At 34.7% G+C, this 144,179-nt stretch overlaps 1 long non-coding RNA gene across 1 annotated transcript; it reads left to right on the forward strand.

The window, feature by feature from the left end:
• Positions 1–10,211: 10,211 nt before the first annotated feature.
• Positions 10,212–90,103, forward strand: LOC122163819. The gene is made up of 6 exons (XR_006170053.1): positions 10,212–10,259; positions 13,162–13,225; positions 16,640–16,714; positions 22,999–23,116; positions 72,126–72,245; positions 90,047–90,103. It is a non-coding gene; the product is annotated as an uncharacterized LOC122163819 (long non-coding RNA).
• Positions 90,104–144,179: the final 54,076 nt, after the last annotated feature.

Consider the following 144,179-nt stretch of genomic DNA (forward strand, 5'->3'; position numbering starts at 1 on the left):
ACAGTCTCCAGACTTTTGTTTTTGTAATAGTAGTATCAGCTAAATATCAACAGTCTTTGTCCAGGAGGAATTAGCACAATCTTCAATAATGATTAGTGTGGAAAATTGCTCAGAGAAAGATACTCAGTGTATGGGAGCACTCTTGCAGTGATTGCTGGTTGAAATGAAGGCTGTCATGAGATCACAAATTTCCCCCCAGCAACTGATAAAAGGTGCTGCACCTGTGAACTTGAAGCTTCTCTAGTCATCTGCTGAGATGATAAATTGGTTTAGTCCTATCTCAAGATCTTCCCAGTAAGTTTTATTCATTGTTCTTATTTGTTTTTCTTTTTTAAGTCTCTTAATTTGCTACTTCCTAATGCAATAAGGCTGTAATTAGTGCTCTTAAAATTTTGAAAATCCAGATAAAAGAAACAGGTATATATTTTTTCTCGTATTCCTCATGTCCTGCAATACTTTTGTGTTGACATTTGTCATCATTCCTACCTGGGCAGTATGCAAACATTTCTGCACATAGCATTGACTTAATCTCCAGGCTGATGATTTTCAGAAAAGGCGGTCGATCAGTGACAATAGGATTCTTATCAAGGTTTTGACTGCCTTAATTCTACGCTACCAAAACCACAAGTCTCTCCTGTATAATCTTATTAATACTGATGAGCTCACTGACTCTCTGGCACTTTTTATGTATGAAGTTTTGCTTCCTTACTTGCTAGAAGATATTTTAGTCTCCACAACTTTGAGTGTGTCATTTCTTACCTCAACTCTAAGCCTCACTGGGATTAAAAGACTAGACATTTTTGTCTCTAGTACACAGAAAATGTTATATATTGCATTAAGTATTCAGTAGAACAGGGAGTAGAATTTGTATCTATTCCTCTCCAGGGTAATGCTGTAACCATTGGGTTACAGGATAATGTTACTCTCGTACTTCTGTCCTAGGAAGTACTTGTTTGGGGAAAGATTCAGAGTGAAGGACTGAGAGCAACTCCTTTAATTTCCCTTCTGGTATTTACTAAGAAATGGGGCAAGTGATTTGCCACAGAAGAGCAGGCTGCCATTTCAGGCTTGTTCTGAGTGGAGAAAGAACCCAAAAGTCAGAACTAGGATGAGACTTACCAAATATTCAGCTTATGCAACCCTTTGACTTCCAGGTTTGTGGAATGATTCTTTAAGTTAATTAGAATAAACAACAGCTGGAGACAGCTTGAGGCTACCTGAACTTATTTTAGAAAACAAAACTACCATTGGTAACAAGATGTTGGAGGAGATCTGGTTCTCCATTCAAATATGGTTGATCTATCTTGATGCTGCACTGATGTTCAGGCTGACGCGTATGCTTAGATTTTCAGTTTTACATGACTGAAGATACTTTCTGCGCTCTTTTCATTTCATGCTTCCATAAAATGAATTCTAAAACACATTCCAGTAGTGCATTGTGTTATTTGGGAAAAGGGAAGAACAGATAGGATTAGAAACAAAAAATTTGACTGATGGCATTTAGGTTCATTCTGAAGCACTAGGTTGCGAAGTTAAACATAATTTCTCTAAAAAAAAATATCTGAACTATATCAAACTTCTGTATGAAAAAAACACTACTAGTACAGCCTTTAGATATACACTGTGCTATGGACAGGGTTTCAGGCTGCATTAAATTTTGGCTCAGGTCAGTACAGATTTCTTTCAGTCCAGTTCTCTAAATAGTAGTCATGAAAATCATCAACTGTGAATCTCTATCATTCCATCAATGTCTGAATCATTCCTCTTCACTAATGGGAATTCTGAATTCTTAGATATACTAACTTTTATATAACGTGTGCCAACAAAACCATCAGCGAGAAATCCATTGGTCAAGGTTCAGCTCCAATATTATTTGAGTAATGCTTTTTAACTGTGCTTGTAGCCAAAGGAAAAGAAGCTCCTACATTTGGAATATTGTCCTTACTATAAGTCATTGATACATGTACTAAAATCCCATATAGTCATCGAAAACACCCATGGTACCTCAAGAATTTTATTTAATGTATTCATTTCCATTTAAATGATGGAGTACAGGTAACCATTTAGCAAGATACTTTGTATTCAGCAGAAGTATCCAAAATCACAGAAGACTGTTTTCATAATGTGAATATACCTTTGGTATGCTGATTTTATATTTGCAAGTGACAAAATTGTGATCTGCTTTCTCCCCATGGGACAGAACGTTAATATATGATTCTGTCAGAACAAGATATGTAAATGAGGTCAATTAAACTTCAAGGGTGCTCAGGCACTTTGATAGTTTTCACTCTGCACCAAGTGAAATTTAAGATAAGTTTTTAAATAGTAGAAGTAGTTCACTACCAGTTCGAATTGGAACTACCACCAAGAGTATCTGGAATTTTGGACTGAGAATGAAAAATCAGACTAGTTGGACTGGGAGGGGGGAATTAATCACAGAACATACCTTACCTACCAGGAAAGATCCAGTTTCTCTATTGAACCTAACGAAAATGACTGCAGTGGAATTGGTTCAGCCCACTTATTCACTAGAAAGGTAATGATAAGAGTATTGCTGTCAGATCAGAACTGACCTATCTTACTGTGCAACTTGCATGGCAGTTAGATCCAGTGCCAGAGAAGTCTTGCTAGACCTCTAGAGAGCAGAGGAAAGAGTACTTCTGGGCATATGCTGTACTTAAGCCAGCTGAAACATGATTTAAAAATAGCATTCTTAGGAACCATGATGGAGCCTGTTTTTCAGGTAAAGCCTGCCTTTCTTAATAGAAGGTTCACAGCTCTACATTTGTTTCTCATCAGATTACTTACATATACATTACATGTAAAAAATATCGTTGATTCCAAACAGTTGTGTCCATTTTTTTTTATTGCTTTTTCACCGAGATTGATTGCAGAAAATACATAATCAGGCCTCATCATTAATGATGTAATTTCATTCCGTGATCTAATTGTACTGAATAGCATTTAGTTAAATAGTAAATAAAGGCAGATACAGAAGTGAATTATACTTCTATATACAAGCCAGAGATATTTGCCACTCTTCTAAGCACAAAAATGTGAAATTTTACTTTGAAATCAATTGGGGCATTTTTTCTAAATCTGTCCACAGAATGTTACTTTTTTTGTAAACTAATATGTATGTAATGCTTTAATCCCTGATATTTGGAGTATGCTAAACTCCACGAGAAATTTTGTCTCTAGTGGAAAATCCCCAAAAGTTAATACTTCTGTCAGATACCCTTTCTACAGCTCTCACTTTTAAAGTATTCATCCACTCCACCAGAAGGAAAAAGGGTAACCTGCAGAAAATAGACTATGACAGCTTGATTATTGATTTCTTTAAAAAGAGGAAGATGATAACAAAGGTTAGTTTACTATTGTCAGTGTACTTCATAAATCTGTGACAAAACAGTTTTAACACCTAAACAATGGGAAAATCTGGTAGGGAGCTTCATTACAATTTACATTAGTGTGATATGATTTGATCTTACAGCTGCATTCACAAAACACCTGAGCCATGACACTAATGATTGCATTCTCTGCCTGTTGATGCTAATGTGTATATTAATGAATCTCCTTTCCCTCTGATCACTGCTCTGGAAAGAGTAAAGGGAAGATATTGTGCTTTCTGCTATAAGACCATTTTTAAAAGAGTGAAATTGCATATAAAATCTGTTAATGCATTTTTATTTTTTTTAGCAGCCATATGTCTCTCAGTAACTGACAAAAATGCCCCTGTGTATTCTGTAATAAGACCATCTTTAAAAAGAGTAGTTACATTTAAAAACATGTTAATGCAGTCTCATACCAACCATATGTCTCAGTAGCTGCCATCAATGCCCTTTCACTTATATCTTTTATATTTCATGTTTAGAGTTTCTTCTAGATCTCAGGTATAAGCTTGCTATTAATTGAGGGGGAGTAGAATGGGGAGTAGGAAGATGGAGGGAGAAAAATAGTTGGGACTAAATAAATAAGAATTACATTTTGACCTTTTGTTCTGCATGAATTGTATGTGTTGAATGCAGAAAAAAATTGTCAGTCTGCCTCAGAAAAGACCAAAGACTGCATAAACTCCCAGATAAAATGTCTATCACATTCAGCTCAGGTGGTCATTTAAGATGGAGAAGCTGCATCAGCGTAACAGTGTGAGGAAGCCCACCCACAGTTTGTGTGTCTGCACTGTGCTGATTGAGACACTGGGGAACTGAAAGTCATTCAGACACAGGCACTGAGGTTCATCAATTAGATACAAACCATGCAAACAATTGCAATGAAAACAAAGCTTTATGTAGCTAGACTCACAATTTGTTGTACACTTTTTCTGATTGCTTCTATTTCTCACCAAGAAAACTGGGAAAACTTGGAGCTAGACAAATATTTCCAAAGTCATTTGTAAAACCCATAGGAATTTCTGTCTGTGTCTACCAATGGGATAAACAAGGCACCAAAGCAGAATGCACTCACCTATATGATTTTTTTCTTTTTTCTTTAATATAGCAGTTGAAGAGGTTTAGGAAATATTGAGAAATTTTGTAGTACTTAAATGACAGGATGAATACATAATTTAAAAACAGACTTGTCAGAATATTTTAAAATGTATCAATTGTCCTAATAATAATGCTAATTCTGTATGTCTGTCATTTTTTCCTACTGGCTTACGTTTCAGAAATGTGAATGCATTTTAGGTTTATCCTCACAGTTCAGAAATGTCTCAGCATTGTGCAACAAATATAATTTTATGTAATCAGTATTTATGGACAACTGAAATAATTACTAGTTTGAATTCTGATATGACTGTGAAGCAATTTGAAATGAAGACCATTTTGCAGAGATGGTACTTTTTTTTTTTTTTTTTTTTAAAGTGTTGTGACATAAAACAGTGTATTTATTCTATCTATAAAACAAATGGAGATTCTTTTTAAATTCTCTTTGCTGGTTTCCCTACCCTTGCAATAATTTTATTAGTTTATAACACGTTGCTCGCAGGATAGCAGCAGATGGATCTGAATATAAGATGGCTTTTTAATAATAGTCTGTCATCAGTGACTGTTCCTCTAAGTGCTCTTTCCTTCATTCAGAAGTTAAGTGGACTCTTAAAGCATGAGAAAGAATAAATGTGCAACTGATATTATGTGAACATTATTAAGATAAAACATGCTAAGAATCAAATTATTGCAAATCATATTACTATAGTTGTTTGCTTAAATCTAAGAGGACACAGATTTATTTTTAATGTCCTATGGACATCTGTCCACGGTATAGTATATTTCTTTACTACATTTCTGTCATAGAAATTTTTTGCTGTTACATTTAGCAGCAATGAATAGTCACAGCAGTTGTTTTACTATGCATTAAACTATCTGTCATATATGAAAGCTGGTAATTTATCTACCTGAACCAAAGAATTGCTTGGCTCTCTGCACAGATGTGCATGCAAAATAAGCTATCATCACTTAGCAAGCTGGTTCTCCTACCAGAAGGGGAGTAGTCTTTTGCCAAAACAGAAATGAAACTGAAATTGATAACATTACATTTCTTTGGTCTTAAATTATATTAGCAGAAGTACCTACTGGTTTATTTGAAGAAGTTTTTTATTTGAAGCCCACAAAGATCATCTATTTGAATATGTATTTTGGGTACAACAAGGTGATTCATTATGAAAACACTGAGATTTCACACAGAAGCCACTTCTAGTTGAACATAATGCTTTTTTTTCTGCCCAATTTCCTAGTAACAAGAACAGCAATATTTTTGTCTACACATACAGTTCTAAACAGTTCATCAAAATGCAAGGAGCAGGTGCAGTACCTCGTGGCATCTTTTTTTCAGGAGATATAAATAGTTCTCTGAAATGATGAAACTTCTCTCATCAGCCTGCTATCTACTGCTTATGACTGCTTTCATTTCCAAAGCATTACTTCCTGCCCTAGTCTAAAGAATCTTGTTAGTTTAAAAAAAAAAAAACACCTACAGAAAGCATGGGGTGCTTAATACTACTGGTATATGCTACTAAAGTGACTAGTAAGATAGGGATAGAATGAGAGACTCTTTACGCAATAATGAACTCTTTACTTAAAAATGTATCTCTTCTCAAACTGTACTTTTATCATACTAGACATAGATCAATAAACAACATCCTTATTCTCTGTGTCTTCGGTATCCTACAGAGGTAAATCTGTTTTTGAATGTACGGTTTGAATTTGTAGCTGTGGTACCGTCATCAAAGTGGCGTCATTTTCCAGTCCATGGAAATCAATTAAGCTGGTTACTGTGGTTTGTAGTGAGCTGATTTTGGTGCTTTGGTTTGGTCACCTCCCTCCTCAATTTAATTTTAATGAGTGAAAATACAGTTCTCCCTTCTTGTTGTATGTCCATCTTAGTTCGATTATAAGATAGTTTCACAAACCCAGGAACTCTGGTTGGAGGGACTGCAAAAACCTAAACCACCATCTTCATTCTCTCAGTTTACATCACCTTCTTCCTAAATCAGATCTCCTAAAGATCAGGTTGTACCCTTCCATGTGATCTAGAACAGGAACTTCTTTTCTTTTGACAATCACAGAATCTGAATCAGTTTTTACAAACCACAGAGTACTTTCTGTGTGTAATTTTTTTAATCCATCCAACAGACAAATATCAAATTTCATAAGGAGAAAGAGATTTGACTAGGAATACATTTTGATCTGATTTATACGAGAGTGCTTGAAGAATTATTAGAGAAGTTTAAAGTGGCTTGATGTAAATCTGTACTGAAAAGTACTGACAGCTGGACTGCATTTTCAGGGGTTTTTTTAATCACTGAATTTGACTTCAACTGCACTATTGCCTTTGATCAACAGTATTCAACACCAAATTTCTCAGAATATGTCATTTAAATTTTAACATAATAAGACTGACAAGTCTGAAGGAATTCTTTAACAGAATATCTTAAATTTGACTTTTTGTGAGAATGAAAATTACTTATATGGAAATGACAGGTAATAAATGACTTCTGCTGTATTTTTATTAGGTTTTAAACAGCTGTAATATATTACAGGCTTAAAAAAAGTATTTCTTAAAACTAAAGAGTAGGTCCATTCACATTGTTAGAAGTGCACTGTTATCACACTTGGGTGTATGTGATGACGTGGAAAAAAAAGTATTTTGAGAGTAACTGGCAACAGAACAGATAAACAAAAAGCAATTTAGGAAAACTGAAGAAATATGTCTAAATATCGCTTAACTAGTAACCACTAATGACTCTCTTTATTTTTAGATATTTCTTAGTTCCTCCTTTCCACCAGTTTTCAAGGAGCTGATCACAGACATGCAAAAACCCATTTCCAATACTTTGCACGGTTTTTTTTTCAGAGATGTTTCCTAGACAGGTTTTAATTATTTTTTTTTTCATTCTTGATAACAAATCAGCATTATTCACTTGATAATCATTTATACATGATTTTAAAAATATTTTGAAGATAAATAGTAAAATAAAATAGACTTTTAAGTCATCAAATCTATGAAATGTTAATTTAGTTTTCCAATGCTGTGTAAGAAATGAGTGTCTTGTCTTTCAAAGTCTGTCAGATACAAAGTTTGAGTGGCACAAGTCTACTTATAAAAACAATACGCAGAGGCTTTAAAAAAAACAAAATCTGAAGGCAGACATCAGTATTGCCTTTCTAATTACAGTCATTGGTGGTATGACATTATAATAATGCCACACATTTATTTGCCTCATTTTTGTGTTTGTTCTGACAGCTAGTTGCATGGTTTTCTTTTTTGTTAGTCAGCAGAGATAAGACAAATTGCTTTACATCTCTTAATGATTCTGCATTAATACTGAACTAGAAATACCCTCTGCAATTTTACAATTTAGTCTTCTGATATAGTCAACAATCTTGTAAGATGAGACTATTGAAACTTTATCAAACTTAACTTATTCTCGTCATTTTTTAATTATTTTTTTCGTCATAACTTACAGTGCTTTCAAAACTTACTTTCTGATGTTTTGCTATACTTATCTCCATGATTTCATTGCAAATATGAAGGGTTTCATTGCCAGTCATGTTGGGAAGGGTCTTATCCAACTTCCCATTTCCAACTTCACATCAGAAAGAACTGATAAAGAGCAATTAAAGGGTGAGGGGAAAAGCCCATCAGTTTTAATTTGATCTTTTTAATGGAAACTATTGAATGATTGGGTTTATGTACCTTGGTCTGTGATAGTCACTAAAACAGAGCTAGTTTCTCCAGTCACACTTGATTCATTATTAGTAATTGAGGATTGGGAGAAAGTGGTATCTTCTAGACCTTTTGAGATTATCCTAGAATAAACAAGGTAATGACTTATCTAAACCAGTGGAAAGAATCAGGCTAACGTATCAACTAAGGACTGAAAAGAGGGCCCTAGAGATGCTTTGGGAATGTAATCTAAGGATGTCTTATTGAAAGAGAAAGAAGCAATAAGACTCTTTTTGTTTGTATGTGTTTGGTGTGTCTGTTTTGTTTAACTTTCTTTTTCTAGCTTAGGGCCAGAACACAAAAACCTATAAGCATTTAGAGATCAGCAGTACAAAGATTCTTGCTACAGAAAATCTTAGAAAATCCCCTTTTATAAGAAAGAAAGGGACAGAGTCTTTGGCAGATCCTGTTGTGATAGGACAAGAGGAAATGGTTTTAAACTAAAAGAGGGTAGATGTTGACCAGATAAAAGGAAAAAAATTATTGCAGTAAGGGTATTGAAGAACTGGAAGGTCTGCATAGAAAGGGGATTGATGCTTCATCCCTAGAGACATACCAGATTAGGCTGGATGCCCTTAGATTGCTCGTAGCAATATGATTGAGCTGTTGATGTTCCTGTCCATTGCAGGGGAGTTGGTCAAGACAACTTTTAAGGGTCCTTTTCAACTCAAATTATTCTATGATTAATAAAGTCTGAATCAGAAGCTGAAATTTATCTGGAACAGTAAGGCTGGGGAGAGACTGCTCTAACTTTCAGAATAAAATTATGTTAGAGAAATATAGAGGGAACTGCATAGAAAGAGTTTAAGTTCTAGTTGTAATGAGACAAGCTGAATACGTTGTTTTTTGCAGTTCTTGAATAATGTAAAATAACAGTTATACATACATTATTTTCATGTTTTGTAGGAAGTTCTTCGAAAATATCAATGTGCAGCTATGACCTATCTACTAAATTCATGCAACAAGTAATATATGTGTAAATTTAATACTCTAAGATTGTATAGTTTCTTTTTCCTAGAATTCTTGATCCTTTTCAGTCCTGTTGCAAATATTAGAGGATTCAATAGAGTTGCAAAAGAAAATATTAATGATAGAAAATCTACCAAGATCCCTGCTAATCATTACCTTACAGCATTTTATCTTTTTTTTTCACAGAAGAAATTGTTGACTCTTAGAAAAAAAGTTGCTGTGGTGACAAATTATAAGCAGAGAACACTGTACTTTTCCCAGTAGAAGACACTGAAGAAGATTGTTTTTTTTCTGAAAGAACATTTTGTTCTAGATTGAATCTACATCTAAACTTATAGATTGTCATTGCCTTATAATTTTTTTTTCCACTGATTTCTCTAAGTTAGTAATTCCAAGGAGAAATGCAAAGGTATAATAATAAATACCTAGTTGTCCCAAAAGTGAAAGAATCAGGTGCTAGAAATTCATTGTTATTTAAACTTGATATTTAAACATTGATATTTAAGCTTGCATTGTTTTTCATTTTACATTATATGGCTGTTACAAATATAATACATCCAATTTCTGGCTTTATTTTGATTTATTATTATCTGTATTACTCTTTCATTTTTGAGAATTTCTTTGAGAGTACCCTCAGCATCTGCCCACACTGAGTGGCTTAAATAACTACTGCTCAGTTTCATTTCAGATCCTTTCACAGTGCACTACCACATTCCCCACAGATACCACTGTTTCAATTCCCTCTCTATCAGGATTGCTGAGACAGAATGAAATAAGTCACAGCAGTGACTTTAGGATTTGCTGCTTCTACATTCTACTTGATAATTTCTTTCTTCCCAAAGTCCTAACTTTGTTTTTAAATACTCAGAACAATGAAGAAAACTTCTTTAAAAAAATAAATGAAAACTTGAAGTCTGAACTAGCTTTTGGGCAGGTGAAGTAAGTTTCAGTGCTTTGTGCTATTGTGTATTTGTACCAGCTTTACACTCTGCTGATTCCACTTTTGGAATTTTAACAGCTCCTTTGGAAAGGCCTGCATGCATTTTTTCCCTTGGTGAATACAGGTAGGTTCATTAATCTGTTGGGTTTTTTTGTTTGTTTTTTTGGTTTTTTTTCCTCACCTGTTCCCTCATCTTTCATTTCCCACATCAGTAACAGCAAGATGTTGCCCCCAGTGAGCTCTTCCTATGTTTGTCCTGTGCGCATGCTGAAATTCTCCATATAACTACAAACATTCCACTCCTTTTTGAACACATTCTAATTTACTGCTGTATTGAGAGAATTCTTACTGCTTGGAGAAGTGCAGGGTTCAAAATCCCTTTCATTGTTATCACACTACGCCTAAGATCAGATCAACAGGATATTGTCTGCTGTAGCAGAAAACTCGGAATTTGTCAAAACATTTCTGATAGAGCAGATTAGGATTTTGTCACAACCTTTAATTTTGCTGTTATTTTTCTGTAGCATATAAAGTAATGTTGTGAGTTTCTTTGTCAACCAGACAACTATCTAATGTTCACACACATCTTTGTTTGGAATTACTCAACACACCCTAGCATAATAACACATAGGGACCCTTTTAAGTATTACAGATCTGTACTGAAATACTGATGTGGAACTACTACAAATTGAAAAACATAAGCACCCTTTTTCCTTCCTCACAGAGGACAGTGTTGATATTCAGGCTTTCACCTTCATCAACAGTTATGAGAAATTTTCAGAAAAGTAATACTTCTTCCTACAACTGTCATTCTGAACAGTTATAGCAGCTAAAAATATGAATGCAATTGAAAGGCTCCTTATTTTTTCTCTCCCCATCCTTTTTTCTTCTCTCGCTCACCATGTTTAATCTCTTCCTTTCCTTCTCCAATCTGTTACAAGCATATTTGATAATTCATTAAAGTTAGAAACATTACAACTTTTCATCTCAAGCTCATAAACAAAGTCAGCTTTAGAAGCATATAGATAGGATTTAATATTGCTTACTAAGTTACCTTTTCTCAATTCAAGGATTTATTCTGGATTTGTTAGACTACTTCTTCCAAAAACGTAAGGTAAATTCCAGTTACATTTTCTGTGTGGACAGTGAGTTACAGATGGAGTGCTGAATTAATACTTTCCTCTGTAATCAAATCTTGACTCTATTTGCACAGTCAATGAAAACTGAAAAAGTCATTTAGAATCAACAGCAACTTTCTTTAGAAACTGCATAATAAATATAGCACTGTGATATTTCTCTACTTCTATTGAACATAAACAAAACACTCCACTTCAGAAGTAGGTTAAAACAGAAGCACATAAATACCCTGGTGTGCCTATTGTCCCCAAAGAATGGAGCGTGTCATGTCCTCTTCTGTATAATTCTACTCTTACCACCGTGTGACATGAATACCTACAGGACAACTTTCCCTTTGGTTTTCCTCTCCCTCCGTACTGTCTTGGATTATACCATTGATTCCTTCTGACTTTTATAGAGGACAGAATTTCTCCCTTTAATAGATCTTTTTTTTCCCAATCCCCATCTTTTTCTCTGACCACCTTATTTAAGACAGAGGAAAGAAAGATTTATTTTTTTTCCCTGCAAGCAAGAAGAATGGTATTTTTACCAAGAAATCATGGTCTCTGAAAGATGAGAGTCCAGTGAGTCCCTAAATCTTCTAGTTATCTGTATTTGTTATACAGCCTTTTGTCTTGTAGTAAGAGATTTCTCTGAAGCCAAAAAGAATACTTTCTAACTATGCTTTTATTCTCTGAGAAGAGCTACATCTCCTGGTGACTTTCTTAATTTTTTAATGTTTTATAGAATAAATTCAATTTATTCAGTTATAATTCATATTCTTATCTAAATCTGAAGTGGGTAAACAATCTGGAATCTGTACTGCTGATAGTTAGGTGCACAGATCTGCTTGCTCATGAAAATCTGTAGATGCAGAGCCCAATATCGTCTGCAGCTAGCTTCTAATAAGTAAGTGTAGATTACATACTCTACATCTACAAACTGTATTTGGGAACAGTGTCTTTTTTCCTTAGAGAGAAGCTACTGCATTTTTGTTCTTGAGGATATTAAAGGTCTCTAATGATCTTTCAAAAATAATATAGGGCAGCTAATTATCTCCTGGAAGTGGTCTCATTTCTGCTTTGTTGAAGTACGTGGCATTATTACTAGTGAGAAGACAAGGAAAAAATATCTCAGATGTTGGCCATGAGAAATGCATATTTAGTAGTGGTTTTTCAGTCAACTATTTTGATCATATAAAAAAAAAAAATTCTCTGCAGGAAAGTGACTTATTACAGAAGAGGAAACAACCCTTTTTAGTATCCTAGTAATCAGGAGAGATCTTGTATTCTGCATGTTACTACTGAATCCTGTATACTTAAAACAACAACAACAACAACAAAAAAAAAGAGTTGGGGATGGATGGATGGATTTGAAATCCAGAGAAGGGAAAGGAGATAGATGAATGAAACTCATTTACCTTGTCTCTTACCTACTGTGAATAACTTTGTTTTTAAAAGAGACGATCTGCCATTACCCTGCTCTACCCTGAAATCGCACTCAAACTCTGTCAAATGAATTAATTCAATACAAGCTAAATTAAAATAGACCCTTCCATAGCTTCAGCTAGCAGAAACCCATCAAGTAGCATATTAACTACCTTTATTAAGAATGAGTTCTGCACTTTCTGACTCTGTGTCTCGTTTAATTTGTTGTCTTTAGCAGCAGTGCGTTTCCTGAGGAAAATATTTGAGCAAAAATGCACAAGAGAGCTGACCTGTACTCTAGTTATTTTACAAACACATGAGAATTTAACAAGAAGAATACAGTCAGTGAAGTCCTCTGGAGGTTACTCAAAGTTGAGTGCTGCTATACAATATCTTTTAGAGTATCACCAAACAACCAGTACATGGTGCACATAAAATGAAGACAAATTTTTCTTCACTTTCTTTGCCATTTTTCATTGATAGGGTCTTTAGGAAAAGACAGTGAGAGAAAGTGAGAAGACAGTTTTCCTGACAGATAAGAATTAAGGTAAGCACCACCAAGAAGTCATTTTTTGTTCTACTCTTTTAGTAAACTTGTTTGCTTTAGTAATAAAACTTTTGGATTCTGTCCTTTCACAAACGTTGACTGTAGCATCAGATATAAAATTATTTATGATGCTTTTTTCTTTAAAACAAAAGCTGACATATTTTTTCACTGGCAGCACGGAGCCTGAATAAACCAAACTATATTCTGTATGTGACAACAGTAGCTAATATTACTGCCATGCTGAAATTTGCCTACCTGTTATCTGATATTAACATTTGATAATACCAGATAATTATATAACCAGAATTGTGTATTGCCTAATGAGTAAATTTGTGTTACTATTACTAAAATGTTACTACTATTACATAAAATAACAACATGAGTTTTTTAGCCCTCAGTGTTAGGAAAAGAAGCAATACTAATAATCCAACTACCAGGGACCAACATTTATTTTTTATTCTTTTCCTTTTCCTCTAACAAAATCTCATTATAACAAGTTTGAGCTCTGTACTGCTTTTAAAGATGCTATCCTGAATACACCCCAATTTATCTTCTAAAACTGGCTAATTTACATTTGTATGCTAGATGCAGAAACAGACTTCACAAAATACACACACCCAAGAACAGGGTAAAAAGTGCTTAATCTTACATGCATTATTTATGGTCTTCATTTGGCTTTTAATCTATGGAGATTCTGTGAATTGTTGTGGACTGATATCTCTGGAGCATCTAGTTTGCTCTACATGCAGAAAACAGAAGAGGTGCAGAGCAGCAGTGTACTGGGAGAGGAATGTTGTATGCTTTTCAAGATCAAGGGAGAAATTAGGAATATGATGAAGCATTCAACCTCTGATAACAAGAGACAAATTTGCTCCAAATCAAATGAAAATTTCTCAGCAAGAAGAGAGTCTTTCTGTATAAATATATATTATTATAGATTAGAGGCCTGATTACCTCAGTCTTTCCAGAGAGTCCAAGGCACTTAGGGTGTGATCTTGAAGATGACCTCTTGTGGTTTGTGTTTTTGCAGCACCTACTTAGTAATAAGGCTTGATGTGTTGTTTTCATTGGGCTGAGTTGCTCTGGGTTTTATTCCATTTCAATTGTTACATGTCACAAAGCCACAACTTTTTTTTTTTTCCCACACCAAACATATCTGTTCTCAGTCAACTATGCCCTCAGCAAAGCTGTCTTGTAATTAAGCTACTAAATTACCCTAAAGACTACTTGAAAATCCTAAATAATAAGTATGCCCTTTATTTAACAAAATTAAAAATAAAAGTAAATTACTTCCCCTCAAAATCACATCTTTTTTTGAAGCTAGCCTTAAATGTTGTTTAGATGTAAGGAAATGAAATGGAAAACTCGGAAATCTTTTTTACTAAATCTGGCAGTCTTCCAAATGTAAAGCCCAAAGCCAAATATTCATTTTAGCCATATTTTGTTTGGAAAAGATTCTTTGAGGAAATTAGCTTGGTTTAATTCTGGAACTCTTTAATAATGTATGGTTGCTGAAGTTGATTAGAATAAATATTGTGTATTTGAAACATGCTAGACTTGTCTGTATAAACATGCATGCAGTTAGCATACACTTAAAGATAGAGTCAAGTAACTGCAGTACCAAGAAACTGTAACAACCATTCAGACTCCAGTATTAATTTAAAGCATTCATTTTGTCCTATTATTCTTCATCGTGATTATGTGAACTTTTTTTTCGTACTTCTGAGAAATTCAGTCAACATTTATCTAAAATCATCAAAATGCATGTCCAAAAATTGAATTAAAGAAGATAAAAGTCTAAAAGCAAAACTACCTTCTATCATCATGGCAGATAATCAGATCTCCTTGATTTCCACTATCACTTGGCAAATTTGTCTGCCCAAGGAATGCATACTGAGGCAGTTTCCAAAGATGTGTACAGTGATGGCTTTGTTTTTTGTTTTTCCTTCCTTAAACTGTTCTCATATTAAGCCATGCAAGTTATTTTTTTTTCCTCCTCCATCTCATTTTCCCCCCATGACCCTCAACCTTGTCCAACTGAACAGTGTGAATGCAGTGGCACGGCACTTAGCTGTCTGTTGGTGTAAAGCCACAACTTGAGGTCAGTCACTTCTGCACAAGACTGAGTCAAACTCTGTCCCCCTCTTTTGAAACTTAAACAGTAAAATGAAGATGACAATTTGAATGCCAGTTACTCCTACCTGGCAATTGATATCCAGGTCCAAAAGAAGTCTGAAAGGGAGATCTCTCTATTTTCTTTTTCCCTTTATTTGCCGTAACATTTTTGGATTGGAATATTTATCAGTAGCTGTTACAAACAGCCTACAGTCAGAGCTGGACAGCTGAAGCCCTGGCAAATGCTGTTTCAGTTCCCTGAACAATAGGAGGTGGCTGTCTAGTACACACAGTACATTCTGCAAGATTTTTGTGCCTGGTTCATTCTGAGGATTGCTAATCTAACTCTTCCAGTGCTCTCATCATCACATTGGCCAGCCGTGATCACTACTTCTGTGGAAATTAATAATTGCTGTCTAAGTAAAATGGATGCAACTTTCTTATATTCAAGAATATGAAACAGGAAAGGCAAATTCAGTAATGTGCTCCAGTAGGTAGAGAGTCCAGTGTTCATTTGAATGTTATACTCAAACTTTAGTTATTAAGGTTCCGTTTTATTAGGGGGGTTGTGCCTCTGTGTATATATGCTTATGAATAAAATGCAGTGCAAATAAAAACTACTTAAACGTCCTTTTGAACATGTGAATACGCTGAACATATTGGTTTAAAACACTTTTCTATAGTGGCATAGCAGTATTTTAAGGAAGTCCATTTTTGCAGGAAACAAATTCAGCTGAGAATACCATAAAACCAGTAATGCTATCAGGACAAAATAGGGCTCTTATCTCAAAGGGGTTGATTGATTGATAGTCATTTCATGGAAACAGTTATTTTTAGAAATTCAAATTAGTTTCCATTAATGCTACTGCTTTTAATTATAAAAACATAGATTTATTGAAATTGAAAGTGAGACTTAATAAGATGAATATTAAAACTCAGAAATAGTTTGAAAAATTCAATTTGGCTTCAACATTTTATGTTTTTCAGATATGAATAGATTATTCCCTTTGAAATTCAGGGTAATGTTTTTACTAAAAATAGCTTATACTTCTAAATAACCAAGTCTGAAATATCAGGTGTTTGATTTTTGTTGAAGGAAATGTGTTGACAGATATTTTGCTAACCTACAGAATTCAAAGTGAAAAGAAATTTCACAACAGACATTAATATATAAAGATCAGAAATATTTCCCAAAAAAATCTTTTTTGCTTGTAAAGCTCATGTAAGACAAAAATAAATAAATAAATAAAATTAAAAACTGGATTTGTTTATTTACTTACATCTCTAATTTTTTCACAGGCCACATGTGATAATGAAGTTTGTCACTACATTCAACAACATCTGGTATTGGACAAACCAAATAAAAAATAATTGGTAAAGTACTTTTTATGCAATTGCAAGTGTCAAGGTATTACAGGAAAGGGAGATGCTATTGAATTACTTTGCTTGGATTTCGGAAAGTTACTTGATAAGCAAATGTTTCTAAAGAAGGTGAACTGCTGCAAGATAATATTTATGATGATGATGATGATTATTATTATTATTATTTTATTTTGTCATGGAGAAAAAATATTTTGAAGGTAAGAAGTGGTAAATTTTCAGTACATGTACAGTAATTTAATAGAAATAGATTTTAGATAGGCTAGTTTAAATGCCCTTTTTTTCACAGCACTAGTCTAGAAACTGGGCCAAGCCATAGGTGAAATTGTTTCAGAGTTTAGTTATATTTTATATCATCTTTGCAGCAAAATTTAGCTAGGGAAGTTTGTACTTCCTTTTGTCTTCTTTTCAAGCTTCATTGTCTACTTCCTGACTTATCATTATTTTAGTACTTATTATTATTATTATTATTATTATTATTATTTTTAGCTAAGACTTCACACAAGCTGGGTATATTACACATATCTATCTAATACTTAATTGCTAGAGACCCAGTTAAAAATCACTCTCTGTGCCACATTAAAATATAAAAATAGCTGAATACTGTAAGGGAAACAGAAGATAATGATCCAAGACAGCTAGTAGCTATCTGCAAGCCAATAGTGAAGATCTTGTATTTGTAACAAAGAAAACAACAATAAATACGAGCTGGACTTGATTTCAATTTTTATCCTAATGTTGGTAAGTTGATAACTAGTGTGGCATGCAATTCTTTTTTTTTTTTAAACACTTCCCAATATCTAAGCTTGCAGCACACTAGTGGCTCCTGAATTCTGTTTCTTCAGCAACAAACCTTATGTCTGCAGTAATCAGACCCACGATACAGAGAAATGCAGACAAATTGACGCAATAAAGATCAGAGTTCAGTCACACTGAAGCAACTTGAGGAACCACAAGTTTATGCGTAAATATTACTTTGACACCTTGAAAAGGTGTTAATCAAACACAGAGTGCCATTGTTATAGCTACTTTATATGAACAGTCTGTTTTTATTGCTGAATTCTTGTGGTCTGTGCTGTTAATGAGATACTGCAGATAAGAGTAAATATAGAGAAAGTGCAAGGTAAGCAGATTCGAGCTGTTAGGCATTTATGGTCATATGAAAATGCAAATTAGGTAGGTTCAGTGCTCTAGTGGCAAGAAATGTTGGAAACAAGATCAACTAAATGGGGAATTACAAACGGCAAAGGTTAGGTAGTGCATTGTACTTGGAGAAATACCAGTAAATGAAGAGTAGGCTTTTATCAAATGAATCAGCAGTCGTCACAGTGGCTGGACGCAGTGAGAAAAGGACTTACAGGCTAGCAAACAAAGACAGCAAGCATAGGCAGTGTGTGAAACTATTTAAGGAAAGTGAAAAGTGTGTAGTAGGTGTGAAGAGCAGTTTATTTTAGGAACAGAGAAGGTGAGAAATTTCATTTAGCAAATGCTGAGAAGAATCTTGTGCTGTCACGCAATGAGCACTTTATAGTCATAAACTTTTATTTATAAAAATATTTGTATGCAGTGCACCAGGCATACTTATAATCTTGTTCTTTATCACATGTAAAAATATAGTTGATATCTACCAGCTTCTTAGAAAAGGGAGAAGCAATTAGACTTCGGTGTTGTAGAAATTCTATTTATATAGGCTTGTATATTAAAAATCTATTTACAATGTAACTTCTTTGTATGTTGATCTTCCTTCATATGTAGACAATCTTCATGAAAGAGTTCAGGTTGAATCATCTACATTTTAACAATAACCTCAAATTGTCTTTTTTTTTTTTCTGCTTTAAGCAATTGTATCTATTAAATACTGGATGTGGATAGAGATATGGAAAAGCAGTTATAGGAGTGCATTAACTTCTCCTTTTTATTCCCAACACAAGTCCTTGTGTATAAAAAAATAACAGTAATCATAGCTCAACTGGAGTATCATAAATTTTCTGGCAAAACAGTTGGGAAGGATGCACACCAGATTTTAATGAAAAATGATATACCAACAGCAATTTCTCTTCTATAATGAAGGAACTTCAATTTCCATTGATCTCATCTGTAGATGTATCACATAAGAATCGTGCAAGTAACAAGATTTAAAGCATTAAGCTTAAGTTGACATCTTCTCTCTTAAATTTAGCTGTAACTTGTCACCCTATTTATACACTTCACAAAGCACTAGGCAGCTTCGCATGAGACTATTCCCAGCAGGAGATCATAGAAAACCCCATCTTCCAAAACACTCTATCTTACTCAAAGATGAAAGCAAGCAAACAAACAAAAAAAATATAACGTTTAAAAATGATTTTAGGTATACTTTCTTCTTTAAAATTCTTCATTTTTTTCTAGTTCAGTGGTGAAATTCACACAAATTATGGTAATTCTTTCTCAGTTCCTCATCACATAGAGCGATTCTATTCCGCTTGTTAGTTTTCTTTTGAGCCCTATTTTCTGTGAAATACAGTAAAATCTGTAATGAGATACATACTCTGAGGTGCTGTGTGATGGTCAAGGAAAAAAAAAACAAACAATAGTGCACAGAGGAATAAAAGATTCTGGTCTGACTAGTAAGTATTTCAAAGATTGCTACTCATATTCCATTTGTAATTGATAATTGAAAGGAGCAATGTTGAAACCTTCCTTGTTAATCGAAGAGTTAGAAGGCAAGAATTGCTGTCAATTCAAAAAACAAGTAAATCCCTTACCGCCTCTAGCAATGTGCAGAAATACTGAACATGCTGGATAAGAGTGAAACAGCACTATACAGTAAAGAAACATGGATTAGCTGGAAAATGAGCTTTGAAAATGATTAAGGCGAATCACAAAAACTCAAGATGTATATACTACATAATATAATACAAATACAAGCTTACTAACCCAGAGACCCCTGAAAACTGTATGACTTCTTTGTAGTTGCAAATGTCAGAGATAACATAAGAAAACATTTCTCCTCTCCTTATCCCTTCCCACTGATGAAGGCTGAACTTTAAGCTCTCATTAAACTTCAACCAAAAATATTCTGTTTTTGTTATGCATTTGTAAAATGACTGGGCCTATGTGCTCTTTCATTACATGTGACCATTGAATGAAATGTGTGTTTAAGTATAAAAAAAATTACTCTTTGTCATGTCAAATGCTAACCTTAACTGTCCAACTATTTCCATAAGTATAGAGCCAAAAACTGCCTATAACAGCACACAGGAGTTGGTGAATTAATCTAACCTGATGAAGTGTGTCACCTCAGTGCATAAATCAGCTGGAATTATATCACTGATATGGAAGGAGTATGTGGAGAAAAATAAATGAGCCACAGCTGAGAGAAGCCTACTAATGGGTAGGTAGGGCCTTAAGTAACTGTGAGCAGCTGGTGGGAGTCAATTTTGGCTGTTTGATTTCCTGGTGATTCTGGGGTATGTATTTTTTTATTAAAAAGAAATAGTTGTATATACAGCTGAATAATAGAACCATTATTGTTTTTGTCCTTGTATCACTTGATGTAATGCATAGTGTATAATTTTGTAATTCCTTGTCATGGTTTTATGATTTTTGGTTATCAGTATTCCACACCATAACATCATGTAATGCAAATATTTTTGTATTTTGAGTAACAATTATCATGACATAAATTGCTACTTAACGTGTTTTGACATTATTATAAAAAAACTATATAATGCAAACCATCAGTGTTATTTTTTTAATTGCTAAAATATTTATGTACAACTTACTTTAATAACTCAAGTAATTTATATATATATTTGACTAATTCAGAACCCTAATATTTTTCTGTTCCCTATAGAAAGAAAGAATGGATGGCAGAAATTGCCAATCAGTTCTAAAGCTTTAAATGGTTAATACCTTCCAGCAAATGTACTGTACTACCAAAGCTAATTAGGATACTTTTTGCCATAATTATATGTTTATTAGTAAAAAGTCATTACTGCTAACTATTATGTTAAGAATAAATGACCACACAAAATATGAAGTGATGTAATAACTTTAAAATTTTAAACTATTATAATCTCCACAGACAAAATTTGATACTTTCTCTATGGCTCACAGCAGGTTTAATGGATAGCAAGAGAGTGCAGTAAAGTGTGAACCAAAACATTAAGTACAAACAAAGAGAGATTTCTTCTCAGCCACTGTCATTTCAAGCTTTTAAAGTGGCAGAGGATGTTAGATTCCTAACGCATATAATAATGTGTCTGTTGTAGCTTCCACTGAAACAACTCACAGGCATTGCTTTTGGAACAACCTACGTATTTAATGAGTTACAAAGTGGAGCTGAGACCTTTGAGCCTGATTTTTCTCTCAGCTCCAACAGGTAAAAAATTGTCCTTACAGCATTAGGGTCTGCACTGAAGAGCTGAAAACAAGGCTCATGGGGAACTGCTGGCTGAAATACAAGGTTGTGGCTTTAAAAGGAGAAGTGAATGTATCAAGATGAAACCCTTTGTGTGGAGGTGAAAAAGGCAGGTGTGGTGCATTGACTTTGGCCAGCTGACAACACTGCTGTCCCCCTCCTCATGAAATCAGTGGGGAAAAAAATAAATAAATAAAAGCCGAGGTAAACGTAGGAAGATCACTTACCCATAGCCATAGTGGCCAAAACAGGCCATGCTGCCTCTGCTCTTAGCACTCAGCGCTCTCCTCCTCCCCACTCCATTTTGCTCTGCCCTCAGTGTTAACAGCCTTGTTTCTGTTTTTCCTTTGTCCCGCTCTCCAGCACTTAGCCTTTTCTGGAACATTCACTCAGCAGCTCTGCTGATGGCTCAGCTGTGGAAGCTGCTGTGGTAGGCTGGGCCTTTTTCCCCAGAGGGCCCGTCCTGCTGCTGCTGCCAGCACCTGGCCGCTCACAACAAAAGTTTTGAGGAGAAAATGAAATAAGATTTTAAAAGTTCTCTAAGTCATTTCAGTGTGATGACAGTTGTTAGTCTAGGAAAAAACTGTAGTAGAAGTTAATTCTGGAATAGAGGCATGAAATGTAAAACAAGTTGAAAACTACTGACACAGTACTTCCTACTTAGTGAAATCATTGAGACTTTTCATCCCAATTTAGGACAATTTGTACTCAAAATCTAAATATTCAAGTCTGCAGGGTTTCCTGTGAAGTGTTAGCAAATAAGAGACAAAAATTCTCACAATGCACAAGATAAAGAAATGGCCAGAAATGCATGATGAAGAGGCAAGTATTCAGTGCGATGCTGCTCAATGCTCTGCATCCACTGGAGTTGTTTGTTTTTTTTTTCTCCTCCATCTCTGCTTCCTTTGTAGTAGAGCTACAGATTCCCCTATTTGTTAGAAGTAAAAGAAGCTGCAGGTTATCACATAGCATGCATCATCATCACTTCTTGGCTAATCACCTTAGACAATTAATTTCAAGCTCTTTCAAATATTATGAGCTTGGTAGAAGATCAGGAGCATCTCAGGAAGCTGTTTTTTAAAATTGTGGAACTTTACTCTTTTTTTTTTTCTTTCCAGTAGGTTTGCAGCAAAATCAGCCAAATTATATTAGTTATGCTTTAAATTCCAATTTCCACAGTTCTTTCGTTCTGTATCTCCCTCCTTTTTTCATCTCAACACCTCACTTCCTTAGATTTTTAGTGTAACGAATCTCAAACTCCAGTGAATAAAGTGAAATAGAAAAAGAGGAAGCTATCATGAGCTTCTGAATTTGTGTTTCCCAGGTTCAGAAAGTTTTGTGGGGTTTGATGATATTCCAGCCATTTCTGTAGTTATTAGCTGCTGTTGATGCTCTATGCAGTCTTCCTTATTTTGTCCATCAATAATCATTGACCCTGGAAATAAAGAGTGGTGAAAATGAGAAAATGAACAAACAAAAAAACCTGATAATGTAAATGGGTTCTGCTTTCTTACAATGGTTTAAAAACACTGATGCCATTGCATCTGAAAGCTTCTAGTAAGCGCACAAATAGGCCCTATCATATTGTTACATTAATATTTGTTCAAAATTAGAACAAAATAGCTACTTTCAAAAGCAGATTTTTTTTTTATTTTTTAGTATTTTTATTTTTATTTTTTTTTATTTTTTTGCTGCACTCTAGTCCCCCCAGAGGTATTTGGGAAATGGTTCTTTGGTTTTCTCTGTTTTATTGTGAAAATACATTTCAAAGTTCTGTTTGCAGATAACTGAATATCTTACGTATGCATTTACACAAAATATCCAAATGACTGTTTCAGAAGTGAAATACACAGTCTCACTAGTATTACTTTTCCAGGGAAAGCTCATTGCCACACTGCAGAAACCACAATCTGCTGTCCTCGTACTAAGATCGTATGGGTGCTGAACTAGAGGATGACACATCCCATCTTGTGGCTCGATGTGTCCACTACCAGGTCAGTGCTGTAGTGAAAGTCTGTGTAATCTATTTGTTGGCCTGTCTCATGTGGTGTCTTCTATTTGTGTGTTTTCTGTTGTAGAACCTTCGAAAAAGCCATCTTTTCGGTTGTGGTTTTGTGTGTTTTCCTCAACTGAAAAAAAAAAAAAAAAAAAAGAACAGGTAGTAACACAGTCAAAATCTGCCTCTAGCTGTTACACTTCCACAGGTTATAGTGTGCCTCCACATTTTACAGACATTTCTGAAAGTTCAGCCTTTATGATACAAGTCATGCTGTCCCACAGTACGGCTTTTTGGGTATCAGCATGAGTGCTTCTCAAACCATTCTGTACGAGCTTGCCAAGGATTTCCAGTGTGTTGTGTCATTTTCATGGATTACTTTCTCCCAGGTATTGTATTTGAAAGACAGGAGTTAAAGTTTTTTTTTAGTATACTAATGTATTTTAACCTTAAATTGAAAAGACCTGCACTCCAAAAAAAGCAGCCCCACAGTTTCGCTATAAGTTTTGCTTGTTTGTTTACAGTAATATATAAAAGAGCTTGTGATAAAGGTATTTAAGTAGTACAATTTTCTCCCCTATAAGTTATGCGTATGCTATTGAAGATTCCAAACAGCAAGCGTTAGCCTAGATGTTTCTTACAATTACACCATTGTAAATATTGCATCACTCAATTTAAAGATCTTCTGTTGATCACAATGAATTTTGCAGTGCTTGACAGCAAATGTTAATGACAAAACTGTCAAACTGTGAGAGGTCTGTAACAAAATTTCACTGGCAATATTTATGGAGGTTTAAAGCTTCATGATGAATTGAAATATCAGAAACCTTATTTTTCTTGTAAAGAATCTGTCATGGAGGTTCATTTACATTAAGGCTGTAATGTCTTTTCCATATAATGAGTTTAGTTTGATAACAGTTGCTTAGCCAAACATTATTTGTGAGAAAGCAAACAATATTTATAAGGTGTGAGAGAAAACGTTTTCTTTCTCTCTGGGGAAAACTTGAATCAACAGTTTTGGAAGTGGTTTTACATATCATATTTTACTGTCCCTGTTGTTTCCCAAGATCTGCGTACTTACTTCTAAATTAAAGTAGCTTAAAATAAATCTGCAATCTTCTTTGGACCAGAAGAACCTCATAAAAATGATCTTGCTTTGCTTCATTACAACACCTGTTTGCGGTGAGATGGGATCTTACCTATTTCTGTAATAAAATGCCATGCTAGAGCTGTGCTCTTAATTATCCTGTTAAATAATGGGACACATTTAAAACCTTTCCACTCCATCTCCCATTTCTCATTAGTGTCACTTATGAGTTATTTGTCTGCCAGTTTTTGCTTTTCCACACACATAAAAAAAATTGTGTTAAATGCATGTTTTGATATAAGATGAATGAGTAGTTAATAGTCCCTCTTGTTTCAGAATTTACTCTTTAATAGCAGAAAAAAAATGCCAGGTGTTTTACTGAAAGTCAGTAGAGTCATAAGCAATGTAGGTATCAATGTTTCAATGTGTTTTATTGTTGGGGGCAAAAAAGTTTTAATAATGTAATTTTAATAATTAAGCAGGAACAGTTAGATAATGGTTTTCTAAATCTTCTTTTTCGCTTGGCACGTTGAACAAGTGAGGTATTTTTCAGTTGTGGTAGCTTTACATGTACGCTGCCTATCAGATATAGTATTTGTTGAGTATCACAGCTTGTAACGTCTGAATTTGTAAGCTTGTAGTACCAAGTAGGTCATGAAGAGATTTAAAAACTATTAAAAATTTTGCTAGTAAGTGTTTTTCGTATTGAAAAAAATTACTGAACATCTAAAAAGCTCTTGGAAGTGTTCATGGAGCTAAATACTTGGAAGGAGTTATTGGTTGAAAGTGTCAATTTAATGTTAGTAACATTATTTGAAATTGACAATAGTGCACATCACTGATCATTAATCATTACTGGGTATTAAAATAAATCTACCTATCAAGTAGAACACTTGAAATGCCTGATACTAAATGACTAGAATAAATTGTTAAATGGAATTCCATTAAAAAAAAAAAAAAAAAAAAAAAAACCTAATTTACTTTAATAGGCCTTACATTTTGCTTGAGAGTAAAAACTAGCTTCTATGGATTGTCCAAACACGTGTTTTAATTGCCTGATAGAGAAGGAAGGAAGAGATTTTCGGAGTGTTTTTCATCTCATAAAGCATAAAGTAAATTATTGACTATCCCAAGTTAATATTAATAGAGACAGGCCAATGGCAAGGAGAAAAAGCACAAATACATCATTCTGACTCAGCTTAAATGAAAATCTGAAGTTAATCAGTGGCACTGTTACACTAGCATAATGGTTGTTGGGGATGCACAGTACAGAGCACAAATAGCTTGTATGGGCCGCTCCACTACCAGCCTTTGTCCCATGTCAGAAACTATTTAGCCACAGTCTAGACAACCAGCTCTCTTTGTAACCCATCTTGCACTTAGCACATTTAGTGGGCAGTTCTGGGCTTGCTGTGGGAAATGCAGCTGATTTTTGGGTACACAAAATCAGATGTCCCTGAAAGAGAGGCTGATGAGTCATGCTTAAGACGGTGTCAGGCTTTAGGCTGCTGACTTCCTTTCTGTAGTTCAAACAAGATAATACCATTTTTCACCAGCAGCACTGGTACAAAATTCAATTTCCTGTATGTTGTTAAAGGGCTCTGTTACTTAATATAATTTCTATCATTTTGTTCTGCATAAAATATAGTTTCAAGTTATGCAGAAGCCAGAATTTTTGTATGAATCCTTTTAATAAAAAAAAAAAAAAGAGAGAGAGAAAGGAGAAAAAACAATGAAAAGGAAGAGAGATGGAAAAGCGAGAGAGGAAGCAGTACAAAAGTAAGGTCAGGGAGGAGTAAAGAAGAGCAATAAATGATGGAATTGCCAGAAGGTGAATGGCCTTTAAGAATTAATGGCTTTTGCTTCATCTTTGGTCATTCAGCCTTTCTCCAAATATGAGAAAAAATACCCTCATGACATGCTAAATCAGTGCAGGTGAGAGGAAAATGGAAACTTATTTTCTTTTAAGCCAAGAGAATATTTTAATTCTGCAGACAGGAGAAGATAGAACTGTGCAGTGTCGAAAAGGGTATAGTCAAAAAATGCAGAGTTGGAAGGCTCAATCACTGGATGAAATTTGACATACATAAACAGACCTTAGCAGGAGTGCTGTGTGATTATCTCATCATTCTCCTTTGCCTCTTTTTCTAACAAAGAACAAACGTAAGGTAGGCCTTAAAGAACACCCGGTTTGTCCAAAGTCAATAGATAACAAGGCTGGACCTTTACAGATCATGAAACTGATTAATATCCTCTAAGAGACTTTGTGCGTGAGGTTCCCTGGGGAGAAATAACTGATTTTTAATCAATTTTTGACAGGTCCTTACTTTGTACAAGGTTATTCAGAAGGGGTCAAAGACAGATTAGCTGCACAGTCATCTCTACAGGGATGTGTGGGGATAAGAAGGACATGAAAAAAAAATTGTTTTTCTGGAAAATACAAGTAATTTTTGATCTTTGGAGCTTGGTTCAAATGAATGCCATGTAGCTTCATTGTTATGGATTAGAGACTCTTTCAGGTATCTTAGTTAATTCCAAGCCCACAAAATTTTTGCACCCAAAGTTTTGGTTTGAATCTGTATAGATAAACCAATATGCATCTGGCAGGTTAGCAGGAATTGTTCATCTTACTCTTGAAATCATAGCATGCCTTTAACCCGAACTCTAGCACTGACCTGTACCAAGTAGCATTCTCCAAGTGAATTTCTTTATATAATCAGGGAAATTTGCACAGGCCAGAGTCATTCCCAAAATGACTAATGACAACAACCAATGACATTTGGTCATGCAGCTAGGAGAAGCAGGGGGAAAGACTTTTATGAACAGTCCATGCAGTTTGGCCTCAGGGCTATGCAACACTTCCTGGCACTTGATAATTTACAGGAATAGATGTTGCAAAAGGAACCTTCTCCTGGTTACACTGAAAGCTCATTAATTATCATCAGCATAATTAATGTTGAAAAACAAAAAGCACAACAGAGATGTTCTTAAATGGAGAAGGTGATTTAACATCTGTCTGGTTCAAAGAAATACCTGTAAATTTTACAAGTGTGAGTAGAGCAACTAATGTAGATAAAACAGTAAGATCCTTATTTGGTCTTTGAAATTAATGCTGGGAAAAGACAGCAATGTAACCTTCTGTAAAACTGACAAATATTAGATTAGCATCAGACTATGAATTCTTATGATTATCACTTGTCTACTTACTGAATATAAGATAACTAGAACTAATTAGGAATATAAAAGAAAAGAAAGATAAGTGTATACAAACATAAATAGACTTCTAATATCTGCTTGTAATATGCTGTTATTTTTAGGGTAGGATTTCTATACAAAAGCACTGATAAAGCTATCTGCTGTAAGCAGTAGATCTGATCTGTAGTTATCTTATTATATCTTACTATATATCTAAAAAGATACAGTAAGTAAATCAGAAAACAAAATGCTATAGTTCTGAAGATGCAAACTGATAGTGCAGTACACTATGAAAACATTTTTATGTTGGAACTTATCCTACAGATTTGTGCTTTCAGATTGCTGAAATTTAGTAGAGCACTAAGGTTAGAAAGAAGAAATTATGCAGAATTTCTTAAGAAATTGGTTTGGATGCTTTAGTATCTCCACTTGTCTGACAGCAAGTATTCTTAATGAAAGGGATTGTTTATGTTGATACAAATTTATTCCATTAAGCAGTGAGGTTTTGAGTTGTTTGTTTTTCTGTGGTGTTAATAAAGGCATAAACTCACAAACACAAGACATTTCATCTTAAAACAGTATAGGAACAAATAGAAATGTTGGAAGCACCTTAGAAGTAGGGTTTTTTTTCTAATGAAAATAAGAAAAAAATCTGAAATAACTTCTGAATGCATTAAATAATCCATGCAATATTTATCTGTGTATTAATAATACAGTTCTAATATTGATATATGAAGATGTAACACCACTGATGCTTGTGGAGAAAGTCATATTAAAATTAGAATAAGATGAACAAAAATGGAGCCTGAACTTACTAATTACTCAACACACAGATAGCTACAAATAAATATAGACCCATGGAAACATCAAGTAGATGGAAGTATGCAGTGCATAGAAGTTACACTGGAAAAATGATCTAATGGTTTAGGTTCAGGTTTTAAGTTCTATTCCAGTATTGGATCTGTGATTTCTTCTGGAAAATAACAAAGAAGAATCAATGGATGATTCACATTGACTGATAACTAGGCCAAGAAGGAGCCATGCACTCTGCTCTGAAAAATAGGAGTAATAGCATAGAACCTGATATCAGTGAATGACAAGAAAGTAAAAAAAAAAAAAAAAATTAAAAAAAAAAAAAATTAGACTGGATTTAGAAAAAGAGCTAGGTGAAATAAGTAATCAATGAAGTGTATTAATACTATTAACTATATTATAACTACAAAGAAATTCATAAATTAGCAATTGAAATATTAAAATCAAAGGCTTGGAAGTGTTGGGGTTTTTTTGTTTGTTTGTTTCTCCATCAAAATTTCTGCAGTGTTTTCTATTTAAACATTCTTATTCCACCATAATCTCCTAAATTGGAAAATTATTACAAAGATGCATTACTCTTAAAACAAAATACACTTTTGCTTTAAACTGTTAAATTTTGGGTATATAAGCTACAATTAGCCACAGTGTGGAGCATCAAGTTATTTTCACTACTGCTCCAACAGCTGGCATGACAACAGAGGACTAAAGTGAAGAAGTTTTTGTCTGTGCCTTCTTTTAGGTAGAAAAAAACAGATAGAAAAAAACTGATGCCTGGCACTTATATAATGTAGATCTACCATTTATCACAGTGCATACTAAAAAAACCTACTATTTCCCTGATTTGAACATCCAAGCCTGTACCAATTGTACCATTTTCCTTGATATTTTTTACTCTGCTATGCTCACATACTCAACTGTGTACTCAAACTGTCCTCCAAGCATGAGGTTTTTATTGCACTGTTTTTGAGATCAGTGAGTGAAGACTTTGTCTTACTCTTCTCGTTTGTGTAAGTAGTCCATAGATTACCCTGAAATAATTTATCTGAGTAGCTTATCAGGAGTCAGCTACATATTTTCTGCTTGTCCTGTATTATTTGAATTTCAGCCAAGTATAAGTGGCCAGCTGTAACACATTTTGAAAATGAGGCACTTAATGAACATGTTTAGTGTTAATATAGTTATTTATGTGTTATCTCTTACTGTTTTATTGCAGATGATAGGAAAATAACACTGTATATTTTTGAAAAATGGTAACTGGGACATGATTTTATATTTCTAGAAAACAATATTAAATTCAGCAAGTGGGAGTCATTGTTTTAGAAAAATGTACTCTTAAAAAGTATAGAAAAATAGAAGAGGAAAAAGCTGGCAATTAATAAAGCTTCAAAGAGCCACTTGGTGTCAGATATACAGAATTATACACAACCAAATACAAACAAATAAAAACACTAAGCAATAAAAGGAGAATTTTGCAATTCTAATTGTTATTTATTTCATTTTATGTAAGACAGAAACAACACTTAGAATATATATCAACACACCCAAGATACTGCGAAATAAAACTTCTAAACATTTGAATGCAAAAGAAGGAATAATCAACATTTTTAATTTCAAACTGGTATATTATACGTGAACAAAAGCATATGAATGCAACTATAAAAAAAGATAATTCTGTTCTTCATGAAAATATCTCAGATTTTTACTGTGGGGACTTATCTTGCTGCAAAATCAGACTGAAAGCCTAGGAAACAAATAATCAAACACTGTTTTACTTAGGTGAGCAGCCCTATTCAAATGACTGATGTAATATGTCCAAAAAATCTGACTAAAGCCATAAAAAATATAAGCTATACTAGAACAGATAAGCAACTACTTGTTAGCATTTCCTTATTGTACAAGAAAAATAATTTCAATTTCTAGCATACTTCTTGTAAGAGCTACCACTAAAGTAACTTGTTAAATGTAAAACATATCTACTTTTAGGGTCATTTTACTGGGTGTTTTACCCAACAGTTGAGACTGGAGATGAAAACAGTCCTTGTGTGCTGAAAGTCAGACTGTATTACCTTCAAACTCAGAAGTCCCTTGCTAAAGCTCTGAAGCAAGTTAGACCTATTCCCAGCTCAGACAGTGTGCAGCAACATCCATCATTTACCTGCAGCGTACTCTAGAGTTTTAACCTGAAGAATTCCTTTCATTATTTATGATGGGCATAGCTCATCTTATGTATTGTTTTGAACCTTTATAAAGCCAAATGAAGAAGAAAAGGATGTTGGAAAATAGAAAGGGTGAAAAGTGGGCTAGGTAGTCTGTGTGTCACTGGTGTGATAAAAAACTGAAAATATGCTTTGCTTTCGAAACATAGTTCAAAGAGTATCAAGAGTCTTTAAAGGAAGAGAAGGAGAGAGAACCTTCTGGTTTCTCTAAGACTAATTTCAATGTGACTTAGAAGGGTGATAATATTTGCTGACATCGTGTGCTTGCTTTCATCTTGCAGTTGTTTCAATTGAGATGTTATAGTGATGTTCTAAATTAAATGCTATTTTTTGTGAGGCAAGATGAAATTTAATCAATATAGATTAATTTAAGGCAGCTGTTATTCATTAAGTAGGATCAGTATCATCACTGAAGAATTTTAAATCCAGCTTTTATAACATAACCTGCAGTACATTTGAATATATTCCCTTGGTCTCTGCGGTGCTGTAATTCTTCTAAACTCAATGAAATTTATTTTTTACGAACAATGTGCTGTAGATCTTCACTTGTTTATTTCTCAGAAGCTTCTTTTTTTGTTGTAACGTAGGTCATGTAAAGCTATTAAACTTCCCATGCAGGTAAGAAAGAAGAAATGTGGTGAATGTTGCACTCTTTCACAGAATGAATCAGGAGAGGTGCTTCTGCCATTATGATTCACTGGAAAGATTGTTCTCAATGGCCTTCACCTACACTTCCCCAGTTGTGGTATGCATATAATGTATGAACCCTGTATTCAGTCAAGATCACATGAAGGTCCTTCCCTGCCCTATTGATTTCATAGTGTCACAGAGTTGAGAACCATAACACATAGAAAAATGAAATCTGAAATAATACATGTAGTCCAAAGTGTCAAAAGCCAGTAAATTTTAACGATTTTTTTTTTGTATAGTTGGGATCCTACAAATATGAAATTTGCTTACAATGATATGCATGCTATAGCAATAGGCATATAAGTATGCACAGCTAAATCTACTTAAAGCATTTGGACATCTACCTTCCATTCAAAACCTATCCCATAGAGGTTCCATAATTCTGTGGGATCGTGTATAAACGTGTGATGTCCCTTTACTTCAGTGGTGCCTGTGTTTTCCAAAACCTACAAGGCATCTTTGAATAATAGAACCAGTATATTATATGCTCTTTGTTATAGTAAAAAAAAATAATAATAATAATAAAATCTATATAAGAATTGAGTTAAACTGTAAATTAGTTTTATGTGTGATGGTACTGAACTGTCTCTGTAGCTCATAGCAGGAGTTGAATAGTCCAAATGCTATACATTACACCAGCGATGGTGGCTTATCTTACTGGTCAGTCTTTCTGTCACGCTCCTTACGTTCTTCCACCTCACTCAGATGGGTATCTGCTTCTCACAGTGGCAGCACTTGCAGTACAGGCTGCATGATGAGTGTGGGTTTTTTATTGGCTATGAAGCAAAGAAACCTAGTTTCTAATTCGTATGGAGTTATAAATCAGAAATAAGTAGGTTGTCATCTGAAAATTTGCACATTGCAAAAATTGATGTAAGAAGCAGCGTTGGGATCACATGCCCCAGTTTACCTCTGCACGTAAAATTGCTGTAGATGATACAGAGCTGAGAAGGAATAGCATGTTTTGTGTGACTGGCAGAAACGAATCCATAGTGTATTGCACGTGATTATTCCAACATAAAAATTTAGGAATGAAATATGAAAAGAAGTTAGAATGTTGCTTTCTTTGAACTCTTACTGCACTCATTCTTTTTCGTGCTTTGTGGCTCTTTTTTATGCTTCATTATAAGTTAAGTCCTTAACTCAGTTAGAGAGCAGTTAATCTTTATCTTCTGACCTGCTTATTAGCTACGAATCTGTGATTCTTTAGTACTAACAATTTTGTTACCATTATAAATGACAACACAAGAAATTAAACATTTATATTGTACTCACCTGAATGAAGATTTTTTAGGGTAAATAGAATATGAATAATCTTCCAATCTTGGAAAACGGAGAATAGAAAGTCAGATGACTCAGACAAAGATATTTGTTTTTCTCATGCATGCCCCCGCTAAGAATGTAGGTTTTGGCTTACTTTTTAGTATCTTTTGAGTTGACTAGTTTCTTTAGTAAAAAATATTAGATACCACTTGTGATAAGGGAAACTGCTCTTATCTCAAGCTGCAAATCTTGCTAAATGAACTCAGAAGTTAATCTCTGTAATGTGTAATGTTTTGTTGACCAAGGTGATGGATCTCACTCTTGCAGCAACTTAGTTGTAGTTGACGTTTTTTCACCACTGAAAAATGAGTTCTCTTTTAGAAAAAAATTACTGATCAATAATTCAAATCAATGTGCCAGGGTTTTGTGACACATCTAGAATTTCAAGCACAGAGTAACATTTTTATAGCTTATGTAAGGCTATCACCAAATCAGTATTCTCCATTCTAGGTATACAATCATACGATTTATACACAGAATTCTAAGGTTTTTTGAAAGTGAACAGTTTAATATTGTAGCAATTTACCTTAAGAAGAGTCAGAGGTACTGTTTACTTCAGATAATCCTATAGTACCCTGGATTCTTGTGGTTGCATCAATGAAGTGCCTGATTGCATTATATTTAATGTTGGTCAGTGTACTGGGTTACAGCCAAAGGTCACGAAGTCTTCATTTTGACAATTACTACAGCGCTAATTGCATTTGTTTTTTTGTTTTTTTGTTTTTTTTAAACTAAAGGATGCACTTAAAAGTACTGCGAGACTTGCATTCATCAAGACTTCTGCCATTTATAAATTATTCCAATCATTATTGCTTTCATAAATGTTTCTGACTCAGAAAAAGGTAGATAACTTGAAATGTTTTGTTGTAAATAAGTACATGCATCTTGCCTTTAATCACTGTGCTGTTTCTCAATTTTTTTCTGTGGATACATTCTAAATATTTGTTTATGATTTTCATAAAAATCTTATACCATCAGCTGAGAAATACTGTCACAAATCTAAGCTCTTTGCAAAATGCCAATTATTGTAAAGCTCTACATTCACAATAAGTAGATGACTGAGAATTCTGATGGCTCAAATCCATTTGGCATATTACTAAACACCCACATTTTCTCAGTAGTGACAATTTGAATATCAAAAAAGCCCTTCAAAGTAGATTAAGAAACAATTCGACTTCGTAGTGTTAATAGGCATGAAATTGGATAATTTGGATGTAATTAAATTGCTAGATTTTTCTTTCACAGTTTCATAATTCAAGAAATACCTGTTTAGATTAAAATTCAGTACTTTTTTTAGTTCAGAATGTTATTCAGATCTTTTTTTTATTTTAAAGAAGAAAAAATGAATTTAGTTGTTTGGGATGTTTAGGGAGAGTTTGAAGATGTAGAAAATTGAACAAAAACAAGTTATTGCAGCTGTAGAAATATAAAATTACATTTACTATAAATGCAGTTTTTCGCGGGATATTGGCTAGGAATGGATTGGCTTGAAATTCCCAAAGAAGAAGATACAAGAAAGTAATTTTGTACATCTCCCTTATGTATTGTGTGTAATGTTATGACCAGCTTAGGCTTAGCTTCACAAATGAGTTACAATGAAGTATGAAGATCAACAAAGATGTGCATATACAGAAGAAAGTATTCTATACCGTGAAGATTGAAAAATGTACCAACTTTTTCTTGGAGTAATGTATCTGTTAAAAGTTTCTGGTTTAACTGCAGAGTTACAGTATTAGGGGCACTCAGTTAGGAGAGCTATGCGCTAGATATAATACCTGATTTCTCATTATAGACTTGGACAGTGGGATTATTTTTTTATATTGTTCAAGCAGCATCTATGGAGAGAGAAAAATAGTGGAGGACACTATTGAATAACTGTGAAATACAACAGTTTATGTAATTGTTCATATAGGTGGGTAAACTTAGAGGGAAAATAACAGTGGTGTGAACTTTAAGTAGAGCTGAACTCTAAAAATAAAAAATAGAAAATAAAAAGATGCTAAAAAGATAACTGAATTAAATCCTAAGTAGTGTCTGCAAAATCAGTACCCTTTACCACTGTAAACACAACGAAAACTATAAAGCTGAGGGTATAATTAGAAGTTAAGGAGTGACAATTTTGGAACTTATAAAGTGTGCCTCTGTGGTTCCTAGTGGGTAAAGATGTTGGAACAAACATTGCAGTCATTCAGGAAGCAATTAGCCATCATCCTAGGGGAACATATGTATTGTGAAGGCCAATCCCCTTTAGGCTGTATGGCCTTTTCTCATATTCAAGATGTTTTATTTACACTGTTGTTTTTTTTTTTTTCCTGCAGAATGTATTCCATTGCTTTCCTCTGACATATAAGTAGCAGTTAATACAAAGTAAAATTATTTTTTTTTTTTGAAAGGCTGTATAATATTCTCTTTACTGTTTACTCGTCAGATGCGATAAATGATTCAAAAATAGCAGGTTTTGATAGAATTATAGAAATAAATATAGAATGAATAAGGTTGTCATTCCCTAGGGATAGCCAGTGCTGTGTTCTGTTGCTGTGCTCCTTGTTTCCTGTCAGAAGGGATCCAGGTTATTTCTCTCTTACCAGCTTTTACCCTGAGATTGCATGCCTGAAAACACGAACCCTAAAACTAAAACTTCCGTTTTAGAGTAGAAAGCTCACTGCAGCTTGTGAGATTTACATTTATAGCAATTTGTAGATGGTTGGCAAGGCTTTTTAAAATTTAATTTAATTTTTAGGATATTCTTCCATTTCATTTGAATGTATGGTCAGAGAAGTAAAAATACATCTACCATATGAACTCATTCTTAGAGCTATAGAAGTTTAGATTAAAAAAATACGTAAAGCAAAATGTTATGATGAATATTTAGATTAGTCTTCTAATAACCTTCCTCAATGTCTGCGCCTGTAATTATATTAGCTAGCGAGGCTCAATACTTTAGCAAAATTTTTTGCAGAAGTCTGCTTTGAGTGCTGAAAATTGGTTGTTCTACCTCACCATCTTTTGTTCCGATAGATGCTGTGACTTTGGCATGCTACTGTTCTTACAGAAATGGTAACTGGGTTCTCCATTCCTATCCTTCTACAGATTTAAAATTAATTTTTTTTTTTTTAATGTTCGTATTACGTGTAGCTAAAATGATCTCTAGGGTCATTCCTAAATTATTCTCAGAGTTTGTGTATGCGTACATCCCATTAAACCACTTTTGGTGCTTTTAAGAGTTATAGGATCTTTGTCACGTTTAGGAGACACCAATGATCCGTATTTTAAAGAAAAAAAAGAGCTATGTTCAAAGCAACTTCATGCAAACTTTTTTAAATGTGTGGTTTTGTTATGTCGCATATACCAGAGTAATACTACTTTTATGCTTTTTAGTTTTAAAATTATTATAGTAATAGCAGAAATTATTAGACTACAATTTCTGGGAACTCCACACATATACACTTACAGTGATTGCAATTATGATAGTTTACAACCATACAATAATACTCACATCAGCTGCGTTGAGAAGAGTCCCTTCCAACTCATATGATTCTATAATTCTGTAAGCTGTGCGTCCATAAAACCCTTAGAGAGGAAGAATGCAAATGAAATACATCATGTAGATACAAAACAGGCAAGTAAGTTTTCATTGCTCTATTCTCAAGTACTTACTTTGATTTGGACAATGAACTGTTTTTCCCATTTGAAACTCACAAAAATATATGCTATTGTAGAAAGCTTGATATATAAGAAAATGAGTATTTCCTCAGCTTTTAAGAATCTGATTTGGCCATGCTTATTGAAGGTGACTTTTGGAATCTGAGTGATTGTTCTCCTCTGCCAGAACCGAATAACCAGGATAAGAATTTCTCTGTGTTTATACAACCCTCAGCATGTGACAGTCTGTCCTAGAGGAAAAACAGAAAGTAAATTTTTGGATTTGTGTTTGTCTTTTAAATTAGAACCATTTCCAGGTGGATTCTCTTAGTGTTTTGTTTTTAGTCTTTTTATGAATTAAGATTTAGAAATTTTCACTAATTGGGATCAAGAGGGATAAAAAAGAAAGACAAATAAAAGGAAAAAAAAAAAAAAAGGATCTATGGAATGAATTTGTTTTATACTTAACATTTCAGAAAATCCATAAAAATAATCAATTCTGAGTGCTTATGAAAAGCACATTTTGAAACTGAGGATTTTGCATCATACAATAAGGTTACTTTATATTTTTTTATTAAAGAATGCTTGATTACGCTTCTTGGCTACAAATTCATGCTCAGTAATCTTTGGCACTGATTTCACTAAGTGCATAAAAATTGTATTTATGTTTTACTATTTACTTAAGAAATACAGTCTTGGACCATTGTATGTATATACTAGCCCCTCTTGAGAATCATGCTGCTCCTATGAGATACAGTGAGCCTTGTCATTGCTTAACTAGGAAGTAAAGCTCTGTGTATCAGTATGAAGTGTCTAATAAAATTAGGAACATCTGTTCTTGCAGCTTGTTGCTCCTCCCTTGAGGGGAAAAAGGGAGCAGGATGAATGAAAGAACAAAGAAAATGCATAGCAGAACAGATTTTGGAGGGAACAGTGAGCTCTCTGAAGCCTCCTGCTTTCATTCAACTTGTCCTCCAGCCAGAACTCTTCCCTGCTAGAGAAGAGCAGAAAGAAAAGAGTATAAATGGTCCCACAGCACAAGCAATCCTTAAAAGGCCTTTTGCTGATGTGCTGATTTGTCCATGGAAGTTTGCTGTGGCATGCTGTGAAGGAAATTTTATTGCTCAGTCACTGAATGTTATTTTACTTTCTACAGCTGCCCGTTGAGTTTACAGGCATATTTTATTCTTTGTTTGCCACTCTTTCTGAGACATCCAAGTCAGGCCTGCCATGTAATAGAGCTGTTTCTGTGATTACTGCATGATCCACACCTACTGTTTGTGACTAGCTAGCTCCACAAGTGTGGAGATAAGCTATCGGTAAGAGTAACTTATTTTGTGAAAATAAGTTATGTATGTAATGTAGTAATGTATGTAGTAATGTAATGTGAAAGAGCCCTGTGTAGGAGTTGTTCCTTGACTAGGCCCTTGTAATACTTGGGGCATAGGAGGACATAACTGGAGGCCACGAACCGCAGCTCCAGGGCTGCAGCAGGGACGTGCACCATGCCCCTCGCCAGCTCACAGTGCAGCTGAGGCCTGCAGGAGCCAGTCTGGCACTGCTTCTGCAATCTGGCACAGGATGCACAGAATGGCACAAATCTGTGGGTTCAGACTGGATATTAGGAAAATGTCTTCACCGGGAAAGTGGTCAGTCACTTGCAAAGGCTTCCTAGACAGGTGGTTGATGCCCTGTGTCACTGTTCAAGAGGAATTTAGATGATGCCAGGAAGAGGTCAGACAGTAGTGTTATTCACACTGTATAAAAGTCTTTCACCTAAGTTTTCTTTCACCACTTTTTATAAGTTTTTCTTCCTACTTCCTTCTGCTTATAATTCTGCATACATAATATATATCCTGACTGATTCATTATAGCCCTGTCATTAAATCTAGTATTTTTTTGAGAAGTCTACTTTTTTTTTTTTTTTTTTTTTTTTGGAAGGTAGGTCAATAGCCAGTGATACACCAAAAGATCAGGCACCTCAGAGAAATTTCATCTCTGATTACGCTGTTATTCATCAATATTTAACATACGATGCTGCCATGCTCCCTTGCACTGATTAACTAATGCTGCTTAGTGGAAGAGGATTTACAAATGGATTTACTGTAGTGAATAAGAACCTACAATTCGGTAAACACTCAAGAATGCTTTTAAAAATGTAATCTATATTAAGTGTAGAGTGTACAGTTCATCATACATTATACATGGAAACGTGATATAATCATCAAGCACACTTTAACAACTGTCTTATATAGCAAAATGTTTGATTTGCAGGAATTCTTATTACTGCACTGTGACAAAATAGTTCAAATCACACTCTCCAAGTAACTGTAGAAAATAACTATTTATGCAGGGTATTTTCTCCTGCTTAGCGTAAGACTATATACTATTTGTTAGCCAGTTTCAAATTTCACATTATTATTTGGGAAGTGGTAAACAAACGGTAAATTTCAATTTAGCTTGAAAAAGAGAAACAGACAAAAAATTAATTTGTGAAAGAGAGGAACTCTGGAGTGATGTAGGTTTTCGTGGAGGAAGAGTAAATTGAATGATAAAACTGAATTTATTTGCTATCGTTATATATGTGGCATAAATAGCCTGTGAGGCTACACAGAATCAAATTGTAGGGAGAAATTGGGTGGGAATAAATGTTGAGAGGACATCCATTGGTTTAAGAAGGTCTGGCTGGAAGTGTAGAAGGAAGTAAAATGGAATGGAGAGCTATGATAATACACGTGAAGAAATCAAATGAATACTAAGAAAATAGTATTTGTGGAGAAAATAGGTGGAAAAAACCAAGGCAGTTATTTATTTCTGTCAAAATATAGAGCCCATGGCAACACTCTGTATTTTCTGCAAAGGGTAGAGTTTGTGTCATAACAAGAAAAATGTAGAGTTTGGTAAAGCAGATAAATACTTGAATGCTTCTACAAATTTCATTTTATCTAAATATTCTGCTCCATCACACTTAGTCTCTCCAGAGCTGATGAGCAGGTGTCTCTGCTGTATACACATGTAGTTGTGGTGGATTTGTTACTTTCTTTTTGCAGAGAGGAAGAGAAAGTTGGCCTCAAATCCAGTATAGCTTGTTCTAACCATAAACTCTTCCTTTTCAAACAAAGCTTTACACCATTTTTGTTGTTGTTATTTTTCCTTTCTGTGAGGTCATCTTCTTCAGGTACCTTTCATAGCATAGTCTAAGGAGAAACTGAGGCTAGAGCTGTTTATTTCTGTAGATATTTTCTAAATGAGAAAAGGAAATCTTTTCATCATTTTTGCCTCTGCATCATCAATACACATAATTTTTTCTCCCGTAATTAAAACATAACTGTACAAAAGAGCCGTTAGGACTCCACAACACAAGTGGAAATAAAAACCCCTGAGGACTATGGAGCAGTTTCTGGTTCTCAATGCATTGCAATAAGCAATCTCTATGGTCACAATGCATTGCAATAAGCAGCACAGGTGTTTCTGAAGCTGTAAAACTGTCAAAAATTTTCTGTGCTTAATTGCCCTCAGATTTTCCCATCCATCTGTTTAGCTGGTGTGGATCAGTTTACTGAGTAAAACAAGAAATATTGATGGGCTACTGCAAAGGGGTTTTGAGCGCCTTTTTTTAAAGTATCTTCATGTAATTATGTTTTGATTGTGGTTCCACTTCAGTTTTGATTCCATTGTTACCAGAGCGTTTACAGATTTTTGGCAAAGAAAGGATGTGAGAGGGTAAATCTGCCTCTCATTGTTTTCTGAGCAGAGTTTGTAGTGAATCACTGCTGTTTTGAAAGTCCAAAGTAATACTGCAAATTTCAGTGCATCTTCTACAAAATTTTAGGAGTGAAAAAGTGAAAATGGCATGAATTCATAGGTTTTGATACATTTGTATCATCTCTACTATTTAAAATGTACACATTTTAAAAGAAACATTGTACGTAATCTATATACCACTATTTTTCTTACCATTTAATTTTAGTAAGCAATTTTATTGGACGTAAGAAAAATTTCTAAAGCTCATCTCTGTAAAATTATAAACCTATTCACTGATTTGTTTCTTGAATAGTTTCGTTAAAATTTGCCTCTATAGATTTCCAGAACACATTTATTCATAATTTTAGTGACAGCTTGGTAAATTCACAGACTTATGTACTGAGTGTATCTTCATTGCAATCAGTACTGTTTTCTTTGTATATACTAGCACCTTTTCAAATAGCAAATATATAAACATAGAAAAAATTTTAAACATTGTATGAATACTTAAAGCAGCAGCAGCATGTAAGTTTCACTCAACCTTGTTTGATTCTATTTAAATGTTTTTAAAACCTGTGTTAGCTACTTCTGGTGAGCTGAAGTGAATCTCTGCTATACTTAAGAATGAATTCTTCCTTGGGAAATGAGATTAGCATTTTTGTCTATAAACCTAGACAGAAAGTGAAGCAAAATTGCTCTACTCTGTAATTTATTAAAGTGTTTTGTTTGCTTGTGTTTTCAGATGTCTGTGTGCAGTTATCTGATTAACAATTTGGTAACATTAGTCCATTCAGGCAATTGATGCAATGGAAGATAGATCATTTCAGGTTTGTTCATGTGAACTGTAGTTCATACAGATCCCACAGTGAATCATTGGCAAAAAACAAGAAGCAAATGATCCATAGTACAAAACAAAGCCAAACCTCTGTGCTGTCTGAACATCCCCAGAATTCTTGAATAAAAGGTCTATTTTGTAAATAGCACCAAAGTCATACAGCCCCTCTGTTGCTGTCATCTCATTAGAAAGCTGCATTTGAAAAAGCTTGAGTTTTTCCTTCTGTAACACACACAGATGAAGTCACAATTCTGCATCCAAATATGCTGCAATATTATTAGGAAAATGCATTAAAAACTGTATAGTTGGTTGGCATTCTTGCAGCACTTCTTCCAAGCTCAATTTCAGTGCATCTCTTAAGGGTAAGAATCAGGCAGGAGACCCACGTGGGTGAGCATGTGGAAGGTAAGGTTGTCAGGAGTAGTCAGCATGGATTCATTCACCAAGGGGCTCTGTGGAGAAGAACCTGGGTGTCCTGCTGGGTAACAGGCTGGCCATGAGTCAGCATTGTGCCCTGGAAGCCAAGAAGGCCAATAGTATCCCAGGATGCATTATAAAAAACTGTGGCCAGCAGATCAAGGGAGGTGATCTTCGTCCCTTATGTGTAAGGCCACATCTGGAGTGCTGTGTCTAGATTTTAATGGCAATTAGTAAACTGATGCTGTTTTCCAGTACAGTAGGGCAAAGCTGTAGACACTAAAGAAGTGTCATTGAAGAGTCAGTGCAATTGTGAATGCTTTGTCAAGACACTGACATCAACAAAAATCGTGCAGCACTAGAAATTTCTAGGCTCAACCAAAAGTATTTTTAAATGTATCACAAACCCTGTCCTTGAGACAGTGAAACTCTCCCTTCAGATGCTCATAAAATTGAATTGAGTTTACGAAAAGCGAAGTAGCATCTTATAATGGTTATAGGATTCTTTATTTAACATACCAAACTAGGCTGTTCACACCCAATATCTGTCTAATATTGACTTTCATCCTAGTAAGGAGACATGACATGAATGCTTCTCTATCCTCTCTTATTTATCTTTCATTGCATGGAAAAGGCACCTTGCACTTAGCTGAAATGGTTTCTTCAAAATGTGTTTTCAACTTGTGTTGACAATGGCCTTGCCTTTGTCACCTTTGGAGGATGCACCTCTCAAGCTCCTGAAGGTAATTACACTTCTCAGCAGTTTTTCAAGCAATGATTTATATTAATGAAAACTGAATAGTGGCCTGATCAGACTTAAATTCATCGTTCACCACAACTGTACAAATACTACTTGTTAAGTATTTGAAGTAATCAAGCAACTCAATTTTTAGGTCATGGTAATGATCTCCAATTTCAGGAAAGCTTCATTTTAACACAGTAAGTCTGAAAGGAACAACATGCAAAGATGAAAAAGGAGGCAATTTATAAATACACAAACACACAAAGAATGAATCAGAATGTAAATGTTCCATACTCTCTACTCTGAGAGAGTAAATCAGGATTATTACGAAAGACTTGGTTTAAAATAAATTAATATGCAGAACTGGAACTCAACATAGTAAAATAAGATGACTGCAAGAAATGATTTTAGCTTCCTAGAAATATAATTAGCTATGTAACTTTAAAAAAAAAAAAAAAAAAAAAAAGGCAAATTGATAGCCTCATTCTGAAAATTTAGTCATCTCAGTTCACACATAAGAAGTACCAGTACAATAAATACCCCACAGACTCTAGAATTGTTTCTAGGTGGTAACTGAAGAGTGGTGCCACACAGCCATGTGTTCTGGCGATCTTAAATCAGTCTTCAGCTAAAAGAAAAAATTACATTTTAAAATGTTGTTATTATTAGGAGTCATTCCAAAAATTATCTAAGGAAAAATCAAGATTTTCAGAAGATAAAAACTTCTGCAGAACAGAAGGTCCAGTGATGGTCATTTTTTTGCTTGCGGGTGTACTTTAGGCTTTGAGGTTTAATGACAAGCTGTTAGCTCTCCTGGATACCCAGAGCAGTGCAAAAAGTTAGAGAAGTCTGAGGAAATTTGAGCTGGGAAAGGAGTGTCAAGAGGAAGCAATTCACTGACCCCTGGTAAAACCTGGTACCTTAGTCAAGACAAAATACAAAAATAAAGCAGCATTAAGAGACATAAGTTCATGACATATGAATATTCATAACATGCAGTTATCTGAAAATGAAGACTAGCTCAAAACGTATGAAAAATTGTCCTTATATACCAGAAACAGTTTACTCTTTGTGCTTTTTTCTTTCATTGAATTTTATACTAGGAATGACAATGGTGCTTATGCACTTTTTTTCAACAAACAGCTTCTTGGTTTGCTAAATGTTTTCTGTCCTTCAATTGTCCACCTTGCTGAAGTAGTTCATGTATTTAGTTTGTTATGAAGAATAGGACTTGCTACACTGTGTTTCTCAAATTTCTAGGATGCTGGGAAGAAATGGAGTTAAAGGGTCTCTTCAATACTTTAGTTTTGTATTTGGTCCAGAGTACTCAAGGAGAAAAGCCTTTCAGCACTTCCTTACTATATGCTATTGTTTCAAATCTGGGTTGTGTTTTTATAAAGCAGCATTGTAAGCAATCTAAGCCTTCCTATGTAACCTGCTCCTCTTCCACACCAAAAAAAAAAGTTTGAAAATGCAGCTGAGTGAAGTAACTTCCCTTTAGTTCATTGTCATACCTATGATAAGAAAAATGGGTTGTAAGATACTGTTAAACTGTGCTTAGATTGTATTATTACAATTAACTAAATCTGGCAGAGAGGCAAAGGCCAATATTCTTTAGTTTTTTTGTTGTTTTGTTTTGTTTTGTTTTGTTTTCCTCAGAGAAAATTTGCTTCCCTCTGCAGAGGTGTCCAGACCAGTAGAAGCTCCGTGTGTCCCAGTCATTACCTGCTAAACTTATCTGTCAGGCAAGAATCCTGACAAATGTGAATTATCTAATTTGAGAGCGCTTTTTTTAACAACCATCACTCTTTCCCAGAAAGTTCTTTTACAATATTAGAAATATCTTAATCCTCCTTCAGTAACAGAACGGAAGAAAGAAATTGCTACAGCTGTCATTATTGGAAGAAATAGCTTTGCAGTGAAAAGATAAAATGGACTTATTCTGTCTAACCTGGAAACCACTTACAGGATTTATTTTCTGACACAGTCTCTGTGACTACCTGAGTGGGTATCTCAAATGCAGTGCCTAACGTAAGACTAGGTCCCTTATTTATTGCCTCATTTGTTTTATCTTTATGTCCCAGTTACTTGAAATGATTGATAAACGATTATGAAAAGTGAAAAATATATATTCCTGGAATTATACAGTTAATATTGTGTTAATAGTGTAGGTATGGTTTAGCATCAGTGGGTATCTAAGCACCACCCTGACACCCTCTCATTCCCCCTCCCCAAAGGGACAGAGGGAAAAATACAGTGAAAAAGGCTCATGGCTTGAGATAAGGCCTGAGAAATTACTCACCAATTAGCATTGTATTAAAAAAATCAGCATGAAGAACCTCCTGACCTCTTCCCCTGAGATCACTCATGTCCCAGCTCTGGCCAATGGCAACTGATCTGTTTGGAGCCATATGGAGTTGACTTGGAGAAGCTGCTGGGCTCTGCTCTTGGGATCCACCCCTGGAACCCTCTGCTACCAAAACCTTGTCATCTAAATCTAATACGTTGGCTTTGTATAAAATACAGAGTTGTATTTTTAAACACTCAAGCGTTACAAAAACTTGTGTTACACTAGCTCCATAATCCAATTTGTAGCACAGATCTCCAATATTCTCCAAGAGTTGTTTTATCTCACTTAATATAAATCATCTAAACTAGTTTGAGATAGTTGTTTAAGATCCCCCTCAGTATCTAATGCAGACAATATCAAAAACATCCAGAAGGCAAGTAACCCCAGAGGATTCTAAATTAAAAATCTAACCCAGAAAAGAAAGCAAAAAAAGCTTTCAGAGATAGTTTGTTTCTTCAGTAACTAGAGAAAAGACCTACAAATAGCTAAAACTAGATATCAGATGGTTTGTTGACTAAGGTTGGTTGAGATGGATATCAGAAAGGACTAGTAAATAATCAGCCCCTCAAAGTGATAAATAACTATGCCCAGACAGCTATTGGCTGCCTTTCAGAGAAGCCAGGCAAATTTGATTAATTATAATTAATTCAGTAAAAGGGTGAGTCCTACAGCTCATTAATAATTTCAGAACCTGCAGGATAACACCCATACTGTACTCAGTGCTGTATGTCCACATATTGTATATTTTAAAACTATTCCTATTAAAGCTTTATCTTTGAAGAAGCGCATAAACGGTGTTCCTTCCGGAAGGTGATGGTGTGCTCAATTCTAATTTTTGTTTTGGGCAGTGTTTTAGGAGTGAGTGGATTCTAACTTGATGTGAACTCCTATATGCCTAAAATATTTTACAATAGTTGTGGAATACATTTTAAGTAAACACCTTTTACAACGTAAGTGGTGTGAATCAGCACTGATGGAGGAAGAGCTTCATGTATTATTCACCTTTTATACGTTGTATAAAACTGTTGAAATCGGATACTAAATTTTACATTAGTATTGATCATAACTTGATATCATCTATTATAAATAACCTTTTGTTCAAAACTCCTCATACAGAGCTATGGAGAGAAGGCAAGAAATGAGCAAGTTATTACTTTTAGTAATTTTTCATTATAGTTTGAAAGGGATCTGGGATGAGCTCAGGTTCTTATAGTCTGTGTAACCATTGACGAAAGATGATAGAACATTACTTTTCAGGTCTGTTATCAAGATAAGTGTATTAAACTTTTGATGTGTATGTAATTTCTTTTGGTTTATGATGTGCCTTTGGTAATTGATACATGTTCAAACATATTATTGGTCAGAAGTTTCTCTTTGTTTAGTTCAGGTGAAATATGGCTAATGAAAATATCCAAATACCCATTGTAAAACAGTCATAGAGTGCACTTCTGGTTAGTTGGTAACTTGATGCAACAGGAAAATATTTTGCTTTTCCTATGTTGTTTTTTAGAAGTAGGGGTTTTTTTGTTTGTTTTTGAAAAGAGTAGCTGCTCAGTGTACCTAAAGATTTCTTTTCACTGCTTTTGGGCTACTTTTTGAATAAACTAATGTCGCTTTATACAAGTCTTGCACTGGTAATGGTGTTCTGCATTTTGGTAGTCTAATGAATTGCTTGTAAGGGCATGTTTCTAATTTCTGCATACGTAGTGTGCAGGTCATTATGAATGTGTGCTTCAGTTTTTCAATATTTTGAAAGTTGTACATGGAACAGAGGTCTTAGCACAGTTTGTTCCCTTTCTGCTTTCTTGTTCAATCTCAGATAAGAACATTCAGCAGCTACTTTTATAATCTCTGCAAATGCTCTACACATAATTTATAGTAAGTGTTTTGCTTGCTTTTCTTTGAATGCAAAATTTTTTCTCAGTTCAAGAGGAGAGAGCAAATGTGAGAGAACAGGTATAACCAGGGTGCCTGTCACACTTTTTTTTTGTTCTGTTTTGAAACATGAGCTTGAGTTCACCTAGGCAGATATAAGAATTCAGATTTAGCTCAAACTCCGATCCAACTGGAAGGCAGTCACTATTTTCAGTAAAATTGGACCCAAAAATGCAGCAGCAGTGCACGCAATGCTCTTGGCCCTTCGGTGGGGCAGGCAAAATAAAGCCAAGGTGAATGTATCTTGAAAGGATTCGGGATGAACTAAGAAGATAAGTACTTACCAGACTGAGATACTTTTATAAGCAACATCAGAATTGTAGTTTCCTAGGGAAATGACTTACGAACTTGAAATATCTAGAGAGGTAGCGTGCTGCTGAGTGTGGTTTTGAGGATTACAAGTGAAATACCTAAAAGCAACCCAAGTCACACTTTAAATGCTTTGAGCTCCTTTATGGCTTTGACCTAATTTCACATGGGGAGTTTGGGGAGGAGCAAGAAATTCAGCTCAATTTTTTAATAACCAACTTTATCTACTCAGTAAAGACTACAAAACAGAATTGGCATAACATATTTTTGTTGAATAATTTTGAATAAAGATGAGTCGTTTTAAAATTGTCACAATTTCTGTGAATATTTCACAGACAGAAGTACTCTTTACAAAATCTCATTCTGTTTCAGCTTTGTTGAATCCCTGGTACATGTAGATAAATGTTTCAAATGCGGTATTTTTGCCCTTGTTATGTTTATGAATTTTTCAGTTTTATAGTCTTGTTATGTGTATTGTTCAAGCTAGCAAATCAGAGTGAAGTTGACTTGATGCAATGGATGGCATGCAGAATTATATGTTGGTATAGATAATTGTTCTGACTGCTTCACCTTCTGATGTTTCCCTCATTTCAAGAAAAATTCACACTACTTGTACTAACACATCTTTGCAATAGAGAAAAAAAAATCTTCCAAACAGTCTGTTGTGTTTTGTCAGTGACTTACATTCAGCCTGTGTCCTTAACCTTTAATTAGATTCAACTCTGTACGGCTGATATCCAGTTCTGAATACCTGCGGACAATTGCTCAGTATCTCACTATTACTATCTAAAAGAAATTGCTTCTATTTAAGTACTTTTTTTTTCTTTGCATGTGTTTTCCCTGAAATTATTAGCATATATGGGAAAGAAATCAGGCTAAATTTATACTGCTCAGTACCTATGCTTGTGACAAATAAAATATGAAACAACTCAAAGTCCTCCCAGAGATTAGATGGCATTAAACAGAAGCTAATTAGTGAGAAGAGGTGATCCTTTTTTTTCTAGTTGCCATCCTCAGGGCACGGTGACACTAAGTTTTAGGGATGTTTGGTTATCAAACACACTGAAATGTTATACCAAATTTTAGCAGTAATCTATTCTCCCAAGTATAAAATTATTTACCAGTTTGAACCAGTTTAAAATTATTTACCAATTACACTTTTAACAATAATAATACATAGACAAGCAACACTGCTATCATACAGATTCTTACAAAATATAACAAGTCAACAATATGCTGGCATACAGCTTTGGCATTTGAGCGATTTTTCTTTCTGGTGTATCTGGGAAATTTTAAAATAAATTGAAAAAAAGGAAGGAAAAATAGCAGGAGAGAAAGAAACTATCAGAGTAAACATGTACTTGAGATGAAGCTTTGCTTTGCTGAAACTTATCTGTCTACAGGCTTGTGTGCTTCTGTTTTGATTTTTGTTATACTTATGGGTTTGGTCTGGTTTTCTTCTAATATGTAATGTGATATGTCATAACCTACTTTTCAAGATGCTTTTTTAAATAATTTTAAAGTGATTGAGGGCATATTTTTAGATCTATATTTTAGATGAAGCCATTTTCCAAAAAGATAAAGCTAGGGCATTTAAAATGATGTGGTGCTGTGTACAAGAATTCAATCTTTTTAAAAATCACTGCATTAGCCTTTCAGAACTGTGGAACAGCACATCAATAATACTAGTAAAATACAGTCTTTTCTTGGAGCTCAGTACACTTTAGGCAGCCTAAATGCAGTATAATTAATATTTGGTCATGTTTTACATTGATTGACCAAAGTTATTTGAGGCCATCTGAAATGCTAATGGTTGTTACAAGTTCTGATGCAGAACATAAAGCAGTCAGTCAGCTGGAATGATAGCTCAGGCTCTTCTGTCAGTGAGAGAAAGGTGATGGACCTAGCTCAATGGTAAAGAAATTTTTTGTTACTGTTTTTGACAAAGTTAAATGAATTGTATTCCCACCCTCCCTTTCCCATACTGGAGTTTGCATGGCTTTGTCTTCAGTATCCCAGAGTCCTGATTGCTGTTGGAATTGTAAAGATTAGTTTCATATTTCCTTTTAGAGATGAACAAATACCACATGCTTTCATGAAGAAAAAAAGTTCCAGTGTCCAGATGCTGTTTTCATAGACTACATTTTTTTCTGTACGCTTGGTTGTGCACCATACTGTGTATACGCAGGCATACAGTGCTGTATATATACTTGTGTAGTTAGGTTTTCTAAAAAAACCTTTCTTCAAAGGTTTTTAACCTTTGTTAAAAAAAAAAAAAAACCACGTGGATAACACATAAAAATATGAGTATTTTCTTACTCTCACTTATTCTTTTATAATCCTCTCACTGTTGTCACTTATAAGGAATTACTGTAATTCCCACAGGTATTACTATCAACTTAGAACTGTAATTAATAGGTTGTACTGGCAGTGAATAAATCATAGTCAGTCTGATTTTTTTGCTGTATTTCTGATGCACTGAGTAGTACTTAGAATTTTTCTTTCACAATCACATAATTTTTTTCTGATTCTATTTGAATTGCTCAGAGGTTTTGTGACAGCAGCTTTGTTCAAGTTCAGACAAAATCTAGTGTTTCCATAGGAATCATAGCTGAGGGGCTTTTCAATCTGGAGAAGGACCAGAGGAGACCTTATTGCTCTCAACAACTACCTAAAAGAGGTTGTAGTAGGGTGAGGGTCAGTCTTTTTTTGGTATCTACTGATAGGACAGCAGGTAATGGCCTCAGTTTGTGTCAGGAGACTTTCAAGTTGGATATGAGGAAAAAATTCTCAGAATGAGCGGTAATGCCCAGATTGCCAGGGAAGTGGTAGTGTCACCTTCCCTGGAGGTTTTAAAGAAAAAGGTAGGTATGGCACTTATGGACGTGGTTTAATGAGCACAGTGGTCATGGGTTGATGGCTGGACTAGATGAGTTTAGTGGTCTTTTCCAATCGTAATGGTTCCATTATTCTCTATTATCTTTGGAAATAGACTGAGTCATCATGACATGTCTTGCTGTAGATGTAACATGATTCTTTAATGAACAGTGATATATTTTTTTCTGACTTCTGGTTGCCTTGTAGGGAGTTTGTCCATCCGATGAATATCCTTTATACCCCAACAGTCTATGTTAAAAAACTATTATTTCAATATATCTATTGAGATGTGTTGTCTCAACTATTCAACCAATTTAGTTTTCAGGCCTTTAGTGCCCATTTCATCTTTGTCAGAACCGAAATTGCAGGGAACGTTCTTAAAAACAACAAATTAAACCAAACCACCAAAACATAACGGTCCTTCCCATGAGCCCCATTACATGCATCAAAATCATTTATGGAAATGTTAACTGTTGTGTGCTTCAAATACTCTATCTCTCAAAGTCTATCTCATCAGTCTTCTTTTGCTATTATGGCCACCACCTTCCCCCTTCCAGTTTCACGGGAAAATACTTTCATTTTGCTTCTCTTAGATACTCTGCCAGAATCTTTCCAACACAGTGAAGGAGATAAAGCTAACAATAAATCAATTTAATATTATTTGGTATTTTTGAAAATACTTCCTCAAGCAGTTTTTTCCCTTAAAAAAAAAAAAAAACAAAAAACAAACAAACAAAAAAACCAACAAAAACAAACAAACAAACAAAAAAAAACCAACAGCAGTAAAACCAGTTGGTTCTGCTGAAGTTCGTAGCTTCTAAGAAAAAAATGAAAACAAACAAACAAAAAAGCAAAGATTTTGCTGGACAGAGAAAGGAGAAAGGTAGATCAAAGAAGCCGTAGCTAAAGCCCTTAGTCTGCACATAGTACTTCAGTCTCAGAAGAGCAATTTATTTTTCCAAAATATCACGTTTACCCACTTTGAGTTTTTAAAGAAATAAATTATATTCAGATTTGCATAATACATTTTTGTACCAAATTACTGTATTTTTATAGTACCTACTTTTTAATTCTGCTTCCTTTTTCTGTTCTTATAAACATCATTTATTTAACAAAAGTAGCTTGCATAATGATTTATTTTAAACTTTGAAGTTGACACATCTTCCAATCTAATGTAGCAAAATATTCTCTTTATCAACTATTCTCTTTTTCACAATCAAGCTCACTGCAGTTTTCGTATGCAGAAATCAGTCAGCAATATGACTTGCAGTGTACTCTGAAAAACTGACAGAGATTGTAACAAAAAGCAAGAGATCAGTGGGCAATCTTAGTGATTACTTCAAAGAAACAAAGGGTTTACAAACTAAGTTTGTAAAAGCTGAGCCTTCCCAAACCACAGGGGTTTGTATTAAGCAAAACAAATCAGTTCTGAAGTTCAGCACTGATTTGCACAGATGTCTGTGTTAGGAAGCATTACCTTACAAAAGTCTTCAGGAATTTTTCTTCGGGAAGTGATACATGGAGTTTGCTGTTATTTCTCATGAGGAAGACGATGAGAAGTCTTAGAATCAGTGCATAAAGACCATTTTAGGTAGAAATATGGTGACAGGGAAATACTCTGTTTTGGGTCAAAGGCTACCCTTTTCTCTATGTTCTGCATGATATGATTTCTGCATCTGCACTTTGGTAGCCATAATTTGTTTCGTGATGAATGTAAGAACAACTGTAGGAGAACAGATGGTGTCCATATTCGTCTGGATTTTTTTCCAGCCAAGATTTTGTTTATCTCTCACAGCAGATTCTGTTGCTCATATCCTTTTCAATTTAAATCATTGAATAAATACTATTCAACAATTCTAAAACTTACATATAATTCAAGACACCATGGAAAAATAGCCAATATAAAATCTACAAAAAAAAATAATCATAATTATTTCTGCAACATCGTAAGTTTTCTCACATATTTATTTGGCCATTACAATATTTTGTCTGAAAATAGAAGTCTGCTGACTTCTAAAGTACTTCAAAGCTAAGAGACTATCTCACTACCTATAGCTGCTGGCAGACAGTATGCAACTCCTGGCATCATTCCTATCTTTACCTGTTTTTACCTGCTGTTTTACAACGTTATGTCTAACTTGATAGCGTATTTAGATTAAATGGAAATGTTGAAAGCATTCTAGTTCAGAAGAAGAGCTCCAAACTCAGATTATTTAAAAATCTTCCCAGCCTCCTAAAATTCAAGAACATATGGTAATTCATCCATGATTATTTTTGTTAAAATGAATTTAATTTAATGAGTCAAGGAAATTAAAGATTTTTTTTCTGGCAGCTGGCCCTCTTAAAATTCAAGGTCAGTGCACAGCATTGATGCAATTGCACAGCCAGTCCATTTGTGTTCTACAGGTGACAGTCATGTTGAGAATAAACACACAATTATGTATTTTTAATGCGCAACAGAAGTAATAACCAAAAACAAGTTCAAAGACGACAAGAGCATAAGTGTATTTAATGTTACTTTTGATAAATTGTTGAGCTTTTTTTTTAGTACGCAGTTGAGCTATCAAACTTTTTACTTTTAGGAAATCCTGTTTAACTTATTACTACTATATCCATCTATTCAAATGCTGTGCTGTACCTTTTTGATTTGTTAAATGCTTGACATAATGAAGGTTTAAACAACTGTTAAGGATTAATAAATCAGCATTCACCTGAAATGCTTTCAGAACATAAGCAATAAAGTTAAGAAAGACTTCAAAACATTTCCTTTGATAAATCCTGGGCTTATGTTGTGAAAGGAAAACTCTTATATCTCTAATACAAACAAAAAAAGGAAAAGAAACTAATATAGACAAATGTGGAAATCAGGATGTCCAAGCTTTACCTTGTTTAGAATCTAAAGGTCATGAAAAATGGCACTATTTCTGGAGCTAATGTGCTGCCAAGTGCACAAACCCCAGCCCAACCCCACCAAAACTTAGATTAAAGAAAAAATAAAAACACATAAAAATTCAGTGTTCCTTAAGGATGTAGCAGAGTTGCCCTGAGGTAGTTCTACCACACTTAGAAGGAATGCATGTACTAAAAATGTCCCTGTAATGCAGGCCAGCTCTGTTATGTGCCACATCCTTCTAATCGCATCAGGAAGACTAGCTTCTTGAGCAGCATAAAGTGTGGGCCAGCACACCACGTGAAATTAAAGCCAATGGCAAAATTTTATTATGGCCTAGATTTCACTCACCTGCAAGGGAGATGCATAATAAGGGAGAATGTTTGTACTTTTTCTCCAATTGTGCAAAATGACTCTTCATTAATTCTAACAGTTTTGATAGACAAAATGAAATGTGCATATCTCAAGAAAAAGTCTTGAACAGAAATGAAAGTGGGGTACCCTCCTGGCTGATTTCAATAACTCATAGAATTGTCTGTCAAAGTAAAAATATAGGTCATCTCTTTTCTCTCCTCTATTTGAGTATATTTTCTGACCTTTCTTATAAATAGTGCTATATAAATCCTCACAAGCACAAATGCCTGAAAAGAACTCATGTGGAAATAAAAACAAAAGAGACTGATCTGGAACCAATAATAATAATAATTTAGAATAAGAACATAAACCTGAAAGGAAAGGAGCTTTCTCTGCAAATTTTCCATTAAATAAAACAAAAGGGTTTTTGTTGTTGTTTTTTTCTTTCAGATGGAAAACTGCTGTTTTTTGTAAATAATAAGTTTTAACTAGAAAAACAGAATTATTGAATTTAATGACAACAACTGTCATTTTCATCTGATTTATCTTATGTGCTATTCTGCTCACTACTAGAGTTATCTGTGCCTAGTCATTGTGTTTGTCACTTATCCACTTTAAGCAAATAATGTCAAAAATGATTTATGGATTTATTTTTTATATTTGTTAATGAAAAATAACAACTTCTTGTGTTTGGACCTTTGATGTGGACTTTGTTTTTTGTTGTTTTGTTTTTTTCAACCTAGCATCTCAGTGGACAAACTAGATTTGGATTTGTAATGTTTTTTGTGGTAACAGAAGAGCATAGTAAATACACTGGTGTATAAATAAATAAATGTTCTCTGTAGTTCTCAATAGAGCCTTTCCCTTGCAGATAGTCTTTGATCTGATCCAAATGATTTTAAGGCTATGCAACCATCTACAAACTAATCAGAACTAAATTGTCTGGATTAAATTTTGCTGAGAAAGAGATGCCATTAAAAATCACAACCTTTACACTTTTGTATTAGTTATGTGTTTTATATTATATTATTAATATTAAAATATTTCATATTTTAATGTGGAAGTCTGGGATAGTATTCTCACCTGGCAAAAAATATCTGCTTTGTACAGTGTGTCAAAATTGGATATATTTCATAATGAAATACTCATATTTTACTCATTTCTTGTGGATTAACCAGAAAATAGTATCCTTTTTCAAACTGTTACAATGAGTTCATACTTTAGTTCCGGACGTATAGATATAATTAGAACTTTATGCAAAGTATGGTAGTTCTCTTTTCCTTTTTTTTTTTTTTTTTTTTTTTTTTTTAATTAATCACCTCTATAGGTGGAAGAACCATTGATGTGCACAGTGGCCCATTGCATCTATTTGACTCTAACTGAATGTCTTTCCCAGGATTTCTTAATGTGATATAAAATTTCCTGGGGTTCTGGCTTATGTGAAATGAGTGGCTGCATCTGTTTTTGTTGTGTGCTACAAGAAGTAAGTCCTTGTTGTCAAGCCAAGTGATGCAGGTGGACTTGGCCTTCTACATTGTCTGTGACAGCAGACCCTGGAATTCACTGTATTTCAAGCTCAGCTCTCTCCGAAGCAGACTTTGAATGCAAAATGATGTCTATGAAGTATGGCTGATCAAGGGATGAGAATCAGTAGTAAAACAGCTGTGAATCAACCTGGTAAAATGTATGCACAGGTGACAACAGTGTCACTTCAATCAAATTGAAGCATCTAGTACCATAGCATCAGTACAGGATTGGCAAATGCCGTAGGACCGTAAAAGACAAGTTCTTCCAGGTTCATGCTTAGTTGGACATGGTGCATCTTACTCTGATCTGATTTTAAAAAATAAATAAATAATTCATAAGAAAATACTGAAAAATTATGTGATATGCTAGGTATCATATACTTTCTTCAGAATATTCAAATTGTATTCATTAGCTAGACAACTCTGCATTTTATATGAGCATACACTATGCTTCTGTAGCACGTGAACGGTTAGAGTGTAATTTTGTATTTCAAAATAATTTGAGCAGGGTCATGGAATTTGATAGTTTCTTACTTACAGTCACAGCAGAAGTCTCACAAAAGAATCTCATAGGCAAAACAATTGATTTCTGACTTCTTCCTGAGCAGAGAACCTTCAGTGCCTAGATCATGTACAGTAAAACTGACATCTGAGAGTAGAACAAAAATATACTCAGTTTTCCTAATGCCTTGGAGGCTTGTGAAATTACTGTCTGAAAACTATAATGAGAATGGGATAATTTGTGACATTTCCCTCTGCTGATAGAAGGTATTGATTTTATGACATTTTTGTTACTTTTAATGTATTACCAGCGTAAGGCATCAGAATGTTAATATCAAATGCATAGAATAAACAAGGATAGTGCCAGGTAGAACTTTATTTATTTCAATTATTTTTCAGTTGTTTGCTGTAGCTTATATACCAGATCCCTGCAGGCTGTTAGCAGATAAACAATCATTCATAAGCTCTGAGAATTCAGAATTAGAGGAGGCAGCCCATACATAAACTTTCTTCTTCCATGAAGTCTATCAGCCCATATGATAGCTTACCTCTACTATGCTGAGTTTTGACCTCTGTTGGTTTACCTAAGACATTAAATTTTTCAGCTACATTGTCTGTCTAATTTAGGCTGTCAGTGCCTTGAGGTAATGTCATCTCCCTTCTGACATGTGGGGGACCTGCTGAAAATACTAATATGATAAGTCCAGTACTATCACTTGTATTCAGTCTAGTTGCATTTTACTTGTCAGGTCTTCGTGAAGTTCCCTCTTCTAGTGGTAAAACCATGCAAGCAAGGTTATGGAGAAAGCTATCTCTTTGAGATTGCCTTGGAATTCTTCAAGCACTGACCTCTTAGCAGCAGAGCAGCACAGCTCTGTCATTAGCTTTGCTTACTGTATCTGGGATCACTGAAGAACACCTGACTTTTGGATTTTTGGGGAAATCTATGTGCATACCTTCCTGTTTTTCTTACTGTATTCATTCCAATCTGTTTGCCATACTATGCATCACTGATTCCATTCCAAGGAAGGAGCAAGAGCTGCAGATTGAGGAACTCCCAACAAAATCCTTGTGAGGTTTCACTGCATAATGCCAAAAAAATTGAGAAACTGAATGAATGAAATCAGTAAAGTTGCCTGCAGAGATGTACTGTTAAAGCTGTACAGTGGTAGCAGAATCTCAATCAAAGTAAATGTATGGCAGTAAGATATTAATCATTTATTAAGTACTAATTTGTAGAATCATGTTTTTCTGTAGGGAGAACTCTTATGTATAAAGTGAATCTTTTATCTGTATAGTAAGAGAAAAAAAATGTAGATGTTTGTAACGCTGGCTAGAAAACCACTACACACTGAGGAGATGGTTACCCACAGAGCAGCCAACCTGAGTAGGCCTAGGCCAGGGCTGTGCTGTGGTGTTCCTGCAGCAAGGCATCAGACCTGGGCTGGGTTGCTTGAGTGTCACAGCGCCAGAGCAAGCCCAGGCAGATCACTGATACCTACTTACCTGTAGGCAACTCCCACCTCATACTGGCCATGACACCATCTATGTGGGCTCACTGTTAACAGTGCAGCAAAAAGTTCTCATGCGAAAGTGATTCTGTTTGACTGCATAAATGATAAACAGAGCTGTTTCCTTGTAAGAAAATCCTGTAATAGTTTGAGATACCAAAAGGAGATAATCTCTGCTATTGACGGGGTCTTGTTCAGTGCTACACAGCTTCTATACTGGCATAAGATTATGTTCTCTTAGAGTATTAGTGCAAATAGCATTTTAAATGGTAGCTTATAAGCCTTTCTTACTGGGCTCACAATGAACCAGCACCTCCTGACGAAAAAAAACAATACAGGAAGTTATATTTTACTTGCTAGCTTGATGTTAAGCCCCAGAATAAGGCTTCAGCTGTGATTTTGGTCAACAGTATTGAGGAGAACACTAAACTGCTGAGTTAGAGACAGACTAGTCCACTGGTTTCTCAGTTCAGGTTCAAAGAGGAACAGGATTTCTATTTGTTCTTTCTGAAAGTATGCATGTGATCAGTTTATGAATTTATGGTTCAGGTTATGAATATATCAGGCATGGAGAAGAGATTTTATTCCCCTGATGTAACTTTATCCCCCTGTGTAACTTTCCTGGCGGAGGGAGGGAGGAATGGAGTGAATGGGGTCTAAGAGATCTCTCTACTCTTTTCCAACTTCAGGAGACACTTGTCTGCCAAATGCACTGCAGAAAATAGAATCATAGAATCTCCAAGGTTGGAAAAGACCTAAAAGATCATCCAGTCCAACCGTTCACCTATTCCCAATAGCTCCCACTAAACCATGTCCCTCAACACAACATCCAGTCTTTCCTTGAACACCCCCAGGGTCGGTGACTCCACCACCTCCCTGGGCAGTCCGTTCCAGTGCCTGACCACCCTTTCTGAAAAGTAATACTTCCTCATGTCCAGCCTGAATCTCCCCTGCCGTAGCTTGAAGCCATTCCCCCTGGTCCTATCACTAATGATACGAGAGAAGAAGCCGACCCCCAGCTCACTACAACCTCCCTTCAGGAAGTTATAGAGAGCAATGAGGTCTCCCCTGAGCTCCTCCAGCTCCTTCAGCCTCTCCTCATATGGCCTGTGTTCCAGACCCCTCACCAGCTTTGTTGCCCTCCTTTGAACACGTTCCAGGGCCTCAATATCTTTCTTGCAGTGAGGGGCCCAAAACTGGACACAGTACTCAAGGTGTGGCCTCACCAGTGCTGAATACAGGGGAACAATCACCTCTCTGCTCCTGCTTGCAGCACTGTTTCTGATGCAAGCCAGGATGCCATTGGCCTTCTTGGCCACCTGGGCACACTGTTGGCTCATGTTCAGCCGATCATCAATCAATACCCACAGGTCCATTTCCTCTACACCGTCCTCCAGCCACACCGCCCCAAGCCTGTAGCGTCGCCTGGGGTTGTTGTAGCCGAAGTGCAGGACCTGGCATTTGGCCTTGTTGAAACTCATCCCATTTGCTTCAGCCCAGCTCTCCAGCCTGTCCAGATCCCTCTGTAGGGCCTCGCTACCCCCAAGCAGATCCACACTTCCAGCCAATTTGGTGTCATCTGCAAATTTACTGAGGGTGCACTCGATGCCCTCATCCAGGTCATCAATAAAGATATTGAAGAGGACAGGCCCCAGCACCGACCCCTGGGGAACACCACTCACGACCGATCACCAGCTGGATTTAACTCCATTCACCACCACTTTCTGAGCCCACCCCTCCAGCCAGCTCCTTACCCAGCCAGGAGTGTACCCATCCAAGCCTTGGGCTGCCAGTTTCTGTATGAGAATGCTGTGGGAGAGAGTGTCAAAGGCTTTGCTGAAGTCTAGGTAGAGCACATCAACAGCCTTTCCCTCATCCACCAGATGGGTCACTAGATCATAGAAGGAGATCAGGTTGGTCAAACAGGACCTGCCCTTCATGAACCCATGCTGGCTAGGCCTGATCCCCCGGTCACCCTGCACATGCTGCATGATCTCCCTCAAGACAATCTGCTCCATAACCTTCCCTGGCACCGAGGTCAGGCTAACAGGCCTGTAGTTCCCCAGATCCTCCTTATGACCTTTCTTGTAAATGGAAAATAGAAAATGGAAAATAGAAGACAACAAGGAATAAGCAGCCTTGCTTTTTCAGCTGCCAAGTATGCATTAATCCATAGAGCTGTATTTTTTTTTTCTATCTCTCCAAAGAGAGATTGTGACATCATTAAAAAAAATGGCATTGAGGTTTATAATTTATCAGCATGCCTTTAATAGCAGGAAATATGTCTATGTGTTAAACATAGGAAAATATAAAAAACAGTGAAGATGTTAAAGATGCTTCTCAGATCCTAATTTCCAAATGAATGCAGATAATTGTTTCCAAGTGTATTAAATACTTATTGTACATATATATACATGCAAAGATATGTACATAGCTTATTCTGAAAGTAATGCTCCTATTTATTTCTGCAGAAACTACAACAGATACAAAGAGCAGAATAACACTGTTTGATAGAGCACCAAATACTATTTTTCAACTCAGGAACCACTATTAGCTATGCATTTTTGACAGCTATGAACAAGAGCCTGCATGCCTCCACCTGCCTCTGATGTTGTGAACCAATGCCATAAAATAAGAGTCATTGCTTTCAGAACAGCCCTTGTACAGTGAAGTTATAAGCAAAAGTTACAACAGAAAAACAAAGCCTGCCAAACTTTCAGTAATTTCATACATCTTATGAAGATGTAAAAATAAGCATAATGAGTATGGAGATATCTCCACAGTAGTTCCAATTATCTATAGACAGATTTACAAATAATCTCAACTTTGGAATTCTTAGCCCTAAAATATCTGAACTGTTTGTGAAAATGTTGGCCCAGAAGAGAACCGAAGATACAGCTATGAGCAATAAGATACATAAACTGCAAGAATCCAAAACCCAGCTTTAGGATCTTAGTAGCTCAGGCACATTTCACAGTTGTATTTTATATTTTAGTTCCTTCTCTTTGAACAGCATTTATTTTCTGTTGGCCTAAATTATCCTGTGTCATCCAAATATTCTGATTGGTAAATAAGGAGATGTCATAACATTTTTTACTTTCTTGTAATCTAAATTGAAACAGTCCATTAGATTAGATTTTTTTCTCTGACACAATAATAGGAATATATTTGGATCAAATAGACAGTCAGTTCCTATAAGTAATTTTTTCATCTTATTATCACTGAAAATATTTTGTAGATCTAAAAAAGACTGTTTGAAACTGTTCAGAGCTTCCTGAACAATAGAGAGGGACACTGAATCATCTCACCATTCCTATGTACATGTGCAGTGGAAATGAAGAAATGTGATTGCTCCTTGGGCACCTGTTTTTAAACTGGTACACTGTAAGAAGAAACTTGAACCTCACCAGGATTTTTTTTTTTTTTTCCCAATAATTTTTGTGGATATACTGGATTTTAATTTTAAGTTCACTGGAGGGGAATTCAAAACACTTGGATATTGGTAAACAGTATTGCACAAAAATAAGAACTATGGCATAAGGGAAAAGAAGTTGTTATTTTTATGTCTTGTGAAGTTGACTGTGTTGCAGATATGTGAACTAAGTTTGTATCAAACGTATATAGAGCTTTCTTACTAAACAGTGTAGTGAAGAGAGGGGAAAAACAATATCGTACTTAGGTCAGAGGATGAGAAAATAACGGAGTTGTCCGGAAAATAAAGCCACGCTGGGATCTCATAAACTGGGATATCGTTCCTCTAGATAATAAAAACATTCAAAATATCGTTCAAAATGAATCTGCCCCTTGTGGGGACTTTAAATGATCCAAGCTTGCTTTATGTGAAATAGTGCTTTTATAAAGAAAATTTTATAGAGAAGGAAAAGTTTTCCTTGTATCCCTGAACAATAAGGTCTGAAAATACATTATTGAAATTCTTTTTATGTATTTCTTCAGAAACCAAATCATGTTGGGCTTCTTCAAAGAAACACAGATTGTGTAGATTTTATCTGATTCATACAGTGCAATCATATTTATCTCAGATTTTTTCTAGTTTATAACAGCCTAATAAATATTTCATTCAGTTATTTTTCAACATAAATACTTCAATTTCTAAGGGTTACAAATTTGTATGAGTGCAAATAGCTTTAAGTAGCAGGGGTCCAAGCCATAGATCTGTGTTCAGATTTGGACCTATCTACTAATGTGATGTATGCAAATATTCAGATATGTTGCTAGTGCTTGGATATAAGTATCCAGGTACTATTCCGTATACCTATTGGTATATGCAAAGTCTGGGTATTCAACACCATATTTAGTCTTGCTAAATAATATATGGCTTCTGTTCTATAGATTGCACTGATAGTTTCTTATATATTAAGGAATATGTCATCATTGGTTATTTAATCATTACTGAACTAGCTGGTTGGCTTTGGTTTTAAATCATCCTATCTACTCCTCAGTATTACAAATAAGATTCTTTCAGAGTATTCAGATGGTCCATTGATACTTAAAAATTCTTATTTTCTGATCACAAAGCCTGTTCCACAGAACTGTCACTGCTCTATCCCTCATTTAAATACTCTTATTTTCTACAGCTGACAAAAAATATATATTTAACCATTTTTTATCCCTTACCACACAGGTAAAATTATCAGACATATCAGAGAAGCCCTAGATATAGGATTATATATATAAAAAGAGACTCCAAACATCTATGCAGGTTCTGGTCTCATTAATACATTGACTAAAATCTCAAGCACATTTATTTCCATAACTATGAGGACTATTAATGAATCTCATTATTAAATTTCTCTTCTGTGATATCTTTCTAGAGGCTGCACTGTGGGATTTAAAAGTTTGGAAATACAGTTACAAAAATAAAAACAAATGAATGGAAAACAGTACTTAATATAAGATGAAACCCAAATCCACAGATATTATCTAGTTTAACTAACTAATATAAGTGAACATGATCACTGTTTCACTAATGAAGCAGAAATATCATTAATCAGTATTTCAGATCACTTAAAAGTCAGTATTCTCATTTGCAGTCTCAATTTTTAGTGGTGTTTCTGAAGATAATTAATCCCACAAATTAGGATTCTGATGGAAAACATACAGAAGGCTTTCTTGCTGCAAGTTATTTTTGTAGTAAAACTACAGTATGTTCTTTCAATTACTGTAGAGAGCAAACGCATGCAGATATGGGTTAAGTTCAATCAGTTTGCCATCAGTCACAGAAGAAATTACAGAATCCATTTTAAGGCACTGGTTGAGGAATTATTGGAAAGGCACAGCTTGATCAACAGTAAGTTCTTTCAAATGTGAAGATCATGTTTTAAATACACTAAATCCTTGGAAGGTAGTATGACCATAGCCATAAAGTTTTGGAGCTTTATTTTTCCTCTTCAGGCATTCATCAGTGTTTTATATCAAGGTTATGAAATGTATGCAGGGATATTATAGACAACTTTTCATTTTGTAATGAAGGAGTCGAGTGAAGGAGAAAAAATGGAGCTGTGAGAAATTCCAAGCAGTTTCTTTTGCATGATTTTTCAACATTTTTAAGATGTAACAGTAATCAAGAAAATTATGAATACAGTTTTCGTGTAAATCTCTGTAATGTGATTGAATTTAGGAGTGATAAAGAAGAAGGAAATGATGTATTGGATAATAATCCACTTTGGATTACTTTGGAGTACTTTTTGCATCAGGTTATTCACAAAGGAAGTGAATACAGCACACTGATTTTCCTTTTCTTTTCCTTTTTCTTTTCCTTTTCCTTTTCCTTTTCCTTTTTCTTTTTCTTTTTCTTTTTCTTTTTCTTTTTCTTTTTCTTTTTCTTTTTCTTTTTCTTTTTCTTTTTCTTTTTCTTTTTCTTTTCCTTTTCCTTTTTCTTTTCCTTTTCCTTTTCCTTTTTCTTTTTCTTTTTCTTTTTCTTTTTCTTTTTTTCTTTTTCTTTTTCTTTTTCTCTTTCCTTTTTTTTTTTTCTTTTTTGTTATGGGTTTTTTTGTTTTGTTTTGTTTTCTTTTGTCTCTTCATCATTTTTGAAATCTGATGTGGGACAAAATACATGCGAGAAGTATCATCTGGAAATAATTCTTTATTGAAAGAAAAGCATTGAAAAATAATAGAATAATTTATAAAGGATAAAAATGTGAAATATTCCAGTGCCAAAGGAACTAACTAGATATATCAGAGATAACATCTACAATAGCCAAAATATTGTGGTGTTAAGTACCGGGGAGTAAGATTGTGCTTCCTTAAAATCCACCAAATTTCTACTTCTGTCGATTTCTCTAGTGGTAAAAGTGTGACAGGAAAGGGTCACCGAGTAGATGAGTATAAATTATTTACCTTCTTAATTATTTCAGTAAACCAGCTTTTTAGCTCTATCTGTCTTGATTATTTGAAACTGAATGTTTTGTGCAGGAAATGAAAATAGGTTGATTAAGCATATTCTTATCCTCACCCCATGCATCCAGTAAATTACTGTGACACCCTGTGATGTAGGATAGCTACAGTGCAGAGGTAATAGATGGGAAATTGTTTCAGGCCCCAGTGCTTCTGGTGTATGATTATGTTACAGGCTAGCAATCATAGAAATTGCCTCTGAAAGTCATATACAGCTCACCCATTCACTGAGCTGCTCGCAGCATCCAGAGGATTTGTGTGCTTCAGAAAAGCATATGTTATAGAAGAATTATTTATAATGAAGTCTTGTAGATGAGTCTTATTTCTCTAACTCCTTCATGTGGATTATAGCTTATAAAGACAGGAAAGAAGAGTTATACTGAATTGTTCTGTAAGTCATTATCTTCCTTTGACATATGGCACAATTTCTTGTTGGAAGCAGATGCTGTCAGTTTAGCAACCTAGCACCAATGAAGACATTGTTAGTTGTATGGTTACATTACAGTGAGTGGATAATTAGTTGTTTTACATCTACTTTTACTTTATTTTTACAATTAGGAAGTTTAACAAGAAAAGGTGATAACTTTTCTATTTCAGTCAGAATGCAGGCTTAAGAATTGATGACTACCTATAGCACACTGCTTTTGATTTCAGTTTCAATTGAACCAGCACTGAACTATCAGGTCCTCTGAATGTTTGTATCATAGGTTTGCTTAAGCTTGCATTGCAAACTGAGGTAGGCTAAGTGTATTAGGTATCATGTATCTATGTTCTTACTGAAAAGTTTCATTTCAGACATTTAGAAAGTAATACTACCAGTTTTATTCAGTATCTGTGGCAGTATATCATATGTATCAAGAAGCAAAGCATTCATTTTTTTTTGTTTCAGAAGGGAAAATACAATTTTCAGATGTTCTAGATATCTCTGCTTTTCCATGAAAACTATGAAACAGAGGATGATTACATTTTCTGTCTTTAGACTGTTAATACTAGTTTGTAACTACTCGCTGGGCATACTAGAGTCTAACAGCAACAGTTGTGAGATCAATACAAAAATAGTCAGATGAGGCCATCTAACAGGTACCTGAGACAGATATGTGCTGCTGGGTGAGTCAGATGGAGGGAAAAAGACAGCCTTCAGGGACTGAACTGTTCAGTTTTCATTTCTGACAGTAGTTTCTGATGTAAGGAGAGCATTCCCATGCCTCCAGAGAAGGCTTTGTTTATTCCTCCAGTAGTCTACAGGTACAGTGACCAACATCCAGAGTTTTTACATCTGGAAATAGTCAGAAATTTAGGAAGCAGTCAGGTTCAGTGGCTGAAGAGAACAGGATTCTCAGTTTCTCATTAGATGTACTTTAGGATTCCCATTATTTTTCAGAATGGCTTTCCCAGTTTTATTTTCTGTCATTTAAATAGATGTCTAACTATACCAAACTTTACTTGTGTGACCTAATATTGTTTTCATAATCAGAGCAAACCCTCCCCAGAGATTTTATGCTACATATCTCAGTCTGATAATGAGGACAACGATAACTGAACAGATTACATTGTACATATTTTACATTTTAATATCACATATCCAAGCTCCTAATAAGCCATACTTTTTATTACAGGATTTCCTCATTGTATATATGTGGTATTCACATCTTTAATGCTCATTTTGGCTAGAAAAGACACAAGAAATTACCATCAGTGTAAAGATATCAATTGTATGCCTCCTTACTGACAGCTGTAATGACAAACTAAAGGCAATAAATATTATTTTCTAGTTTTTTTAATCAGATGTTCACATCCATTTGAACCTTGGGAAGTAATTCAGACATGTCCCATACTGAAAAACATTCAATGAGAGATACTTCTCATGACTCTGTCAAGTTCTGCTAGTACTTTTTAATAATTCAAATTAGTAGTATGGAAATTATTAATATAAACTACTTTAAATTACGAGTCTTTTAAGACATCTCCTGGGACACATCCAGATATCATCTTATACCAGCTTTACTGAAGTAAACCAGCACTGATCTCCTGCTGAAGCTGCAGATGTTCAGTATCACTTTTGACTGTTAGGTCATCTTCTAAGGGGCTAAAAGAGGGACAAAGCTGTACTCTTCATGTTCTGAGAAATGGTGTGGCCATCAGTCTGTCACTTTTTGCACTTCTACGCATATGCTATAATGGTATGTTGTGTTCATTTTCTGAGTACTTTTCTCAGTTCCGTAAAATAATATGTCTTAAAGAAGATAAAATGAAGTTCCTATTATGAAACAGTACATCAGCTGGCTTTTATAGGGCATTACTTAACAACAGAGAATTAACACTAGATATAAAATAGTGGAAATAACAGAAACAGTTTGCTACAACTGAATATTTACTTCAAATTGTTCAGGCTTATTTCTGTAAATATAAGCTTACAAATGTTTTTAAGCAATATGTAAAACCAAGAAATGAAAAGTCAAAAATAATTTCATTCAAATGTTATATCCCTTTCAGAAAGAGTGTAATAACAAAACTAACCCAAGTTGGTCCTCTTCTCATTAAATCCTTTAACTTGTGGTATTCTGATAGCAGAAGACCAAGCTCATTGTTTTGCTTCACACACAAAGCTCTTTATGCAATTAAAACACAATATTGAAAATGATAATTTTTATAAACATCTACTGCAAAGGTTGTATGTGTCAAGTGACTTGTTTTCTGGCAGCGTTTCTTACAGCAGTTTGATTTTATGCAGCCCATCTGGAATAAACTCCAGAGGATTTTAACTCTAGAATGTAATTTTATCTTTGGTCTCCAGATGGTCCAGCTCCTTAGAGTTTTGCTAGTCAAGTCACAAATAAAGTTGTCTATGCAAATATAATAATCAACAAAGATAAATGCTTGCATTTACAAAAAAAAAATAAAGAAAATTGTCAGCTACAGCGTTATAGTGCGAAGCCCACATTTGACTTCTTCTATTGATGTCAGCCCACTGAAAATTAGAATTAAACAGCATAATTTGTTTTCTAATGAGAAGCCTCACTGGTGTTCTCTTCCCTTGTTTCAGGAGCTGTGCACAGACCCAGAACCAAATCCCTGGGCTGGGCTGGATTATTGGGAACAGTTAGCTTGTTCCTTTCGGCAAGGCCATAGTTCTGCCAGCTCTCTGTCCTCGTGCAACACCCACTCCATCACTCCTTGGTAGAAGCAGTCTCTTGAAATATAATTTTTTTTTGTGATTACCTTAGAAATCAGAAAAAAAGTGGAACTTTTAACTGCAGAAATGTCGATGACTTCCAATTATACTCCAGATCTAAGGAATGTGGGATCTATCTTTTCAAGAAAGAACATCCTTGCTGCTGTCAATTTAAAATGCAAACAAACAAAGCCAAGTTAAGTATCCATCAAGTCCTCATTCTTGGTATGAAATTTTAATCAATATACTTTGAGGCTTGCTTTTTTATTATTTTATTTTATCACACATCCCGTAATACTCAAAACCACACATCTGTTTACCCAGTAACACTTTGGATACAGGGATTCGGTGATGTTGTTGTGGGCCAGTTCTTGTGCTGATATCAACCTGCCCAGTTGCCATAGAAGTAACAGTTAGAGTAATAGTACTGCACTCATATGTGTTTCTGCTCTTGCTAGCACTTGCAGCTTGGATAAAAGAGGGAGCAGATCACCTCTGAATGTGACTGATGTACTTACTTCCCCTCAACACTGTCTGATGTATGCTGTTTATAACTATTTGAGAATAAAGACTGGTGGCACACTACTGAACAGGCCCAGAGAGGTTAAACATAAACATTTTATACTACCAGTGTTGTAATTTTTAAAGACTTCATTGCAGATAGCTAAGTGGCTGAGGAAACAGGTAGTCTAAGTATGTTCTAATGATACTAAAGTTTGCAGAGGAGCTGTGATGATGGAGATGTGCTGACAGCACAGGTAGAGCATAGCTATTTCATGAAGGTAAGCTGCCCCAACCCACCGTGGCTCCTTTCTGGTTGTGTCTCATCTCCTTGCTAGACACAAGCTGTTGGAGAAGAAAAAGGAATATAAATTCTGGTTAAATCTGCTAATAAAAGCAAACAACAAAGATGAAAAGAAAACAAGCAAAAAAACGCCACTCTCCTAAAAAAGCTACAACACTAAGAACAGGAATAGCAAAAGCTTTTCAAGTGAACACTTGACTAAGTAAGTCAAGTTACCTGTGGAGCTGTACATGATTTCAAGTATGAATTCATGCTGGAGAAAACAGCCTCCTGAGGTTTAATGAACTCTGTACAAACAACAGGAAAGTTTTCCATCAAAGTCATAAATTTTATTCCTATTACTTCTACAATCATGAAATAAGTGGCTGCTTAATGTAGCCAGATAAAAGCATCTAAGTTGAAAACCAAAAGTGATTTTTACTGGGGATCTTAGAACTCTAGTGGGGCCAGAGAACACCCTAGAGAATACAACAGCAGGCTGTCTGCAACAACATTACTGTGAGCCAATAAAATCTAGAGCTGCTCTAAAACAAGTGTGGCTAACATTCTATTACCACAGTGCTCTCTTGTAAGTTCTAACAGTCCAAAATATGGGGACCAATATACTGGAGACTTCCAGTGTACTCCGAGGCAATTCTTTTCTTATGCCGATGTTATTACAGCCCTTTTAATTAAGATAAACACATTTTTTTCTCCTTCTCAAGTACCTTTTTGTCTACTCCCCAGCTCCAATTTTGTTAACTTTTAAAATTTACAGTGTGTGTTATACTTAGCACACTCCTGTACCTTCCGCAGTATTTACTGGAGAAAAAAACAGATGGTCACAGCAGCTTAAACACATGACATTTTAACCAAAAGTTATTCAGAAAAAGGCAGCTCTCTGCATCAAGAGAGAATGAGCTGTAGAACTGTTGTTTGTTAAATTGGGTATTGTCTCATTAAATTTCTAAGCATAGTGTCAGGAAAGATTAGGTGCAGACTGATAGATTTGACTGGCTCAACAACTTTGCCACAATCACACAGAAAACATTAGCTCAGCTGTTAAGGATATACATGAGCTAAAATAACAGAGTAAACATCCTATAATTATAGCTTCTCTGACAGACACTTGCTGTCGAATGAATTTGATGTCATTAGAGCTCTTTAAGTATCCCATAAAGCAAACATACCTTTGCTGAATGTTGAAGAGAGAAATTAGGGAAGCAGAGAAAAAAAAAATTCTGTGGCTTTGTCTTTTTTTGTATGTATCAGGAATATCATTATCAAATAAACTGAAGAAATTTACTTCAAACCTTCTGTCAAAATCTGAATTTTCTCCAAAGACTTCCTCAGGTTTCAAAACATCCCTTTTTCCATCTTATAGGCTGACATATCTCCCATTTATGAAATGGAAACATGGCAGTACCATCACTAAGGTAATCACACTGTGCTCCAGGTCCACATCTCCCTGTGAAATATTCAGCTTAAATTCTAGGCCGAAGAGTCGAGCCTTAGAAGTGAACATTTGCATGAAATTTGAATGAGTCATACATAAACTATGACTTATGAATCTGTGAATTTTTAAAGCTCTGAATTTTGACTTTATCTTAAACACAGAATTTCTGTTTTGTCTAAGTTTTGGCAGGACTTTAAAGGAAAAAAGACATCTCCCCAGCGTATTTGCTAAAATACAGGGAGGAATTGCATTCCTCAGCCTCTCCTGCTGTCACAGATGTCAGGGAGCCAAGGCCTGAGGCAGATGGACTCAGGATGGCTGCTGAAACCCCAGGGCCTTCTGGAGCTGACACGCTCCTCCTTCTCTGTCCCTTCTCTATCCTGGCCGTTCCAAGTCTGTTCCTCACACTTTTTTTGTCACTTCCTTCCACATTTCCTCTGAGGCACCCTGTATGTCACTGCTGGGCCCAGCTGTGCATTGCTGTATGCAGCACGGAGCATCCCCTACCTTACCCCACCAAAGATGTCTCCACATGCACCCACTGTACACAGTCAAATCTCTCTGCAGATAAGCAATTGTGGTGAAACTAAAGCAAAACCTTATTCATCAGAAGTCTTGCTTTCATACCGTGACACCTGACCACTCCTAAAATCTTCCTCAGCTGCCAGCAGAGGCTGCAATGGCAGCCATCACATGCAAGATCAACTTCCGCATTCTGCCATGTCTGAGGTGTGCACCCCCCCACCCTGTGAGGAAACTCCTGTGAGGAAACTCCTCACAGCCATGCTGATTTGTGCAAGTTTCTGCGTGCTTACTTTAAACTAGGGCTTATCTCTGACAGTGGCTTCATTTCCCTAGAGTAAATGTGTCCTGTCAGTGAAGTTGGAGGAGTTTTAGATATCATCTCAGCTATTGTCCCTCTGTGCCGCAGCTCCTTTTAAAAACAGTATGAGCAAAAGGACTACTGCAGAGGTGCAAGGTGAGAAAAGAGGTTTTGAGCTAGATGTGAGCCGTGCAGGTATATTTTGGAGAAAGGCAATTTGGGAATCTTATCATTTTTTATTAAATTATGGGAGCTGGCAAGCTTTTTGCTCCAGTGACTGCTGGGCCTTCTCAGCCAGGGAACTTTTTTATCCATTACACAATAAAACATGGATAAAACTGTCACATGAAATAGAGAAAATCTGAGAAGTCATGACGTTAGAAAAAGCAATCAGTAGAAGAAAATAGATTTTATTTTAAAGCATTTAATATCTAAAAATAGTTGTACCAAGTGAGTACTCCCTACATGCATTTGTACTTAGCTAGTATATTTTCCATGAAGACTACATGTATCAGTCTTAGCATTTATCATTTCTAAAGCTACTTTTGATTAGCTTCACCCCAGCACTGGAAAAGTTTTATAGCCACCGCACCATGCATTTATTTTATGTTCTCCTCTCTTAATTTGTTGCACCTGAGCAAAACAGTAACTGCAGACCATAATACTGGTTGGGCTTTGCGAGAATCACAAAGGAAACTTGCTTCTCTTTAAACAAAAGTTAGCAAAAGAGCCAGGAAATCTGTGCTTGCTTTTGTAGGATAACAATGTGCAGAATAAATAGTATCTGTCAACTTTTAGAGCTGAAGTATTTAAGTCTAAAATGTTATCCCCTATGGTAAAATATGCTTGATGTTGTTAGGTGAAGTGATTTGTTATGACTGGAATGTAGTCACAGTAGTATAAATCATAGGTAGCTTGATAGAATAGGAGCCTTTTTTTTTTGTAACTATAGAGTGTGTTTTTAATTTAATATTGGTGTGCTTCTAATAATTGATTATTATCTTTTTATGTTTACAAAGACATAATGAGGGGGAAAATGTATGTTCATGAAAATAAACTTCTTCCATATCTAAGCTGCATAAGCTTTTTTTTGAAACCAGGAACTGTATTGTCATCATCCTGTCATTTTGAATTTTCAAATTATTGCTATATTTCAGGTGCGACTGCACCATCTTTGAATTTGATTGATAGCTGATTGTGCACCTAAGTGTCTGGATTAAATGAGAGCAGTCCTTTTGGTTTGATAGTAGAAGAGGAAGAAATTACACAAACAAGGTTTTGACCAGGTTTTCTTTTCTGCCTGGTTTGAGCTTCAAAACAAGCAATAATGGTCCATACAGCAAAGGTTTTGTTACTGAAGGCTCTTCTTAGTGCATGGTCAACTTACAGCAGGTGTTATCAAATTAGAGTTAATATTTCAGCTAAAATCAGTTTTGCAATCAGAAAATCAATCAGCTGAGCAACACTTCTCACATGTATTCAGTTCATCTGGATTCTCTTTAGTCTCACCCTCTTTTGTTTTTAAAAACTCTCTAAACAAAACTCATTTTAACAAAATGCTATTTCTTTTAATTAAACTTAAATAAAACAACTTTGATTTTTGGAGGTGAAACGGTTTTTGTATAAAATATATGTTACAGATTTCACAAAATGTGATTTTCTATTGCTTTTATAAGGAAAAAAAATAAATAAACAGTAAAAGACTTGGCTGATAAAGAATGGTGTCTCCTTAAAGACAGGGTTTACTGTTTAAAATGCACAGGAAATGGAAAGTAGTAGCTCTGCTTCTCTGGTAACAATGGCAGTTGTGACGCAGTGTGTAGAATAGAAAAGAAGATTAATCTCTATTTTCAATGCCAGAAATAGATCAATTTTGTGCCAATTTTCTGTAGTTTAAATCTATGTCAGCTGAGCTGTAATATTGTATGTACAAAACTTTAAATACTTCTTTGTTTTTATTGCTTTGCCTGACAAAAAGTCTTTTTGTGTTATTAATTGTAGAGCAATAGGGAAAACTTACATTTACAGGTAGAGGTACAAATAAGTTTCACCATAGAAAGGAGTCAGCGCCAGAAATGATGAAATATGAATATCTTGTTAGTATTCCCAATTAGTTGTAACCATTTTACAGCAGTCATAAAAGAGATACTAATCAGAAAAAAATAAAAATCAATATGTTAATTAGAAAAAAATCAGTTCAACAATAGAGAAATCCTCTTGAAAATGCAGGAGATAGCTAATTATTTTCAGAGCTGAACAGGAAATCTAGTTTTCTGAAACTGTCAGAGACCTAAGAAACAGAAAATGGGGAAAAGTGACATGACTGTAATTTTTTGACAGTACTGTCTCTTTCTGTGAGAATTTCCAGCATTTTTAAAGAGTTTAATTCACATTAAGATTCTGAAATACAAAGCAATTCATAAAGAGAAAAAGGAAAGTTAGCAGGCTAAGTTCTGTTAATATGTGACATAAAAAACAGTATTTGTTTTCAAAACAATGTAAAAAGCTATTAATTCTGTTTAGCGTGCTGAAATTCTGGGTTCAACACATCTTTAATATTTTATTCTTTGTTTTGTGATTTGGGGTTTTGTTTTGTTTTTTTAAGTTTTATTTCTCTCCTTCCTTCATTTATAATATATTAGGTAAAACTAGTAATGATGGACTAGTCTCTGTATGTTAAACAAACAAACAAACAAACAGAATCTCCACAAGAAATTCCATGAATAGTTCGATTAGGAAAATAAAGTTCTATATAAGAAGAGGCTTTATTACTAGAATTTTAGAGGTATATGCAGTATTCATAGTGCATGGAACATCTTTAAAAGGGCTTTGTAAATATTTTTGTACCTGTTTCCTTCAACCTGTCTGTTTGATGCAGGGACTTGCTTTTACAGGAAACTGAAATTATCTTTACCTATCTTTGAGCTTTCTTCTGCCTTTTCAACTTTACTGCAGCTTTCTCTACTCCCTTGATCAATGTTGGCTCTACGCCTCTTCCTCTTGCTTTCACATCTTTTTTTTGCAAAATGATTTATTCCGTTCACTGAAAGTCTTCTGCAAAGTTCAGTTTTGCGTCTTATCTGGTTTAACTAGTTTCCATAAACTGCCAATTTTCTTGTGGAAAATCTTGTTTGTTTGTTTGTTTGTTTAATCTTCAGTAGATCTATGTTTTCACTGGAGCCTCTAAGCTTGCATTGATATTTAAATAATTCAATAAAAAAAAAAATCTCTGTTGCTTTCTATGTGAAGTTTTGGACTTTCTTTTTCTGTCAAAAATACAGCATATTATGTCAAAGAATACTGGATAGACTTAAGAGCTGTGTGTGGCTTGTTTGTTTGTGTTTTGGTTGTTATGTTGTTGGGGTTTTTTTCTCTCTAATCATTAGGGTTTTTCTTCACAGCTGCAGACAGTTGTCTGTGCTCCAAACCAGCTGGATACAAGGGAGTTCTTGTTCAAAAGTCATGTGGCTGAGTTACTGGAAACATGAACTGTAGCTACTGCATCCTGCTTCTTGGTTCAGGTAGGCTAGATATTAGCTTTTCTCTGGCCTGTTCTGGGATACAAAGTGCTTAAATGGCCTCCTTAAGGGCTAGTACTGTGCAAAGTACAAGTTAAAGACTATACACATCAGTAGGCATCTTTTGAGGACTGGCAAACGTCTAAAAAAGATTTCAAAGGTTTTTCTCCTTAATTTTAATAGTAACATTTGGCAAATTATGTTTTTACTTTATTTTTGGATGAAACTCTTCTGCAAAATTTTCATATATACTTTTTAATTTAAAAAATATTGAGTTCAATATAAAAATACTTTTAAAGATTTCACTTGTGCTGGGAAAAGCACTTTGTTTATTGCATCAGAAGAGTGTTTTCCTACAGGGTTTATTCAAAGGTGGATGGAGTGATTATATTTTGATTGTATGCAGATAACGTACATCATCATGGTCCAAAGGCTGAATTTTTATTTTATTTATTTTTATCTTTAGCAGAGCTGTAAGTAATGTGGCAGTGGCAAACTTGTTGGGTATTTTTTGCTCGTGAAGTCTTACATGATATTACAGTGTATTGTTAGTAACATATTGAGGGCTAATACGGAGAGAATAATAATTAGTGAAAAACATAACTTACTGAATTGAGAAGACCTCCATATGGATTTGTACTTAATTCATAATTCAGTTTACATTCATCAACATACATTAAGATGTTCCTTAGTAAAGTAACTTTGGCTTTAAAAATAATGTGTATGTTGCTCCTGTATGTTTAGAATATTACAGGTATAGATCATTCCACAGAAATCTTTCTTATGGACCTTTAAAATTGTCTTTCCAAATACTGCTTGAGAAACTAGTAATTATGGCTGTATAGGAATTACGCCTCACTATGTGGAGAAGAAAGAAGTATAATAATGTTGTTGTGCAAGTAGGTATCTTCTGACATCTTAACAGGTATTAGTAACAGTGTGGAAGGAAATTTTACACTGAAATGAAGGTTAAAAAAAATAATAATTCCATCAGTAGAACTTATTCTAACATCACAGAACAAAAAGTGTGGTTTTTTTGGGTTTTTTTTTTTTTTGAGGTCTAGTTTTTGTAATGTTTTCTTTCAGGTATTGTTGACATCCAAATCTAGGTTGTGAATAGAGCTAACAGATAAATAAATTAGATAGTAAGTGGTCTGCACTCATCTCTAGTGTAGTCAAATAGTGAAGACCACTTGTTAGAATGAGCAGAAAGAGGGGAAAAAAGCCTTTAGTACATTTTACCTATGCAGCATGGAGATAAGTGTAATCAGCCCTCTAGCTGCAATGACATCAGGGCAAGAGACATATTGACTAGAATCTATGAAGATGTAGCCCTTAGTAACTGCCACATACCCACTTCTTTGACATCTGCAAAAAATATTGGACAAGCTCTTTTAAGTATTTGCAGATTCATAAAATAAAAATATGAAGAATAAAATCTCAAATAAAAAAAAAAAAAAAAAGACAAAAAACAAACGAACAAAAAACATCCTGGTGAGCTATACTTCATATTGTCGCCTACTTTGAAATTATCATCTTTGAAAGTCAATTTTAAATGTATCTGAATTTTTTGAATTCTGAGGCGATTTTATATCTTGATCAATGAAATGATTATAAGTAACTGTTATCCATATTTTCTTGAATTTAATGTTAATTGTATTAAATAGCAATGCAACTCTGTTGGCATAAGTCAGTTCTTGCCATGTATGCAATGGGAAACCACGGTGAAATTTAGTGTATCATGAATAGGCTATGTGGAACTTGTCCTGGCAATTGCCTTAAAACTTTTTTCTAAAAGATCAGTATATTCAGCAGTTTGATTTGAATGATGAAACCGACCTAAAACAAATGAACTTACAAGAAGAAATAGCTAATGTCAACTTTGAAATGGTTCGTTTAACTTTCTGTTGTTATCTTTACAGAACAAATTAATCCAGGTAAGCTTGGATGTGTCATACATAAATTATAGAAGTAAGAATAAAACAAGCAGGGTTATTCTTTAAACAGAAGAGAGAGATGCAAAATAAGAATAAAATAGAAGAAAAAGTAAGCTACATAAAAGAATGTCTTATACATTTCATACAGAAATAAAATACTTTTCAAGAAATGAGCTCTATTAGCAAGATGTTGACTGTCTGCGATAATTAGGTTTCAGTTTGAAATGGTGTCTCAAAAACTCATCTTTAAAATTTCATTATTTATCTAGTGCAAGCTTGTGAAGTTTTTGGAAATTACTGATATGTTAAAGCTGAAGTTGTCACTTATTGAAAGAAGGTATCTAAATATCTGGTTAAGTTACTTGTGGATCTTTAACTTCAGAGAGAACAGTGGGTGATGGTTTTCTTTGAAAAAGACACTGCTTTTAAGTCCTTAAAATTTTCTTCTAAAATCAAATCTGTGTAAGTGGAATCATATCCAACACAAAACTTCATTATGCAAGTAGAACATAAAATCACTTTAAAGGATCATTATCATTAGTAGTAACGATGGCTTGGCAAGAAAATTTACTCTGACAATCACAGAATTGGGTCAATTTGAACTGTATTTTAGATCTGTTGATTTCCCGGCCCTAGAAGCAGAATAACCCTTCCTGGTTATTTCTTGAATGAAATTATATTTTGTTTTATATCTGTTTTAATGTTTACGTGAATTACCAGACTACACCATTAATAACAGTAATGTGATAAAGATGGAATACTTTAATAATGGTTTCAATTTTATTTATCCATTTATTTATTTGTATTAATATTTCATCTCACTCATGCTAGGCAAGCAAAAAGCAAGAGGGAAAGTCAAAGCTACTGGTTGTGCTGTAGACTTTCATGCTGTGATCTTATTTTCCATGTAGGAAAGGATGCTTAGTTTTGAGTACTTAGGGTCACTGCACATGGGGTGGGCAGGTTGGTGGTGGAAATCTATTTTGTCTCAGTTCTGTGCTGGAATCCCCTGTGCAGATTTGCTGGTTATTAGGTATGAATGAGGATTTTTAATTGCATGAATTCTCTGACGCGCATGGTGTATTATTTTTTTGTTACCAGAGCTCACAAAAGCCCAAACTTTGAGTAGTTTATGCTTAAGAATTTGAAGTTTGCCTTTAGAATAAGAAGCATCATGAAAGCATGTGGCCACAGTGTTTTTAGCTACACAGCATTGCATAACATGTAAAACTAATAGCTTTTAATTAAAAAGCAAGGCATACATTGAATTCTCTTCCAGCAGATACCTAAATCATAATCTTTTACTTAATGAAATGGTCACCTTATGTTTTAAGCTATTCGCTCTGTATTTGAAAAAGTGTATAATGGTTAAAGCTAGGTAATGTTAAGGAGGATATTTCCTATTGATTAAAACAAAAAACTAGAACTATATCCTGGTTTATAGTGCAACTTCCTTCACATATAGCTGTGGTATATGAATGTTGGCATGGTTCAATATGTGAGCATCTATAGTATGAGTAGGTAAATACGTGTGTGTGTATATATTAAAAAAAATTCTTCTTTTACTAAGTGTAATCTTACCTTTGCTGTAATATCAGTGAAATTTGAACATGCTTATAAATACTAAAAATAAAAACAGTAATTTAAAATATTTGCTTCATATTCTCTAGAAGTAATATCACCTGGATCTCTTCAGCAATTTCTAACATCATGTGTAGTATCAAATATGTCATGTATTTGTTTTCCACCTGAAACATGCTAGTTTCCCTGCTTGCTATGGCTTCTCATAAGTAAGAATGACTAATAGCTTTCTGTGTACTTTCTTGCACACAACTTGAGCCCTTTATCATCAGAGGTTTTGCACTTGAAAATATGTACAAGTTTTTGTCAGTGGAAGGTGTTTAAATAATAACAGTAGAAGAGAATGAAATTATTGATGCTAATATTCTAGGCTGCTTTTATGACCTCAGAATTGTCACTTCAGGCCTGTACCAGAAATCATGTGATGTTTAAACCTCCAGCTCTGGGGATACCTTTAGCCACAAACTGTCAGAATTGCCAGAAGTAGCGTTGTGGTTCTTTTTCATTTTTCTTTATGGTTGTACTCTGGTCATGTGTATCCCCTGAACTCCTGATCTTGCTGACTGTTCCTGTGATGATATATGGTTGCAACATATCGTTGGTGTTCTGTGAGAACCTATTAAACAGCTATACATCAACAGAAACCCCTCTCTCTCAAGGCAGGTTACTATTATATATCATTAAAATGATGGCTGGTAAGAACACGCATCCCAGAGAGGGAATCTCAAAATTCTATATGAGGGAAAAATTCTAGTTTATAGATAAGTAGAAAAAATATTGGATACAATAGGTTGGAGTCATAATATAAATAATATTAAAATTAAATCTTATTTGTAATATAAATTTTGTCTCTTAAAAAAGTTTTTAGATCGTAAAAACACTCATGCACTGCAGAAGACATTTATAACCTAGATTTTTATGCATAGGACCCACTGTGCTCTGCTATAAGTCACTGTGTTTTGACAAGTGTGGCCAGTTTGTGCAGAACTAAGTGTAAGAAGCATTTTGAAATTAAAGGGGACTGCAGAAGTTTTCAGAATCTAAATGACAAATACAGAATTCATAATATGGAGCAGTGTACAGAGCCATACTAAAGCTGTATTAATATCCCAGTGTCTCAGAAGTGATCATTTCAGTGATGACACGTTTGAGAAGATGAGTACCAAGAGGAAGCTGTGGCTTCTGCTTCTAAGAGTTTCCAAACATATGGAAACTGTAAGCAACTCTGCACATTCTACAGACACACACAACTCCCATTGAAGTTGCCAGGAACTAAATGATTATATCCAGGAATAGAGTTTGATTTAGAATGTTTACTGTAACCTTGTTATCACAGTCATCTTGGTCAGCACGTCTTGCTAGTGGGAATTTTGTATTTTCTTACCCATTAGCACTTCTTTCTAATGCAAATACATTTTCTACTTTGTAACATGAAAAGGTATTTGTCCTCAAAAATAATAACAAACTAGAACTGTAAGTTTTTCAGTGAGGGTAGGGAATTATAAGTTTCATCTCTTTCCACTCCAGCAATGACGTGCTGCAGTGAATTAAGTTGCAGAAACCTGCATAGACCATAAAAAGTCCTTCTTCTCCACAATTGTAACAGAACAGTTGAGTTACAAACAAAATGGTTAGGAAAAAAAAAAAAAAAAAGACTGCAACTCCATAACATTAGAAACGATCCTCATAAGGTTTTATTATTTTATATCTACTAAAACATGAAGCTTTATCACTTTCCTATTACCTCTATTAAAATTAGATACTGGTGTATTTTTTGCTTCCTGTGATTCTAGAGTGCATAATGCAGGCATTGCAGAACAGAGTAATTATTTTTGGTGCTTCTGTGCTTGTTTTTGCAATGATATTTTCAGCATTTCTCATCTAAAACCGAAGTAGTCTTTCTAATCTAAAGCTAAACATTCATGGGTGTGCATACACAGTGTTATAGGTAGAATGTCTTTGATTCTTCTGTTGATTTGCATTATATTTCTTGTTTTAGCTTTTCCTAATTCAGAGTTTTCCACCTTTCTAAAATATCTCCTGACTTCAAGCAAAATATATAAATCTTGATATATGTTTTTGTTTATTATTATTAGTTTTGTGGGTTTTCTTGTTATGGAGGAGTCGTTCCTGACTTACAGAATTGATACTAAGATTAGGAGGGGAAAAATCTACCAGTGTAAAGGAACATGAGGAAGAAACGTTGTTAGAAATTGAATTTGAAACTTTTTTTTTTTTTTCCTTACAGTAAGGTTCTGAATATCTGAGTATTCCATCTTCAGGAAAGTGCTATGTGCAGAGTATATCTAGAAAACCTGCATGTTTTTAACTTTAACTCTGGAACTGTAGATTGTTGGGGAAAAAATACGTATGAGAAAATAGCATATTCTAGATTCCTAAAAGGGCATACGCAGTGATAGCGAATTCTTGTAATACGGTATGTCAGTCCCATCTGTTGAAACAACAGAGTGATTATGTCCTGCCTTGCTTGCTTCCCCCTTAAATTTAAATTACTGCCAGAAGTATCACAAAAGATGAGAGCTGTGGCATTAGTTGTGTCCCTGCTCGGTTGTCTTGTGCAGTGTGCGTAAGGGGCACACTGATCTTCGAATTTCCCTGTGTATCTACAAAGGGAGAAGCAATAGCTGTACCTGAATGCATGTACTGACTGCTGCTGTTTCTATTGATGGTCTTATTTTTCAAGTTTAATTAATGTATTGCTTGTTGAGCTAACCTGGTTATATGTACGAATCTCAGATTTTGTTAAAACGTAAACAGTCTTCAGGTGAGTTGCATTTAACATATACACGTATCTCAAATGTTTTTCTGCCTTTAAAATGATTCTCACTATCCTTTCATTGACATCTTAATGAAATTAGATGCAAGTCAGGCTAAAATGTTAGCAATTATTGTAACATTAGTAGAATGAGTTAAACTAAGAAGTAAATTAAACTCCTTCCTTCTTGTGTATTGATCTTCTGAACCCATGTGATATCTTTTTGTGCTGGGAACAGTTTTAAGATTCTTTCAAATTTCAGATGCCTATTTTCTATAAATGCAATTTTCCTCAGTTTTCTGAGCATTCTATGTTTGTAGCTGTCAAACTAAGACCCCTCTTTTAGTGTAAGAACTAAAATAAGAAATCTGCTACTTGTTTTTTTTTTTTTTTTGAACTCTTCAATACAGTCATTTCTTTTCAACATAATTTCTTTTCACTATGCTATTTCTACATAATGTGCTGAGCAAGCTGTCCCTTGAAGATAGTGTCTCTTGATCTACTGTATAATTCTTGAGATAATCAGCACTATCTGAATGTTTTTATTGTTATAAACTGATAGTAAACAAAGAAAAGCTCAGGCAAATGGAAAAATAATGATGTCAGACAAATTTATACCTTTTCTTTCAATTCAACTCCTAGAATAACTGAAGCACATTCCAAGCAAGCTTGAAACCTTCTGAAGTTGTGTTTGTCCATTGATACGTTTGGAGACTTTAGTTAGTTCATTATTGATGCTATTTTATTTTTTTTTTAATTACTCTATGATCTGTTTTGGTCAGCTTGCCTACTCCTTTGCAGTCTTCTGATGAAAAATTGTTTTACAGTGGCTTTAATTTGCTTCTCCCCTGTGTTTAATTACATAGCTGTTTCTGACTCACATGGCTTTATTATTATAAGTAGTGTTTTACATTTAATTCTAGATTAATGCTCAGCCTTTGATCACCTGAAACTGTTGCAAAGCAACCTTTTTGTGGCAGTCAGCTTTTAATTCTATTTCTTTCTGCTGCTAACCCTTTTGTAGTCCTGGCTCACTTCAAAGTTTTGCATGCTTCCAATAATCAGCTACCCAGTATTGATTTCAATATCGTAATTTCCCTTTCTGTCCTTATTTTCCATGTTTTACCTCCGTATGCAAATAAAATTGAACTAATTTGTTAGTTTATCACATATTGAGCAATATAATACATAAATTTCCTGCTCTTTCCTACTTCTGATGACGTGTTGTTACTGTTTTTCCATAGCTATGTTGAATCATCTTTACGAAAACTTAGTTTTATCTGTTTACACTCATTTAAGATCATTGTATTCTTTTCATGGAATGAACTTTTCTGGATCTTGTTTCTTTGTTTCCTCTGAGAATTTTCAATACCTCTTGTTTTCCCATCTGGATTATTCTGAAAACCTTATGTTTAAAAATAGAATCAAATGCAACTAGCTCTGGAGTTACAGTTTCTTTCCAATGATTATAGCATACGTACCACTCAATAGTTTATTTGAACTATGTCCAGATTTGATCTTCCTGGCTTAATGATATCTTTTTCTCTCCTGTATTCCATGGTAACTGTAGCTTGAGCAGTAATATTCTTAGCAAAATTGATCTGAATTTAAAAATTAAAGGATTATTTCATAAAGAATAAGATTATAGTTTTTACTAAGATGCAATCTTACCAATGCCATTTTCATTCCATCTACTGATTGTTTTACCTGATTGAATTATTACTTTACTAGAAAAGCCTCATCCTGTCACCTAGGAAGTTGCACGTTCTAAAATAAATGAAAAGTACGATTAAGAGTTAAAAAATACAGCAAACTTTGCAGATAATGTGCTGTTTACAAGTGCTTGACAACTGGATAACTTTGTACCTGAACTCACGTAAGTCATCAGACTCAGCACCATTCCTACCAAATATGTTTTGAATATCTTTGACATAATTGGTTTACATTTTAAAGATTTCAATTTTTTTTTTTAATAAGATAACTTTAAATTCCCACTCGGGGGGGAAAAAAAAAAAAAAAAAAAAAAAAAACAACCCTAAGAGTGACTTGTTACAAGATTCTGTCAAAATATTTGAAAATAAATGAAAATAGAAAAAAAGTTTATTAATTGTGATGGGAATGATTATAGACAACTGGATGAGTCTTTGTTATTCCTTTCTTATGTTCTCTGGATCATTTGGTGTTTTGTTTTTTACCAGCACCAATGATCAGGTCTCATACTGCTGCTTTCTTCTAACAGAAAAAATGTTACAAATATGATTAATAGCAAACATTTATAAACTGAAAATCATCTTTAATAGTCACCTGTCATAAAGTGAGGTATTTGATTCTCCTGCATTTCAATTTATGACATCTATAGTAAACAAATATTACTTTATCAACTTTTATCACCTGCACTTGTCACATAGTTTTACTCGTCCTTAGTGAGACCAGTAATATATCAGAGGTGGATCTCAAATTTTCAGACAAATGAGACTAATTATGAACCAAAATAATTTTCAATTAAAAAGGTAGTAACTGATCTTTCAGTTAGGTATGGCATTACCCCTTTCCTGAATAGTGCCTAAAGAGGCCCTGATCTTGAGGGGAAACATCAACAATAGCCTTGCTATTTAAGGCTTGGTTATTCTGCTAAGTTTCATGAGTCTGAATGCTCCTGTTTTTTTTTCCTAATTGGACAATGAATTCAATTCTTGGGAAATAATTATCACTGATAAATTTATTCGTATTTGTCAAATCATTTCACAAGTTATACTAAGCTTGAGAATACTAAGACTTCATAGTAAGGCCTATGAAGTAAAGAAATAGAAGATAAATGAGTAAACTTCTTTTGAGAGTGTGTTTCCTGTATATAAGCTCAAGGTAAGCTGTTGTGAAATAATGACATGGGTAGTGGTCACAGTTGTGCTAAAGCTCTCATGATCATTACTGATTCTGTGTAATTAATTACTCATTGGTCAGATTATGGCCTTGTTTTCTCTCAGCATTTACGCACAATTTTAGATAGTGTAGAGAGGATGACACTTCAAAGGAAAAGCTCTAACAGGTGTGCCTAAAATTTGTCACTTAAAGTGTTAGTATTAAGTACTGTATATAATCTCAGGAGTACTTAATATTCTTAAGTATAATCTTGAAAGTACTTAATATCACAGAAAGTCAGACAACAGACAGGAAAAGGGAGACTTTTCCAGTCCTCTGTGCAAGCCTCAATGGCCAGGGAATCATAGAATCGTAGAATGGCCTAAATTGAATGATCATCTAGTTTCAACTCCCCTGCTATGTGCAGGGTTGCCAACCACAGACCAGGCTGCCAAGAGCCCCGTCTGGCCTGGCCTTGAGTGCTTCCGGGGGTTGGGCATCCACAGTCTCCTTGGATAGCCTGTTCCAGTGTGTCACCACCCTCTGTGTGGAAAAACTTATTCCTATTATCAAACCTAAACCTCCCCTATCTCCTGTCTTAGTTTAAAACCATTCCCCTTGTACTCTCAGTGTCCATCCTCGTAAACAGTAATTCTCTCTCCTGTTTATATGCTCCTTTCAAATATTGGAAGGTCTCCCTGGAGCCTTCTCTTTTCCAAGCTAAACAAGCCCAGTTCCCTCAACCTTTCTTCATAGGAGAGATGCTCCAGCCCTCTGATCATCTTAGTGACCCTTCTCTGTTCCAAGAGCTCCACATCCTTCTTGTGCTGGCAGTGCTGTAGTACAAGTAATTACGAGAGATGAGATAATGCTTTCATTACTGTTGTCTAATTCTTTTACTGCATACACAGAGTTGGATATGTTTGTTTGTTTATTTCTTTTAATAAGACAATGTATTGCTTTTGAAATGTAATGGTAGTGGCAAAGATTTTTGAACAGTATTTCAGACAGGAATAGGAGACAGGAAGCTAGATTTCTCTTATTTATTGATATTTATGGAGAATGTATTTGCATTCTGCTTGAGTATTCCATGCAAGTCTATAACTTGCCTAATATAGGTTAGGGGCTTGACCCCTGTCTTTCCCAAGGTGGTTTCATGGTTTCATGAACACTCACAATTTACTTTAGGGGTAAACAGTTATTCATTCTAATAGTTTCCACTGCTGAAATTGTTTTGTTTGTCATAAATGATTAAACACTTTTTTTCTTCTTTTTTTTTCTTTTTCTTTTTCTTTTTCTTTTTTTTTTTTTTAAAAACTCTAACAAGGCAGTAAAAGACTGTGTAGGTCATTTAGGATGTGCAACTTTCTGTGTTGGTAATGTACACTGGTCTGATTCTTGAGCACACTTAACGCAGATGGAAATAGGCACAGAAAGCATAATGAAACTAATAATGTTATTTGTCACTTCGCTGCTCCCAGACTTGAAATGCAAGTGTTCCTGTGTATTTATGGCTGTATTTTTAAAAAATTATTCAGTGTTAAACAAGTTCGTAGAATTTTGCAGCACCTATTCAGTAATAAAAAGCATGTGGTCCATGTGCTTAATAGGCCCATGAGTGTTCCAAAGAAGCATGAAACTGCAATAGCTGAACAGCTGGCACTCATCTAAGGGTGCCTGTACCTTAGGCATCAGTTTAGGTTTATTTTTATCATTTTATGTGTTGCTTGCCATCTGGATTAAGAATGATATTAAATACTTGATGTAGTCTCAAATCTTTTAACATTTTCTACTCATGTACCATGACCTATTAATGCTACCTTTTCTTGTAAATGTTACACTTGCATTCAGATGATCACATTAACTTTATTTGCCTGTCACAAGTAAAGTAAGTAGTTGGCCTTTGGTCTGCTGGTTTTTATGTATTTCTCATTTTAAATTTTGGACTCCTGTCAATATTAAGGAAAAGGAACATTTTCAGAAAAATGTATCAGTGTTTGTTGCTTCTTCAGTGTAGGCTTTTGTTTCATCTGTGATGTTAAGCTTAATATTCCTTTAAGCTTAATGATATCCATAGACTATCATGGAATCTACTTGATAGGAAAGACCTTCATAGAATCAGAGACTTGTTTGAGTTGGAAAGGACCTTTAAAGGTCACCTACTCGATTTCCCTTCGATAAACAGGAACATCTACAGCATGATTAGGTTGCTCAGAACCACTCCAGACTGACCTTGAATGTCTTTAGGGATGGGGCTTCCACCACATCTCTGGGAAACCTGTTCCAATGCTTTGCTACCCTTACTATGAAAACCTGTGTGTGACTATTTTTTACTCCTTTTTTTTTTTTTTTTTTTTTTTTTTTTTTTTTTTTCCCTCCTTCACCACCAACATGTGTTATCTAGGAATCCAGCATAAGAAATTTTTCACCAACTTTGTATGAATTTCTCAAGAAGTTTCTTGAAATATTCCCCAAATAGGAATTTGAAATAGGATTTCTCTTCTTGCTTTTTAGGAATCTCCTCTGCATTTCTCTCTAACACTTTTTATGAATCTCTGTTGTGCAGTCTATGATGCAGAGCTTCAGAAAGATGAAGTTGCTAAGTTTATGGCATGTGGGAGGGGGCCTTTGTCATAGCCTATTTGAAACATAGGGAAACTAAAGCACTTCTTAAATTTTAATCTACTGGTGGTAAAGGCTTGTTATCTCTTCTTGTATGACAATTTTTTTTTTACACCATACGTCTGTTCTGTTTCTTCTATGTTACAAGCTTTTTGGAATAAAGGCTATTTTTTGCTGGGTGTACAGATGAATAGAGTGGCCTATCTCATCTCTTAGTCATGATCATGGAGGTAGTAACTATAAAGCAGAGATACAGGGTAGTAGAAGTATAGAAGTGAAATGGAGGAGAGCTGGCAATATGTTATTTGAACAAATAGTTTCATACATACTTGTACTGAAAAAGGCTTTGAATTTAGTGAGAAGGCACAAAAGCACAGAATCAGTGATGAAACTCTTAACATCAGAAGGGAATTGGCAAGAAACTTTCCTTCAAGTATCCTCTAGCAATCAGTTTAGGATAATGTCTGTCTATTAATACACGAAGTATAATATATTTAAAACTGTTGTAACAGTTTTGTATATTAATCTTTTCTATGCGTAATGAATGCAAGTTTAAAGCTGCTCGATATTAGGCTATTAATATTATCTTGGCAGAACACGTGACCCTGGGGTTGCTTCACATTTGAATTCAGTTAAAGGTCTGACAGTGGAATGCTGATATTATCAGTAAAGTGCAATTCGAACCTGTTTTGAAATACTTTCACAGAGTTGTGTTAGAGTTTATTAATAAATACTTGCTGCTTTTATTGATCAGTCATGCAGATCACACTACTATCATGATTTTCTTTAGTTGTTAAGCAACTGCGTCCAAGCACTGCATAGTGAAATGACTCTCCTGAGTCAGAAATCTGGAAAGAAGGGTTACTAGTGTGAAGGATCAAGAATACAGACAGAACTGACTGCAGCTACAAGGAAGAGCATGTGGATTTGAAATTCTGAGGCTCATTAAGTTTGAGGGAAGTGAAAAAAAAAATCAAGGTTAAGAATTGTTGAAGAAAAAAATGCTTATTTTGTTCTGTGTTGTATTTCAGCTTATAACATCAATACAGTGAGTAAAATACATTGTTTTAAGATCATATATGTATGTATGGTCAAGGAAGGAAGAGAAACATTGTATCAGAATTTATGATTTTGGTATTTATGCAGGAGCTGAACTGATAATCTGGGAGAATGGATCCTTTGAATATCTGTGTGGGTGGGAGGTGGGAGGAGTGATAAAAATTTCTTAGCAGCTTCATCCATATGCTTAGCACTTGAAGTTCGAGCTAAACTACTTAGTTTGTATCCATATGCTAGCAGCCTATCATGGTGCACAAGGCTCCCAAGTAGTCTGAATGTAGCTAGCCAGAAGTTGCTTTTCTGACCTATGCTACTGTAACTGTTCAAGTCATGGTTTTATTTGGTTGCAAAGTAAATGTTTTCCTTTGCAGGAGGATAATGTTGAAATTTTGTTCTTTGGGACCTGTGTGCTATTGACTGCAGGCTTTCAGTTCCCAGATTGCCTGCAGGCCATGACTGCCTTTTGGTGCCCCAGCACACATCTTCTGTTTTGAAATCAGCATAGCTCTCTTAATGGTAGCTATAACAGAGAAATTGTGATGTGTTCAATTATGATAAAGAAACTAGGATAGTAGTGCCTTAGCTTGAATATCTTGCACACTGTGGATTTTTTTTTTCTCACTAACTTTGTTCAAAGATTGATATTGAGGAGACTGAGCACTGTGTTATTCAAGTTTCTCTTATATTTAACACAGCAAGGGACATTGTTACTGAAAATAAAACAACTAAAAGGCCAGTATTCAGAATCTCAGATTTTGTGTCCTTGAAATATACTCAAAAAACAAACTTCCCAAAAAATTCACTACAACTAAGGGACTGATGTCTGGGACTGGGAATGGGGAAGCTGCTAATTGTAATTAAAAATGGAAGAAAAAAAAAAAAAAATTGAAACTGAAGTGTTTTGAACATTTCATATACATTTACAATAGATGTTGATTCATTCTTAAATTTATAACAACAGATCTCAGATAAAGCCGCACAGGAAAATGTTGGAAGGGACTTCTGAGTGATGTCTGGCCCAATCCTCTACTTGGATTAGGGCCAAGGTAGTTTGAATTGCTTGGTGTCATGTCAAGTTTGATGCATCCAAAGAGGAAGAAATATGAAAATATTTATCTCACTTCAAAAAATTTATGAAAATAGGAGGAGGCTGGCAGTTATGTATATTTTACTGCTGACATTACATTTCATTGGCTGAAGTACAAGGCAGGTTCAGACTGAAGGTTCAGACAGCATTTACACCTTTTGACTATGGTTGGCTCCTTTGAGCAGTATGTTGTGATGTATCAGGAACTCTTTAGGCATCAGCTGTGTTGAACAGTAGAAAATTTCTTTTGAATGTATTCTGCTAAAATTCTTGCTTTGGCTGTAGTAAGATAGGAGATGAGAAGAATACTAACTCCTGAATTTGCACAGATCTATTCAAGCATATGATGAATTTTTATCTTATAATAGTCTAATTTTGCAGACACCACATTTACCAACTTTGCAAATACAGATGACAGCAAGACAGTTTTCATGGTCAGTGAGTCCATAACAATGTCCACAGAAAATCCAATCAAGGTGCAAATAAGGATTCAGTCATGTTCATAGGAGTTGACAAACAAAGCATATAGTGACTCTCTGATCCAATAAAAGCACTGAGGCAAACTAAAGAAATTGATTTGAAAAAAGAAGTGTAGCCTCTGATCAAAGATAGAACAGAGCCAGCAATTTTTCATCTCTTGTGTCATTGCTTTGATCTACAATAAGCACATGCAAAAGAGAATTTGATGACGCATCACAAGTGCATCTGCCTGGTATCTTGAACTAGAGAACCGTGTTGCAGAGATCTGTCAGTTCCTGCTCTGATGCTCTAACATTTTTGATGCTTCTTTGAAATAACATGCTGTTGGACATCATAACTCCCTCCATGATGAATAGCATAGTCATATGCCAACTGCATAGCAAGCGTTGCTTTGTGTTCTATCAGCCTTTGGACTGATGATTCCAGGTAGTTCTGGATTGCTATTTCTTTATTCCTTTCATAAAGACATTATGTGTGATGACTTGAATTGTATTTTTGTGTGTTCTAATTACCTTGAGGATACATAGATATTCTTTGAATAATTAATTGAGAATTGGAGCAGTCAAATAAGGTCAGCACTATACATACGTATGTCCACTGAGGTTTTTAAATCAAATATTGTTGTGAAAACTAACAACTGAACTGACAAAATTGTCTTAGGATGAAGTTCTAAGTGGTCTAACAAGTGAAGACATCATCATCATTATGGACCAAAGTAGAATTTAACCAGATAAGTGGGCAGATAATCAGACCACAGAGTCTAGATAAATCACAGATGTGTAGTTCATTTAAATTTCTCTTTCCAGTTGGTATAAGAGAGCACAATTTAAGAATGTTACATTATTCATATAATTTAACTCAGACGTTTAAATTCCCAGAAAAGTTGAAATGTGTGAGAGAATTTCTAGGAAATGTTCATTTCTGGGAACCAATAATACTATGCTGCTGTGATTTGAAAGTCACTGCTGTTTCTGTACTGTTTTGAACTTCCTAAGGGAGAAAACTTTATTGAGACTGACTTCTAGTTATCTAGGGAATAAAAACAACCTGGGAGGCCTAATGTCTTGTTTGTGTTTCTTTCAAGTAAATTTTGCCTAGAAGACCTCTTTGTCTTTTGTAGTCGAGACAGTAAAAACTAACCGCAGACAGAATGTCTGAATGCGTTTCCCCTTCTCTAAACGTGTATTGCAGTGCATTTCAGAGTGTGAGAAGTGGGGAAAAAAAGGCAGCCCTATAGCTGTGGCTAAATAGGGTTGTGATTTTAAACTACTGTCGCTGGAAATTTGGTGCCTGACAGGACTTAATGCATCCGAAGGTCAGTAGTTTTACTTTGCTTTGGAGTTGTGTTTTGGGCCAGAAAAATCATAGGTATTTGCCTACCACATGGGCTAATTTACAGATAGGTTTAAAAATGTTTTGGAGCTTAGCTTTGTACAGCTTTCAAAGGCAGCAATGGATGTAGTATGTCAAGGTCCTGTTACAAAATAAATTCATTTATTCTTTTTCTACCTTGACAGTATTTCTCTAGTTCACCTTGCATATTGGGAAATACAGTCTTCTCAGGCTGCAAATTCTTATGAAAATAATGATGTTTAAGAAAACACTTTGATATTTGTATGTTAAGATTCAAGCCACAAACTCATTCTGATATTTTTTTAAATAATTACTAGAGCAGATTGAAAACAAACAAAAAATGCTTGTAGGAAAGGTAATGAAATACTCAGCTTGATCTAGCCATTTCTTAAACATCTCCACCTCATCTTATTGATTTCAGCACATCAGCGCTTGGATAATATTTTTATAGAATAAAACAACGCTAACAAAAGTATCAAAGCAGTATGTTAAAATATAATATTGTCGAAATGGATACTAAGAATTTCCAAAAAAATTTAAGATTGATCACATTTGAAAAGAAATATTTAATTCTTTTGTTTTGACGTGCACCCTTAGCACTTACAGTATTTGTACTGAAAATGACTAGAGCTTAGAAAAACTGTATTTTCTGAAGTAATTTGTATTTCAATTTGCCCCTGGATGACAATCCTAAGCCAAAAAAAAAAAAAAAAAACAAAAACAACAAAAAAAAAAAGCGAAACAAAACAAGACAAAAAATGTTGATTTTGTTTGAATATTGTTAACTAATTGACACTCCTAAATTATTTTTTGTTAGTCACTGAACTTTGTTAGTCTTCTGCTCTTTCATGATACTGCATGCATGCATGAAGTACAGCATGCTGTTTTTCCAGTTGTTACCATTTTGTCTTCTATGTCTTATGTTGAAGGTGTGCTTTGCTTCTCTAGAATTTTTTTGCTTTCTTTTTTTTAGAATATATTGATATTTAGATATTACAGTACTTGCAAAAGTTTTTATTTGAGAAACTCCTTCAGAGATCCCTACATTTTACATGTTGACACACAGTTGCTTTCATCGTTGCAAATTTGATGACAGACCTACAGTTCTGAAAGAAATCAAAGCTGACTTCATACACTGTAAGCATGATAGGGGCATGGTGTTGTGGGCTAATTTTAATTTGTTTCCAGGGTTGTTGTTGTGTTTTTTTTTTGAGATCACTCAGATGACATGGTTTACTCATAGTTCTCCAGTGATAGCTGTGAATATGGTTTATATACTGATGCGCACAATTTAAACTTGATGTATCACTGTATTGCGTGTAACTAACAGTCATATAAATGATTTTAAACCAAATAGCAGTAAGGATCTTTATTTCCCTATACTTGAGTAGTAGCATTCTTTACTAAATCCCTAAGTTTAAACTAATAAATACGCATACGACTGATGCAGGTTGAATCTGTAAATGACACTCTGAGCTTTACTTGTGTTAGTTACCTTTCTTCTCTTAAACCAAAATATTTTTACTCCAGCCTAGGTCCGCAGGCCAGGTATGCTAGCTCAGGTCAGGTACTAGGCTAGATATTGTGTACGTAAATATGTAGCTTTTTTGCTACTGTGTCCTGGCTCCAAAACACGACTACAGTTATCCAAGTGCAAGATGGCACATTCAATGTGAATTTATATATTTCTGAATTTATTTAATATTACTGCTTATATGGTGCAGACTATGACAAAATAAACTTTAACAGTATGATGTAATCTGTTGGTACTGTGCCCTTCCAAACTCTTCCTGAGAGGTGACAGGAGACGATCTCATAAGGATTTTATTCTCCATGCATTTTTCTTCAATCTAAATACGTTTACACTCATGCCAGAATGCCTGCTGTGATTGTGCATGTCTGGTTGCTCAAAAGAGCCATAGCTTGGGAAGAGTCACTCTTTGATTAGTGTTTATTTAGTGTAAATATCGCTGTAGCTAAACTTGTTCTTGATCCAATGACTGTTACATACTAGAATATTTTGTTGAATATTTTTTCTTTCGTATTTTAGATTCAGAATAAAAGATGGTGACAGAAAGCAAACAATGGAATGCTGCCATTATCTTGCTATCTGCTTGTGCTTGTAATATGAAGGCTGACGCTATGGGCCCTGGTCAGATGATTTGTTATGTACTGTGTTGAAGTATTTCATTGCTGCCCTGGTAACTACATCAACTTTTCTGCCATAATGCCCTTGAGATAAAAATATAGTTCTATTATTTTCTGTGCTGTGGAAAACAATTAACCAGTTATCACTGTCCTTTAATGCAAAGCTCTCAAAATAATGATCTCTCTTAACGCACTGTGATTTGGCTTGTCTCAATCTAAAACAAGTTACACAATGAAGTGGCAACTTAGTATCCAATTATTTCTAAAAAACCTAAGAGGTGCAATGTCAAAAATAACCAAATGCTCTCAGATATGCAAAGTATATAAGTTTTCTCTCAGGAAGTTTTAATGCAAGTCAGGATGTCAATGAAAGTCATTATCTTCCTACTGTGTACTTTTTTTTTATTTCATAAAAATATACCTGAATTCCACAACATTCTTGGCACTATTTACAATTGGAATACTTACGTGCATTACAAAACATTTCCTTGTGCAATCATATGTTAACATTCAGTTCCTTTTGTAGGTAAATGACCCTTCCCATTTCCCTTTTTTCTCAAAAGCTGCCTATACTAGGGTAGTATTTGCATAGCGTACAACTGCTCTAGTCTATTAGAGAAGAAAAAGATATATCAGGTTTATTAAATATGCAAAAGAAAGGAAGGAAAAGTGTGATCTTCCATTTCTGTGTGTATGCCTCCACCACAGACTGTCAGTAAAATGAATTTCCTTAGTTAATGGAGCTCAATACTTAAAATTAATTCCTCTGAAACTGAAACTTGCTGCTGAGCAATAAAGGGATTTTTGGGGAAGATGATGTAGAGGAGCAGACCTTCTCCTGGTATGGTAGCTTGTGTAAATGGAAGTAGAAGGCAAACCTGAAAAGAGCTTTTTTTTTTTTTTTTCCCCTCACATGTGCATGCATGAGATATTGAGATATTGACTGCTTAAATAAGTCCTGTAAGGTCAGCTCCAAAAAAATGCCCGTCTTCCAAAGATTTGCATTGGTTTCTAAGAAGGAATGGGTCAAAAGGAAGCAAGGAAATTATGTGAGTTGTAAGGAATTTTGGTTATATATGGCAAACTCCCAAGTATTATTGCCTCTGAAAATATAGAAAACTGTGGAATTCTAGCTGACTTTGCATACTGGGTGAAGTTTCTCTCTATAGTCAATGAGAACTTAATGGGAATAGGATTAGGCTCCTGCTCTGTAAAATATTGTAATAGATATTTACTGGATGACTGTATTTTTAACTGTGAGGATGAATAGAATAGTTTGTAAAAGTGCTGCAAAAATTGCAATGGAATTATAGTAGAATCTAGCTAATTAAGATGTTTGTCTTCATATGATTTCTTATTATTCACTGTGTCTTTTTCCCATTAGACTGCAATAGAATAGCTCTGTAGCATTTTATCAATAGGATGTAATTCTTTGTAATAGCTTAAGTGTTTCTAGATTTATCACTGAAATAAAAAATACCTCACTTCCAAATTGAAGACAATATAAAAGGAAATGAATGGAGATCCTTTCTACTGCATCTTCCATTTTATAAATCTGCATTGTTATTAATGCCATACATTACTTCCACATGACTATATCTTTTCTTCAATGAGGGTGAGATGTAAAAGGTATTATGTGGTGGTTCTATTACCAGTCAGTCATTCTAATTTCTTCTGGTCAACATTCTCTCCAAATAAATTTAATTCCAAATAGTGAATTCATTAGCGATTTAACAATAGTTTCTCTGCTATATCAGTGTAATAGTGTTAGACTATGGTCATCTATAGTGTTAGTGTAGTAATTCTGAAACCCATGTATCTTAACATACACAATCTGTAGGACACAAACCAACTAACCAAGATGTCTTCAAGTTTCTTGTATTGAACAAGGCTACATCTTTGCAGTCTTTATAAGACCTCATGACTGCCATGACGGAACAGCATAAGGAGAAGTTGTAATTCATTCATTCTTACCCTCTGGATGGAAGGAAAGTGATTCCATTTTGTGTGGTTTGTTATGAAGTTAGGTGGTGTAATTAGTAATTTAAAAACCAGTATGATGTCTAGGGAACAGGAGACATACAATTTCTGCTACTGATATGCCTGTAGAAAATTTATTTTGATATTTTTTCCATTCTACATGGAGCAAACAAATGACTAAGCTATGAGACTAAAATGTTGCTCATCACACTTCCTTGTAAGTAGCAGCAGACTTTTACTACTTCTACTGACTTTAGATCTTTTATTTTCTTTTTAAATTCACCTGATTCTGTACAGAAAATTTAAGGGAACTTAATACAATAGCTTAAAAATATATTGTGCCAATTCAATGTATGGATACTGAATTTATTTTAATAACTCCTCCCGTGCAGTACTGCACTGGTACTTGCCCAGTAACATTCCTCTTCTCAACTGTTCAGCTCTCAGTTGAAAACAAGAATGGTTTTTTGATACATATATATACAGATACATATCACAGCAGTATATTAAGAACAAATGAGTTGCCACCACTTTTTCTACTTTTGCTATACCATTGCCATACCAAAACACAATGAATGTGTTGTTTTTGTTTAAACTGTAGTCCTTTTTTTTTCCTGGATTTGGTATAAGTCTGAATTCAGAAGCCAAAATACACTGATTGTGCATTAAAGATTAGTTTTGTAAGTGTAGTGTACTTCTAAAGAAAAATGATTCTTATTAGAAAATGTACGTAATTCTTCTGTTTTCTTGTGATATATTTATTGGTAGAAATGGAAACAAAAGACTTCCTGATTGAATAACAGATTATATTAAAGAATATGTGTAACCAATTAAAGCATGATTTTAAAATAAGAAAAGACAAATGTTAGCTTTACTTCTGATAATGAAAGTGAACAGACATCAAGGGAAGAAAAGTTGGGTATGTATTGAGCCAAAGGCATTGAAGCTGGTCTGCTGATTCCATTAATAGATTTGACTAGGGCCACTCAAGAAGAATGAGTGCTTGGTGTGGTTTTGTTAGTTTTTTTTGTTGTTGTTGTTGTTGTTTTTGTTTTTCTGAACGAAATATTTGCTTAGGCACTAGGATAAAGACTTAAGACTGCAATGTAGACAACTTGATTTTTCAGCCCATCTCTGTGTTGTGATGAACTTATTCTCTGCAACATAATTTTCAAATTAATTACGCAATTTTAAAAATGCACATTCCAGGATCAAATAAGAAGTGTTTAAGTTGCAGAAAGCTCTGTTTCTTCATGCATTTCACATTGATCCAAAGTTCAACTAGGGAAATTTGCAATTCGGTATTTGTCAATTGAGACGGGTAAATAGGCAAGACTTTTCCATTCTCATTATTCCATTTCCTGAGAAAGAATAGCTAGCAGGAAAGGTATGTAGTAATTTTAATGAATTTGCAGCCTTCAGCCCTCATCTGTCTGCGATCCAAGGCTTATTTCTGTGCAGTGCAGTGATGTGACCTATGCTTACTTTGGCTAAGAAAATTAAGAAGTTTAAAGTTGATAAACTATTAGCTATGTCAGGAGATAGCATAATTAAAAACACAAACAGAAGAGTATTTGTTGAGGTAGTAATAGCAATGACTTGAAACTATAACATGGGAAAAGGTGAAGAGCTGGAAGACAGCAGCTCTTAAGGGTTAGTCCCCTCAGGAATCTGGCTGAGGCTGTCTAGGTGTCTTATCAGGTGTGATGTGTAGTGGTGGTGTCCTTAATTACCTTTACAAAGTTAGACCTAACAATAGAACTGTTGGTGTAGTGTAGTGTCCCCCAGTTACCCTATTATTTAGTGTAGCGGCATTGATTCAGCACGAGTCAGTGGAAAGAGAAGAACTCCTTAATCTCCATTACTACTGCCTATAAAAACTGTGTTCCTCAGAGGACTACCATCCAACTACTTGCCACACGTACCACTGCTTAATTTATAAGGTCTGACAGCAAGGCTGTATGACTGCCAGTACAGTCTGTGGCTGTTTGCAAATATTGGCAGTTTTGTCCCATCTTCTTTTATCTGATATGTTCTTTTTAAGTAGTCTGTGGTACAGCTTTTTTTTTTTTTTTTTTTTTCTTCCAAATTACCTTGAGGATGAAATTTTTTAAAACAGAATTTTGTATTTACAAAATCAGCAGTGGCATCTTGCCTTCAGTTGTTTCTACACTCATTAAAAAACAAACAAACAAACAAACAAAAACATGCATCAGCTTAAGAGCTTAATCCTTATTGTCTGTAGCAAATATAAAATTGTCATAGATGTGTATATATATAACCTTGGTAAACTGCAGAAACATCCTGAAAACATGCTAGAGCAGAGAATGAACTACCTCTACTCATTTCAAACATGAAACTGAAAGGATTGGTACAATATTACATGAGTTATTTCATAACTTCCTATTCCGCTTCTAGAAAGACTTTATTTTCTTGTTACAGCAATAGCCTTTAAAACTCCACTCTCAGTAAAATAAAAATATTTTTATAGCTATTTTAAATAGGGTAGCAATTTCAAGGCATCAGTGATCATGTAATAATGACATCAGCCTTAAAAAGGCAAAACAAACATACAGTCCATCTCTTATTGGCCTGAACAGATGAAAGTCACAAGGTGCCAAATTCTGACTATATGATGAGTGTAGTACACAGTCCAGCATGGTTTTATTGCATGGCAGGAGAAAAGTTGTCTTCTTCTGTGGCTTATCTCTGAATGTTCAAGCCTTCAGCTGAGTTCATGTTGCGATGTAGTGGTCATACTCAATGATTTGTTTGGGTTCCAGGAAATCCAGATTGATCCCCACTTTCCCAAAGACTGTGCACCTCAATTTAATGAGGGCTGCATCTTGAAGTTTTTCTTCTATGAGGAATTGAGGTACTGTGATTTCGTGGGCTGCCATTATGACACTAGCTTGTTGCAATGACACCATGTCTCGTTGCAGGCAATGATGCAATCCAGGCAACTGTCACCATCAGCCTGGTATTAGTTCAATAAGTCCTGACAAACTTGTGTAAGGTGTTCTTTCTATTTCTTTGTGAGCATTTGTGGGACCTACCTGGCACAAACTTAATGCTCTGATGTTACCATGATCATTTCCAACAATATTCAGCTCCATACACAGTTTCCTGGTCATAATTCCCTGATTTGCACAGATGAGCTGACTGAAACGCTCTTTATTTTATAGTGTGGCATCTGTGCCGGGCCATCTGGAATGTAACTTGTCTTTCATGTCACTGTCACCACTGCTGAAATGCACTACCTACCACCTCACTGTGCTCACATCCACTGTTTGTTCTCCATAAGCATTCAGCAAGTGTTGATGAATGTCAACAGGTTCTGTATTTGCCACATGGAAGAATTAATTTTCACATCTTTTCTCCATATGTACTTCTATGTCAGACGCCATTTTGTCAGACTGCCCCACTGCTGCCGTCTGTTGCACAGTAGTAGAATGTAATGAAATATTGGTGGGAAGGTTCAGCTTCTACTGCTGTAACACCTATGTCAGCCTCTGACACTGTGGGACAACATAATAAAGTAGGAGGCATTACTTTCAGAGCAGCCCTCTTACATAAAGCGTAAACAGTCTCCCCCAAGCAGCATTAGGTTGTGGTAAAGGTGTGGGAATGACTCTGCTGTCTCTCAAGCAGAGTTCCTCTGCTCTGGAAGAAAGTCCTTTTTCTTAAACATCAGTGACTGAAAGAACATGTTCATGTCCTTCTGTAGCCTGAAAATTGTTGTTTTGAAAACCCTAGCAATTTACTGCGACAAACTTATAGCTCCATCACAGTAACTTGTATTTCTTGCTCTCTTATTCTGCTTTTTCTATTGGAATAATACATCATGTTGTTTTTAGGTGATTTTTTTTTTATTTTTTTTTTTATAACCTTCTTGCCCTCCTACCAAACTCCAGATTGGCTTTATCACAAAGGAAGGGCTTGGTGGGTAGTGTCAGGATTTCCATGACAAGATTGAAATAAAAGATAAAACAAATAAATAGTTATAATCTATATTTAACTTTTCAGTTCCGTTTATCATTCCTAAGATCTACTGTAACTATTAGAACTGGAAATTTAAATACAAAGCAACATTTTTCTGAGTGTTACCCTAGATTGCAACTTGTTTTTCTGAATTTAGACCTAATTCATTTGGGGCAGACAGCTCTGTTTTCTCTTCTATCTCTTTATACCTGTGCTCTATTTTACTGACTTTTTATTTGGATTGCAAGTAGCAAATGCTTCTGATGGCTCCCAGTGGAGCCACTTACTAAAAAGTCCTCATTAATGCTTATTTGTTGAAGTTGAGTGACTTGCGCTCAGAGAGGATATTTTCCCTTTGAATCTAGTCAGTATTCAGCTTTTAGCTGAATCCCAAGACCAGAGGAAACTTTTTATAGTTTTGCTTAGAAGTTTATTGCAAGGCATATTGTACAATTTGGTCACTTGTTCTGTGCTACACAGCTAACTTTCTGGAAAGACTGGCATGCAGATAATGAGGCTACAGCCATTTTGCATTTCTTGCTTCAGGGGACCAAACTCCTCTCCAGTTTTCTGAGGAAGTTCGCATCTCATGTAAATGACAGGTAACAAATCACAGCTTTAATAAAAAACTGTTGCATGCAGTTGTGTTTCATACTAGAATACTTCCAATTTTATTCTCTCTCACTTGAAAGCAATGAAAATGATGTCAAGTCTTTTTTTTTTTTTAGTATGCATTTGCTGCTAAGCAATCGTCTATATTTACAGATTTTTTGCTGCTGCAACTGCTGCTCGAATGTTAGGTTTTGGGGAGCTTATATTTGTCTTTAAGTGACGTGTATGCCATGAGTTTCTGAAATAACATCATCTGGAACCCCATAGATTGTGCCAAAGAAAAATTCCTTTTGTCTGGTTTAAAAAACAGCTTTACAAGCAAAATTATTGATCACAATTTATAGAGTATGCCCACTGGAATAACTTATTTCTAGGCTTTTACAGATGTAAAATCATTTGGGAAATGTCTGGGTAAATGTAAGTTTGTCTTTTATCTGTTAAATCAAAGATCCAAAAGCAAAATGTAATGCTCAAGGACATCCTGTGGATTTGTGACATTTCTTAAAGGAATTGCAGAAACCAATGACTTGCTTAGTACAATGAAACCCAATGTAAATTTATTTTCGTGTATGACAGGTATGATTTTAGCCTTGCTCTTTTTAGTGTTATTCGAAAGGCAGACAGTTTTTTTTTTCAGTACACGTTTGAAACTTCAGAAGCCATAAAACACATTTTCTAACATTGCTACATTGTGAAGTTTGTTCAGAAATTGCCATGATATTGTTAAAAGCAAACAAACTAATCCCTAAAAACTCCTCCCGCCAGTGAGTGCACTGATCTTACCACAGAAATGTTTTTTGTTTTTTTTTCCCCAGTGTCTAGATATCTCACTATTCACTGCTTTTACTACAATGTATGAAAACAAGATCACTGCCTGCAATTTTACCAGACTCAGAAAAGAAGTGCATTATTCACCGAGATTTTAAGTGTTCTTCCAAATTTAGAAATCTTTAGAACACTTCCCCCTCTGTCCTCAGCAAAGCTGAATCGCGTGTGTTAGGTGCTCCTGCCTTAGGAAAGACAATAGCAAAATTGCAGCTTGCTTCAGTAGGAATAGGTTCAGCTCTTTACTGAAGTCTCTTGTCTGAAATACAAGCTTTCCTTGGTGCTTCTATATGATCAATAAAACTAGGGCCAGTGCAGGTAGAATTGCTTCCATTTGAGACCTGCTGGCATATATATGTGTGTGTCTGTATTTACATATTTTTACTGACAGTCATACAATCCTGTCATCTCTTAAAGGATTTAATATAGTAACACTAGTATTCGCTGTTGATTATATAAGCTATCTGTAAACAAATTTCTGTTGCAGTTAGAATTTATGCAAATATTCCTGGAGAACATTTGTTCTTCATAGAAAACCTGTCTTGTGGGCACAAGCGTGTACAACACTTATGGAATATCTATGAAATAGATAAAAATAGAGGTGACTATTGCATTGACTTAATGACTTAATGACTTGAAGAAATGGCAGAGAAGATATATTTGCATATTCTGTGAGTGAATGAGGAGTAAACTTTCAAAATGTCACAAAGCAGACTGTTATCAATATGTATCAACATCCTCAAGCTACTCGTTGGCAATAAATGTCAGTAGATATTTTATGGCTTTTACAGCTTATCTCCAATTTGTAATAAGCTTTGTGCATGGCGCATTATTTTGAGTGAGAACAACTGTCAAATGAATGTATTTGTAATGTCAAGAGTTTCATTACAACATGACCGCAGGCTGAAGGCGAGGTGCTAAACTGCTGCTAGGTTTATATCTTTTGACCATTCTTTTACAAAAAGGGCCAAATAACTCGTTACTTTCATTACTTATTCTTTACCTTTTTTAATTAATAATTTAACTTACATTTCTTATAGCCTCATTATCACTCCACTATTTCATTAACTGATCATTATATTATTGAGGTTTATAGCTTTACAGACAAGGAGACTAGAAGTATTAACCAGTAGCTCTAACTTACGTAGCAAGAGCTCTGATTTGCAAGCAGAGCCTGCAGCAGTGTGGTTTTTATGTCATTAGAAATCTTTTCATCTTATTTTTTTTATTTAAAACAGAAGAAAAGATTTTAATTCTTTCTCAGAACGATTCATATCCTGTGGATTCTTCCTATTAGGCAATGAAGCTATGATATTAAGATTGAGTATATAAATAATTCTCATAATTCACGTAGAAGAAAGAGAAATAATTACCTCTGAACATTTCATTATGAATGGAATTCTGTCAAAAACTTGAAAAAGAGGGCATTAATACAAATTAAGGTCTTAGGAACTCATATTTTAAATACTTAATCCTGTATTTTATTTAACTTTTGCCAGGCCAATGAGAATTTTTTTAATAGGCAAAATGGATTGCTGTGCTGGAAAAATATTAACTATAGAATATAAAATTCCTAAGATGAACAAATATTTTATATTTTATTATTTCTGTCATTGCAGAGTAACTGGACTTGTATGATTTACCAGTGATAACTCTGAAGGGCTGACCATAAACTTTGAGTCTTTAAATTCCATACACATTTGCTTAGCAGAACACAACTCATTTAAAGCAATTCTGCAAAGTAGTTTAAAATTTCATCTCTATTCTAGGCATGGCATATTGAATGCTGAAATAAAGCTATATGCTTCATATATACTCTTGGAAAACCGTAGAACAAATTACTTTGGCTGGGAAAATATTGGTATGTGTTTTGATGGTACTGAGACTTCAGCTTCAATAGAAGTTGACTGTGTAGATGGTTAGGGCAGTACAAACAGAGTTGAGAAATCTTCTGTATACTCATGCTTATGAAAAAGAGTTTAGCAAAAATCAAGATGAACCCTATGCCTGTTTTGATTTTCAGACTAAGGCTTATGGTTGCTGTGCTAATTACTTCTGATCAGCGTAGACTGAAAAATAAAATCCCTCCTCTATTTTCAGTTCTTCAAAAGTGTTTCTGCAGTCAGGTGGAAGCTTGTTCTTGTATGTACAAATGGATAAGCCTAAATAGAGATGAAGATAAATATTTCTACTATTTACAGGAACAATTTTTATCATAAGGCACATAAAACAATTCCACCTTGTTCTACCATCAAACCTGTTTATAGAATGTACAACTAGAGGTACTGAATAAAATGAGAGATTCCTACAGGAACTTATGCTGTGTCTTCCTTTAAGAAAAATGCAGAAAATATATAGCATCAAATAGTTTTCCTTATTTTATTATTTCTCAGACCTCTAAAGGAGGAAGTTTTGTCCTTGACATCAGTGGACATCCAGGCAAAAGAAAAGCCAGTTTAGAACTTTGAAAGGGTAGAGGTTGGATAGAGATTTTTCATTATGATAGAATATCACTGTTGCGTTATTGTTCTATAAAGTTACTTGTTAAAAGGCAGTTCTCCCATAATGAAGTCAAATTTGTAGAGATGCAGAACTTTTTCAGTTTCCCTTGCTTTTAGCTGGAGCTTTGTATGCTGGCCATCTCTTATTACATCTGTACTTGTATTTGTGAGATATACCTGTTGCAATTGGCTGCAGAACATGTAGGAAACAGGGCAAGTTTAAGCTCTCTTCCATACACAGCACTGCTTTTCTGTGTGAACAAGCAGTCCTATGCTTTCCATACTTCAGTCTTCAAGAGAACATCAGCAGATTCTTAACATATAGGAATCATAGAATTGCTCAGGTTGGAAAAGACCTTAAAGATCATCAAGTCCAACCACAACCTAACCATACTGGCTCTCGTTTTTGAAAAAGCTTACCTTTAGCTTAAAATCTGGTATTGACTGTTATTTACTTGTGCTTTGTGTTTTTAATATGAATATGTATATATACATAACCTTAAAACTTATTGGAAAGTGTTGAAAGTTCCAATCTTCGGAATCTTTTGGTCTTGAGGAACAGAAGGAAGTGATGCAAAAAGAGCCTAAAGTATTGCATTTTTATTTTTTCAGAAAGCAGATATGAATAGTAACTCTGAAATAGCACTGGATCTGTTTAGTACTTTGCTTTCTGTCCAACTCAGCATCTGGCAAGTAATGAAGTATAAAACTAAGCCACATTAGCAGTGTTGTCTTAAAGAAATGGTAGAATAGTTAGCTGTTTTAACTACTTAAAGAACAGACCTTGATCTACCCTTCAAAAACTTACATCTTTCATTGATCTCTAATTTGTGTTTTGATGTGAAAAGCTGAAACATTAAAGACAGTATCCTCTGTGTCTCTTAACTCTCTCGCTGCCTCTAATTGCTGGTGATAGTGGACAAAGACTGTTTTGACTTGCTGCTTGGTCTGCTCCAGCACTGCTGCAACCTGATTACTTAAGACTGCACTAGATGCTGTAGTCTCAGGGCACAAATGTATTTTTAAAGGAAGGGAAATATAAATGTATATATATATATATATATATATATATATATATATATATATATATATATATATATATATATATATATATATATGAAAGAAGGAAGAGTTTGCTTTTGTCACTTCAGGCAGCAAAGCCAAAAATTCAAAAGAAAACCCAAACCCAACCAAAATCCACCAATGATGGAAAAAAGGACCCACCATTCCTCACAACCTCCAGCCACTCAGCCTCCTTTTCCATCAGGAAGCTGTGGGTTGTGCAGCTGTTGCTTCACTGCAAGCTCTGCTTCTTTCGATCACAAACATTGACAGAAAGTATCAAGAGAGGCAGACAAGGGGGTTAGAAAAGGATTCTTCCTCTTTTCATCAGAAGAAAGCTGGGAGAACAAATATCAGCAAAGAACAAACAAATAAGCAAAAAACAGCCACTAAAATCAATTGTAGGTGCAGTTCAGCGAGGAGATGGGCAATACCACAGCGTGCACGCAATGGATGAGTTTCAGTCCAGTTATAGAATTACTTAGAAATTGTGAACCTTTTAACTCCCACATGGGATGAAATCTTATTCAGTGAAGTCTGTAGGTGCAAGGTGTTATCACTCCAGAAAAGATTTCTGAGCTACTTGTGGCAATAGGGAATACTTTAAGGATAGTTTCCCAGCAATTTAAATTATTTTTTGATAGGTCAGTACATTTATAATCATAATCAAAGAAAAAGCTGAACTCAATAGCTTATCTAGATGTACAAAAGTAATCCATTATTTGCAGAACCACATAAAACAGTTCAAATTCACTTTTAGAAGTTTTAGATGACTTTAGATTGGGCTAATAGGATATTGCGGTTGAATGGTAGGTAAATTAATGCATCAAAGCTTTAATCTTTTTTGAATCACTTGTTTCTCACTAAGGCTTCAAAAAGGCTTGTATTCCTTTGTTAAAGGACACAGCTTTATTAAAAGATTTAAGCATTTCCATGGGATGTTTTAATAACAATCTTTTAGCTAGACTTACCTGCTCCATGGGGTGTGTTTGCACCTTAAAATACTGTATTTTCCCTTTGTCCTTAGGGATCCTTAGCAATCAAAATCTGAAAGTAATATCTAGCATGCTTTTGTTAAATGTACTGCTCATTAAACATTAGTCCACAAATGTTTAATAAGTTTCTTTCATCCTTCTAATGCAAAAAAAAAAAAAGAAAGAAAGAAAGAAAGAAAAGAAAAGAAAAACTAGGAACAAACAGCAGTTATTATATAAATATATAAAAAAAAGATTACTGGGGAGAAACTGGAATGAGGTTTTGGTAGATGCACAAGGCTCCATGCATTTGTGTGAACTTTGTTTTGTATTTAAATAAATTCTTTGGTAAATATTATTAAATTTTCTTCTGAAAACTCAGATCACTTTGCTAGAGGCTCTGCCTAACTTTATGATAGTCTGAGCTTTCAATTTATAATGGCATTTCAAATTTTGATCCGTGATAGCTTCTGAATTTGCAATAGAAGAGCAAAAGCAATTTCAGTATTGACTGGTGACAATCATTCAATCTGCTGAGCATTTTTTCCAGGGGGAAAAATAAATAAATAAATAAAAATTTAAAAAAAAAAAAAGAAGAAGAAACATAAGAGATGTTCAAATGTTTGGTTGTTTTTTCTTATCCTGAAAATTCTCTCCTATGCTATACGTGCTGTATGGCAACAAATTATGTTGAACAGGGTAAAATAATGCCATGAAAAAACAGTAGTTTGATATATGAAGCTTACATTTCATTAATCTCAGAATTTGAACTCTAAAACATTGATATGGAAGTTCAGTTTCTGACTTGGGCCTTTTGTTTGGGGCCATTCTCCAAAGCCTTTTGTGTACTTGGATATCTTTATGTATCTCACTCCCCAATTTTCTCAATGCTCTTTATACACAGAAGCTTAAAAATTTTAATTTTATTGTTTCATGAAAGTGTAACTGTTGGGGTATCTCTGTGGTTTCTGCTTCTTTCATGCTCTTCTGCACTGCAGTGCTATTTCCTAACCTAATCCTTACCTAACCTAAACCTAATCCTTATATGATCAAGTTAGACCATAAGAAAAAAAAATGCATAATGGATGCTAAGAATGCAATTGAAAAGCAGGAATCAGTGTCTTTCATTTTAAATTTCCCAAACTAACCTTTTCTCATAAACTGGAAGAGTTGGATATTTGAGGAGAACAGGAAGATTAGGAGGCATTGAATAGTTTGAACAAAAGCCTAAAATGTTGCTTTTTAAAATTTCCTAAAGTACATATAATGTAGTTCATACTGATTTTCTGTCATATGGATGAAATATTATCTGTAGTATGGACTGGTGTCTGCAGGAAAAATTCTCTTTAGTTTCAACTCTGGCTTTCTACTGTTCTCTTGTTCTTAGGGAAGCAGCTAACATAAAGGAAAAATTAAATTCTTCACTTACAGGAGCTTTTCCTCAGCGACTTGGAGAAATACCAGACTGACATATTTCCATTGAGAGACCTCATGTCCAAATGAATGAATTTTAGAACATGCTGAGTTTTGAAATATAAGCAACAGATGGTAGCTGTGTTTTAAAAAGCAGTTATGTTAGTAATGTATCATACTTAGTGGACAGTCAAGAATATGTATTTTATTCTATAACATGCTGAACCTTACATAAAACATTACAGGTCCATTGAAGCCTCTTGCTTTTTTCTGCTCTAGTCAGAGAAGCAGGCTGCAATGCACATCTCACTAACAGTGGTCTGAATGTAGGATACGCTCAGTCAGTCTTTGAGTGGATTACTTCAGGACACTGGAGGCATGAATTATCTTGCTATTAGAACTAATACAGAGAACTCACTTGTGTATGATGTATTTGTAATCCATGAAAAATAGTTTAATAAATTAAAGACTTCATAAGTCTTCTTTAGTCTTTAATAATTAAAAGAATTTTTAATTTTCTTAGGAAGTAATGGGAATAGACAAAGCAGGCAATGGATGGAATAAATCAACATGATGAATTAATTAATGGTTCACAAGGGATCTTAAATTAGGTCACCTCTGAAAATGTGTCAGCTTGTTGTTTGCTTAAAACTTATACTGGAAGTACCTAGGAGAACTTTTCAGACCTCAAAACGTTCTGCAGAAACCACACAAAAGCAGCTCAGAAGCTTCATATAGAAATAAAATTGCTTAGATTTCATCACTGATAATTCACAGTAAAGGTATTCATAATATAAGAGCTGCTGGTGGTATTATCTTTGACTTTTGTTTAGTCAATGAAAAAGTTCTTAAGTTTCATAGACATTCAGAGTGCTAATTCACAGCCATTCAAAGTGCATGTCCACTGTGGGTTTTCAGCACTTCCAAGACATTTCACATCAAACAGTACAACTGGGAAATGTTGGAACTGGTATTAAGCTTTTACCACTTGTCGTTATGTGACTCCCTTTGGAATTGATATACGGAACCAATTCTTATCAGCAGAAACAGTGAAAAATCAGACTCCCTAATTTTTTAATTTAATAAGGATCCAGTCTGTAGAAAAACCTGCCTTAAACTCTCTCTTAGACTTAAGGTCTATCTGTAGATAAATTTCAAAATAATTGTACTTGTGACTTTCTTGTTAGATTTCCCTGTTTCATTCAGTGTTCTTATTAGGTATCAGATTGTATTTGAATACCATTTGTCTTGGGCAAGGAGGATGATTAACTACCTGAATGTGATCCTAGCTGTGCAACAGAAAGGCTCAGAATTCTCTGAATTATGTAGCTTGGTTATCTGGGTCAAGAGATAGTTGTCTTGTTTTTGCCTGTTTTTGTAATTTCCTGTTGTTGAAGTAGAAGGTCTTTTTTCTCTTCTTGTCCTGTTGTGTTCTGGTTCTATTCCATATGTTTCAGGAAATAATCTCATATAGGTGCATGCTTCTTTTTTTTGTATTATAAAATGCTGAAGGCAATGTACAAATACAGAGGTATGCCAGATTCTTCAGAATACATGTCAAAATCATCTTCCTTGGCAATTATGTAGGTTTCTTTGAAATGAAAATAACTTTGTTCAGTAGCCCAGGGCTTATAACATAAGCAAGACTTAGATGTAACTTAGGACCTTGTGAGATGTGGCTTACATGACTGGCAGCCCAGAAGCACAGGAGTAGTACATTTCTATGAGATTCAGAACAGGAACAGTGACTTTTCTATCCTGCAGATGAGTGGGGAGGAACATATACACTGTGGGATGCTAAATGTTTACTTTCAGAAAACCAGATAGCAATTTTTATTGATTTATCTCTGCTCAGATTAATGAGTAAAGCCTCAGTAACCATTAAACCATCATTTGTTATTAATTCCTCTGTATTGTTTTAAAAGTAGAGAATGCTGATGCTTTTGTTATGATTTTAATTCATGTGATATCATTCTCTAACCTAATTTGTGAAGGAGGAGACAATATGCTGTCCTTTTAAGTGGAGGAGAGTGTAAAACAATTTGATATTACAAATATTTTCTTGAAAACATAATTAAGAGATTTAACTAATCCTCCGTACCCAACATCTGAAATTCTGCAGAGATGCGTCTGTTACATCTGCACTCTACTAGGAGTGATTCATTGAAAATCATATAAAAATGGGCTAGATTCTCAGCAAATGTGAGTATCTGTGGCTTCACTGAAAGTAAAGTTACAAGTCTTCTCTATATTGTCACATCTGTTACAGTACAGGATCCTTGTCCATTTTCATTGCTGCAATATGGTTTGAATAGCTCCTCTGTGAATTAAGTTTCTTACGCTGCCAACTCTTGTTGCAGCCAGCCAGATAGGGAAAGATACCAAAATTCACTAATTGCTTGCTCTTCCTGTTGTACCAGGGAGAAAGTATGCTTTGTGGAAGAGAATGCTTAGTGTAAAGTATTCTTACTAGAGTAGAACTATGTCACAGATTGCTGTTGCAAAAGATAGTGTGATTTTTTTTCTTTTTAGCAGTGCTGATGGCAAAGGTTTGCCTGCTTCATGAAATACATCATTTAAAGTATATCTAAATTGAAAAGTAGACTTGAATTAATGTGCAAAATGATTACATTCAATAACCTATAATCAGAGCAAGTCTGGTACTCATTACTGACTGTGTAGAAAGTTGACCAAGGACAGAAAAAGCAGAAATTTCTGCAATTTGCAGATTTTTTTGTTTATGAATTTAGTACTTAATCATTTGGGAGTTCTTTTCAAACACACAGTTTACAAATGAGTTAATGGATTAGTTTGCCATGTTTGATGAAAAACACAGATGTCACTCTTTTTCCCACATACTCCATAAGGTGGAGGGGGTGCTGTCTCAGAGAAGTAAATGGCAGCTCTGTGAGCTTCAAGGGCATTGCTTGATATCAGGCATCAAGAAGAAATCTGACAAGGAGCTGGTAGAAAATTAAATTTGACAGCACAGAAGAGTAAACTGAGACAGAATGAGGACTTACTGGGTATGTAATGGCGGTCGCTCATAATTTTTGCTTCTGATACTGACATCATCATTCATGATAGCATTCAAATATGATCCATGAAATGAATTATTAATGATTTTTATGAGAAACAGAAATAGAAACCTACGGGCTACCTGTTGAATATGTAACCTACCGATGAAGCAAGAATTTTAAATGAAACACAGCTATTCTTCCTTTGTGTCATTAGTTACTCTTGGTGAGGGGAGATAACAGAGGTTCAAGAGCTCTGTGGAGCACTGCTGCTTGTATGAGCATATTACTGTGGCACAGATGTCTTTACCATGGAAAATGGGTGGTTTTCCTAGGTTTTTTTGAATCTGCATATATACTGTTCAAATGTCTCATTACTGTACTATAATACAGCTATTCATACCTGCCATCACATCTGCAAAATGGTTTTAAAAAGGATCTGAAGAAATACTAATTAAAGAGTGCAACAGAGATGGCGTCTAGAGATGGCTGGAGTTCAGTGAGTGTCTGGACAATGGTCACAGATACATGGTCTGATTTTAGGGCTGTCCTGAGTGGAGAGTTAGGAGTTGGTCATGATGATCTTTATGGGTTCTTTCCAACTTGGGATATTCTGTGATTCTATGAAACTAACAGAATGATTGAGTACAGAGATTGTAACTGAAGGAAGATCTGACACTTATTTCAAATTTAACATGTATTTAAAAATAAGTACATAATTTTTATAATAATATCAGTGTCAAAAACTGAGCAGTTTCTGATCATGTAAACCCTTATGGAGTTTCAATTCAGGGATGGAATTCTCTTCCTATATTTTCTTGGATCTAGGATCAGCTTAAAAGGCCCTTAGATACCTGTTTCTCTCTTGAAAAATTTTACAACTCATTCTTTATGTCATTTAGAACTTACAGACACGTAATTTGGTAATTTCACAGTGGAAATAACAAGGTTAAAAAAGTGCTGAAAAATGAGACAAAACAAAAAACCCTGCAGGTGACTAATAATATGTATAAATACATAATAAGAATGACTGAAGCACATCCCTATGTCAATGAGAGGCAAGGTTGATGGACTGCTTAGAGAAACCCAGTGATCAGCCGCCAGACCTAATGTTGAAGTGAGACAGAACAAAGGGCAGCTTGAAAGTTCTAGTTCATCTTTGCAACCATTCAGGGAAGAGAACAATTCTTAATTTTTTGTACAGCCATCATTGGACAAGTTATTTTATTTTTTAACTGCTTTGGAATGTTTTAGTTACCTTCAAAGATCATCTAGTCCAACTCTAGTAAGAGAAGAAATAATCAGTCATAATCAGTTTCTCTCCCCATAGAAGAAAATCCTACTTCAGGCAACAAAATGTGCTTTGGCTTACTAGCATTAGAGGGTGGATGCAGATTGAAATACTTAAAATATATAGGTGAATTCATAAAATGGTGTGAAACTAGCTGTGTCTGGCATCCTTCTGATGTACTGTACATGCAGAAGGTATGTGTTCTGTGAAACTGATTTTAACCTTGTATCCTTTAATATACTTCTGGTGTTTGGCATACCATTTTTGCTCTCACAGATCTGATATTCTTTCTACTTCAGAATTTAATTTGCATGTAACTTTGGCTTTTTAAATCTGGTTACTATTATAAGCAATTACTCTCACATTTTTTATTATTAACATCAATAATGTTAATTGTCAGGATCTTATGCCCCATGGTGAAAACAAACAAACAAACAAAATAGAAAAACAACAACATCAAAACCACTGGTAGATTAAATAGGGTTGTCCTTTTGGATCCTGGCAGTATTTGTGAATTGTTTTTTACTTATCTGTTAGGACATTTTTTTTCTTTCAAGCATTTTTGTAAGTTTAAAATGACATTTTACCAAGAAATTAGAGTGAGTTTGTTTCAGAAGTTGTACTTGCATCTTGCAATATAGAGCTATACTATAGGGCCATACTTCTCCAACTTTACTTTAATCTTCAGTCTTGTCACTAGAACCATCACAGTTGAGGAAATTTTTCATGAATGGTTTCACGTATAAACGTGTAAACACTATGTAAAAACTTTCAGAATAGGTTCTTGTTGCTTTAAGTATATTCTATAATCCTAAAACGCATGTGTTGCTGTTTTGACACTATCCTTTTTTCATGGGAGAACACTTTGATCTCTCCGGTTTTTTTAATCCTTGAGAGCTTCTATGTTTGCGTTCTTGGTATTCCAAATGTTATGCACAAAGTGGATTACAGGGCATTACAAAAAATGACTGGGGAGTTTCACAGTAGGCAGTTGGATGAGGTTTACTCATTTGAAAATCTGTTGTTGGAAAAGGCAAATAAATATATTCCTTCATCTTGTGATGTAAATCCCCGTTTTCTTTCAGTGCATCTAATATAAGCTATACATTTTTATTGATTTTTTTCTCAGAATTGTGAGTCTTAAAAATGCTGGTATATGACTAGACAAGTAGAAGAAAAGAGACTGCTGGAAAAATTACATAAATCATAAAAACTAATAAAATCTGACTCTTGATAAATATACCTAAACAGCAGACCAAAGTTATACCTCATGTACTAGCTATAAAAGTATTTTAAAAATAAGGAGAAGAGGGGGAAGGAAAGGCAAGGACAGCTGAGGAAATCAAGGGTCGGGAGAAAGTTATGTGAATACTTAACCTGTTTCCCTAATTATTCAACAATTGAGGCACACTTGCAGTAGCTCAGATCATCATATTAAGCATATTTCTCTAATGTGGCATAATGCTCTGAGCCAAATGATTAATGGACAAAGAGAGGTTGCTTCGTTTTACATTGCCAATTATTTTAAGACAAATGAACTGTTCTTTAAATGTGCTTTGTTTCCAGTTCTATTTGTTAATGAAAAATAATGGACAGTTTTATGGAAGTAAGCAGGAAATGCTTACATAATATTTAGATGTGAAGGTGGTTATTGCTAAACAAGAACAAGACCTAGAAAGATGTGGGGAAAAAACTATAAAATACATGTTTTTGCTTTAGCATGCTTCTGGAACGACTGCTTTATGCAGATCATAGAATCGTAGAATGGTTTAGGTTGGAAGGGACCTTTAAGATCACCCGGTTTCATCTCCTCCTGATATAGGCAGGGACACCCCCCTTCTAGACCAGGTTGCTGAAAACCAGCCTGGTTTTGAATGCTTCCAAGGAGAAGGAGATGTTTTCTGTTTTCCTGATTTATTCTAGGGTTTATGGTCCATTTTTCTGCACCAAGAAGATAGAATACTCCTTTAACGTGTTACTTTGAACAATTTTTTACCCTGAATTTACCTTAATACCCACAGCATTTTGACTGCTGCTTCTGACATCTTAGTGTCACATAACAGTTTTATAATTGTTTATTTTGCACTTTTTTGTGCTACATGATAAAAAATGAAACAGAAGTTTTCCAGGAAGAATCCTTTTGCATGAATTTGGTTTTCTCTGTTCAAGATTTGCTTCTCTAACAATGAACTGCTTAGAAGAAAAATGTATTATTAGATTTCATAGCTGTGTGATCTGCTGAATCTTAATCAGAAAGTTGACGGTAGAATAGTAATAAATCTGTAATCACTACAGTACCTGTAGTTCCATTTACTCAAAACTGTAACATGTTCCCCTTAAATCTGTGAATGAGGGAACTAGGATAATAGATACTGCATTTTATGTCATCTTCTCACAAGAGATGAGCTTATTCCTTTATTATAAGAAAGCTCGCTCACAACCCAGAACTATGAATAGATATGTGCTTTAACACATTGCTGTGAATAGTCTCATAATGTAGCTTTGGTGTAGGTGAAGGAGAATAAGTGAAAAGGGGATGAAGGCAGAGGAGATCCATCCCCAAACGGGCATGACATTTTTCAATCTTCCCTTTAACGTGCCATGCATAAAGTAGAGAAAAAATATGCACTTGTTTAAGATATAGATTGCAGTATTTTTTACTTGTTTTTATGTTTATTTTTATTTGTGGTAAATGGTTTCATTCTGTGCATTGACTTGCTTGCCACTTATTTATAATGCAAAGCGTATATTCTGCACATGTATGCTTTGTTAGTCTTGATTTCAGAAGGCATCCTACATTTAATTTCATCCTAAACTCATGTTTAATATCAAAGCACCCAGGAGGATGCTTCAAATGGTGAGGGACTTAGAACGGCACTAGAGTTTAATTTTATTCTTTGAATTTGTGTCTGAACGTTCCTGGGAGGTAGTTAAAACCAGCAGGCATCATTCCTTGTGCTTGCCAGTGTTAACGGCAACCCAAGTGCATTCCTCCTTCCGTCATCCATTAATATTTGCTTGAGATTGATGGCCAAGAAAATTCTGAATTTGGAATAAAAAACTTTTTGCATATGGTTGAACCTTGAACCTTCTTTTGAAAACAACTACAACTGGTTTGTTAAGGCTCTATTTAGCAGTAGGGACAAAAACATACAGGAGAAATTATTTTGAATCATCAAGAAATTTAATGATTTCAAATGTATACCTCTACTGCAAATGCAAATTATCTGTTAACTTTAGCTACTTTCTCATGAAAACAAACACACACACATTTTCTTTAGTTGTGAAAATTTTCTATAGAGTTGTCTATGGAAAAATAATTGAATAAAACTATGCTGCTAGGTAAAGCTGAACAAGTGATGGACTTCTAGTACATTAAAACTGAGATGCAGAGAAAAATGTCAGAACAGTGCATTCAGGAAAGGTTTAATGATGATTAACTCTGTCTTCAGAACATTGAGACTCACACATTTGAGGTATTGCTTTCTTGCAGTCTTGAGTTTGCAAGATAGCATCTACTCTGCAGGTCAGTTATCAACATCTGTTTTTCAGCTAGTTGAGTTGTTCATGAGTGGCATCTCTACTGAGTTTTAGCATTATAGTTCTACATTTAAAGCCAGTAAGTGCAGGACTTTGGTTTTTTGTCCACGGGTTTTATGTTGGTAGGGATTTTTGGTGAGATAGGAATAATAGTACAATTATTGATACTTAGCCTTTGTCAACTATAAATTAAAATTACCTTTCTTTAATGGAGTTTCTTCGCTATTTTAAAAACACGAAGCAGCAACAACAAAAAGCCACTACTATTTAGCCTGTCAGTCCTCGTTTTCTTAAGAACTTGGTATATTTTACACTGAAGTATTTAAAAGACAAGACAATGCAGAGGAATTTTTACATTTACAAGCAAAAATCTAACTAGAAATCTCTCAAATCTAGGAATCTCTCAAATCTATTTCAAGAAGTTAAAGTTAGATCTTCACAGACTGCTGACTTCTTTCTTTTTGTAACCCCTCACATGTAAACAAATGAGGAAGATGATAGAAACCGAATCCCTGTATCCTCAAGCTGGCATATCTTGAATTGGTTCAAGTATTTGAGCTCACTTGATCAAAAACATGACAAGATCATAAATCATAAGTGCTCTTCATTTGAACAGATCTCTTCAAGTTAAGAAAAAAAAAAAGAGGGAGAGGAAAAAGAAAGGAAACTTCCAAAGCCTTTTTGAAATTAAGGTGCTTCATGAGTTTTTCCTGGTGCTTTTGTGTTATCATTTGTGAACATAGCAATTGTTAAGATGATAAGTGCAGCCTGTGGAGCCTTCTTTCACCCAAAATACTGTAATTCAGCAGATGCACAAACTGGAGGGCAATGTTGTAAGCCCTGCCACGTATTTGTTCTGGTACTTCTACAGCGTTTTCAGCCAGGACCTTCTTAACAAATGCAATAACTGCAGACTGTCATTTTGAAGATTGTGTTATGAAAGTGATAAAATTGTGATTCAGCTACCTCAAATTACTATGGAGGTCTTTGTTCTAGGTCAGCCTCATACTCAGCTTCTACTAAGCATAGTCTTCTAAAAAATCTTAACAGTTCAGTACTTCGTCTCCTGCTTAGGTTTTTCCTGAGGTGTTTGATATCCCACAAATGCTCTTCCATTAGATTCAGATTTTCTTTCTACAGTGTGGAGAGCAGAAAAAGGATGCCAATGTTTAATGATGTTTGCTCAGTTGTTTTTTTGTTTTGTTTTGTTTTCTTTTATTTGGTTGTTTTTTTATGTGTGTACGTAATGTACATTTCAGTTGTAGATTTTCAACTGGAAGCTATATCAAAATATGTTTCCATTATGTAACACAGCTGACCATCTTCTAATTCAACTTCCACAGCCCTCATGCAGCATTTTTGCACTTAGCTGTGGGAAACTTCTCTGTGAGTGAATGTACTCTAAGAATTTTGTAGTCATAACATGACAGAGTAACAGCATTAAAATATTTAGCATTTGATTAGCTGCATCTAATCTGCACTGTATCATGTCGTTTATTTTCTGCAACAGGTGCAATGGTGAAAAGTCTGTCACTGTATTGTATTTTTCTGTCTTGAAAAACTTTTTTTTAACCATCATTAGACCTTTGTATTTCATAATCACTCACTCTCCTGCTGTTTTTTTGTTAGATTTAGAATATTTTTTAAGAATTGAAACTTTTCTTTGCAATTTCTATTTTTATGTGCCAATAACATAAACAGATGCCACAAAATGCCTAACAGTAAATTTGGCTGTGAATGAATAACATTTTTACTGCTTGTGATACTACTGCCTTGTATTCTGCAACAACAGGCTAAATCAAAACAACTTTCCACATGACTTAGTAAAATACTGGTTTTCTGAATAAATGACAGTGTACTTAACCTGACACTAGTTTTGTTTTTTCGGTAATCTATAGCTTATTGCTTCGACCAAAATAATTATTTCCCTTGGTTTCTAAGTGAGTAACAGAAGTTTTAAAACAGAAAAAAAAAACACCAAAAACCTGTGTGCTTTCTGCCATTCAGTGAATGAATTATTTTTTTTTTCACTTGAAGCATGGGATTAGTCATCAGGTTTTCAGCAAAGAGAAGCCTGGAAAGATCAGACAGTGGGTCAAGGAGGTGTGGGCAGAGGGGTAGGAGGACCATCTATCAGTATAGAGTATCTGTCAAATTAAATCTAGACCCTTTCCATTGGTCTGTGATTCTTTTCAGTGCTCATGTGCTATCAAACAGAACTATAAAATACTATACTTTAAAAACTCTTAGCAGTAAGCCATTTTATTGTATAAGGGACATATTTACATCAAAATAAGAATTACAAGGATCGTTTTAAATTTATCTGAGAGCATAAAGGGGTCTTTATTTGCAATAAAATGTTCTGAGAATGAGTAATGGTACTGTTTAGATGAGATTCAAAAACCCTTTAGGATTATTCAACTTCCATTTTAATTATGTATTAACTGATGAGTCTGCTATCAGAATCAGATTTTTTCTGCTTACTGATTCCAGACAATTCTCCTCAGAATGGTGTCTTCAAGCTTTCACTTACTTAATGATTCATTATTGTAGCCAAGAAGAAAAAAAAGAAATAGGAAAACCACAAAATAATCACACTTCAAGTTTTTAAAAGTAACACACTTGGGATCTAAAAACTGCAGAAATAAATTGACTATTGTAGTTTCTCTCTTTTCCATAAATTGCTGCTGTAATGTTGAGGTCTTGAGTGATGCCATCAAAGGGACTGAAAGGTCAGCGGACTGGCTTTGAATGAAGCCGCAGTTGTTACAGAGGGCACTTTGTATTTTGTCAGGAACCTGAGCAGCTTTTGGATCATACTGTATAGTTCTCAGTCTACGTGAACTGAGCTTTAACACAAGAGGAAGGCACTGAATTGTTCTTATTTAGCAAGATGGAAAAATTCCTTTCAGTCCTCAACAGAAAACACACAACTGACTGACCACATAAAACAAATGGGAGTTGCTAGTCCAGACCTCACAGAGGCTGGGTAGGATTTATAGAGACTGTCACATAACTATGTACTAAGTGTAGATGTACAGGGGCTCTGTGAGGGCCCTGAGTGCACCAGCACTTGTGTAGCTATACCAGCCTTGCTGGCTCCCACTGACCTGATTTTCTTCCCTTGTAGAGCAATGGGCTGTATAAAAATGAAAAAAATATAAAGTGAAGACTTCCTTAAGACACTCCATCCTCAACTTACGATTGTCCAGAGGCCTTCTTTTTTTTCAAGGAAATCTCAGGAAAATAAAGTCCACAGGAAATAGATTTCCATTTAAAGTTTCCCAATGTAGAGGAAAGCATATGCTCATAGAAATGTGTCAGTGCCACCACTGAATATCAATAATGCATTACAGCAGGTGCTGCAGGCTATGATAGTTTCAATATATTTGAACAGTCAGCTCTGCCTTTTCTGAAGGGAACTCTGAATTATGGATGGGAACAAACTATGCTTTCTGATGGCAATGTTTCAATAAAAGAACAAATACTGTTCTTCAGAAACAGAGTCCATTGTAGAAAGTTTTCTGATGAGACATTAGAAAATGCAAATTTGGATAATCTGTGGATAATTTATATCAGACTCTTCTATCATTTTCCTTATGTAGATGTACATGTCAGCATTTACCTTCTGTAAAAAGACTTCACCTCAAAAACTTGTTCTGCAGAATTTAAAATGTATGAAATGATCACAAACCAGTGACCAGCGCTGTGAAGTAATTCTTAGCAGTCAGGATGAATTTGTATTATTATTTAGCTGGGGGTTGCATTTCTTTAAAAGAAAAGTTGCTTTTATTTGTACACATGGACTGCTGTGTTTCATAAAATAAACCTTTCTAGGAGAAGATAGAGAAGATCCTTTAGAGAATAGATAATTCTGATCTACCTCTAGTAACTTCCATTTTCTTCCTGAAATACATACAATGAATGTGTATTGAATGTGATTACATATGAATCTTGTAACTACATCATGCCAGAGCACTGTGCCTGGGATTGAGCATAGCACCAGCCCTGTATTAACTGTCCTTTTGCCTCTGAGGCTCTGTAATATTTTTGAAAAAGGAGTGTGTTTCACAGTTGAAGTGCAGTAAGAAAGAAGTAAGGATGAAAAGCAATGCTTTATAGTGTTATTAGAAATAACACCTATTAATAATTGTTATTCCCAGACATTGCTAAGATGTGTTAAATTAGATAAGAAAAACAAAATAGACAAAATTATAAAAATTTCTTTCACAGGCTTTTTGAGTATAAACCATCTCCCAAAATCAGGCATAAATAGGAATTTAAAAATATGTTTGGAAAAGGGCAACTGAAAACTGCCATGCTATAGCTCTTTAAATGAGGAAGATAACACAAAGATTTAAGCAGCTACTTAATTTGTGTCAGGAGCTGTTGCCTTCAGCATGTTGAAACAAGCCCTATCTTTGGTGATAGTGAGTGATGCATTTGATGTATATTCATTATCAGTCTGTCTTAGAGATATTTGGAGAAAACAGTATTACACATAAAAAGATTAAATAGGAAAAGCTTTAATTTTCAGTAAGAATAATGATTTTAATCATTAAGACAAGATGTATGGGTGATATGACACATAGAAATGGATCCTAAAACCTGTAATGTGAAGACATTGCATAGAAAACTCATGCTGAAATCAGGGGACTTTGATAATTTCTCTCCCACAGTTCTGTGAAATGACTAATCCCCTGTCAGTTTTGAGTACAAACAACAGAAAGATGTCTGCTTAGTACATTTAAGTGTTGGCCTGACTTTGGTGGTGTATCTGGGATTCAGTGTAAATTGTGAAGGATAAGCATACAGATTGAATTACACAAAGCATATGTAAAAATAAAAAGGCAGAACTGATGTGTGATCCATCATGTTGATCTTACTATTAATGTAAAATATTATGATAAAATCTTATCAATGTATCCAATTGATCTTATTTTTCTTTGATGAGAAAAATAATTTCTTATGCAAATACAGTGCAATAGATCTCATTTAGCTGACCTTCAGAAATACATCTCTCAGAGTATTGGCTGGAAAACACTTTCTTAACCTGAAGGAGAAACTTATGTAATTTAGCATTAAGTAGATGGTGGTCTGCTATGGCTTGCATTAAAAGGCAGTGTCATGAGCTGAAAGGTTACTCTGAGATGAAGTTTTTCTTTATTAGCGTGGGATGAGTCAAACAAATATGTGCAAAATAAATTTACTAAAACCACAATGTTATGAAGGATGATATAGAGACAGCCTGGAACGTAAGTAGTACTGGGTAAATTTAAACAATATTAAATGTGAATTCCCCAGTTCCATACTTATAATAGCACTGCTGAACCTTTTGGGACACCATAAATTTTAAGCTATCAACTTTTTTTCTTTGCTAAAATGTGTCATTATCTACAAATGAATTAAATTGAAGCTATTTTATACAGATCGAATATTGAAATTTCTACTATTATTCTCGTTCCCCATTGTAACTCAATATAGGTCTCTTGATTATCGTTTTCATTAACAGCAACTACTGAGAAAAATTAGGGTGAAAAATTACAGAATTCTTTGTTTCACGAGTGCCAATACTGCTATTGAGACAGCAGGCAGGTGCTGGCTTTTTTGGTACAGGAGAGACCTTCAAGTCATAATGGTTGAAAAGTAAAAAGTTTATAATAATAATAAATTACTAGTGTAAGTACCAGCTGGAGTTCAAACTTCTGATGCCAGAATATTTTTCTTAATTTATGGTTAGATGGCATGGGTTGAGGTTTCTTTGTAACTGGTCTTTTATAATTAGAATCAGTCACTTACATGCAGTTTGCATTTAGACTGTTTGTTCCGGACTTTGCAGTACCAGAGCAGGGTGAATTGAAAGAATATTCAGTGAATTAATTGACAGGAGCTCACTGACTTGACTTTCATAGAATGGTGCACTAGACTTTGATTTTTCTCTTGATTTATGCAAGTGAAATTTTTTTTTTTTAAATCATTTTTTGTTCATCTTTAAGTAAAGGGAATTTTTGAGCCCTGCAAGTAGAGTGTGCAGCCATAACATGTCTGAATGTCAATCAGATGTTGAAAAAAAAATAGAAACAAGCAGTGTATTCATGAGATCAAGCATATTTAACCACAGGATTCCCTTCATTTGATCATTACATGATAATTTTTTGTTTTTCTCAGAGGAATTATGAAGGACCTGAAGGAATGAATGGCAAAGCATAAAGATAATCTTTCCTTCTATATGATGGGCTCAAACTGAGCTATTTTTGTTGTACTGGCCAATAATTACAAATTAATAATTAGTAGATAATATGTTTCATAAAGGTCTTTATTCTCTTGCAATGCTGGAAGGTAAATGAGGCAATTTATCCTATTCCTGCTTCCACCTCTAAGAAAAAAGGAATGGAGGATAGTCATTGAGTTGTCCTGGAAGAATTATTATTATACTAGTAATTAGTTTGGGTATGATAATTGTAACAAAAGGGATGTAACAAACAGTGAAATTATTCTACAAATACTGCCAGAATTCTGCATTTTGATAGTATACAAGAGATGAGAAAAAACATTATCTTTGCATAACTGTCATCTATTTGAGCAGTCCTGATGCGCTTTATTTTGACCTATTTTCTGATATGCTTTCTTTATCAGAGTGCTGATAATGAGTATTTGTATTCATGGTTTGGCTGTATGACTAATTGAAGAAATTTGTGATCTTCTTGTCTCATGTTCGCATTACATTACATTGTTTTATATTAAGTATGTTGCCTCTTTTAATCTGTGGTTTACAGATGCTTATTTCTTTTCACATTCATGGTAGTATTATCCTATTAAGGATATTTATGATTTATTGTTGTCTTTATAGAGGCCTTATCACAACAATATGCAATGTCACGTTTAGTGGCAAAAATACATTTGTTTTACAAATATGAAACGCGTGAAAGGCTATATGAAATATGAAAGGGTGTATTGCTAGCTTTACAAACTGCTTGTCGATAAGACAATTATTTTAGATTTTCTTTCTAGCCAGATGGTGGTTTCATGGTAACAAATATAATTACTATAGCTATACTATATAGGGCTTGAACTCTTAGAACTTGAGTATGCTGCTGCCATCACTGGGAACAGTGCTGGTGAGAAAGATCTGAAAATAGCATTTACAATGCAAATCCGGTTCAGTGCTTGGCCTGACCTAAGACTGAATTGAATTTCACTTACAAAGCCTCAGACCAGCTTGTTCAGGGACATGGGCACTTGTACCAAGGAATGGGCACCAAATACACTTCTTCACTCATCTGTGACCTGAGAAAGCCTTACTGTTTTCTCTGTTCTAGCAAGAATCAATCTAATTTGGAAGACATTATGACATCAAACTTTGCATTTAAAAATCTCTTCCAACCACTCAGCAGAAAGTGGAGGCAGCTACCTGAATTCTGTAGGCAGCTCTTCTGGAAATTGCTCTTAGCAGCGCAGAGTGTTTCTTGGCAATTTGAACACTATTTCTTCTCCCCCTCAATTAAAAGGGGACTAAAAAGTAGTATAAAATGAAGAACTTAGAATTTTGGATATGGATTTTCCCTGCTTCATCTAGGGATACAGGATCATCTTGTAGGTGCTGGGTTTGTCAGGGATGTTAGGGTCCAGTACTCAGCTGAGAACCAGCCAACTGTGGCATTTTAATCCATTTATGATCTTGATAGTGACATCAGTCATCTGCTTACCTGTTTCTGTTAGAAGTTCTCTGTTTCTCAAAATTACTTGGAAAAAAAAAGCTCACAGAAACAAAAAGTAAAACAACACCAAAAAGATTTTCATAAGGGTTGGTGAGGAAATGTGTAATTGTTTATAAGTTGGGAATATTCAGGCCTTAATATTATTTACTATTTCTAAGCTCAGCAGATTTGACACTACACTGGGAAATAGCCATTCTAATCAGGAATGGAAAAGTAATTAAGAAATTAGTTAATTTTTTTCTTCAATTGTTTTTAAAAGATGCATATTATTTTTAGGTGATGCTTTCGCATTTTAAAAAAAAAAAAAAGATGAACTACAACTGTGTAATTGATATGCAGCAGAAAATATAAACTTTTTTTAAACATCCTATCTTTTTTTTTTTATTTATTACCTTTTGACTATTGGCAAGGATAATAAAAGTATAAAGAAAAGTGACTGAAATAATCTAAGTCCAATCAGGAAATGTGCCACAAGTGTCTAGTCATTCTAACTCTTTCCCAGAACAGAAAAGCAAAAAAAGCAAACCATGTAACTCAGTATAAATCATTTACAGCAAAGACTGTCCCCTAAGATTCAGTTAGTTTTCAGGAGGTGTCAGATAGCAGAATACTAATACTGATTTATAATACAGTGCAGTGTCGGATCTAGGTAAGTATATGCTGCTGAATAATAATCACACTTGAGGCTACATAATCTCAGGAGATTTTCTTCTGTTATCTTCAACAAAGCATGTTTAAATTGATATGAAAGGCATGGTTTGGTCCTATCCTTAGAACTGCTTAAGTTGCTATAGCTTCACTTAAAAAGAAAAGCATAACCTTCTGTTAAGATTTCTTCTGTGTAGCGATAAAATTTGCTACATTATCTGTGGAAACTCCTACTGTAATAGCATTTTCAAACTACAAGGTAGGTCCACTTCCACTGGCCACTGTCCTTGCCATTTGAGGTCTACGAGCCCCTTCATCTTCACGTATGTCTGCATATGTGAAAAAGCATTTGTTATTTTTCCTGCAGGGGGAGGGTGGTGGGGAAAAAGGCTTATTAAACAAGGCTTATTAAAAAGCCTTATTTCTTTAACAGCCTGCATAAGAAATAAGGCATTTTTATTTTCAAGGGAAAACTGTCAAGCAGAATAAGTTTTATATCTGTTTTCTATATTTGTCAGAATATCATCTCAGGCAAGATTTTGAACATTATAAATTGAACTTAATAACAGAAGATTGTGCATTGAAATATTAGTATTCTAAGAGTCAGTTTGTAACAGATGCTTTATAAAATTAAGCTTTTGGGCAGATTTCAGAATTGATCAAAATACTATTAGGTTTTCACTAAATCTGAAGTTTCACCAGACTGTGAGGCCAAGAATTTCTTAGTAAAATTAGTCCAGTGCAGCCATTGGTTCTTTTTTCTTTGTCGTAAAGCAGTGAAGGCCAACAGATTTTTAATTTGCATTCATGCTTAAATTTGGTCTGAGTTAATGATCAGTGAGAGTACCAACCGCACTTGTGATCTATTTCTGTATGTGACAGAAGACGTTTATTCATAACTCGTCACCAAAGGTATTTGTTGTTTGGACTACTTGAGGACTGATGTTTAATAGTCGTCTACATGGAATAGATTAAGTCAGAAAATACAGTTTGGAAAAATTTTTGTTTTGAGTAACAGGAGAAAGCTGTGCTTTTCTAAAAAATAAAAATAACGGCACATCAAGTGAATTGTAGTTTGTAGTTTCTAGGTCAGTAGGCACATCAAAAGAATTGTACTTACAAATTAAGCAATTATATGGTATTGTCACTCTTCTAAAAGGCAATCTGAAGTTCTTACAGGAAAAAGTTATATGTATGCTACAATTTTCATATGGTTCTGTGCAACAGTAATAAGTTTCAAACTGTTCTGGAATTAATCTTATGCTATTGCTCCTTGCCAAACCTCTGTGCAAATTTATAAGCCGTATTATGCAAAATCTTGTTATGTATTCAGTTTAGCAAAGTTTGTCAGTAGATACAATCTGCATTTTTTTATGTATTGATTTATTTTTTGACATGGACATTGAATATTGAAGCTTCATATAAAGAACATTGAAGTGCATAGAGACTATTAGCTGCATTATTGTCACTACAAGATATGGAGGTGGTGAACTGAAAAGGGTATCCCAAGGTGAGGCAGTATGATCAGTGTTGCCCTTCCTTTTGCCTCCCTTCACTGGGGTAGTCTTAGAAAACAGTCTCTATACAATAAAATTGTGTTAAGAAGCTTTGGAGATGCCCAATTTTCTTATAAATCTTGGGATATTTAAAATGTTACCGTGACCTTCACTTAGACTTAGTTAGTGTATCAAAACAAATATGTCATTAATATTTTGCCTCTGCAGTAGTGTTCATACTGTAAGAGTCAGAATTATCTAGAATTTGTACTGCAGTTCACTTCATGGATAGCTTTGTCGCACTGTGACTTAGTTCCTTGGGGTTATGTTGTTTCATTCATCATATGCTGGAATAATTCTCTCCTGGCACTTAATATGCTGACATTTGAGGAGAAAACTGTCTTTATTTATACTGAGAAACAACTGGGAATATCCTACTCAGAATAATTTGCTTTGTAGTCTATCCTTTTGCTTATCCATATCCTTCAAGTAGGAGAGTAGTTGTCACTGTCTCTCTGTTCTGTAAATGTTCCTTAGCTCTTACGATTTTGTTTAGTAGACACTTCATTGATAAGAGGAACTGTGTCTTTAATGTTTAGAAAATATTTAGGCCTCCAAATATGCTAATTAGTGACTTTACACCTGGAGATTTTCATTTAAACAATGAGCTTTTATGGACTCACTCTTCGCCAAATGTCAAGTTGTCCTGAATCCCACATCTGGAATAGATACGTATTCAGGTCTCTGAGATCTCATATTTTTGTCAGCTAAAGCACACGGAGGCAGACAGCTCCCTGTTGACTAAGCATCTAGGAGGCTCGTGTTTAGTTGTTTACTCCAGCTGTGATGAACAGCTCTGAGCAGGCTTTCTGTTTCATCAAACTCCACTTAAAGGAAAATCAGAGCAGTGGGGGCTGGGGGCTCTCAGTTACTGCTCCTCAGCTATGAAACTCCTTTTTTCTGTCTGTCTGATGCATTGTCATCTTACCACTGCAAAGTGCCAGATATTTCTCTTTGTGTGAGCATCTCCTCTATTGCGACTGCCAAATGGCCAACAGGACAGAAAGGAGGAGAAACACATAAGAGAAAGTAATATAATATTATGAAAAAGGCAGGTGAGGCTCTTTTCTCACAATAAATAGCATTTAAAATTTGTATTACTGTTGTCCAGGTCAAAATGAATAAGCTTTTCTAAATTGTTTGTTCCAGAGCAAGTGGGGTCACTGACTTCCATTACAGCTGAGAGAATTTTTTCCACCAAAAATCAAAACATTTCAAAATTGTATTTGATTATATAGGGCTTTTAAAAATCTGTTTGACTTAATGATTTGAATTATGATTTTAAAATTAATTATTTGGCCTTTTCTCATGATCAAATTACATTATTTTATTTATTGTTCTTATAATCTATTGGTAATATGTGTGCATAGTAGTTGGATGCCAAGGTTCACATCTTTAGAATAAACAGATTTTTTTCACATGATTTCAAGCTGGTTTGCTTCAGGCAGACAAGAAGTTATGTTGTCGTCTTCCCACCTTCATCCTAATTGAAGCTGATTTGTGTTACTTCCTTTCAACTTGGGAGGGAATACACTATTTAGAGTATATATGCAATGTCTATCTAGAATATCTATGAATATCTGAATACCTGATTATCTATCTGTCTCCTAGTGGACTTGTGATCATAGGTTCACTTAATAGCTCTGAAAATCAGAACTAAATAATTTGTCATAATGCCAGATCTCCGGGAAAGATAATTTAGAGAAAGGCTTGAAAATGTGACATTTAAAACTAGTCTCCCACTGAGCAATATTAGCATTACCTTTGAACACAATTGTGGTTTATTATAAGTGTATTTGACAACTACTCCCTGAAAAAGTAGTTTGATTGTGAAGCTGCACTTCAGCATACTACTATGAACTCCTCCACATTTTTATATTCTTTTCTTTTCTTCATGTACACAGATTCGAAATAAGAATTTAGAGTTTTTCATTTAAATAAAAATAATACTTGACACTTCCTCAAAACTCTCCACCAAATAATCTTTTCTACCTATCTGGTTATACAGAGAAACTGAGATGTAGGGAGAGAACTTGTTAGCAGTCTGCAGCATTACAGTAGTTAGCATTGAATTTAAGATTAAAATAACACTTGTAATATGCAAATCTTTGTTTGGATGAAAAGCACATTAATTCAGAAAATTAATACTTTCGCTGTATTAGTGCTTCAGCTGAGATGCCAACTGATGCTGCTTTCCTACATTTTCTGGGAAGAGTAAGTTCATTTGTTAGAAAGCATCTGTGTCAGGTGGTCTATGCACCTTAGAAAGGTGTGTGGAACAACTGGGTTCTAGGAAATGCCTAAGCATTTATGCATTACAGGGAGCTAAAATCAAGTCTCATCTTGTGGACGGAGTAGCTGCATCTCAGTTAGCTTGTTAGTGAGCTTGGGAGGTGTGGAGGTCTGCCCAGAGAGGTTGTGGATGCCCCGTTCCTGGAGGTGTTCAAGGCCAGATTGAATGGGGCCCTGGACAGTCTGGTCCAGTATTAAATGGGGAGGTTGGTGGCCCTGCAGGTAGCAGGGGGGTTGGAAATTCTTGATCCATGAGGTCCTTTCAAACCCTGGCCATTCTGATTCTGTGATTCTATGAGGTGTCCTGGGCAGTGTGATTCTCGTATTCTCTGTGCTTACTGTGCTTTGATTTGAATAGTAAAAAATAGATTGCATAGATGTGTTAACTTAAATCTCAAATCACTTCCTTTATTTGATCTGTTAGTGATACAATGGATATTATTTTTTATTATGTTTGAGGTCGTCTCTCCTAAAGTATCTCAGTTTGGCCAGAATCAACAAGAAATGTTACCATTTTATTATTATTAATTTCTTAAATTATCTTGTTCTTTTCCTTCTTAATATATGCTTCTCTCTTATTACATTGTCATAGCCTATACTGTCAATTAAGATCAGACAGGGAATTTTACATAGTGGAAAGAAACAGAAGTAACAATCAAACATAAAGAGTTCAAGGAAAATGCTCATGGAAAATGAAGCCATCCATGGTACCAAAGGGAGAGGTAAAGCTTATAGCATAGACATTAAAGAAGTTTTGCAGTATCAGGCATCTATTTCTTTGCCCATAACCAGAGGAGGAAAGTTGCAGAATGCTACAATAGATCAACAAAAAAACATAAATTACTTACTGGTTGGGAAAATGGATTTTATTTTGAAGGAATTATTTTGTTCTCTAAGAGGATAGATAGAGGATAAATAGAGAATATCTAACCATTGGTAGCAGAAATGAAAATATTAATACATAGAGAAATATCTATAAATATGAAACCTGATGTTTAGCCTGTGGGAGGATGAAGTTGAAAATTCTTTTGAAAGGCTTTTTCTAGGTAATAATACAGTTCTAGTAATTCTTGAACTGTTCTGTACCAGGTAACTTATCAATTTAAGTCAATTGTTTAGTAGCAAAATGTTTGATTATAGTGATCATTCTTATATGATAGTTACCATCTCCTAGGGACAGGAGCATAAATAGTTGTATTGATGTAAAGCTCAGAAATTCTCAGATGAGATCAATGGTTTGTCTACCCAGTGTGGTGCTTCTAACCATGGCAAAATGAGATACTATTAGAGGAGTGCATGTGAACCTCACTGCAGTCCATCTCTCTCTGGTCCTACAGCATTTAGTGTCAATTGGATTAGAATGTAGGAGGGTCTGTTCATCCTTGTCTGCTCTCCTTAGATTCAGACTGGTGATCAGTGCCCTGGAGCTGGTGCTGCTAGCTTCTTTTAAGTGTCAACAAGAGGACAGACTTTTGTTCTTATAAATTCACTCTGTGAATATCCTTGCATTGAAAAAGGAATGTTTCCCCTGTACTGGTTGAAGTTTTTTAACATGTAAACAGTAAAACAACCTCTCTCAGAACTGGTTGGTTTATGACCAGTCTGGAAGTTTTTGAATTTGGAGAGATTTGGACAGTACAGGAATTGAACTATGAGACAGTAACAGGGACAACTGAAAAGCAAAGGAATCTGATTGATGAATTAAAAAGCTGGAATAGCTGTGGGTTCAGTTACTGTCAAAGAGAATGAGAATTCTGCCAAAGAATGTGTCTTATGATCTAGGAGAGTTAGTAAAATGTGATAGACCTTCAGGTACCTTTCTCCTTCTATCAATTTTAAAAGATAGTTGATATAGCATTCTTTTCTGATTGTGACAGGTCCACCAGGGGCATGTTCCATCACCAACAGACTTCATAGGTGTTCAAACACTGCAATGATGAAGGCTATAGAAACACGTAATTAAATGGCTATGCCTTGTAGCTAACCTCCATGCTTACGGAAAAGATCCTGTCTCAGCAAATCTCCCTCATGGCTAGGTTGTCCCTGGGCCAGGTGAACTAGCACAAGCAACATTAGACTTAATTTATCATGGCTTGCTCATGAAGTCTAATGTCTAGTGTTTTCAGCACCAGCTGATATTTGTCTGCTTCACTCTTGCTCCTGTAAGAAACAACCTCACCCAAGCTTCTGTGGCATTCTGACACCCTGGGGGCCATGTAACTACTGCTGAATGGGAACACAGGATTTATCTTATCTTGCTGTCAGGCTTATATTACTGACAGGCCTGTAGTGGTAATAAAATATGCTTTTTTCAGGGAGTCAGCTGTAGAACCAAAATGACCCATACAGCTCCCCATACTCTTCCAAACTGTAAAAGAGCGTGCAGTGTCTGACTACATCTCTTTTCCTTACTTAACTCTGAAGTAGGTGATAATTTGGTGAAGGCTTGCAGAAAGTTTTTGACTAAATAGGAGTCTTTTTTTCTGTTAATATCTCGATAAATAATTATTTCTAATCATTATGACCTCTGTCTTTTATATCAAGGACACCATCCTTAAAAATAACATGTTCTGAAAAGCGATTTTTCTCTTTCCTTGCCTCCATTAAGTTTTTGTGTTTTTTCTTTATGAAGACAGACAAATCAGTTATAGTCAATTATTATTTTATTGTTGATTAAAGATATTAGAGTTTTTAACTTGGAGAATGAATAGTACTTACAAATGGTTCAGACGTGAACACATCTCTTCCAGTCTTTATCACTGCCTGGCTCGCTCCTTCACTCGAATTTCCTGTATGACAAGTGGAGTGAATAAATATTCTCTTGCCACATGAACAATGTGGTGAATCTTCATAATTTCGACCTCTGTGACTTACCCAAGTGGGCAACTACTGCTTTGGAAATGTTACTGTTCTGCTGTAAAAAATATTGTTTTTCATATGTTAATATGGTTCAAACCTGCAGCACATGCAAATCTATTGATAATCTGGTCAGAAAAAATATAGATTATTTGCTTCAATAGATTTGCAAGAGAGACAAAAAACTGTTACTACATGTCTAATTAACTACCATGGTGGCCTTATGACAAGATAATTGCTATTACATAGAGAAATGTGCATTTTTCCTATATCTAGAACTGTTCTACTGCTACGAGCAACCTCGCCTCTGGGATTTTTGTTTTGAGTGGCACTGTCTACCCTGACTAGTTAAGGGATCTCCCATCAGCCACTTTTGTGTAGCTACATATGTCACGAATGGCAAGAATGCTCTGAGAAGTTGGCATATCATTTTCTCTTCTGATGCTAACTATCTCAGGGATCTTTGCCACAGTGACTTCAATTTCCTCTGTTTGACAGACCTTATCTTATCAAGAGCTTAAAACGTGTTTACAAACACAATGCAATCAGAGTTCTGTGCTTTAGGTGCCAAGTTATTCTGTAAGCCATTGATCTTTATTACAGAATTGCAGGGTGTTGCTAAATACGTTAGTAATTATACATCTGGACTGTCATAGCATCTACTATCTTGGGCAATTGCCTTTTATTCTCTGTTTGATTGATAGTTGGCTATAGACTTGTTGCAAAATGAATTTAAAATCTCAACACCGGCATACAAACTGGTTCAAGTTACTTATAACTATTGTTTCTATAACAACAATTACTTAGTCGTGTATGAAATGTAACACTAGTTTTTACTTCTCTGTCCAAGGCAAGCATAAAGATCTGGATTTGTAGTAAATAGGCCAACTGCCTCCTTCCAGGAGTACAATGTTAAGGAATAGCTGTCTAGTAATCTAAGTGTGGTAATAATTACATTGTTGACTTTTCTCTCTTGAGTCTCAAATACTGGTAAATAATAGGTTATTTCTACCAAATGTGATTATTCATATCAACTACCAAGGTTAGTTATTGAAAAAATACAGATTCAGATTAAGAACTTCTCTAAATATGATCTATGATGGACAGTAATGAGGAATAATAGTTTCTATGAAGATTCACAAGAAATAGGTCTGCTCTTAATGAATAGAAGGTGGAAGCAAAGGCAAGTCTTGGAAATTACTGTTTGTGTGAGAGAGACATGAATCTGTACACCTGACCACCTCTACATAGCTCAAATCAGAAACTATCTGCATGGTTGCCATCATGACTTCATAGCTGTGGTGTACCGTATCTTATGCACAAGTGTGCTTCTGATTACAAACTTATTGTTCATTTCGTACAGAAATAAGTGAGGTTCATCTGCTTTCCATGTGTGGTTGAGTAACGTTTGTTATATTTTGTATGAAGTCCTCTATGTGCAAATCATAGAATCATAGAATCACTCAGCTTGCAAAAGACCTTAAAGATCATGGAGTCCAACCATGACCTAACTACTACCCTAACTAACAACCCTCTGCTAAATCATGTCCCTGAGTATATAAATTTAATAAGTATATTTGCTTAAAGAAGAACATCTTTTGAAATAAAAATTTATCGTTGAAAGATGACTGGGATGAAAACTTTGCCATTTCTTTGCATGCTGCACATTATGATAAGTCTTATACAACTAATTTCAGCTTATCTTAGTATGGAACTGCAAATTCTGTTTGAAAGTATTTTTAAAAGTAATGCTGCACCTTGACCTGTCCTATATTAAAATCCCACATTGGCTGCTGTGTATGTTTAAATGCAACCTAAAGCATTCTTTCACAAATCTCTTAAAACATTTTTCTTCTCAATTTAATTTATAAAATGAGTTTAAATGCTTTTGTGTTTTGCTTTCATCTGTATATTACATTTATTATAAGAAAAACCTAAGCACAGCACCTTTTGTTTCTCTGAAGAATGGAAGCCATTAAAATTTTAACAGTTTAGAAACTGAATTCACCTGCATAGAAATACTGAATTGCTTTACGGAAAGATACAAACCTGGTTAAAATGAGAGCGATTCGAAGAGGTCATATAACTGAAAATATCAAAATTTAATGCGTAGGTTCTCTTCTTGTATTAAAGCAGCAAAATTCTCTCACATGTTTGAAGAAAAAATAATGCATTTTCCTTGCGAGAAGTTTTCCAAAATCTTCTAACACAGCTGCTTTAAAAGTTACAACTATGTGTCAGAAAAAAACTGGTATTTGTTTTGCTGGAAGCTAATGTTTGTTTAGCAGTGTGAATCTGCTAAGGAAAGGCCATGTTTGTGTATCAAGAATGGTGGGGTTTTTTTGTTAGTTTTTTTGTTTTTGTAAACATTAAATTGTTGAGAATTGGAAGAAATTATTATTTTACTTTTCTTTCTTTATCTGTTTTATGTTTATTTTTATGTCTACTTCAGCAACATGGATTATGAAGGAATGAAATTGAAAGGAAAACAGCCAAATAAGCATCATTAGACTTTTTAGGTAACTTTCAGTGAGTATGGTAATTAATTGCTCATTCATGTTCAATAGGACATATATGCATAGATTGACTGGAACAGACCATGGGGAAATAGAAGAATTCTCTTATGTTGTGAAAACAAAAAGAATAGGTATTCTGCAAAAGTAATGGTAAATGTAGGTTTTAAAAACACTGGAATGAAAGACATATTGTTATAGGGCATATTTCCAAGGAGGCTATTTACAATTGTATTTCAGTATAAGCTGCACTAGCGTGGGTGAGCTGCCCCAAATGAAAGAGTTGGCAAAAGGGGAGTGGGGCTGTCGGTGGGCCTGTTGCTGATGCGCCTTTCCCAAAGCAAGGAAAAAAGGTACTTGCATGGGAAAGAGACAGTAATGCTATGAAACCTGAGAACTATTGAGATGAGAACTGAGACTTTCTATCATTATGAAATGAAACTTTTTATGTTAAAAAACTGAAGATAGAATACTAACATTCTTTGGAGTGCTATGAGCACAAGAATGTAGAAATCAGAATGTAGAGAGGAGTCTGCTAGAGCAAATCAGCTTGTTACCCATCCAGTTAAAATATTCTTGAATCTCTTTGGGATATAAATGTATTCACATTAATGTATCTCAATTATTCAGTGCTTCACTGAGGCTTTGAACTCTGGCAGCAAACACTATTTTAATTTTTCTTTCTAGTCACGTGTCTTCAGTGGTTATCCTTCACCTTTAATACAACTTAGTGTTTTACTTACTAAACAATGAGATTTTTCAGTTGAAAGAAGGCTATAATATTGCATATTGTAATGTATCATGAGCCTTCTCCTAAACTGTTAATGAGTAAAGGATGCATCTCCTTCAACAGCTCTCTCCCGTGGGCTGTTATGACAACACAGCACAGTACAAACAAGGCTATTTCCCTGCTCACAGTAAACGGCTGTGTATGTGAAAAGAAGCTGCTCATAAGCTGCCTCAGAAAGTGCAAGGTGAAGCAGCCTCCTGCCTTGGATAGAAAAAAAAGTAATATTTCTATAAAGGTGAATGGGATAGTTTGAAAATAAAGAATAATCCAAAAGTTATTCTTGAGCTCCAACTACATAAACAAGAATTATGTAAAGAAATGTGAAGAAAGAGAACAGAGTAAGTCATATTACAGTTAATTTAAACTTTAATGTGAGTTCCTTCAGTACAAACTGTACAACTGTTAAATACTTTTAAATATTAAGAAAATGTAATTAACATTTGCTTATTACATTTGGTATGAAGTTCTTTACAACTTCAATTGTAGATTCATTATTAAGACTTGGTAGGGAAGAAAAACTTCTCTTGGTGTAGTAAAATCATTAGATTATTAGAAGAAGCCACTCTTACACCTCTCCTCTTGGTCTTTCTTTTCTTGGTGAGGAAAAAATTGTTTCTGACACTTTTCAGAGATATTGTGTCTGATTCAAATTGTTCTTTAGCCATGTGTTCCTATGCCACTATTCTTTCTGTTTTCCTTAAAGGAACCTGAGTTTTATGAAAATTTAGAGGATTTCAAACTCCTCATGTTATTCTTCCCCGTTAGTGACGTGGAGTGGGAGGGGAACACCGAATAAAAAAAAAAAGATGTACACTGAAGTCTTTTAAAGACTACGTTCTGTCTCAGCTGCTCAATTCCAAAGGAATCTGTTGCTCTGAGGATTTACATTCAGGAAACATTTTCAAAGTTAAATATGTTGGAATTTTGCACATATTCTCATTTCCATTGCCAGGTGGAGATGACCCCTTTTAGGTACTTCCCTGTGGGGATGTTTCTTGCTTTCTTTTTACATTGTTGTTAGTCATTTTTCAGGATCTGACATTTATGTTCGCATCAAGGCATATATATATACTTAAAAGAAAGAATCTCTCCTGTGCTTTGAGATCATAAAGGGATTTTGACTTTACTTACTCATTTTGGTCACGTGAGCTTCAAAGTTAACACGTTTGGTGCAGAAAAATCTTCCATTTTTAGAGATTTTTGAGCCTTATTTAGTGGAATCATTCAAGAAGATTTAAGATTTTAAGAAAAAAAAATGGAAAGTAAAGATATTTCAAATCTGTTATGTGACTGTTTGTACATTTCGAAATGCAAAATATATAAATGCAACGGATTCCCCCCTCCCCCCAAAGGGAGAAGAACTATGTAAACAATGTAAAACTAATTGAATTTAAGACTGTTTCACCTTAAAAAAAAGAGGTAATTTTAAGTCTTTCTTTCCTCTCTTGAAAACACAAATCCAGTTCTCAGATGAATTCTGTATGAATCTTAATAGGCCTAGGGCAGTGTACTGAAGTTGTTGACAGTGACTAGTATAATGAAGCAATGTTGTAGCTTGGAGTTGTTTGTTGCTTACAGAAAAAATGGGAGACAAGTATGCTGACCTTCCTACCTACTTTTAGGTTTTCAATTCTGTTTAGTTCTATAATTCTGTGTTTCCTTTTTTGTACACACACAAATCAAAGCTCACCAAAGGCAATCTTGCATAAAGTGACAGCTGTTTGTTTGAATTATCCTAGCCTCATTGTATTTCCGTCTTTCTCTGACAGACATATGTTCGGTTGGTGCATTAGAAATAGAGGCACATACTGTTTGCCATCCTGCAGTAACTGGAGACTGGACAATACCAGTTGCTCACATAACTATTTTATTTGAGATCTATTTTACAAGCGTTCTTATTTTATATTTTAATCAACACAGTGTGACATATGTTTGAGCAAGCGTTTTGATTATTTTGTATGAAGTATAATTAATTGCTCATAATAATGCTAGGGAAAAATCAACAGAACATACATAATCAAGTATGTAACAGGTTAAAACTGGAATAAGATTACTACAGATAGTTTTCAGGATATGTGATGGTAGAGCAATTTGTCTACATCTGGAATTTAAATGCAGATTTAATGTAGAAAGGGGTAATAAAAATCTGTGACCATTCACACCATATTGAAAAACATCAATAGAATAGCACCATCTCAAAGGGTTTATTTCTCAGACCAGGCTTGAGAATAGGTATCTGTTTTCTCTGAAGGATGGTAAAGTGCAGTGAATATACAAGCTATATTTACCCATGGAAAAGAAACATAGATAGCCTTTCTACCACAAGTCAAAGCAGGTACAGGGTAAAAGAACTGATCTTGAGAGAGAACATTCATCAATTTTCGAAGTAGGCTTCACAGTCAATCCTTGATACCTAGTCACTGCTCTGAGAAGTCCTTTCTGCTCAGCTCCCCAAAGGATGTAATTGTTCAACACACGCGCCTAGTTGCCATTCTTTCATTCTTATGAGTAGGAGTTAGTTCATATTAGTAGAACTGGAATTCTATTTGTTCTTATTGCCTAGAAATGGGTGGATGCCCCGTCCCTGGAGACGTTAAAGATCAGACTGGACCAGGCTCTGAGCGACCTGATCTAGCTGTATATACGTCCTTGCTCACTGTCCCTGATCTTGTGGGGGAGTTGGATTAGGTGACCTTTCACGGTCTCTTCCAACTTAATTCTATATTCTGTTAAATGTGAAACTGAAAGGACTTCTTACCCTAAAGACTAGTGGGCAGCTGAAGGGGCTACAAAAGCGGGAGACTGTAATGCAGAGTCTACACTGCAGAGAATGCAATGGAATAGTTTGAATTTAGATCTAAGGTTTTCTCAGGCCACAAATGAAATTTTCAGACTTTCTGACTGGTTGATCTGTCTGTAGCTAAGGGCCAGGGACCACTTACTGCTTTTATTCATGCTGTGATAGCTCCACAGTGAGAACTGAAGTGAGCATTAGTAGAGAGGGAGGATCCCTGTGATGTCAAAGGGCACATATCTTCTGGAATTCACTGTAAGAGTTGTTGAGCGAGCTCAGCAAAGGTTAGTTACTTAGTTATTGCAGCATAAAGATGCAAAGTATATCCCTGCAAGTCCTGACTCACCTTATGGTCTGTCCCAGCCTTTGGAAACCAAATCTGCTGCCAGGCCCATTCTTGGACTGTATATGAACATGTATTCCTTTAAATAGCAACCTCATTGCTTCCCTAAATCTATATTGCAATGAATGACGAAACAAAAAAATGGATAATAATCAGGGTAATATTTCTGGTGTACGAAAGTGGCCAAGATTTGACAGGCATTAATTTCATAGAAGGAAGCATTTTTGAGGCAGAACTAGTGAAGCCAGATTTCCAGCATGATTGTGCTTTAGGTTTGATTGCCTTGGTATTTCCTCTAAGATCTTGTTGAAATTTATTACTTTAGAGAAACATCTTTAATGCACCCTTCTTCAGCAGATAAGCTGTTATCTAGAAAAAGTTTATTCCCCCAGTAGAGATAGAATGAGTATGTTTGCTTTACTCACCTATTTATTTTCTTGTGGTAACAAATCTTGATCATTTTGAAAAATGTTGTAGAAAATATGGAAACATAAAATGCAATTTGCAGTCAAGATTGTACTGCAAGATAAATGGACTAATTGGGCATCGAGAGTAAAACTGAATTGTTATCTGTAACAGTAGCTAGTGAAAGGTGAAACATTTTTCTTTGGATCTTGAGCTTATACAATTATGAAGGGATCAAGGAGTATGCATTATTCCTGCATTCATATAAACTGCTTTAAACTGTCTTAACCTGTTTGGTGAGTAGGATGGAGTTTCACGTTATCCCAACTGCTGGAATCATTAGGATACTTTAGCATGTCCTCAGGATTTGTTTCAGGCATTAGCAGGACAAATTATAGAATGTTTAACTTTAGGAGATCAACACTGATCACTTCGAAGCCGTTGCAGTGGAGACAATAGGAGGTATGGTAATCTTGCTCAAGCACACTCTTTACTAATCTTTATTTTCTTTGGAAAAAGGATATTAGCAATGAACCAATTTCTTTTGATGTATATGTGTCTGTAGATAATGTTTCATTCATCAACCAAATAACAAAATTTTAGGACCTTAAACTCTAATGATTTTAATGGAATTCTTTCAAGTACTTTGTTTCCTTTCTTGACCAACAAGCACACTTGACCTTTAGATATTTTGCCCCTGTAATATTTAGGTACTACAAAATAAAATTAATATTTTCCAATTCTATTTTATCATACCCTAACTCACCAGTCATAACATTTTACCAAAAAATATTATTAAAAATGCCTCTCTTTATTTTTATTTCAACATAGTAATATTAAAATCTACATGAATAATTCTGAAGAGTTAATGTTATTGTAATTCCTCAAATGACTTTTCCTGTTTGTAACTTGACTTTATGCGAATGGCCTGGACAAAATTAATAAAATAAGATATTAAAAAATAACTGGAGTGGAACTTTGTAATAAAGCATTGCTCTTGTTGTGGACTACGGAATGTGTAGGAAGGTTTTTATTTATTTATTTATTTATTTGTTGTTATTTTTAAAGGAAAAGAGCAGCCTTGGAGGCTTTCTGCTTTTGCATTGCATTTCCAAGCAAGAAAATTAAGTTTGAATAGTGTTACAAGCTACAAAAGAGAAACAGTAGTGTAATGAGGACAGCATGCTCAGTACTCATGCTTCATTGCTCTGAACTGAGATAACTGAAGAACAATACAGACAGTAAGGGAAAAAGCCTTTTCAATATTGTGAGGAAGCTCATTACAGAGAAAAGAAAATAAGGAGAACAAGATTAAGGAAAAATCTACATGGGATTATAAAGATTTGCACTGAACAACAACAATAAGAAATACAATTCTAAAAGCTCCATTTGAAAAGAACTCTTCTGTACTTAGAATGTCAGACTACTCATCTAAACACATTTGCTCCTTTTTATAAACAAAACCAACCACTGAAATTTAGCATGGAATATCAAGGGGATTGTTTTCCACATTTTGAAAGTGTTTGTGCTGGGGGAAATCTGCTGCATACCAACAGCTCAAAATCCAAGGGTTGTATGATGTTAAAAATAATTTCTCTATGCCTTTTACCCCCTGATATCGCTTTTTAAAAATTATTTTTGTTTATTCCAGTGTGCTTTTCATTATCAATTTCTTTTCAGGGTTGGGAATAGCATCACGGCATAAAAAAATGACAAGATAATTAGAAATCCTCTATAAATACAGCGGCTTGTTTTATTGTGGGCTTTTGTTTTTGAAATTATTTCTTGAAAAAATTTTCCTATGTGGTAGATTATAAAATTTCTTAGACTAAACTGCTGCCCTTGTTTGGTAGCATGATAAGACTTAATTAGTGTTGAGTAGTAAGGTTAAGTAGAATAAAAATCTTAAAAGAAATATAATAATCTGTTGAATTTATTGTGGAAAGTCTTAGGAAATGGTGAGAATCTATACTGTTTTACTATCTAGTAAATTAAGTCTGAAATCTACAAAGAAATCATCAGATTTATAATGTTACTGCAATGTTTACATACTAGATTTTCTGTTATCTGTTTTCACCTTGTGTTGTGTTCTGGAAATACTCTAGAATATCTCTAGTAATTATTCATCAGTTCAGCAATCCAGAAATCCATTCATTAGCAACAGCATTTCCTTCATTGTTAGCAACTAAAATAAAGAAAAAAAAAATTGCTCCCAAACAATTAGATTTAATTTTCATTTCCTTTTCTCTACTGACATCTATTTCATTGCTCTCTAGAGAGACTCTGTGAATTATGCAAAAGAAAGGCTTGAAGGGAGTAGAATAAGGAGCTCTGGGAAGTTTGCCTAAAAACATCAGGATTCAGCGGTTTCTCATTTAGTTTTTAAGTTTTCAATAAGAAAATACCTTTTCTGACCAGTGAAATGAATATTGTGTCTACCTCTCAGTTTCCACATTTACCTTGTACTCAGTTCTCTTGAATACTTATTGGTTCCTATATTGCTAATATGACCATTTTGAGACCCTTTCACATCCATTATGTATATTTTCCACAGTTTGATTTTCAAAAATCAATATAGCATACCTAAATAGATGTTTCTATTTTCTGCTTACAAAACAAAAGCAAAAACCCAGCGAGATTACAGTATAAAATGGGAAAAACACAGAACAATTTTTATGTGTGCATGGCTTCTTACAGCTTGTTTTGAGGATGTTACTAAATTAGCTGTATTGTAAATACAATACTGTAAAGTTGTCAGAATCCCCTTTTTAATCAGGAAGCTTGGCTTTCACAGTTAAAATAAGACATATAATTATTTTGATGTTTTTCCAAAAATTTCATTTGTCGGGGAAAAAATGGAATGCCAACACTCTTGAAATGCTTCTGAAATGCAATATTTTGCTACTTTACTTAATGTTTTTAGCACTACATGCATGTTATGAACTGAAACAAAATCATTCATTTGGAATGACTTTTCTCTAAATTTCCACATTTAGTTTTATACAGAGCCCTGAGGGAGTTACTGTATATTCACTTCTTTCATACTTTTAACCTTGAATGACAAGAGGAAAAAGTAAACTTACCAAATCTGTGTATGACAATGGCCTGGAAGGGCCAGCAAAAAATTTGGAGGACAAGGTTACAATTTAAATTAACCTTCATAAATTGAAAAAATGATAGGAACCACACAGATAACATTCAGTAAATAGAAGTGCAAAGTACCACAGCTGGTAAGGAGAAATGAAAAGCACAAATGCAACATGAGGGAGTATTGAGTAGGCAACACTAAACTAAATGTAGGAGTCAGTAAGTCATAAACTGAATCCGTGTCAGCTATGAATACTGTGCTTAGCTATATCTTGAAAAGATATGCTAGTCTTGAGCACTGTAAGTAGAGTTTTGAATAGCTGTGTATATTTAGTGTAGAAAACACAAGATAAAAAAGTAGGCTAATAAGTCTTCCAAGCCACTAAAGTGTTTTACTAAAGAAGGAGAATCAAGTACTCTTCATGACCTTCAAGGATAGGATTAATTTACATTAAATGACATTTAGAATAGTGATTAGGAAAGTTCTTATACCTCTGAGAAGATTAGTGTTAGAATATGTTACTTTGAAAAGTTGTGGTTTTACTGCCAGTGTGTCTTTAAGAACTGATGAAATATAATAATGAGAATACAGACAAATAATCTTTTGCATTCCTTTCTAGACCTATATCTCTTTTCACAGTTTTATGATCTTTAAATTAAGTTCAGAATATTCATAATGTATTTTGTGACCTTTTGTTCTATGCACTTATTTAGTCTTCTGCAGTCCAATTTTAATTCTTGCAAAATTTGTTGATAGTTTGATATTACTTTTCCTACTTAGGAAACTGTCCAATAGTGTGAGCGCTGTTCACAGTTAAATCCAAGCTGCAGTTCAGCTCAGGAAAAAATAAAGCCCCATAATTGCCCTCCCCACCCCAAAAATCCTTATTTTATTTGTCCTATTTAATTACACATAATGAAAATATGTTATACTGAAAAAATTACCACTCAGTTGTGACAGGCAGTTGTACTCGTTTATCAGACTTCTGCAGATGAAAATAAGCAAATCTAATCAAATGAATGTAGAATTTCTAGTTTACTATGAAATTATAACAGCATTAATTATAAATTTATCTGTACTGCTATTGATAATGCAAACATTAGAAATATTACCATGATTTCTGCAGATAAATCTTGTATTAATATGACTTTTTACAAAATATGATACCTCTGTTGCAGTTGAAGCTTTTCACTGCTCTTCCATGTACTCAAGAAGCATCAAAGGTGTCTTTTACATCCAGTTGATTAATAATGGGCTTACGGAAATGAAACACATTCTGGAATTTCAGATATTGAACACTGGTTTTCTCTGTTCTCCAAATACTTGCCAGTTAAGCCACTTCTGAGTGGTCAAATCCTTTTGGTAAGTTTTACCCAGAATAGTCAAATCCTTTTGTTGTACTCGAGGCATTGACTTCATTTGCTGAAGTCGCATCTCTCTATCATGTCCCTTTTTACTGGGCCCTGTGCTGGACATTGCACTACTATTGTCTGCCCAGAGCTGAGGAGAGGGAAAGGGTCACCTCCCTCCATGTGCTAGCAACATTATGCCACCAGTCTCCTGCTGTTGGCTGCTTTGACCACAGCAATGCATCAGTCATGGTCATCTTGGTGTGGGTACAAGGAACACCAGGTCTTTCTGTTCAAAACTGCTTTGCAGCTAGTCATCCCCAACTCTAGTTGATGCATGGGGTTATTCCTTCTCACGTTGCACACTTATGTGTTGAGCTTCATGTGATTTCCATTTGCTGTTTTTTCCAGCCTGTTGATGTCCTTCTAAATGGCCTCACATCTGAGCTATCAATCACTCTCTTCCAGTTTTGTGTTGTCTGCAAAAGGAAAAAAGAAATCAAAAATTAATATGTACTTCCATATTTTCTCTTTGCTGCACTTTCTTCTACTAGCCATCTCTACAACAAAGAGTTATGAAAATTAATAGCTTGGAATTGATCAGATTTATATGTTAGAAAACCACGAACATTGCCTAGAACATTTATGAAGAAAGGAATATAGCCATTTTAGACACTGTCCTTGATTTATGTAGAAAATCATGTTCTTTCTCTAGAGTGGAGCATAGGCCCTTCATAGCCTGTGGGGTTTGAAGAAAGGAATGAACAAAGGGAAAGGTTTTAATTTCTCTTAAGGTTACTATGTAAATATGATTCTTAACTGGGAAGTATTAGTAAGGGATATCTCTTGTAAGAGACAAAACTGTATTTTCTTATGCATGAAGAAACCAGATTAAATGCATAAATGGCTAAGAGGCAAAAACTGAATTTTTGAGTAAGCTTTAATGTGCCCTTAAAATAGTGGAAGCTCAAGAAGATGGGATCAGTTAGCTTTTTTAAATGTTGAAAGGAAGAAAAAAACTCATGAATAGTGAGGTGGTTCCAAGAGCAAAGTTTTAAGAGGTGGTGTTTAACTGGTGTGCTTTTTTAATGCTGTTTCTTGCTTCAGGCTCAAACTTGTAGGAGTAAACAGATTCTCGTTTTTGAAGTCAGTGGGCAATTTTTTTTTTCTTCTTAAAGCAAGGAGTTATGAGATTACACACAGAGATTTGTAACTCTGGGAAACTGATTTCAGCTTTCAACCAAAGAATTTGTCGCATACCGTGGTTGTGAGTATGAATGTTCAAGCAGTTTTGGTCTAAAACTGTATTATATCTTAAGGTTGTTTGTTTGATTCCTTGGACTTTTTTATTTTTTATTTTTTTTAAGAAACACTCATGAGTATAAATTTTTGCAAGTCCTGAAAGTCAAAAAGATTATTTGAAAGAAAAAATCATTTTTCAATTGAATTAATTAATTAATACAAGGCAATACAAAATGTAGAAATGGTAATTATGAAAGTAATTTTAATTTAATTTAATTTAGTGCCATATTCAGACACCTATATTTTTAATCCAAGTCACTAAAAAAATTCAATACCTAAAGGTATTACTGGCCAGTATTTTGTATATAACTAAATATAAAAAATGAAGAGAAAATCACTGATGTGCATTTCTGTGTAGAGTTGTGTGATATACGAGTAAAGTTTCATGTTTAATTAATATTTTATTTTTATTATTTTGTCATTGCCTTGTTTTTACTCAGAAGCTTAGGACCTCTTCCCAGGTTACAGCTGTTCTCTTAGCCTCTAAGACATACATACACACAACTTCTGTGGATTCTGTACATAATTCTCTCTCTTCCTGTAGTGTTCTTTATTCCAGAAGCTTCTGCGTGTTGGACATACTTAGCAAGTCAAAAGACTTCAGACTTTGTATACCTGCTAGTGGAAATCTGACAACTTCCCTCTATGCAGCCTAGAAACCTCCTTTCTAACAAAGCACACAGGACTTACCTAGGAAGCTAAAACCAAACAAATATAACATTTTATGATTTATAATACTATAGTACTATACTATCTGCCGTAAGTTTCTACCTCTGACAGATGCTTACACCTGAAGGAATATTATCTTTATTCTTGTTACTGCTCTTATACAGATGTTAAGGCATTGTTTTAAATGCCAGAAATCCAGTGGCACCAAGTAGACTTTCTTTTATAGTCTTGCCACTGTCAGGCTTTTGCTTTTTGAGATGAGGCTGCAGGCAAGCGATTGTGTATTGTTGAGCAGGGCAGGTTGTAATTATTTAATTTGTATTCTCTATACCTTCTCAGACTCATTTGGAGAAAGATAGCAGTTCTGGACTAAAACACCTTACATTCAGGAATGACTTCTGGGGGTATCCTTTCCCCCTCCAGTAGCAGTGAGCTTGCTTTTGGTTTTTACTTTGTAAACTTATTCCAAATATGTGGCGTGTTAATGATAACATGCAGGTTTATAATTACAAGGGCTCTTGAACTATTACAGCAAACCCAGCAATTGCTCAGGGCGACACAATGGAGTACTGCACCATAAAAAGCTTAGCTTTCTGATTTTAACAAAAAATTCCATGTTAGGAAAACAAAGTAATTTGTATTGACTCTCAAGCAGCCAGTCTCCCATGGTACTCTGAACAGCCTTCAATCATCTTCTTACCTTGAGTCTGGCTCATGCAGATTTTTAAAATTAGTTGTGCTCTGTTTCCCTTTTCTGTCAAATTGTTTCTTGAATAATTTGCTTTATCAAACACAATGGTTCGTTTCCAAAAAAATTTACAGGTTTTCTTTACTTTTAAGGATGTTTCCACTTTTAGGTCTAAAAGGCTTCCAGTATGGAATCAAATCCTGAATGGTATCAAGGCAAGAAAATGGAAGACCAGAAGGATTAGTGCTTAGTTTATGTTAAGGTGTGGCCATTCACTAGTAATATCAGAATCATCTGCATAAATGACAGGAAAGAAGACTTAATTAGGTAATTTCAAATAACAAGCACCAGCTTTGCTTCCTCTTCCATAACAGAAACATTCCAGGTGATAAAGAATTGCTTTTTTTCCACTTTGTATCTTCCATCTGTTCTTTCATAAATTTCATAATTTCACAAATAGTGTGTTCTTTCACACTATTTCATATCGTTATGTGGTCTAGCTCATGTTTTTTTCAGTATATAGCAAATACTTCAAACTTAGATGAAAAATACTGAGACAAGATTCTCCAGAAATCGAAACCCATCTGTTTAAAAATAAACAAGTGGATTATAGTATTTTACTTCATCTAAATTCTTACGTATGTAATAACCTCTGATATCGTGCAATATGATGTGATGTTATTAGTGTGAATATGTTTAAGTGCATTTCTGCAGACAGTGCAGTGAACTGAAAGTTTAATTCAGGACAAGGAATGCTGTTGTGCAAGAAGTTCTGTCCAGCAATTATTCCCAGTGTGGGAATCCTCATTATTTTAAAGATTGGTTATATTTTTCATTTTTATAAAATATATAAATATAACCTCCCCTTAAATGATATCTTATAACTTGAAATACAGTGACTAATAACTTGTTGTATAGATGTTGACACATCTGTAAAAGTGCAATCTTAATTCTCTATTGACAGTTTTAAAAGGTCACTGTGTCAGAACAAATCTTCCTAGTCTTAAATGCAGTTAATTTGTATATGTCATGTTTGTTCAGTTTCAGTTAGTTCTCTTGACTTTTGCCATCTTTCACATCCAAGCAAGTGTTCACAATCGAGAATGGTAACTTTTCACCCTATGTGAATCTTAAATTACATTACTTGCTCCTATTATTTCTTGGACGTGTTGGGACTTATATTACTCTGCTTATATTACAAACCTTCAATTTTGGAACATTATTCTTATGTTTTAAAGCACAATTATTGGTTTACAAATAAACTGCATTGGTGATTAGCGATTAAACAAACCACATTCAATGTACGTAACCTGACAAATATTTTACTCCTATTAATGAGATGATGGAAAATAAGTATATATGGTAACATATAATGCAATAAGAATAAAATATGCTATGAAAATAATTGCCACAACTACGTTTGAGCATATTCTGAATCAACTGAAAGCTCTATAGAAATTCCAGCTGAAATATTCTTTTTCGTGTACATTTGTACATAACTCTGTTGCAAAATTTGTACAGATCTATACAAAATAAATTTAAAAGGTTTTGAACTTTAAAAGAAACTTTCAGAAATCATTTATTTTTGAAATCTTTTGTATTCTATATAAAACTTTTGATTTCTTAATTCAGAAAAGATGAAATTACATCTATAATTGAACTATCGCTGCATCTGCCTAGATTTTAATAAAGTGTAATATTTCAAGGCAGTCAGATTAGCAAAGCACAGTAAATAAGACTTTTAAAATATGGTCTATCGAATTAGCACAATCCTGTTTGGCACATATTGACTTGTGCATTGAATGACATGCTTCGTAAATGAACTTATCCTGTACGTTAATTGGTACTTATGGCTTCAAATCTGTTTAATTTTAGTGTGTTAATCTGTATATCAGTGAGTAGAATTGGACATTTAATTCAGAATGCCAGTTGTACATTCAGTTCAGAAAATCGGCCAATTATGTAACTTGTAGTTGATATTAACAAAAGGTTGGGTGTTTATACCAGATTAATTATCGTGTATCTATTTTGGGAGATAAGATTGTTGGTAGATTTCTTAGAATTGGGCTTTTTGCTTCTATTTCCTGTCTCTCTGAGGTTAACTTGCCTCATAAAAACTGTAGAACGCGTCGAAGTTTACACCTTTTCTTTTTAAAACCACAGAAATTGCTTTTTTAATAAAACATATCTAGCAAGTTTTTCATTCTTAAGATTTCATCTTATTTTTTTTTTTTTTTTTTTTTTTTTTTTCCCCGGAAACTTATTAAATGAATAATTAGGAAGATAATAAATTGAAAGAAAAATAAACTTGATTTCAAATCTGTGAGTTGTTCAATTAGTTTTACCATGGAATCAAAGTTAAAGAAAATGCTATGAAAATGACCTCCTATTTTTTTAGCTTTTTTATCTGGTCTTGGTATTAACTTTGAATGGATATATTTGACAGCTCCTCAATTATCCACATTTTTCATACTTCACTAAAGCAACATAGATATTGTTTAGAGCCACTTCATCTCTCAAGTATAGTTAAACAATTCTTCCAGTCTAACTACATTACTGTATGCCTTATTACACTGATACCTTTACTTTACTCAAATGTATCCTCTATTGAAGTTTGAGCACATTCAAAAACTACTTTTGGCCCAGAAGAATAAAAAGCAGTTATAAAACAAATACATTCTTTAAAGAGTTTTTAGATGACTGTAGATGATTATGTAAAATTTGCAGTCAGTACACCATTCCTCTCTACCTCATTTCCACCCCAAATGATTTGAGAGGAACTTACATTTCAAACTCAGTTTCTAGGAATGCCTACCCAGGTTGTTTCAGAAATGCTACTGTAAATGATGGCATACAGTGTTCAGAATATATTAAAATAATGGCTTGTATAACTACATTGTATGGCATGCATTCTAATATCTAATGTTTTTACTTTCATCCAAGTCCTCATAAAATAAGCTGTTAACCTTAACTGAGATAGCCAATAAAATAACTGTGATAAATTTACATTTACAGCGCTGTAGAAAAGACATTAAATCACAATCTTTAAACCTAGGTGCAATCAATAAACATCAATGAAAAATTTGTGTTTAAATTGCAATCTGAAATTTTTATGGACTGCAAAGAAAAAAGTGTTTTTCTAACTTTTCAGCTCTCCCTCTAGTCATTGAAGCTATGATTTACTACAGCATTAGAAATCAGTGTCCAGATATATTAGCCTGATCTTAATGGTTTTAATTTTCTATGTACAGGAAAATAATGCATTGGAATTACAAAGTTAATATTCTACATTAGTGTTTTCTTTTGCTTATATTTCATCACTGAAATAGCTTGGAGATTTCATTGTGTCTTTCAAGTTTATCAGTACTTTCAGACTGGACTGAAGCAATAATTTCTGTTTGTTGATATCATGTAAGTACAGTGCATCTGAATGTCTGCCAGAAAAGTGCTTGACTTGGTGTAAGAGCTGCTAGGCAACAAGTAAAACAGTGGTGTGTTATCAATGAAGTTTTCATCACACATCCAAAGCATATCACTAGATGAGCTACTATGAAGAAAGCTAACTCTATTTCAGACAAAACCAGCCCAATGACTTTTGCAGATGTTTAGGACATAGGAACCTTGTTTTCTTTTTCTTTTTTTCCCTTGTTTTTTTTTTGTTTGTTTGCTTGTTTTTCAAGATCTCAAAAAGAATCTTAACCCGAAGCATACAACCAAAAATATGCAAAGACAAATTTTGACAAACCAGTGATTTTTTACCTAAATGAATGCAGAAAGAAGCTGTGAGGATTGTTTAATACACTCTTTAGTGAAAGTTGTGTGCGTGGT

Source organism: Centrocercus urophasianus, unplaced genomic scaffold (assembly GCF_019232065.1).
Source record: "Centrocercus urophasianus isolate 14NV4802_14NV808 unplaced genomic scaffold, USGS_Curo_1.0 seq_24, whole genome shotgun sequence".
NCBI classification, from domain to species: Eukaryota; Metazoa; Chordata; class Aves; order Galliformes; family Phasianidae; genus Centrocercus; species Centrocercus urophasianus.